A 144179-nucleotide genomic window follows, 5' to 3' on the forward strand; every position below is an offset into this window, starting at 1 on the left:
TCTGATATCTTCTCAGAGGGAATTTATGGCAGCCATAGTTACTCTTCAAGGTCCTTCTTCTAGTTGGAGCTAACACAGAAAAAATATTCCTTCCATTCCAACTTGACAGCTACAGTTTTCCACTATCAATCTCAATATTTCTTGGAGTCTACATGAGTGTCAGATTGTCCCTAAAGTATATTGACATCTCTTCTTTGGGTACCATGACCTCTTTCTGGACACCAAACATGTGGCACCTTCTTATGTCATTCCTTTTAGCCATCTGGCATAATAATATTATAACACGGGATCAAGAATGTCCAACTTTCCTTGAGGCAGGCACACAAAAAATTCCTTTATTTTCCTTAAAGTGATGTCCTATAGGATGGCCATTCCTCTAGCTTCTTATTTTAATTAATTGAAATTAGGATAAAACACAGCGTCCTCTCTTAGAGTCCCCCAGATTAAAACTGAAGAGCCAGGCAAACCACCAGAGATGTGAGCAGACTGAACCTGGTCTTCCCTGGGGAGTAGACTCTGAAAAATACTCTTACTGAAGATCCCATTATCACTATGTAATGTGATAGACCACCGTGGGCCTCTATCTGAAGGGCCCGATGTCACTAGGAGATGCGGCTCAAAGAAATACCAGTGCAGTCTGTGGCATTCTGAAGCCATCTCTCCCGCTCCCCTGCTTCCAGAGCATCAGCAACTGCTGTTCCCTGGCGGATTTCACAAACGACTGCGCAGCAGGAGAAGAAAGGTAATGACGCGTGTTTGTCTTCCCAGTACACTCACATTTCAGACTTGTCTACAATTCCAATAAATGAAAGGGGTTGTTAAACCACAACAAGAGCTAAATAAAAAGAAATGTTAAGCGATAAAATGAATGAGAAACTGTCATTAGGTGTAACCTAAACAGTCGGTGTGTGGCTTCGCAGAATGACAGGTAAACAAACACTAAGTGTTGTCAAGTAGCTTCAACAAAGAGTGTTTCCATGCATGTGCAAATAGGGAGATGTGCTGTTGCCAGCACCAGATCGCAGCAGCTTTCTGGGCAATCACATGGGCAGTGAGCAGAAAGCCTTCCACTGCCGGGGTAGCCCTTTTCCCTCCTTCAGTCGGGGTGATGGGACCCCTTTCTGCCTAATTAAATATCCTGTGGTTCTTTACTCTGTTCGCCCTCTTTTTTGCTGGTGTTTAAGCATTTGTGGGGATTGTTGTGAAAATCAGCCCCTTTAGATCTTGTTACCGACAGAGCGCTCTGAAGTCCCAGACTGCAGTCCCGGCATCCCTGGCATTTACTTATAATAGAAAGGAGTGCTTGCTGTGTTCTGTACGGCTTGGTCTTGCAAAAATAAATAACCAGGTTATTTGTTTATTCCCTTTCATCAGAAACTTTAAATTCCAATGCCTGCCCAGGACTGAATAAGGCCAGATGGCAATAAGCTAAGACAGAGTCTGCAGAAGTGGACCCTTGGGATAGTGGGCCATGAACCTCCTTCTAGAGGTTACATCCATCTTCTGACCTTCAAAGTTCAGCGCTGCCCAAATAAAACATATCTACAGGCTGATTCTGCCCACATGTTAGGTTTGGAATTTCTATTGTGATACATTAAAATTAATCACAGGAACATATGAGAACTGATAATATACCAATCAGAATGGGTTAAAATATTATGTCATGTATATACTAAAGGGAATAAAGACCTCCCTTGAGTCTGACACAATGACTCATGCCTGTAAGCCTAACCTCAAAAAACTGAATCAGGAAGAGCGTTATGAGTTTGAGGCTAGTCTGTTGAGTTCCACATAAGCATGGGGTACACAAAGCCAATCAATCAAAAAATAATCTATTCTCTTCTCCACCTCATAAAAGCATACACTAATCACCCATAAAAATCACCAAATGTTTTGTTACCAAAGACAAAACTTGAACAATTATGTTCTTCATTTATTTGCGACCTCTGCAAGAACTCTGATTATATTGTATTTTCCTCCTATGAGTTAGTCGGTTTGATTTATAAATGACCTTCCCAGAAGAAAGAAGAATAGCAGCACAATACATGCTTCATATACTTGCAGCACCTTTCTGCTGAGGCTAGTGAGAAACTTTTCTGACTTGATGCTGCAGCCAATGTAATATTCATTCAGTCCACTGGAATCAGGTATCCAATAACATCTTTGTCAAAAGCTAAGTAGGCTGCATTGACTTAACTGTTTGCACTGATCTTAGCACCAAGGATCTAGCAAATATAACCTTAGTGTCTGCTTCCAAAGATGTATGGTTTCCAGATGAAGAGGCATCATGAGCTAGTTTGCGGTAAGGCATCACAAAAGATCATTCCTGCACACTACTGCCATTGCTGTGATGATGTTTGCAGATGTCGTGTCATTGATGGGAGTGAAGCTCATCAGATGACTTATAGGAGAAAGGTTCTAAATTTTCCAGCAGTCACACAGATTTTTACTTTCCTTAAGCTGTGGATGGGGGGGGGGGATAGTGCATTTGTGGTATTTTTACTAAGTTAACTTATGAATACAGAACTGTGGTCACTATCTACAGCAAGTCCAGATTTGTACAGAAAGTCACAGATAATTGTCATCCTCTTGTGAACTTCAGGCTTAATTAGATATTAACAAGTCAGTCAAGAAACAAATGAGCTGTTTCCTTATATCCTTTTCACATATTGGTAAATGTGGGGGAGATTAACTCTTGAGGTGAAAGAAATATTGAGGCTTCTATCATTTAAAGAATTATCCAAGGCTGTGTTGATGAGTGGGAAAGGGAGATGGTCAAACAATCTTCTTCTTCAGGGATTTAACGGAATAATAATGAGGAAACTCTGCTCTGAATTCTTACCTGCAAAATGCTTACATTTGAGCTATTCACGTAAGAAAAATGTAACCATTCTCACGAAGAACTCAGACAGCACAATTAAATCAGTGGGAAATTTGACTGAGCAGTCACAGGCAGAAAAGAAAGTAACCAAGAATCTCTCCAAAGACTTCTAACATTTGTTTATTTCCTGCTGTTTCGACCATTCTTCTTTTTCATGGATCGGGTTCAACTGCTGTGTTTTGTTTTATATTGCTATAATATGAATTTTACTCCAATTTCTTCTATTTCATTTTATTTAAATTTAGTGTTACACAGATTAAGATCTTTATTAAAATTCTTGGAAGAAAGGTTTTCAAAATGCCTCAAATACAATGTCTCCTAACATTCCTTAAATCAGTGCTGTTTCTCGTGGGCTAAAACAAGGGTCTTTTAGTAGCACAGCTTTGATAACCTATTTTTAACATGCAATCTAGGTCCTAGCTCCTGCTACTTAACCACAAGAGAACTGTTTAATAACTACTGAAATGTTTGTACTTCCTCTCTAAAGTGATAATAGTAATTTTAATTTTCTATAAGATCAGTGGTAGAGCACTTTGCTAGCAAGTGGGAAGCACCGTGTGGATCCCTAGTACTGAAGTAACAAAATAAAATAATAAAAACAAAATAAATGTAGAATATAACATTGTAGATTAATGCCTGATATAGGAAATGACTGTGATCCATGTTATTGTTTCCGTTAATATCTGTTTAGGATTTTATGCAAGTTACTCAAACTTTTTATGATTTTATTTTTTCTTTTGAAAATTGGAATAAAATGCCATCTTAATGGGTATGTTATTAATTTCAACATATGCAAACTATAGGAAATATGTTAATCTACACAGTGCAATCAACAAGTGCCAACTACAGACCTTGGCCCATCTCAAGCACCTTTGCCTCTTCCTCACCTCGTCAATTGATCCTGCAATCATCCCCTCTGGTTCCTGCCAATACTTATAAAAGAGCAGTCAGTTAGGTTTTTAATTCTGCCCTTCCCACTGTAGCCACAGATTTCTATGCCCTGGCATTACTGTAGTTAGCAAAATTCTAACCCTGGGTCTGGTTATCAACTTTTCTGCTCTCATATCTGGGCAATGAACTGCTGCATGGGGATTGCCCTACAGTATCAAAGACTTGTAGTCATTTGCAGCAGTTAGTGGTAACATTAACAGTTATTGGTAATTATTTAAATTTACATTTACAATTTTACTCCCTTTTCGTATATATTTTACTGGTTTTTCAGGTTGTCTTTTTCTTTCCTTAGGCCTCACTGTGTTGATCTTAGAGCATGACATGTTTAACAAAGACAGAAATGTTTCCATGAAAGAGCTCAGCAGTATGAACACTACTAAGCAGGCGGGCACTCATGTAGTTTTCCAGGAGAAGTGACATATCCATCTTGTGCTATGCTTGTCATCCCTTCCCTCGGGTCGTGGATATGGAGTCTAGACTTCTGATTCTCAAAAGTGAACTCAGTGCTTGCTTGTCAGAGAGGCAATGTCTCTCATCTGAGAATAATGAACACTACTCTCTTTGCCTCATCTCAGGGATTCCTCTCTCTCCACAGTTGCCTAGTTTGGCTTTTGTCACCTCTCTTTACGACTGGTCCTTTCTATGACAATGGAAACAGACTCAAGTCTCTCTGATAGTAAAAGTCATCTTTCACGAGTCTCCAAGTCGCATTCATTCTATGCTTCTAGTAGCTCTAGATTTTAATCTAGTCTGTCCATCTTCACTATAACTGCACTGCTTCATCTCCCCTACCAAAACTACTACCTGTTACTGGCATCCAAAATGGTCTTCTGTATCCAAATTTACCTAACACATCCTGATATCCTGTGAAAATATTTTGAAGGTAGAATATGGTCATATGACATGGTATGGTGTCACACCCCTTTAATTCCATCATTTGCGAGAGGCAGGGAGACTTGTGTGAGTTCAAGGCCAGTCAGGGCTATGTAATAACTCTCTCTCTTTCTTTCTTACATATATATGTGTGTGCATGTGTATATTTATATAAATATATGCAAATAACATATATGTGTGCAAATGTATATTTACATAAATATATAAATTGTATATATAAACATATGTATATAGATGCAGTGAGATAGTCATATCTAATATGGGCTTATCTTTCTTTTATCTCTTTTTAAAATGCATTCTCTCATATATTGCATCCTGATCAAGATTCCTCTTTCCTCCTCTCCTCCCAAGTCTCTCTCAACAGCATCCCTTCTCCCCCAGATCCACTCTCCCTCCTTTTCCTTCATAAAAGGATAGTCATCTCAAGAATAACGAACAAGCATGGCATGTTAAATTATAATAAAATTAGACACGTATCCTCATACTAAGGCTAAATGAGGCAACCCAGTAGGAGGAAAAGGGTCCCTAAAGAAGACAAAAGAGTCAGAGACAACCATCTCCCACTCCCACTGTTAGGAATCACACAGGAACACAACATTTATGCAGAGGACATAGGTCAGACCCATACAGGCTTCCTGATTGTTGGTTGAGTCTCTGTGAGCCCCTAAGAGCTCTACTTAGTTGATTCTGTGGGCCATTTTGTTGTGGTGTCTAGACCCCTCTTGCTTCTATTAATCTTTCCTTGCTCACTTCTGCAGGATTCCCCAATCTCTGCCTGCATCTGCTCTCAGGTGTGTCTGGTGATGCCTCTGATGATGACTATGCTAAACTCTGGTCTACAAGTATAGCCAAGTTTCAGTAGGAATCATTTCATTGAATTTTTCGCTGATCCTATTTGGGTCTCTGGGATATCCAAACTCTGGGTGCTGGCTCTCCTGGCACTGGCAGGTGTGGGTTCTCTCTCATGGCATGGATCTCAGTTTGGACCAGTTATTGTTTGTCCACCTCCATAAGTTCTGTGCCACCTTTACCCCTGCATAACTTGCAGGTAGGACAAATTATAGGTGGAAGGCTTTGTGGCTGGGTTGGTGCTCTAGTCCCTCCACTAGACAACCTGCCTGGTTACAGAATGTGGCCAGGTCAGGTTCCATAGCCCCATTAGTAGGAGTCTTTGCTAGGGTCATGCTGGTGGATTCCTGGGAGTTTCCAATGTATTAGGTTTCTACTTCACCTCTGAAATGTCCCCCAATTCCAGTAGTCTCTCCTAGTACTCTTTCACCCCTATTCAATCCATCCTGCTCCCATCCCCATCTGTGCCCAATTTACCCTTAAAATCAATTCTGTTTTCTCTTCCCAGGAAGATCCATTCGATCCCCAAACCTTGGGAACTTCTTGTTACTTAGCCTGTCTGGGTCTGAATTGTAGACACAGAGATAAATGGTTATCCTTTACTTTATAGGTAATAGCCACTTATAAGTGAGTACATGCCATGTTTGTCTTGGGTCTGAGTTACCTTGCTTAGGATGATTTTTTTTTAGTTCCATCCATTTGCCTGAAAATTTCATGATGTTACTTTTTTAACAGCTGAGAAATACTCCATTGTGTAAATGTATCACATTTAAAAAAATTCATTCTTTGCTTGAGGAACATCTAGGTTGTTTCCAGTTTCTGACTATTGCAAATAAAGCTACTATGAACATAGTTGAGCAAGTGTCTTTGTGGTAGAATGCAGCATCCTTTGAGTATCTGAAAAAAAATCTCTTTGCTTGCTTCAACATAGTTCAAAAGTCTCTGAATGTAAGCAAATCTTTCATAGCCTTCTTAACCACTGTCAGCTCTCACAAGTCCATTCTCATGTCTGCAACCTGTATGTAACACAGACATACTCTCTTTCCTGAATACATCTGTTCTCTGTTCTTATGATTTTTTTCTCACTTAAGTGAACTTTTTCTCCCCCATACCTGCCCATCTTATCTTTCTGCTCCCATAATGAAGTCTTTTACTGCCTCTCTATGACTGAGTGACATTGCTCTTTACTGTTTTGCATCCTAACTTTATCTTCTCCAAAAGGCCTTTATTAATACTATAATTTCCATCGATTCACCAAGTCCCTGTTTGCTTCTATTTGTGTGAACACATGTGACTTCTGTGTTGTTACATTCCTAGCACACCAACCTTATAGCATAACATCTGAAATGCTTACTAATTGGCCCCAAATGTCGTGTCTGGAAATCATGTGATCAATGAGCCTGCTTAGCTCGTGTGTCATTTTTTTTTTTCCATGCAACCTGCTCAAAAAGATGGTCCCTCAAAATCAACCTGTAGGAGGAGGCCACTTGGCTACTTGTTCATTTCCCAGCCACCCAGACCCCTGAAATAATCACACAGAAACTGTATTAATTAAATTACTGCTTGGCCCATTAGCTCTAACTTCTTACTGGCTAACTCTTACATATTAATTTGACCCATCTCCATTTATTTGTGTATCACCACATGACAGTGGCTTACAGGCTATGTTTTGGCACGTAACCTGTAAGAGTTACAGTGGCTCCATGTCTTTTCTCTGACTTCTTTCTCCCAGCATTCAGCCTAGCTTTCCCTGCCTACCTAAGTTCTGCCTTGTTATAGGTCCAAAGCAGTTTCTTTATTCCTTAATGATAATCACAGCACACAGAGGGGCTTCCCACATCATCAATCTATGAATTAACTTGCTTTTCTGGGCCTTAACTGTGGTTTCTGAACATAAGAACTATTAGATATTAATCTCATTGTAGAATCTGCTAGCTCTACAAGTTTGTATATTGAAACTTCTCTAAGCTTTCATCTTCCCCTCTGGAAAATAGGGAGGAAAACACTTCATTTTGTTATGATGCTGAGATCCACTGTCGAGTTTAATACTTTCATAGTCAAAGATATCTATCAGTTTTGGTCTTTACATTACCATATTCACCTAATGAGATACATAACAATTTTCTTTACATTTGATCTCACTGGCTGCTTATTTTTCTTTTCTCCTTGTCTGGACTACATTGTACATGAGAAATTTGGTCTAAAATCAAGATGTACTTCTTCACTAAGTGCAGTAAGCACTAAATCCAGCTCCTTTCAAAAACTCTGAAATCTTTATCATTCAATTATAAGACTTTAATTTGAGATAAAGATTTTTTTCTATTTGAAAAAAATTTTATTTTTGCTTTTTATTAATATTAATTCTCAAGACGAATCACATTTCCCCTCCTCTCCCTGCCCCAACCTCCTCCCCCTCATATACACTCTTTCTCATTTTTCTTCAGAAAAATGCAGGCCTCCCATGGGTATCATCCAGCCATGACATATCAAGTTACAGTAAGAGTAGGCATCTCCTAGTATTTAAGGCTAGACAAGACAACTAGTATAAGGAAAGGGTCCCCAAAGCAGGTAACAGTGTTAGAGACCACCCTGCTTCCACTGTTAGGAGCTTCACAAGTCAATCAAGCGGCACATCTGTAGCTGACCTAGCGCAGGGCAAATTTGATGATGTCATTGTTTTTAAAAAATGGGTAATATTCCATTGTGTAAATGTACCACATTTTCTTTATCCATTCTTAAGTTGATGGACATCTAGGTTGTTTCCAGTTTCTAGCTATTAAGAATAAAGCTTCTTTGAACATAGTTGAGCAAGTGTCCTTGTGGTATGGTAGAACATCCTTTGGGCATATTCCCAGGTCTCTGAGAAAGCACCATATTGATTTCCAAAGTGTCTGCACAAGTTTGCACTGCCATCAGCAATGAAACAGTGTTCCCCTTGCTCCACATCCTTGCCAGCATGAGGTATCACTTGTGCTTTTTATTGTAACCATTCGGACAGTTGTAAGCTTGAAGGAATCTCAGGGTCATTTTGATGTGCATTTTCTTCCTGGGTAAGGATGCTGAGCATTTCTTTAACTGTTTCTAGGTCATTTGATATTGTTCTGTTGAAAGCTGTCTGTTTACATCTGTACCACATTTTAAAATTGGATTATTTGGGTTTTCGATGTCTAGTATCCTGAGCTGGAAATCTGTTGGCTGTCAGATGTGGGAACGGTGAAGATATTTTCCCACTCTATAGGCTGCTGTTTTGTCCTATTGATGTGATCCTTTGCCTTATGGAAGCTTTTCAGTTTCATGATGTTACATTTATTAATTTCAGTCTTAATGCCTGTACTATTGAAGTTCTGTTCAGAAAGTTGTTTCCTTTGCCAATACATTCAATAATATTATCCACTTTGTCATCTGTCAGCTTCAATATATCTGGTTTTGTGTTGAGGTATTTAATTCACTTGGACTTGAGTTTTGTGCAGGGTGATAGATATGAATCTATTTGTATTCTTCTACTTGCTGACATCCAGTTAAACAAGCATAATTTGTTGAAAATGCTTTTTTTTCTTTGTATATTTCTGGTTTCTTTATCAAAAATCAGGTATGTATGTGGATTTATGTCTGGGCCACTGATTCAGTTACATTGAACAGTTGCCTGTTTTTATGCCAATACCACATGGTTTTTACTACTACTGCTCTGTAGTACAGCTTGAAATCAGGGAGAGTGGTATCTCTAGAAATTCATTTATTGTACAGGATTATTTAGTTATTGTGAGTTTTTTGTTTTTCTGTATCAAGTTGAGTTTTATTCTTTCAAGTTCTGTAAGGAATTCTGTGAAATTTTAATGGAGATCACATTGAGTCTGTAGATTGCTTTTGGTGAAAAGGCCATTTTTACTATTTAATCCAACAAATGAGATAAAATTTCAATAGATGCCTTCCATGTTTAAATTTAAAACAATGACAAATAGCATTAGTCTTGGTATTCACAATTATCCCAAGAAAATAGAAAATCTGACCATTATGACTTAGCTAAATGTCTATTAATTTATTTCGTTATTCGTATAATGAAGTCTAAATGCCAGGGTGGCTTTGAACTTACAGAAATCTGTCTGCCTCTACCTCTGCCTCATGAGTGCTAGGATTAAAGGTGTGTGTCACCAAGCCTGGCCTCTATGTCTAACTCGTAGCTTGCTCCATACTCTGATCCTTAGGCAAGCTTTATTTGATATAGCACAAACAAAATATCACCACAGACTTTGGAACTTTAGGTGAGGAAATCAGTGGAATATTTTAAGCACTGCTTAAATGAGCCATACTAATAAGAGCATGGGAGACAGTGGTGCTAAGAGTTAGTTGAACTATAGGGGGCTCACTCAAGAGTCTTCAGAGTGGCAGAATGTTACTGTGTTGCCTAGAGATCATTCTTGTGATATTTTAGTGAAGAATATGACTACCCTTGTCCAAAATGTTTACCTGAAGCTATAGTGAAGAGTTTTGGTTCAATTTCAATCTCAAAGAAAAAAGAAATCTCAAAACAACCTAGCATAGACTCTGTCATGTGGTTACCAGTATAAAGTCTGATGAAGATTTATAATGAAAAGGAGCAAGTTGAGCAAATAAAAATACAAAATGTACAGACTGAAGAAAGGGTCACTATGAAGTAGAATAGAGCTAAATTCTGTGTTCAAGAAGATAAACAAACTAAGAAATGAAATGATTTGTAGACTGTTTTTTTTTTTTGCTTTATGTCTAAAAGCCACTTATGAGTGAGTACCTATGATATTTGTCTTTCTGGTCTGGGTTCTTTCACTCAAAATGATGTTTTCTAACTCCATTCATTTGCCCACAAATTTCAAGATGTCATTATTTTTCTGCTATATAGTTCTTCATTGTGTAAATGTACCACATTTTCCTTATCCATTCTTCAGTCAAGGAACATTTAGGTTGTTTTCAGGTTCTGGCTATCACAACAATGCTGTTCTGAACATAGTTGAGCACATGTCCTTGTGGTGGTACGGTTGAGCACCCTTAGGGTATATACCCAAAAGTGGTATTTCTGGGTCCCAGAGAACCTAGAAAACAATGAGGACCTTAGGAGAGACATATATGGATCTAATCTACATGGGAAGTAGAAAAGAACAAGATCTCCTGAATAAATTGAGAGCATGGGGATTATGGGAGAGGGTTTAAGAGGAAGGGAGAGGAAGGGGAGAGTAGAGAAAAATGTACAGCTGAATAAAATAAAAATAAAGAAGAAGAAATGAAATGAAGGGAGTTGTGACTCCAACACAAGATCCCAGACAGCTAATTTTCCAAGTGAAAAGGAACTAAAGAAAATATCAGAGTCAGATATGGTGGTATATACTTTAGTTGCAGTATTTGGAAGGCTGAGGCTGGCAGATCTCTGAGCCTGGTCTAGAAATCCGGTTCCAGGAGAGCCAAGCTCAGACAGTGAAGGGAAGATGTAATTGAACAAGGGGGGCATGTTTCAGCACTAGAAAGCAGAAAAACTTTCCAGATTTGACCATGTGGTTCTGGAGTAAAGGACAGAAAAAAGGGGCTATGGAGTTTGTCCCTGAGACTAAGGAAAAAAAGTAGCTGAAGACAAGCATGTGTCAAAGTTGTCCCTAAATGGTGGCATAGAGAGGCCATTGCTTAAAGCTGTGAAATTGAAGAAGCAAAACTGTTGGAGAGGCTAGATAGAGCCAGTCAACATCCTCATGTGAACAGGGGCTCAAAAGCCCCATACCATTTACCAAGCATCTATTGACAGTTAAGGGTTTCTGAGGCAAGGGGTCAGTTTTCTTTAAGAGTAGGGCTTCTGCTAGGTGTTCCAATGAATAATCCCACACAGATGAGGATAGAGGTAGCACATATTAGACTCAGTATCTTCTTTAAGTAAAAAAAAAAAAAGACATAAAGTTATTGGTGCTAGGGAGACAAAGGTGGATCGGAGAGGAGCTAACTAAGAGTGGGACATGAATATGATTGTGTGAACGTCTCAAAAATTAGAAACAATATCACAGCTTAAAACTGATTTATTTATTTATTTGAGACAGTGTTTTTCTGTGGCTTTGGAGCCTGTCCTGGAACTAGCTCTTGTAGAGATCTGCCTGCCTCTGCCTCCCAAATGGTGGGATTAAATCAACAACCTTTGCTTTCCCCTTAAAATACTTGAAAGGGAAGAGTTTATTGAACACAAAACAAATAATTAAAAATAAATAAAAGAAAAAATAGAGACAACCAGGGTAGAGCTAAATGAGGTAACTTAAAGAAAATCACTAAAACCAAGCTGATTATGTGTGAAGACAAAAGACTGATGAACCCATAACTAGATTTATCACAAAAAAGACTTAAATTACGAAAGCTGAGAGTGTAAAGGAAACATAATTATTGTACTTACAGAAAACAAACAAAAAAAGAGTAAAGAGGAACTCTATTGGCAACTTTATGTCAACAGATTAAATGAAGTGGGCAAATTCCTAGAAAGATAAAAATTATTTGAAATGCAAAGTAAAATAAAAAGCCAAAATAGCCTATACTAAGTAAAGTGACTGAATGAGTTATTTAAAGCCCCTCCCAAAGATCAAGCTGATTGGTGAGTTTCACCAAATAATCAATAAAAGTTAAATTAGAAAAAAATCAAGGCTAGTATGGGCTACATAGCAAGTTAGAGACTAGCCTGGATACACGAGTCTTTCTCTCTCTCTCTCTCTCTCTCTCTCTCTCTCTCTCTCTCTCTCTCTCTCCTCTCTCTTCTCTCTCTCCTCTCTCTCTCTTCTCTCTCTTTCTCTCTCTCTCAATATATATATTCTATCTATATATATTTGTATGTATTTATGACTAGATTTTCCTCATAATCATACACTCTTTGACTACATTAAAAACATTTAATTATATGCCTTAAATAGGTGGAACACATGCAAACTACATTTTAATAAACCTGTGCTTAAAATGAAAATTATGTCATAGTTAGGAAGTAGGTAGATATTAAGTTTTTGTTGGCAATGTAAACAGTCAGAATCTAGTTCTCACCTTTGAAAAAGGCTTTTGCGTCCTCCCTACTCTTCAGTGGAGACAAATGGTCGTGTTAACTCCTATTACTTTTCCATGGTTGTAGTAACAAATTACCACACTGGGTTGCTTACTACTACACAATTTGTGATTTCATAGTCTTACAATTATACAAGAAGCTGACTTCCCCTTTAGCGACTCCAGAAGGGAAATCTTTCCTTGCCCTTCAGAGCTTGAAAAATTTCCAAGTCTTGACCAATGGCCCCTTCCTCCAATGGCATTCATTTTTTCTTCCCTTAAAAACAGATAATCTCTTCAAGGATTTAGGGGGTTGGATTATTCCACTCTGACCAGCCGTAGCTTTCCCTTATCTCAAGGTTTTGAAATTCCATCTGAATCATAATATCACAGGTCCCTAGGATCTGAACACAAAGATCATTTCGCTGCTTCATAACTCTTGCCTGCCACTGCATTTTCTTCTCTGTGCCTTTGAAAAAGTTTGAATAACTGACCACAGTTTTTATATGGATCCAAAATATCCCCAAAGGCCTCTTTGTTAAAAATGGGTCTCCAATTTGTCACAAGCCTGAGAAGTGGTGGAAACTTTAGGGTTGTGGCCTAGTAGGAGATTTGTTCTATTGGGGACAGACTGTCAAGTGCCGTTGTGAAACCCTTGGTTCTTACTTTACTATTTTTTTTTCTTCCTAGTGGTAACATGAGTGGTTTTGGTCTGCAGACCACATACCCCAAAGTAAGCTGCCAATTGATACCGAATGCAAACCTTCAAGTTCAACCCTCTTCAGCTGATTATCACAGGGATATGTTACAACACAAGAAGGCAATGGATTTACTATTAAAAAGAAGAGCATCAACCACCTTGTGAACCTATGTATTTTCTGTAAGTACTCATTTAACAGATCTGGCTAGTGCCCTTCACTTAGAAGTTAATGGAAAGCATAGCTCCAGTTTGGCATAAAACAAAGTAAGTCATCTTAGTCTCTCCAAGAAGCTTCTGGATTTTCTAGAACACTCAGGAGTTAAGCACAGGTGGAACAGCTCTGTTGAACTAGATGTGATACAATCAAGTGACCTAAACGCTGCTTCTTACTTAAACACATCTGTGACTAATTTAGCCATGAGTATAGCAATCATTTTTTAAGTGGGTGCCCTTTGTGTCCTCTGAGCAAGAGGTCTCCTGCAGGAAGGACTTAACTATGCGCTAAAACCTTTTTTGCTGCTAAATTACATCTCTTAAGGTTTAGCATTTGTGCTTTCCATACTGGATATGAGAAGCAGCCAAGACAGCTAGAAAGAGCATGTGGGAAAAGAAAAAAATATAAAGTCAATATAAAAACAACCTTGGGTTGTTTTTGAACTCTGACTTTCCCTCCACTTTAGAGCATTTGAAGTCTGAATGTCCTCATACAACATCACAAAGAGAAGCACAGCTTCAGGAGAGGCAAGTTTCATCACATTTCACAAAACACATGCTTCAAAGATCAGTGATCTGGTGTTTGTAGAAATATATGGTCACTCTCCTTCCTTCAAAAAAGAAATCGTCTCCCTAGAGAGGCAGAGCACCTCATCTCTGATCATACTGCTCCATTGTTACAAACTTCTCATAATTCATCAGAATTCAGAGTCATTATATGGTAGCAGACAACAGATGCCCTAGAAAGTTCACAAGCACTGTAAATTGCTTGTGATTAGTTGAGTGCATTAAGGTTCATTTTTATGTTCATTCTGTTCTCCCATTAAAAGGAAGTAAAGTTGCACTGTATTATAGTTAACATATTCTATAAGTAAAAGCAAAGAAAGGGCATAGTGCAAGGCGTATTTGTGGATGGGGAATACAAGAGAAGAATTTTTGTGTAAAGAATACAAGTAATAATATGCTTAGGAAATTAAAACACATTACAAAAAAAACCCTCCATTTCCAAAGTACAGAATATAGCTCTTACTACATAATCTATGGTTCGTGAGAATTACAATTCTGAATGGGGAAAAAAAACTCATTGATTGGGACCAACAGATAACAATCTGATATTTAGGGACTATTATTGTTTTTCAGACATTGTTCATGATAGCTGATGAGCAAAGCTGTTCTAATAGTGAGAGTTTCTTAGGCATAATATCATTGATCAGTATCAATATTACTTATTGTTTGTGAAGTCGGGTCTGAGACACATTGTTGCAGGTGAGTGAGTATAAGCAGTGAAGGGGCTGCAATGGAAGTGACATGAGGAATACATAATTCTTACAGAGAGTAATTAAACCTTTACTCTGAAATATGATAAAATAGGAAAGAAAACCAAGGCAGGAAACATTCATTTATCAGTTCAACCATTACCATGTAATAATTCCAGGCACTTATCTCTGGTGTTTATATAACAGAGAGATCCAAGGAGATGGAAATATGATGATCAAACATTCAAGAATGTGTGGTTGGATGGATATGGAATCAGAGTAGAATAGTTTAATAGAGATGCTGATTCCTAATGAGTGAGAGGAAAAACAGTAAAGAAAGTAGAGAGACGATCTCAGGCATGAAGAATTCATTCCAAAATACATTAACTCTGAATGTAGTGATGTCCTCCAAGAAGAGGGGGTCTAGCAGGCTGCAATGATTGGGAAAAAAAATGTTCCTCATAGAGAGTGGCACTATTAGGAGTGTGACTTTTTGCAGTAGGGAATGGCCTTGTTGGAGGACGTATGTCACTGTGGGGGTGGGCTTTGAGGTCTCCTATGCTCAAGAAAGGGCCAGTGACAGTTTATTTCCCATTGCCTGTGGATCAAGATTTATAATTCTCCACTTCAACTTCTTCTCCAGCACCAGGGCTTACTGCGTGACTCTGAAGATAATGGACTACAGCTCTGAAACTAGAAGCAGCTCAAATTAAATGTTTTCCTCCCTTGATGAGAGTAGCCATGGCTACTCATGATGTCCTCATCATGTCAATGAAACCCTTACAAAGACAGGCTTTGGGAGGAGCTTATTAGAATTCTGAAGGAGAAATGAATAATCCAGAATCAATCTATTAGAGATGTAATTTGAAACTACTAGAAGCATTATATAAAAAATAAATAGCTTGAACTAAGGTTCAGAAAAGGACCAATGGAGACATGAGAGGAGTATCTAACAACACAAAGGATTAGAAAAATGGAAGGAACAGAATTTTCACATGTTGAGAAACTTAAACAAAAATCCAACTGCAGAGACCACTGTGGTGTACTCCTGTAAGGAATCTGATTTACTACTTCAACTTTATACAATGTAGAAGTCAAGCAGCCAGCTAATGATCTAAACTTGGGTTAAATATACTTGCTATAGTTACTGAAAGCTTGTTTTATTAGATAATTGTATTAACATTGAAATGGTAGCTGCTGTAATTTCAGTGCTCTTTTGATAAATATGCTCTGATTTTTGTTAAGTTAGCTAAGTGATAACTGCTATATAACAAATGAAATATTGACAGATTTATTACAAATTTGGCATAATTGGCATAAAATCTACGGGGTAAGAACATATACAGACTAGTCTGATATAAAAAAATTTAAGAATATGACTTCTTCTGCTTTTTAATAGCCTACCACATGTTTAAAATTATGATTTTCCAGTGTCTGTGTTAGTAGCACTGAGAGAAACAATCAATAAAACTGAAACTAAGAAGCTTCTTTAAAGCAAAGGACATGGTGGACAAGACAAAATGGCAGGCAACAGAATGGGAAAAAAATCTTTATCAACCCCTGATCAGACAGAGGGCTAATCTCCACCAAAATACAACACAAGAACTCAAGAATTGGTCATCAAATAAGAAAATAATCCAATAAAAATGGAGTATAGACCTAAACAGAGAACTCTCAACATATGAACTCAAATGGCTGAAAGACACTTAAGAAATCCTCACATCCTTAGCCATCAGTGAGATGTAAACCAAAACAACTGAGATTCAATTTTTTTTCTGAGATTCAATCAATACACCTGTCAGGATGACCAAGATCAAAAACACTGATGACAGCTTATCCTTGAGAAGATGTGGATAAGGGAACATGCCTCCATTGCTGGTGGAAGTGCAAACTGGTACGGCTGCTATGGAAATCAGTATGGCAATTTCTCAGAAAATTAGGAAATAACCCTCCTTAAGACCAACCAATACCACTTTGGGGTATATACCCAAAGGATGCTCAAGCATACCACAAGGGACAGGTGCTCAACTATGTTCGTAGAAGCATATTTGTCATAGCCAGAACCTGGAAACATCTAACCTGCCTCTCAAATGAAGAAATGGGATAAAGAAGATGTGGGACATTTACACAATGGAGTAGTACACAGCAGGAGAAAATAATAATGACATCTTGAAATTTGTGAACAAGTGGATGGATCCAGAAAATATCATATTGAGTGAAGTAATATGACAGAAAGACAAATATCATATGTACTAACTCATAAGTGGTTTTTAGACATAAAATAAAAAACAGCTTATAGTTCACCATCCCAGAGAAACTAGACAACAAAGAGGACCTAAGAGAGACATACATGGATCTAATCTACATGGGAAGTAGAAAAAGACAAGATCTCCTGAGTAAATGGAAATGTGGGGATCATATGAGAGGGTGAGAAGGGAAAAGGGAAGGAAAAGAGGGAGTAAGGAAAAATATATAGATCAATAAAAACATGAAAAACAATGTAAAATAAAGGCTTAATGACATTTAGGTATTAAAAGTAAAATAAAATTATGAGTTTTTAAATGTAGAGTTTTTCTAGTAGCATTTCTCATGGAATTAAGAAACAATCTTCTTGCCTACCTATTCCTAAGTCTACTTATGGTTAGCAAATCTGGAGGCCATATGACTGTGAGCAATTCTTTTCTCAAACTAATCTAAGTTTAGTAAATACAAAAGGGAGTGTAGACAAAGATCTCACAATAACACATACATAAAAATAGTTTCAATGGCCTTAGTCTATGTAAGGGACAGTCCTCCTCCAAGTCATCACAGATTATAATTAACAAAATGCTGGTACCAGAAATGGGTTACCTGTCTTGGAGTTATTTGCCAATAAGGTCTCATAGATCCCTAAATTTATAGGTTATTATAATTTCTCTTGGTTACTCCACAAAACAGAACTCATGCTCATCATTACTAGGAACAAAGAAACTTTGGCTAGATAGGTCCTAGGCCCTAAAGGCAAACCTATAATTATTCCTTCAAATGGACATAAGTGTTAAAACCAATGATTTATTATTATACCAATAGATTAGCGCCTCTCTCAAAACCTCAGTAGAACAGCTTCTTTCAACATTAGGTAGTGATTACACTGAGGACTCACAACTGACCAATGTTTAGAATGCTCAAAAACCCTAAACTGGGTCATATTTGTCTCTTCTTTCTCTCAAGAAGCAGAGACCACAGAAGAGGCAGGGAGAGAGATTATAAGGAGCCAGAGGAAGAGAAGGTGACAGTCAAAAGTGTTTTTAGGACACAACATAACTTAATTACTTGATGTGGGGATTTGCCCTCTGTATGTTGTAAATATGTTTTATTAACTTTGGTTAAAGAAGCTGCTTTGAGCCAGGTGGTGGTGGTGCACGCCTTTAATCCCAGCACTCGGGAGGCAGAGGCAGGCAGATCTCTGAGTTCAAGGCCAGCCTGGTCTACAAGAGCTAGCTCCAGGACAGGCTCTAGAAACTACAGGGAAACCCTGTCTCGAAAAACCAAAGGAAAAAAAAAAAGAAGCTGCTTTGGCCTATGGCAGGGCAGAATATAGCTAGGCAGGAAAACTAAATTGAATGTCAGGAGAAAGAAGGCAGAGTCAGGCAGATGCCAAGCAGCTACCAAAGGAGAAAGATTCCAGAACCTTACCGGTAAGGCATAGTCTCATGGTGATACACAGATTAATAGAAAGAGTTAATTTAAGATATAAGAGCTGGCTAGGAATATGCCTAAACTGTTGGCCAAACAGTGTTGTAATTAATATAGTTTCTGTGTGATTATTTGGGTCTGGTTGGTGAGGAAACTAAAGCTCTGCCTCCATTTACAGTTACTAAAGTTTCGCCAGTTGAATATATGAACTCACAGTAGTTGTGATAACACACTCAAGACCCCTACAAAAGCAAGTTAGACAAAATACTAGCACAGAGAAGGTAGGTGGACACAAACCCCTATGACTAGATGAGGAACTATTAGTAAATAATAGCTTCTGGGGAGGGTTCTTCAAGGATGTGGCCCTTGAAAAGCTACCTACACTCCCCTAGATGGCCTACACTACACACATGACACATACTGAAAATGCTGATGGACTAAGCTAGCTGGTTGAATGATAATAACACGTGAAGTTGGGAGGGAATGATGATGGGGAAAATGGGATAGGAATTTAATGGAGTGGAGAATGAAGGGCAAACGTTTAAATAAAAAGGACTACAGTGAATCAAACTCATATAGTGATAGAGGATGGCGGCTCAAGCTCTAGTTCAGTTTCTCTATGACTTTCCCTCTTGAGAATGCATTTTAAACATCTAGAATAAATTGAAAACTGGCTCAACATCTACTTTTTGTTGGGCAGTTACACTTTTAATTTTTATCACTCATATTTTTCTGATTTGTTCTTTTCTAAAATTCTCTCTATAAAGGTATTGCAACTATTGTTCCAAAGAAGATTATAAAAGAACATATGACTTTGTAAAGTTCTATCCAATGGAATTTACTGAGTATTTACTTCAGACTCAACTTCACAGAAAATAAAGAACAAATAACTTGCCCAGGTTCTCTGTAAATTAAATAATCTGCACTATAACCAACAAACAGAAGGAGGAAGTAATGTAATAAACATTGTGAGCTGGGAGTATCCAGTGTGCTTTTAAGCATTTACTCTGTATGGTTCTCACCAGGCATGAGCCATTGTGTTAAAGTGTTCACATATCAGCTCACTTGTTCCTCACAGCAATCACATAGGATAAGCCTTGTTTCAATTCTTATTTCACAGTGAAAAGAAACAGAAGTGAACTGAAGTTCAGCGAGTTCTCAAGGTAGGCTGGGAAAGAGTAGAACTGGAATTTGAAGCATAGTGTGTGGCTTCAGATGCTGAATCATCACACAGGACTGGGTGCACAGGACGGAGCTGGAGTGCAGAGAACTTTGAAGCAAAAATGTGGGACTTGGCAGGTTCCAGCAGATGCAAGGAAATTCTTTGAGTTTTGATCATTGAAAACACATACGACTAAACTGGCACTGTTATGCTGGATACTAGAGAGGAAACTGCCAACTTTGTTTTTTTCCATGAAGTACATTTCCAAATTCGCTGCATAGTTAGTTGATAGTCACGGCTGTGACCCACAATCCTGATGTAGATGAGGTACGCTGGCTTTTGCCCAATATTTGGTATTTAGCTATGGAAATGCTGCACAAGGATGATGCACTGATTGGCCTAGTTTTAGATCCTTTCTTTTTCAGCACCATACTGAAGCCGCTTCTCCTGAGGCCTCAGTGGAGCCTGCTTGCTTGGCCTCTTTTAGGCTTATACAGGCATTGCTTCTCTTCAACTAGCTATTTCAAGCTGAGGATGCGGGTCATGCCTTCATATGGCAATGTGGGCAAGTGATCAGAAAAGGCCCTAGGGCTTCCAATTAAATACTGTCCAATAAACATAAAAAAAATCAAGCATTCTAAGAGTGACATCAAATTCCTGGTGGGTTGTTGATAGACTCATTAGTAAAGGTTTGCCAAGTTTTAACAAGACCCAACTAGAAACTGCAAATTTCTTCAGCTAATCCTGTAAACATTTGGCTAGAACTGCATTTATGAAAACAGAGAGCATACATTTGCCTGGTCTGTTCTTTTCAGATGGCTGCCATGTCACAAAATCAGCAACATACGTCAGCAGATCCAACTGACCTTCAGGTGGAAGTCTGAGTATCTCAGGTCTATGTTACCTCCCTGGTCTGGAGAGAGAGAGAGAGAGAGAGAGAGAGAGAGAGAGAGAGAGAGAGAGAGAGAGAGAGAGAGAGAGAGAGAGAGAGAGAGAATCATAGAGAGACCAACAGAGAGAGACAGAGACAGAAAAGAGAGACCAACAGAGGCAGAGAGACTTGCAGGTAGACAGAGACCAAGAGACAGACAGACAGAGACAAAGAGACAAAGACTGAGACAGAGAAGAGCAACAGACAGAGACACAGAGAGGAATAACTGTTGCTAGCACGTTTTTCTAAGCATCTGATGGAGCTCTGTAGAAATGTCCAGTTGTTGAAGACTGATAAGACAGCTGAGAATAGGTGCTTCTCCACAGTGTTCATGATTAGGAGAAATCAAAAGTGGGTCTGATCACACAGTTACAGCTGAATATAAAATACCTGAGGATGATTAAGGAAAGAATTAAATTTTGAAGTGATGGTGATGAGGCTCCCCATGAATGACCCCTCACCTCTACTCATTGTGTAGACAACTTGATTGCATTTTCTAATTTCACAGCCTCACTATCCATGGCCGCAGTGACTGCTTTTGTTTCACTGTAGATTCCTTGTAGATAGTCTCCAAGTTTTCATTTTAAGCAGTCATTTTAAAGCTGTAAACTCTCAGCTATCTAAATTTGATCCCAATATTGACTTGGCTTATGGACCATGAAAAAGAAGGAGGAAGGGGAGGAGGGGGGGGGGCAAGGGGGAGGGGGGGGAGGAGGGGGAGAAGAAGAAGAAGAAGAAGAAGAAGAAGAAGAAGAGAGAAGAGAGAAAGAAGAAGAGAAGAAGAAGAAGAAGAAAGAAGAAGAAGAAGAGAAGAAGAAGAAAAGAAGAAGAAAGAAAGAAGAAGAAGAAGAAGAAGAAGAAGAAGAAGTCGTCTTGTAAGGACAGTCTGAATAAAACATAATGTGACAGTTCCATGCTTCTTTTCTGAGTGCCTATTCTGAAGGAAATGTGCGGGAGAATTGGTCTAAAACCGTTCCATGCTGGTTTTGATCCAAGGGAATGAGGAGTGTCTCTGTTCACTTGAATTAGGATTATATCAGAGCAGATATTTGAAAGGGGAAAGAAACAGCAGTGTTCTCTCCAAAGAAAAGGTGACAATAACTGTGGAGTAAGCCACCAGAACTCAGGATGTCATCCATGTCTCCAGAAGCAGGCCAGGGTGCATAAAGTCTGCCCATCATTTCTCTAAGGCCATTTTGTAACAATTCTAGAAATTTGGGGAATATATTTCAAGAGTTTCCACGACAATTTAAAGTATGTTGTGGGATATTAATTAAAATTGATGGATATGGTTACTGAGAAATTGAGGTAAATTTTCAATTTGCGCTTGTTCTCAGGACTGTTATGCTTTCTTTTAAGACATACTATCTGACCTCTGCTTTGAAAGCCATTTTTCTTTTGTCTTTAGGCCAGAAAAGGGCCACAGCTGCTAACCACAGGTCCTTATCGGGCAGTCCTGAAAATACAAGGTGTCAATGTTTGATTTTCTACTGTTGCCTTACTATCTGGTCTTTCTCCAGATATTAACTAAGGTATTTCTAGGACAGTATCATAGTAGAGGCATTGAAAGTGAATTCTCGGTTTCTGTACTGGTGGAATGTTATGCTTCACGCTGGAAAACTTCTTGACTTTTCGACTTCACATGGTACATTAGGCACAGGAGTGTTATTAGTGTCACAACGCCAGACGAGGCCTGATGGAGCTAGAAACTAAACAGTCCAAATACTGAAAAGAACTCTGCAAAACATAAGATATATCAATTTCCTCTGAGATAAAACCTCCCACATCGGAGGGATAGTTGTGAAGGTGCAGATGTGTTCTATGGAGAGACGAAACATCTCAGCCTGCGTGGGAGCTCCTTAGCTTAGGAAGGAAATAACTCAAAGGCTTAGGAAATCCCTGAAACTGACCCGGTTTACACCAGGCTCCTCCCTGTCTAAGCTGTATAAGTAGTAAGGACTGATGGGAGCCACTAGTTGGGCAAGTTGTGCTGCCTAGAAGTTCAGAGGAGCCACCATACTTGAAGAAGATCTAGCTGCCTGAAAGAGACACCCACCAACCTGTTCGACTGCACCCACGCTGGGCTGGACTTTGGTAATACGACTGTCAACTTCAGCTGCTGCAAGGTAGCCTCCCACCCACATTCTTTCTAAGCAACTCCAGCATTGTTTTGTTCAGTGGTAATCTCACTTTGATGCATCAGCGATGCTCTGTCTATAGTCAGTAGACATTTGTTCATTTCTCTCCATGAATAATTTCACATAACAGGAAGAAATGCCTATCCCAAATGCAATCTTAAGGAAATGTGAGGTGTAGCCTTTAAGAACTTATAAAAGATAAAAAAGCATGCTAAGATTCTTGCATTCTAAGATACTAAATAAATTGATGTATACTCATCAAGATTCTCAAAACAATACTCCACTGGGTGTTTGTGGGAGTGATTCCTTATCTAATGGCTGCCCCACATCTCCTGTCACCAACGCACACCTGTATTCGTGAGTGAATAACAGAGGATCAAGTAAAACATTTTGGGAAGGAGCCTGTGCAGGATCACTGATTGTCTCTCTTGCAAGTCTGCCTTCATGGAGGTGTACAGATGGAGTGAGAGGAGGGTAGATGGCCTCTAGTCCTCAGACGCAAATTCACGTGTCAGGCATCTCCAGTTCAGACTCAGTGCAAGGCTAGTGCATGCTGTATGTCTGCAGGCCCCTAGTCTTACCTGATGAGTCCAAATCAGGATTTAGAGGACTGTGATTCTCCATTCCTCCTTCCTCACCACATTTATCGAGTATGCTGTTGTTTTCAGTCAACACAGACACATGGAAGAGGATTTTTGCCTTCAAGTCTCCAAAATCCTCAGCTTGTCATGATGAGGACTGGCTTTCCAAGGGAGCAAGGTGTAAAAACATGATGTCACTGTTTTGTCATTGCCAAAGACATGATCAGCCGAGAATTATCTGGTGCAGAGCAAGAACGGGGCTTCTTAGCATGTCTAGAAGAATTGTACTAGTCAGGGAAGAGAAGGTGGAGTAAGAAAATCAATCTAATGTTTAAAAATTATACTTCATTCTTCAGAAAAATGTAATCACTTCGGTAACCCAGGCTGGCTTCAGATTTCTTGTGGACCCTCCTGCCTCAGCTTCCTGGGTGTGGAATCACAGGCAAGTACTCTATCTACAACTGTTTTTGAGAGAGAACTTCAAATTAGCCTGGATTATCAGAAGCAAGATTTTAAATTTATTTTCAAAGTAGGAGTGTGGCTTGTCTCTTAACTGTCCCAGGAAAATGTAGCCAACCTAATTGTAAAATATTGTAAATCCCTCTACAATATAGGCATTAACAGATCCTCAAAACTAAAGTGATTATTTAATGAAGTTTAAGATATTTGAAGGTTTATATATGTGTTCAACCTCAACTGCACAGAAACTTGTTGACATTAAATATATGAAAGCCCAAGGGATGTGATGACATGGTCCTTACTTCATGACACTGGCCAAACATGTACCACTGGCTCTCTTTGATAGCAAGTTCTCATAAATATGTTTGCCATCCTCTAAGACCAAGTTTGCAAAAATTGTTCATTGCATTTCAAAACATCAATATAGAAACTCATTGTTTATTTAAAAAAGCACCTACATGTTGGAAAGTTATCTTAAAATCAGTTATTTGACCATCTACACATACACACTGAAGTAATATTTAGTATATTTGACGCTGACTGAGAGAATATCACATGGTATTTTTATTGCTCTTCTGTTTTGTTGACAATGTTGTTAATTTATACCTGGTGCCACTGTAACCCTGATCAAAGCCTGGGGCTGGAGTCTAACCGCTGCTGTATCACTAAGTGGGTGTGTCATCAAACCACCTCCTACACATGGCTCTCAGCCTCGACTGCAGAAACTCCTCTAAAGTGAACAGCAGCAAATGCAGAAGCTCATGGCAGCCCGTGATGCTGAGAGGAAATGGTTGCATAGCGTTCGGCCTAAATGGGACAGCCACACACTCCTCAAAGGTCTGGAGAACATTTCAGAAAATGATGAGGTAAAACAATAAGGGTCAAATGATAGAGATAAGGGAGACCGACCCGTTATCTTCTAGACAAGAGGTGGCTGTTATACTCTCAAAGTCATAGCTGCTGTGATTGCTCACCTACACTGGGCCTGAGCGAGACTGGACCTGTCTAAGATCCATCACGTCTGGAGAAAAGTCCTACCCCTCCCTGCGGAAATTTTGCTATGGATAGCTGCTAGGGAAGCAGAATCATTATCTTCGATGGTGTGGCTACTGCTGAGTCATCCTCCCCCACTCCATCATGGATGACTTTTGACAGCAAACAAAACAAATATCATAGAAATGGGAATGAGATTTGTACAGAGGAAGGAAAGATGCATGAAGTGTGTGTGTGGGGGGGTAAGACAGGGTAGGGATATATGATCAAAATGCATTTTATACATGTATGAAATTATCAAAGAGTAAGTTTATTTCAAAATACCAAAAATATTGTATCTTACCTGATTAGTATGGATTAATATAACTTCATTTGTTATTTCCAAGCATGGATGCAGTGGGCACTGATCAGATCCAGTCTATGTTTATATATTTTTCACCTACATACACACACCTACCTGATATGTTAATTAGCATTCAGTATTTAGGTCAAGCTTTGCTTTAATGTCCAGAAAGAAGACAGGACATATGATTCTTGAGATTTTTGTGTTTGGTTTATTTCAGTTAAGATTATGTTCTCTACTTCCATTTATACATCCGAAATTTCAGAACTTCTTCTTTATAGCTATATAGTATCTCTTTATTGTATAATGCATTTTATTTGTCAAGATATCTGCTATTTAGCACTCAGCATATTTCTGTATCTTAGTTATTCTGAATTGTTCTGCAATAAGCATGGCTGTACAGGCATCCTGTTGGTATGATGTTATATCCTTTGGCTATATACTGGGAAGTGAAATTCTTGAGCTTTGTGATCAGATCTAATTTTTTTAAGAACTTGTTCTCTTTATCTGCTATAGTGACTTACTGTTCTCACCCATGGTGGGTGGGAGTTGCTTTTCCTCTGTGTCCTCATCAGCACTTGTTGCTCCCTGTGTGTTTAAAGCTGCATTTGCTGCTTTTCCATGGTATCTGTTTCACTGAGATGGGTGGTATCTCCTCGTAGCTTTGCTTTGCCTTCTGCTGATATTCTACTGAGCATTTTCCCACAATTTTATTGACCATTTGTTGTGTGTGGGGTGTGTGTGTGTGTGTGTGTGTGTGTGTGTGTGTGTGAAGTATCTTGTTAGATCATTTGCCTATTTTTAAATTTAGGTTAGATTTTTGTTTTTGAATTTTTTTAATTTTCCATCTCCTCTGGTTATAGACTTTTGTTGGGTGTATACTTTGCACATTTTCCCCAATCTGTAGACAGAGGTTGTTTGTTCAGTCCCCGGCTTCCCAGACCCAAAATAATCATACAGAAACGGTTTTAATTGCCATACTGTCTGGCCAATAGCGTAAGAATCTTTCTAGCATGAAGTGTATTTCTTTTTTTTTTTTTCTGGTTTTTTGAGACAGAGTTTCTCTGTGGCTTTGGAGCCTGTCCTGGAACTAGCTCTTGTAGACCAGGCTGGCCTCGAACTCACAGAGATCCGTCTGCCTCTGCCTCCCGAGTGCTGGGATTAAAGGCGTGCGCCACCACCGCCCGGCAATGAAGTGTATTTCTTACACCTTAAATTAACACATTTCTATTAACCTGTGTATTGCCACGTATTGTGGCCTACCGGTACACAATACCAGCAGGTGTCTGGTGTCTGTCTCCTGAGGTAACTACATGGCATCTCTCTGACTCCGCTTACTCTCTCTGTACATCTCTGTTTGGATTTTCTGCCTGGCTTTACTCTGTTAAGCCCTTGGCCAAAAGCATCTTCTTTATTAATCAATGGCAACAAAACATATTAACAGCATACAGAGGGGAATCCCACATCACCTCCCCTTTTCTGTATAATTAAAAAAGAAAGTTTTACTTTAACATAGTAAAATTACATATAATGAAACAGTTATCAAACAAAAATTAAGTTACAATATTTATATCTATTTTATTTTTTACCATAAATAAGGAAACTATGGCTATCTATTCTTCAACTTTGTCAAAGACCCCAGAAGGACATAATATTACTTAACTTAATAGGAAGTACATTGTAACCAGCTTCTAAAACTCGAGAATAGACAGAGACATCTCGCTGTCTGGACAGTCACCCAAAGTTTCTCTGTAACATTGGGGAACCCATCTTGAGCCTACAGGCCCATAGTATCTGGCAGACATTTCCATGAAGCAGGAAATTTCAAACACATTTCCTCCTATATTGAGAGTTTGTCAATCACTCTCTTCTTTGTCCTGCAGAATGTCTGACAGACTCTTTGGTGAGACAGAAACACTGAAGGACTGTGTTACCTTCTTTAGGCAACTTCAGCAGTCACTTTTGTTGTGGATCCTGCACATTCAGTTTATACAGCATAACATCAAGTAGTCCAGGCAAGAGCAGTTCCTTGCCAAAATGGCTAACCAACTCCATAAGGAATCTCTTTTATGCCCATCATCCTCTTGAAGTAGATTGGTGCTTCCAGGAACAGCTGAGTCTCATTGTCATGGAAAGTCCTAAGTTCTTAAACATTTTAAATGCCATATTCTGTTAGACTTTAAAAGGTATGAAGAATAACTATCTTTCTGAAATATATTTCTGTACATCTAGAAAATCTAACATGACTACAATCTTGACTATTATAGATGACTATCTATTAACTTGCATTTCTTAATTATACATTAAATTTTGAAGTAAGCTGTACAAACACTATACCTTAATCAAGAGCAGGAATATACTTATAACAAAATTTACCTAAAATTTGTATCAATAAACCAAAGTCCATACCAATGCAAAATATTCATCTTTATATCATATCTCTTCCTCCTCCCTTTTTAGAGAGAAATTGATTGTAACCATTTATTTAAAAAACATTTAAATGAAAACAAACATTTATAAACAATATTTTGGAATTTGGGCATAGTTCTCTCCAAACTGCTTCCAGTTTTTTATTGGGTGAAGTATTTGAGGGTTCATGGAGACCTTTCAGGGGATCTTGGTCCATCAAATCACATTAGTCTAGAAGGAATCCACAGATTCTCTTTCTCTGTGGAAACAAAAGAAGAACCTCATTTCCAAAGTAATTTATTCTTAGACCCAAATTTTGAAGTCAAGATACCTTTAAAGTATATGTTGGTTTAGGTTAGCAGCCACCAGAATCAAATATCTTTCAGTAGTTAAAGAATTCAAAGAAAACACAATAATATATATAACCAGACTCTCTGTGTATATTCCATCTTTATGTGACTTAATTATTTTACTCTATTACTTTTTCTACAAGTTTAATATTTATCTTATTATCATTACTCTTTAATCTATAACTGTCTGCACTCCATCTCTTTAAAGACTTTGTTTTATTTTTTCTACATTCTTTTTCTTCTCTCTCTCAAGCCTATGTTCATTTTGTAAACACACTGTGTCTCATTTAGAGGTCTTTTGTGTCTGAATCTTCCCTATTGTGTATCTGAAATATTTTTCTATCCAGGAGCACTTCTTAAAATGTTAAGTGGCATGGTCAGGACTAAGGTTGCTTTGCCTTTTGCCTTTTGCCTTCAACATGGAGGAGGTCTATTCAGTGTCATCTCTGAGAGCCTTGCTCACAGTCAGTTTCCAGGCACACAATGGGTCTAAGTTGACATTAAACAAGTTGTAACGCTCCACTCACAAACTCCGTTCAAGTGCTCAGCCTCCTGAAAGAGCCATAGTTTGTGCTGACAGCATGAACTAGGAAGCTGACACTTATACTGAGTCAGTAAGCCTTCTTTTAAAGGAGCTGCAGCAACACTCTTTGACACTAGAAAACAGAGCCTATCCAAAAATAAAAATGTGACTACCAAGAAGCTGCATTAAACTCTGTTCTGTTGTGTCTAGAATTACTACCCATGCTCTCTCAGGTTTTGTGTGAATGTAGTTGCCCACTATATAGAGTCAATTTGTAGATGGAGGCTGCTTTTTTGTTTCCTGGATGCCCAGAACCAAAATAATCACACAGAAATTGTATTAATTACAATACTGTTTGGCTAATAGCTTAAGCGTATTTCTAGCTAACTCTTACATCTTAAATTCATCAATTTCTATTAATCTATGTATTGCCATGTGGTTGTGGCCTACCAGTAAGGTTCCATCCAGCATCTGGCGTCTGTCTCCTGGAGCAGCTACATGGCATCTCTCTGACTCTGTTTAATCTCTTTGTTGGCTTTACTCTGCTAAGCCATTGGCTAAAAGCAGCTTCTTTATTAACTAATGGTAATAAAACATATTAAAAGCATACAGAGGGAAATCTCACCTCACCATTCCTGTGGGCTATTTTCCCTACTCTGTTGTTGCTCTTTCTTCAACAAGGTTTTTAGTTTGATATCATCACTTCTGTCAATTTAGGCTTTGGTTTCTTGTATTTTATGGGGTTAATAAAACTGCTAATACCCTGGAATGCTGATACTGCTAAGTTATCTCCCAGTATTTCAGTATGGTCTTCTATAGAGGTTATTCATCTGCTTTTTTAGTTTATTGTTAAACATAGTAAAAGATAGTGATCAAATTTCAATTGTCTGCACATGGATTTCAATTTTCTAAGCACACATCACTGAAGATATCATCCTTTCCCCAGTATATGTTGTACTTTTGTTGAAAAAAATCTATACTATCTATAAATTCATAGTTTTATTTCTGAGTCTTAATCTAATTCCATTGGTCTGTGTCAATTTTTATGACAAGTAACAAGCTGTTTCAATTATTGTAGCTTTGCAATATGTTTTAAATTTCAGCACTGTGTGTTTCCAACTTCATTGTTGCTGCTCATAATTGCTTTGCTATTTGTGCTATCTTGTCCTTTTATGTGAATGTTAGGATTATGTTTTAAATTTCTACAAATAATATTAAGGACAGAGTTTTGTTGTTGTTGTTGTTCTATCTGGAAAAGGAATGTAAATGAAGAGTGTAGTACTAGTAGTACTACATACTGATAATATTGGTAAACTCAACTATGCCAACATAATCCATAAGTGAAAGGAGGTGGCCTCAGTTCTGCTTCTCACATACTCACATAGTAGCAGATTTAACCCTAAGGTCTCAGATGAGTTGAGTCTCAAATGAGGAAACTGAGATTCAAAAGCAAATCAGCCCCAAATTGCAGCCTCAAAAAGTCAACAACTGAATCTTGGGTCATCAGTTGGAACCATAATTTGAAGTTAAGACTCCAAACTTGATTCCTTTGAAATTGAAATATTAGTAGTAAGTACTGTATAGAGATGGAATTTAAATTTGACAAAGTTATATGACTGGAGGCAGCAAACAGCCAAAATCTGTTCATAAGTCCTTAAAATTTCTTTCTATAAGAAATGAGAATATTTTGCCATTTAAATTCTTTTTATGTCACTCATATTATAGTTTAAATTTAGGATTGGTTTTTAAAACTAACTCAAAATGATGTTAAGCTAAGAATAGATGGGTCTGACTGGTTTCCTGGCATGCCTGATGACATCTAGTTCACAGCGCTTATGAAAAACGAACTTCTCTTGAAGAGTGGGTCACACTTCACCTGCTCTTTGTCCACCATAAATCAAGAGGTTTATTTGATTCTATCATGATTTGAAGCCTGAGTATACATGAAGCCTAAAGTTCCACCAGTACCTGCAGCATTGAGAAGGAAGACATATTAGTAAATTTTTTATAGAGTTCTGTGGGCAAAGAGAGCCTGAGAAAGGTATTGTACCATTCTTTATCAGTCAGCATTACAATGAAGCTGAAATTCAGCCTGCATGTGGCAGACAAAAAATTGGGATAACCATTAGAATTATTTAAATAGTTTAAGAACTCTGGTTTTAGTAAAGAAAAATAGCCAGTGTTATACAAAATAGGAAATACTTCTCTTTATACATCCTTTAAGTATATTTTGCAAAATTTGCCTTCTGTAGTACAATTCTAATATGTACTTTAATGACTGGTGATCAGACATATAAGATTGTGTGGTTTCTTTCAACATTTGTGACTGAAGAAATCACAAAGTTACAAATGTAATATTATCATGCTTCTGTTGGATAAATGTGGATTCTTTGTAATCTAGAAAGGATCCCAATTGTTAATCTAATACTCACTGCCTTCTTCCTGCCTAATGTCCACGGAAGAGTGTCCTAGCCACCATTGTAGACAAAACGTTCATCCTGACAATGCCCAAATATGCCTAAAATTGCAGATGACAGTTGTGAGCATTTCTTCCCGCTTATCTGTCTGCCTTCGATATGACCCTAAATTAGGCATCAGAAGGTATAGTGTTTAATACAGATTCCAGGCACAATATACCTTCTCGCAATTAGTTGAAAGTGCTGTTTTGTAATTAAAGGGTGAAGTGGGGCATGATGAACATATGGAAAAGGAGATCCTTAATAAGTGATGGAGCCTTCAAAAGAAATTGCTAATTAGTATGCATTTGATGTGCACTATACCAATTTTAAGACTTTGCCTTGAATAAATTGCTATGTTGGGTGTTCGAAGGAGTGGTGAGATTAGCATTTACAAAGGGGGCAATTTTCTGTCTTCTTGACTCTGTTAAATGGAGGAAATAACTTCCAAGACTGGAGCAGTAGTTAGCCCATCAATCATTCTCACAGCTGGAAACTGGGGATCCCAAATGCAGAGATCAGTTAATCCGTCAGCTAATAAGTTCATAGTGGCACCATATGGCGCGGGGCCACTCCACACTGGGAGAAGGACAGAACTGTTTACACAGGCATGCTGCTTTCTCAGGTAGCTCCCTGCTGACAGAACCCTTTGTTCTGAAGGATCAATTTACTTTGCACAGTAAATTGACTGAATTGATCAGTTCAGAGCATATAATTGTTGGCTAATCCTGTGGAATCATGTCCCATCCTTGTGAGAGGGACAAAGGGGTGCTGCCCATGGCTTGGTCTGGGCTCCATCCTGGGGCTATTCTCATCGGACAGACTGGACACTGATTAAAGGACCAAGGAGGGTAGATATGTAGTCAGCATTGACTTCAAAGGGAAGGGACCCATACAACATCCAGAAGGCCATCTCTAACTGTCTTTACTCAACTGACAATATGACATAACTTGAAATAAAATTAGTCAGTCCAAGCAATTTAGAAGCAGACTTAAAAAAAAAACTCTCATAAATGGAAAGTTACAGTTCTGCCTCCAGAGCTAAGTTATACTCAAGGACATTCATTCCAAAACTTACCTTTTCTTTTCATAGGGAAAGAAAATGACAAAAAGGAAGCTCAAGGTGAATGCCCATAAAAGCATGGACACTGAAGGTGAAGTAAGAGAAGTCTTTCTTAGACATCATGCTTTAGTGGCGGAGCATCCAACTGTTCTGCCTGTGCATAGGGTATGGGAAAATCCATCAGATCCTTTCAGAGCACACTGGGACTAAATCTTCCCATTCTAAGCACACTTGTACGAGTCCCGGCGCTTTGTTCCATAGATGTGTTTGATCTGACTTTGTTTTCTCCTTCTCACATACCAAATAAAAGAAGAATAAATAAGATGAAAAATTCCACCAATAGAGATAAATGTTGGACATAGTTCCCTTCAACTAAAGGTTTTCTTCAAAAGCTAGTGTCAATAGAATCATTTCACATCAATGGTTTGAAAAGAGAACTGTGTTCAATAGGAACTGAAGCCATTTGGTGTTGCCGAGCGGCCATTTGCTTATTAAATGTCTGAACACTAATGAACTTTATATGCCCACCCTAAGAGTTTCTAGCAATTAGAGGCCTATTGGTTTCTTTACTTATTTTAGGACAATAAACGTCTGAGGCTTTCTTTTATAAGGATAAATTGCTGCAGGTTTGACAACAGTTAAGTCTTAGAAATTATTTCAGTTTTTCTCGTTATTTAAAGCAACCCATGTTTCATGGTGTTCTAGCCATTACAGAGAAGCAGAAGTGTATTATAGTTGATGTTAATAATTCCAAACTACCGAAGTTAATTATCTCCAAGTACTTTGAGTTTATCTTCCCAAATTTCTACCTACCTAGAATTTTTCCCTTTAATGGACTTTTCTTCTATTACCACATGCCCAGTTCCCAAAATTCCATGGCATTTTAAAATTGCAAAACCAAGAAATTTTTGTAGTGATTTATTTTAGTAACCATTGTAATGAGAATAAGGCAAAGTGTAAATAGTTCTTTACATAACTTTCATATTAAACTTGTGAGAAGAAAAGAAAAGCAGAATATTGTGTTCTTAAAAGATCATAAGCAAGAGTCTCACATGACATCAGGCACTCTGCCAAAGAACTCTGCAAAGAAAAAGAGGCATTTGTGTATTTTTATAAAATCCTCTGTTATTACCAATTTGGAGTGTACCTCTCTGCACACAGCATATGAGGTGAGCTTTGGCTCCTTGTCAGTCATTTAAATGACATTTTCCATTCTTTAACTAACCTAAACGTACATCCCGAAGCCAACCAGAATCCCAGGTACTGAATCACCAGCATAAAATGGATGCCTAGCCCTGTTTCAAATCTCACCAAATTCCTGTCTCAGGCTGTCTCCACTTTTGTTTCATTGTAGAAGTTATCACAAAGTTAAAATCAAAGACAGAACGTCCAGTCATTGAGATATGTATTTCACCTATCCATGGAATGTTCTCCATTAGTGCTTAGTAAAGCTTTATAATATAGTGTTTTATTTTAATCATTTTAAAACTATAAGTGATAGGTTATGAGAGGTTGTCAACATTATACTTTACCAAAATACTTCCCCAAATTTATAGCCATTTTCTATTTTATATACATTTATATCCTTCCTCAACTCTGATAGTTCATAGTAGTTTTCTAAAAAGCTCTCGAAATTTCTTTAGAGAATATATTACCATTTTCAGTATGCGTTCCAACTTTTAAGAGCAATTTCCAATTCATTATCTTAAAGTCTTTACAAGAAATCTCCGTGTTTAGCCTTTTCTTTCTTTTCTTTAATTAGCAAAGAAGAAAGATCCAAGGGAAGATACAGGCTTGCCTCCCCTTTTGTCACTGCTGACCTGCTCGTTTCTGGGCCTTTCTCTGGAAGACAAAGCCAACTTGTCTTCCACCTCATTATAGATTGTGCCCTCCACACACTATCTCTCAAACGCATCGTTAATGTGTTTTCTTTCATCGGTAACCTCCCTAACAGCATGCCTATTCAAGGCTTTAGAAATTTTCTGTTTTTCAGAACTAGCTTTGGGTATGTGGTTTGGTCAGTAGACTTCATTGACTAAGATAAGGTAGAGATTCAGACCCAGGAAGCTGCAGCATCGCTGTCAGCTCACCTAAAATGTTATTCCCACATTTTTAATTTCTTCTTCCTAACCTCTTTTATATCCTCGATCATGGTCTCTACTATCGTACTGTGTACTCTGCTTGTTGCTCCCTGCTCCCGAACATGAGCTGTGGTAGGATGGAGAGTTTGACCCACTTTGATCACTTCTATGCCACAGAATCTTCTAGAGCACCAAGAACATAAAAATATTTTCTAGATCCCCAGCCAAAATACATCATCAAAGTGGAACCTCATATAGCATGAAAATCTACCCACGACAATTAATTATTTAAATGATTATTTCAAGTCCTTTAAAGGTTTGTTTGACGACTGACTCTACAGATGTTCAGTCTAAGACTGGCAGTTATCAGTTGGTTGGAGACACTGCTGTGTATAAGAATAGAAACAATCAGAATGTGAATTATCAGGGAATCGGAGAAGCTGCTGTGCATAAAAGAAACAAGTAAGAAAAGTGAAACATTATTTTTGCTAATTTTTGAAGGTTTAATTAAATATCTCATCTGATAAAAAATCTAAATACTAATAATAGGCTTGGAATATTAGTTGTATTTTGTTACACCTTAGAAAATCAACTTGAAAAGGGAAAGATTTATTTGGGCTCATAATTTTAATGGATTGGTTCATAGTCAGCAGACTGTGCTGCCATGGACCTACAAGTGAGGCAGGCACAATATCATCATGGCATCAGGAGTGGATGGTGAATGGAGAATGGCTCATGAAAGGTAGGAGTCAGAAAGAAAGGAAGGGTCCAGGGACCAGTCATTCCCTTCGAAGACACTCTTCCAATCTCCAAATCAAACCAGTATCCACTAGCCCATCCAGTGAATTCTTCAATCCTTCAACCTGTTGATGTAGTTAATTCCTTGGTCTTCCAGTTACTGCTCAATGATGCCACCAGCTGTAGAAAACGCTGTCAACTAATATCCAAATCCTAATAATCCACATATCATGTTATGACTGCTAGGAAAATGGTAAATGGTCACCACTTTTGGATACATAAAACTTATAGCAAATTTATCATATATACAAACTGTAGTATATGTAGTTATACAAATATGTTATTCAAAATTCTTTCTCTGTAAGAGCTTCTGTTCTGGGTTGGCTGGAGTCAGCCCTTACCAGCTAGTAAAATCTGATTTTGTTCATCTCTCCCAAACTCCCCATTTAGTGGCATCAAATTGGTAGCTTGAATTCAGCCCCTGTGGAAGCATTACAGAAATTGGTAAGTGCTACAAATGACAGTTGTTACAATTTTGCTCACACGCCACTAACCTTATCAGCATCTGATGGTACCAAAAGCTACTGAGCTTACAACTGAATGAAAAGGAGATACAATTTCCCAATAGTGCACAACCAGTCTTGAATTTGTACTAAACTGGGAAGCAACATGAGGAAGAATTACAGCTCTCTTCCCACTCCCACCCCTATCATCTCCTCTTCTCCATCAAGCCATGAAAAGTATACTCAAGTATAAGCCTTCACATGAAGAGGTTTGCCATAGCAACTACTGCTTCTCCCCGTGTCTAATTCATACTGACAATATGATACATGATGATGGCATGCAAGTGATAGATCTTAACCTAAAGGAAGGGGAAGGCTGTGTTATTACCCCTATTGAAATGCAGGATGTCAGTATGTATGGGGTATTTCGTGCCACTCCCTTCTTCCTGGTACTTGTACACGATTATTCAGAAATGAACAGAGAGACAGGAAGTTGCTTCTGACTCATTTGCAACAGTGGTCTGAGTAATTCATGTGTGTAAAAGGCACTAAACCCTGGGAGTCTGGTGACTTAAAAAATATTTAGTAGGGCAAAAATAGCTGGCATCTTAAAGATATCATAAAGGTCTTCATTTTGGTTTTTCCATGTGGGATATATTTAAAGGGATTATATAATTCCTTGGATAAATGCTAAAACACGTGTTTGAAATCCTTAGGTTTTACTTATCTAATTTGGATTGCTAGAACAAAATACAGCTTTGAACTACATTCATTTTTTATATTTCTGAATCCTGGGAAGGTCCAGAATCTAAAACTGAAACATTTCAAGTCTGGAGAAGATTCTTCTGGCTAGCAGATGGCTGCCTTTCGCTGTGTGCTGAAATGTCAGTAGGCTGAGTGGGTTCTGCTCTCTTCCTGTTCTTTACGGGTTTTGATCTTGAAAGGAAGCTCTGCCATCACAACACATCGAAGTGTAATTACCTTCCAAAGCCCTGCCTCCAAAGAGGCACTGTGCTTTAGGGCTCAGCATATGAATATGTGAGAAGATAAATATTTATGCTGTTGTACTTACAGACAAAATGCTTTCATAGATTGAGGTTTTTTTTTCTTATACAGAAAACAGTAAATGTTATTTTATTTCTAAGGTAAAAGATAATTTTTATGTTTTATGTTTAGAAAAATGTAAACAATAATACTTGGAAAGTTAAAAATATAACACAGTAAAAACAAAGCATATTCTCTGTCTTTCTTTCAAAGTCAATTCAATTTCATGGATATTTTAAAGTTGGGGCAAAGTAATGTGTCAATATGTGGATGGTGTAATACTTATTGTATCCACATATTTGAGAATTTCTAAGGTTGAGATAATTTAGTTTATTTTACTAGCAATTATTCACACAGAGAATATCTCAAATCATCTTGCTACAATATTGGTATTATGACAGTCAAGTTTCTCATATGGTATTTATCGGGAGAAAAACAAAGATTGCACTCGTAGAGGGAAAGAAGGCTTGTGTTATAAAGTGCACAGCACCTAATTGCAAGGCCTGCCTGATCCTGATCCTGAAGGCAACTGTAGGTGGTGATGGTTCAACTCACATTTCCACCATACTTGGAAAACTTTTTAATTCTTACTTTTTGTTAATTAAAAAATTTTGATATGATTGTATTTTGATCATCTTCTTCCCTATCTGTCAAATAACCTCAGATCTTCCCCACCTCTCTTTCTACCCAATTGTGTGATGTCTCTCTTCCTCCCTCAAGAAAGGGAAAGAAAGAAAAGAAAATTGAAACAAATCCTTAAAAAGAGGGGGAAAGTACACAAAAAAACATGGAGTGTGTTTTGACTTGGCACAGGGCTGCCCTGAAGTTTGGTCACTATAACCAGTGACACTCCACTGGAGAAAACTGGGTTTTCTTTTTCCCAATGGGTGTCAGCTGAAAACTGCTTCTTAGGTGGATGTGGGAATTTTGTGTATACTTTCCCTTCTCAGCTCTGGGTTTTGTTTCGGGTTTACGTTGTGCAGGTCTTATGTGTACTGTCACAGTCTCTTTGAGTTCAACCTGTCCTGTTAGGTCTTGAATATCTGTTTCCTTGGAGACATCCACCACATCTGGCTCTTATAATCTTTCCCCCTCCTCTTCCATGCAGATTCCTGGGCTTTGAGGGGAGGGGTTTCATGAAGACATCCCACTTAGGGTTGAGAGCTGATTAAAGATGAGTTTCATAAGCAAAATTAATTTGAAATCATAAATAAGAAGGTTTACAATACTTGAAGAAAGATAATTTGTCCACTACAATGACTTTCCTAGGAACTGGGGGCAGAGAGGACCAACAGAATTTTTATCTAAATCCAAAGCAGGAGACAGTTATCTATAGAATTGGCATTGGGAGAGACAATAACTACCACTGGACTCTGGGCAACCAACAGCAAGCTCTCTGTTTTACTGACCCTCACTACTCCTGTAGCTGAAAATGGCAGCAATATGGCAAAGTACCTCCTGAGTAGATTCACTTTAGCCTGAGCTTACGACAGTTGCTAATGCTGGATATCCAGCCAGAAATATGACCACTGCAGAGGCAGTGAGAGTGTACAGTGTCTATAGCTACTTCTCACAGACCAGACATGATCACTGAGAGTATATATCAGCTAACTGGCATTCCTTACTAATCCCATGAATCTAAATGGTTCTAACGTGCTCTTGTCTATTTTTAAAAACACAGTAGAATAATCTTTTCTGTCAGAATGGTGAGTAATAAACTAACAAAAAAAGATGAAAGACATAAAATACAACTTTATAAACAATAAGAGAAAGAAATGAGATGCAAATATTTGAGTGACCATAGAGAAGAAAAGTTTATAACAAAAAAAAATATTTGAAGAAATCAGATGCAAATTGTCTCCACTCAGTGTGAAGAGGACTAAGTAAGAATGTGTGGGGTTGTATACAAATGATACTTCCATGTGATTCTCTACTGCTTGAGAGTATATTGAAATACTACATTCTATTGGCATTCTAAGACAGCCACAGTGGTGATATATATATATATATATATATATATATATATATATATATATATATTCAGACACATATGTACAAACACATATATATATGTACTGAGATTACTATAGAGTTTTAACATTGTAAAAGACGTAAAAGTTATTTCACTAATAAAGAACAAATATAGGCATGCATATTAACAATTACCACCTAAAAATAACCCATGAAGATTGCATACTTCACACTCCCTGTTATTGCAACATTTTCCCAGCTATGTGAGCACACATGTATAGCTACTTCTCACAGACCAGACATAATCACTGAGAGTATATATCAGCTAACTGGCATTCCTTACCAATCCCATGAATCTAAATGGTTCTAACGTGCTCTTGTCTATTTTTAAAAACACAGTAGAATAATCTTTTCTGTCAGAATGGTGAGTAATAAACTAACAAAAAAAGATGAAAGACATAAAATACAACTTTATAAACAATAAGAGAAAGAAATGAGATGCAAATATTTGAGTGACCATAGAGAAGAAAAGTTTATAACAAAAAAAAATATTTGAAGAAATCAGATGCAAATTGTCTCCACTCAGTGTGAAGAGGACTAAGTAAGAATGTGTGGGGTTGTATACAAATGATACTTCCATGTGATTCTCTACTGCTTGAGAATATATTGAAATACTACATTCTATTGGCATTCTAAGACAGCCACAGTGGTGATATATATATATATATTCAGACACATATGTACAAACACATATATATATGTACTGAGATTACTATAGAGTTTTAACATTGTAAAAGACGTAAAAGTTATTTCACTAATAAAGAACAAATATAGGCATGCATATTAACAATTACCACCTAAAAATAACCCATGAAGATTGCATACTTCACACTCCCTGTTATTGCAACATTTTCCCAGCTATGTGAGCACACATGTATAGCTACTTTTCACAGACCAGACATAATCACTGAGAGTATATATCAGCTAACTGGCATTCCTTACCAATCCCATGAATCTAAATGGTTCTAACGTGCTCTTGTCTATTTTTAAAAACACAGTAGAATAATCTTTTCTGTCAGAATGGTGAGTAATAAACTAACAAAAAAGATGAAAGACATAAAATACAACTTTATAAACAATAAGAGAAAGAAATGAGATGCAAATATTTGAGTGACCATAGAGAAGAAAAGTTTATAACAAAAAAAATATTTGAAGAAATCAGAGATGCAAATTGTCTCCACTCAGTGTGAAGAGGACTTCATGTGTGCACGTATGCGCGCATGTGTGTGTGTGTGTGTTGATTAAGGATTAAACCCAAACCCTCAGGCATGCTATACAAATATTCTTATCACTGAATCCCTTCTTCAAGGCCCCTATGTATTACCATATTTTATGTTTAACATAGTCCCATGCTTCAGATCACCACTACTAATTAACACAAGACTAATTTAAAACCTTAAATTTATTTACCAATTCCAATTTTAGCTCACTCTCCTTTTATGGTTCAGCTTTACTCTGGCATACTGAGCTAATAAAAACCACATTCTTTTTTATTGAAATGCATTTTTTATACAACATATTTTGATCATGAGTTTCTCTCTCCCAGCTCCTCCAAGATACTCTCAATCTCTCTACCCACCCAACAGCATACTCTTTTTTTCTTTCTTTCTTCAAAAAACAAACAGGCAAATAAATAAAACACAGCTGTTAAAAACAAAAGAAACACACAAAGAACACACAGACACAAAGAAATCACAAAAACAAAAATTGGAAATTACAATTTAAATGCAAATGATTAGTAAGACAAGAAAAGTGCCCAAACAAAGAAGTGTGAGACAAAATGTCCACAGAAAAACTGCTAAATCTGTTATGCATTGGTCATCTATTGCTGGACTTGGTGTCTGCCCTTAAGTGTGGTTAAAAATACTCAGTGAGACTCCATTGGAGACACACAGTTGTCAGACAAAATATAGTTTTTCTTTTTGTTCATGGTTTATTTTTTTTTATTTAAAAATTTCCATCTCCTCCCCTCCTCCTCCACCTTCCCTCCCCTCCCCTCCACCCATACCCCCTCCCTCTCCAGGCCAAGGAGCCATCAGGGTTCCCTACTCTATGTTAAGTCCAAGGTCCTCCCAACTCCCCCAGGTCCAGGAAGGTGATCAACCAAGCTGACCTGACAAGGCTCCCACAGAGCCCAGCCATGCAGAAGAATCCAAGCCCAGCGCCATTGTCCTTGGCTTCTCAGTCAGCCTCCACCGTCGGCCACATTCAGAGAGTCCGGTTTGGTCGCATGTTCCATCAGTCCCATTCCAACTTTAAAATGAAGAACAGAACTTCTCCAAACCCAGAATGACTGTGAGGCTTTAGCATGGATTTGCATTATTAGCTGAGAACAAGCAAAGTCAGCCAGTTATTTATATAAGCCATGATTTGTTGAGGGATCTATTATCAATATTCAGACTGTAGGCTCATTCAAAGCTGGATACTGAAGTTATAGGTACTGCACAAACCAGGCGTCTAGAACTCCTGCATCCTATCAGATAGTCAAGGGATAAAGAGGCCACTCACAGCCTGTGCTGACTAGTTTTATGTCAACTTGACACATGCTAGTGTCATCCAAAGGAGGGAATCTCAATTGAGAAAATGCCTCCATAAGGTCTGGGTGATTGATGGGGAAGGGTACTTAATCCATTGTGGGGTGCCATCCATGGACTAGTGGTCCTAGGTTTTATAAGAAGGCAGGCTGAGCAAGTCATGAGGAGCAAGTCAGTAAACAGCATTTCTCAAAATCCTCTGCATCAGCTCCTGCCTCCAGGTTCCTGCCCTGCTTCTAGTTCCTGTCCTGACTTCCTTCAGTAATGAACTGCTATGGGCAAGTGTGAGCTAAATAAACCCTCTTCTCCCCATCTTGTTTTTGGTCATGGTGTTTCATTGCAGCAATATAACCTTAACAAGGGCACAGAGTAACCAAAACAACATAGTCTAAAGTGCCTTAAGGATTAATATTTCCAGATATCCCCTATACAGAAGCTTGCAACCTGCATTGTGTTGCCTGTGCCATTGTAAACCTCTGGGTGTAACAATCAAGAAACAGAGGAAAATTCCAAATTGGGAAGCTTCCAAAATTAAATGCACATAAATGTCACTCCTCTTCTCTAAAACATAGCCAAAGCTTATAAACAAAACATACAAATCATTAAAATATTAACTAGAAAGAGGTTTATGTAGAAATAATGATAAAAGATAGATATTGTGAAAAGGGAAGAGCAGGATTTTAAAAGACCCAAGTCAACATGTCTAGAACAGAAAATTGCCACCTACTTTTCAAGTTAACAAGATGGAAGCCAATTTGTTACAACTAAAGGTAGACTTTGTAGACCTGAAGCTTGGAACTCAGAAAGTAAGTTAAACACTAGCAATAGCAAAAGACATTGGAAATTTTAAAAGGAAATTCAGAGCTATAGGACATGTCTGAGCTTGACCAATATGCATCTCATAGCAATCCTGACAGGATAACAGAGAAAACAGAATATATATCATGCAAAGATTATAGCCAGGCATCCATCCATCTATCTATCTATCTATCATCTATCTGTCTGTCTGTCTGTCTGTCTGTCTGTCTGTCTGTCTATATATCTGTCTGTCTGTCTATTTATCTATCTATCTATCTATCTATCTCTAGATATGAAATCCACAAAACATTGTTACACACACATTTAATTCTAGTGTGAGAGATGGAGGAGACAAGAGGATCAAAATTTCCATGTCATCATCAGTCTTCAGAATTACACAGGATGTTCAGCATAAGATCTTGTCTCAACAGAGCAAGAACAACAAAAAAAATCTGTAAATATTAGAAACAAAAGAAGCTAATATAATAAATCAAAATAATCATTATAAATAGATAGAGATGAAAATTACATCATCCAAGACAATGAGAGAGGTTTCCTTAAAACCAATAAAAACAAAAAACCATAATCTACAAAATGTACATTATTTTGCTAGAGAGGAGATATATCACCCACACCCATTTTGGTAGAAGTTAAAACATAGAATACCTTTAAGAAACAATAAAAGGTACCTAAAATGTATCATTAAAAAGGTAAATAAATGTATTCTGTTTAGGCTGCAATAACAAAATATCAGAGACAGGTTATTTTATAGCAACAGGATATATTTTAAACAATTCTGGAGGCAGAGAAATTCAAGTTTATTTTGGAGGAACATAATGTGCAGACCATAACCAGCCTGATTACACAACTATACACAATAGTCATATTCTATACAATATGATATGATGGCACTGAAAATAAATTCAGAAGACAGAAATCATCCTAGGAAACAATAGTCCCTAGAATGTCACTATATAAAGAATTATGGTATAATAATACATTATCAGACAAATTAGAGTTTAAGTTAAAAAACAGAATCATGATATAGATATATCATGGTGAACACATTCCCTAACAATATTTACTAATCCTAAACTAGCACATACTTTATAATACATTCAATTTAAAGAAAGCAAAATCCAGCCGGGCGGTGGTGGCGCACGCCTTTAATCCCAGCACTCGGGAGGCAGAGGCAGGCGGATCTCTGTGAGTTCGAGACCAGCCTGGTCTACAAGAGCTAGTTCCAGGACAGGCTCCAAAGCCACAGAGAAACCCTGTCTCGAAAAACCAAAAAAAAATGGGATAACAAGTAGAAATTGATGAGTTTATAGCAGTCATGAAAGAATTAAGAAACTCCTAAGAAACAGATCTAAGAATAAGGAAAGATAAAGCAGCTGAACTTGGGAAAATGATGTAGAGATCAAGGCCACAATATAGTTAGTGGCACATTCAGAAAGAGAAAAGTGATTCTTCATACTTGAATAATTCTTTGTATTTTAAAACAATTACACATAGCCTGATTTGGATTTGAAATCATCTATCTACAACTTTGATTTTCTTAATACAATTGAGCCAACAGTCTTGAGAATTTAAGCAGTCTGGAGACTTGAGAGATGGCTCAGTCAGTAAATGTTTGTCATCCAACTGTGAGACCCTAAATTCAAACACCATGTTCCTGTGTAACAGTCAGACACTGTAACCCTGGGGCTGACAGCAGGAGATGGGGGTCCCTGGGGCTTTCTGCTTAGTTTAGCCCATCTAGACAGCTTGTCTTATGGACAAGTTCTAGGTTCAGTGAGAGATATGATCTTAGGGGAAAAAAACTGTGGAAAACAACAGTAGATAATGTTATCGACTTCTGCCATCCACCTGCAGCAACCTCCACACATAGAACGCACACACACATACACAAACCATACACATGTATATTCAGACACACTAAACAAGCTTTGTTGAGAGAATGAGAGCATTTTCTTCACATTTTGTCAGTGGCTCAAAGGAAAAACTTCAAATAAAGATGAAAGCAAAGGGTAACGTCCACTTTGGTGCCAAATCTCCCCCACCCACCCAAGCTCACAAATATGGACAACTTCATTCTAAGTATCCAGACAGATAATTTTTCCATGAGTAACACACCAGCAAAAATGTTTTGCTTTAGAACTAGCTGATAGTACCTTCAGAGAGAGGTTTTTGTTACTAGATGGAATTTGGCTCCTTCAGATGCAATTGTTGCTTCAAGTAACAAAAAAATGGAACTGTTCAGAAAGTGTTACACAAATACCCTTCTGTGAAGGCATCACTGAGGATCATTCCACATTTCCAGCAGGCCTATTCAATGGAATTTACAATTTACTTTAACTTAACAATGAGAGCTCTTGGTCTTTGGTTGCTATTCTGTTTCCTCTTCTCAGAAAATTTGACTCCTTGAGCATCCTGCAGCTCCAGGTCACAGATGACTTTGGCTCAGCTAGACTCTCTTGACTCTTCAGATCAAGTACAGGCCGGGCTGTGGTGGCGCACGCCTTTAATCCCAGCACTCGGGAGGCAGAGGCAGGCGGATCTCTGTGAGTTCGAGACCAGCCTGGTCTACAAGAGCTAGCTCCAGGACAGGCTCTAGAAACTACAGGGAAACCCTGTCTCGAAAAAACAAAAAAAACAAAAAAACAAAACAAAAAAAAAACCATCAGGTACTAAAGGTCCAGTACTCTTCATAGTTCCAGACAAACTTGTAACCAGTTCTGGCCAAGAAGGTAGAGCTAGCGTAGCCTAAAGGCATCCAGTCAATTATACTGTTTCCTGTGCAGAACAATTAGTGTAACATGTGTTAGTCAATCTACTCAAGAACATTTGTTTACTTATGTAACTTTAACAGAATTCTAAATCATGATAGAAAACTACTTTAAGAAATGCTGAAAGCCAACAGTGATGGCTCAGTAATTCCTTCAGTTGGCAGGAAAGAAGATATTGAGTTTCAAAGCCAGCCTGGGTTACAAGTAAGATCTTGTATCAAGACAAACACACACAGACACACACACAGACAGACGAGACAGACAGACACACACACACACAGACACACACAGAGAGACAGATACACACACAGACACACACGGAGAGACAAATACACACACACACACACACACACACACACACACACACACACCAAGAAGGAAGGGGAGAGAAAGTGGGAGGGAAAGAAAAAGAAAGTGGGAGAGGGTAGGAAGAGGGAGGGAGTAGTGGGAGAAAGCTAGTTTTTCCTTATTACTGCTAACTAATACTGGAACAAATATTTCCACCTAATTATTTCTGCCGGTCATGGGTACTGCCTGATTTTCTCTATGGAAGGCCTACTATAAAGGATGATGATTTTAAAGTTTCAAAGAATAGTGGCTCAAAATTATAGTATGTTTATCTTTCAAAATTACAGAATTAAGTGGGTAAATATTCAAGATAATAAATCAACGGCTACTGAGTCCCAGCAAATGTCTGCCTCTTGGGTTCCTTTGCGTGCTGGAGTCCCTAGAGGGCAACAGATACACAGAAAAGGAGTGGCAGCTGGTTGTGTCGCCATCTTGAGGAACATTCATAACAACAAAGCTGTGGAAGAACCATGGGCTAGAAGGACTCCAAACTGCCTAGGAACATTTCCAAAGTTTTATTTATAGCAATTTCTTCATGTATAAATGTGTGATATTCTAAACTAGCGTAAAATCCACACAATGGGAATCAGCGCTGCATTTTTCATATTCCACACTGTTACACACCTTGTCAAACTCTCCCCCCCCACCCCAAAAAAAGATCTGCCATTGGTGTTTAGAAGAAAAGAGTCTCCTGCTTCATGCATTTCCTTCTAGATTTTTGTTTTGTTTTCCTCTTTTGCAAGCCCAGTCTTCAAAGACTGCTTCTACACAAAGAATGTCCTGAGCTGGTAGAGTCTAGCTGGACTGTCACACGCTGACAGCTGAAAAGCTGCAAATCTGCAGTGAGCTAACAATAGGGTCCCTGACCTCTAGCGCGCCTCGCAGTCGTCTGACCCATTCCTTTGTGTCTCTTACTTTTAGTTTGGGATATGGCGCCTAGAGTTTCTTCAAAGATAGAGTGCCATTTTATTAGGTTTTTTTTTTTTTTTGCAAAAGTTACATTCCTATTCTCAAATCCTCTTGGTAAAAGTTAACTTACTTTAAAAAAATATTCTTTCATCCATATGAAGACTCTCACATATACACAGTTGAAATACAAGCTTTGATTTCTGAGAATGTGTCTCTAGGTGAATGCTCTCAATCCTTCCAGCTGAAATAGAAAAAAAAATAATATTACTAAGTCATTCTGACAAGCTAACTAAAAAATTCTCAGTTTGCATAGTACATAGCAACAAGTGACCTGTTAAATGATGACAAATCCTTCAGATTATGGCTTTAGACCTTTAACCTTTTGACTTTGGGCTGTATCCAGGGAGCAGTCAGAGAGGAAGAATGCAATAAACTGCTTGTAATCTAGTGGTCTCAAAAGAAATAACATCAAAACCAGCTGTTACACCACTAGTCATTAAAGACTGACAACATGTTAACTAAAATGCAGCCATTATATTGAGAACGACTTTCTCCCCCACCCACTGCCCAACTACTAGAGGTCTCTTGTGTCGCTGGACAACATCAGAAAACATGGATGCAGCAACACAAGCGCGTAGCTGAGCTAGGAGAGAGTGAGCTGCATTAGACTGAGACGCCCTCTTTATTTTTAACACGTTTGAGGGATCTGGCCAATTTTGAACATCTGTGCCTTACACTTCTTGGCAGCTAGAATAACTTCTCTTTGGATTGCTTTAAAAAAATGTGTGTGTATTTGTGTAAGATTGCACCTGTCTTCTTTCCTCCCTCTTTTGATATGAAGAAAGCTGATGTGGGGATTTTAATCATAAAGTACAATTCCCCAGGTATCATTTTCCTGCCTGCTTCAACTCGAAACGTTGAAGAACTAAGGTGGAAGACACACTGGTCTGTCTGACAACCAATGACATGTCAAATCTATGGTATAAAAGCTTGAAATGTAGCACGCATCTTTCCGGAGATTGTCATCCAGCCATACCAGCATTTAAAATACAGCAAACTGTGCTGGTAGGCTTCAAAGATGAAAGTCAAAATCAGTGTGGGAAGCACATAGGGGAAGCTGAAAAACATGGGGTGGAAAACCTGTTGCTAAGTGACTGTTTCAAAGACACCTGTATAAAACAGAGAAGCCAAGGGCATCTCAAGATGAGCAGGCACATGTCTGTACCTGGGAAACGATGCATTTGAGCAAGAAGAAAAAAACGGTGACATAGCAAGAGTACAAACTCAGAAAGCCATGATTCCCAAAGCATCCATAAGACCTTATTTTCTCTCGAACAGGTTTAGGACATAATCTTCTCATGAGAAAAGACTCTATTGCACTCTTAGGCATTTTATACCTAATTCTATTTTGATATTTTAGGCTCAATTTGTTTTGAATGCTAAAGCCCAATGTAGGAAAGGGTAAATTTCCATTTTAGAGAAATGAAAAATAGCAAGTGTGTACTATTGTTAAGCTTAAGAACTTAATTCTTCCATGTAGGGTCAAGTCTATAGCCAATAAGAACATTGCAGGACTTTCTCTACTCCTGAAAATAGAGTGAGTCTGGCATCTTCCTGTTTGTTTGCTGGTGTGCTGCATCAGCCCCTGCAAAGAGGCCCTAGTCAACCAAGCCTGAGGTTCAAATTTACATATCTTGAAAGACCAAATAAAGGACCCACAGTGAGTCCTGTTTCACTGCTACCTGTTCTGTGTTCAAGCACAACTTTACCAAAGCTGCCATTTTTCTATTTGCACAATGTAGTTTGTAAGGCCAATGCTCTCAAATTTCACAAAATCGTGTTTTGATCTTTTTTTTTTCACAAAAATACATCATAGTACCATGATGCCAGTGCAGCTCAAAAGCCCATGAATAGAAGGCCTTAATATTTGCACAGTGAGTGGTGAAGTTGTTTATGGGATCTCTACGCCTCAATTGTATGTGAAATTGTTCCCATATGGACCCTCTGACTTCTGGCATCTCTAATGTGGACCTTAAAGTATTCACTGGTAAGTAAAAACGTTAGTTCCTTTTAATGATCATATGTCTTCTAGTGGTTATAACAACCCATATAGTACTCTCAAATTAAAGAAATTCTATCACCAATTATTTTTAATTCACTGATTACTTTTCAAAACACGAAAAGGTCACTGGTGCTCCAACTGTCTTCCCATGTTCAATCCATGCACATCCTGCAAGAAGTCCCAGTGAGTTATTTACTTACTGCAAGTCAACTTCACACCATTTAACCAAGGGACATCTTTACCAGGAAAATTTCTCTCTTTGATATATTTTATTTTGATCATTGTTTTGGGAGGCTTTACACTGAAAATAGTGCATGAGTGGCTATTGTCCATCTTTTATTTTCACACGTTCTGCCCAATTCACAGGGATGCTTAATTTGCTTAAAATGGCTCTCAACAACTTAGAAATAAGCCTGTGGTAGCCATGTTCATCGTCCATGAACATGCCCGATAGAACACATGGCCTCATACAATAAATGTAGGCTAAGATACTATTAACTTAATTATTAAGATTGAATAATTTAAGTATCAAAATTTAAACACTGTCACATTATATCTGCATATTGAAACCTGTGACCTATAAACTCATGTAATACATTATTCCCCTGCATTGATCTACAAGTCAGAAAAGATAGGGGTTAGGGTTCATATTCCCTGATTCATTGATAATATCTTAAGGCAGGTAATGAAAAGAGAGAGACTATTTGAACTGATAACAAATTGATCAAAATTTTTATGAACTTGTCATAATAAGTAATATTCAACTGAAAAATTTCTGCATGATTTTCTGATATTAAATTAATCGTACTAGAGATTTACATGTTTAGGGTAGATTTTTGCAATCATTGGTTTGGACCAGATGGTCAGCAAATTTTTGTTATACTGTTGCCAGAGCTTATCTTTGAAATAACAATAACAAAAACCACATGTACATTCTCACATATGCATGCACAGTGCCTCAAGACACCGACCCATAGAATTGACAAGACTTACCTCAGTCTCAGTGCTCTCAAAGGACCAGTTTATTTCAGGTCTAGAGCAAAGAGCTTCTGATGTGAGCTGTAATTATTATGATGATATGTCAGAAAAAAGAGAAGTCTACATGAAAGTGGCCCAAATCTAGGAAAATTTATGAACCAATATGATTAAGAATAATTTGCATTTTAAAATATTTGAAAAAGTAGAGATTCATAATACCAAACGAATATTTAATGAAAGCCAGGCCATCATAGCCTACATTTCTCTCAGGAACAGTGTTTTTCACACTCTTAGTTTGGCCCGTTAAACCTTGATGAAAGTATTCAACTGTATTCCTAAGCCAAACTTTTAAAGTTCACATTCCACAAATAAGTATCATTGTCAGGCCTGTCACAGCAATGCCCAATTCCTGGTACTGACTTCTGTCTTTGTCAGTATTATATGGCTATGAAGAGGCACTGACTATAGCAATGCTTATAAAGGAAAATATTTAATTGGGATATGCTTAAAGTTCAGAGGTTTAGTCCATTATCATCATAGCAGGGAGCACGGTGGCACACCAGCTGACATGATGCTGGAGAAGAAGCTGAGAATTCTATATCCAGATATCAGACAACAGGGAGAGAGAGAGAGAGAGAGAGAGAGAGAGAGAGAGAGAGAGAGAGAGAGAGAGAGAGAGAGAGAGAGAGAGAGAGAGAGAGAGGCAGAGAGAGACAGAGACAGGGAGAGACACACACAGAGAGAGACAGAGAGAGAGACACAGAGAGAGAGACACAGAGAGAGAGACAAAGAGAGAGACAGAGACAGAGAGAGAGACAAAGAGAGAGACACAGAGAGAGAGAGACAGAGAGAGAGACAGAGAGAGAGACACACAGAGAGAGACAAAGAGAGAGACACACAGAGAGAGAGACAAAGAGAGACACACACACAGAGAGAAACAAAGAGAGAGACAGAGACAGAGACAGAGAGAGAGACAAAGAGAGAGACACACACAGAGAAACAAAGAGAGAGACACAGAGAGAGACAGAGACAGAGAGAGACACAGAGACAGGGACAAAGAGAGAGAGAGAGAGAGAGAGAGAGAGAGAGAGAGAGAGAGAGAGAGAGAGAGAGAGAGAGAGAGAGAGACCCTGGGACTGCTTGAACATTTGAAATCCCAAAGCCAATCCCTGGTGACACATTTTCTCCAAGAAGTCTATACCTTCTCCAACAAGGCCACAACTACTCCAACAAGGCTACACCTGTAAGTAGTGTTACTCACTGATGACTAAGCCTTCAAATCTGTGAGTCTATGAGAGAGCCATTCTTATTCAAACTACCACACTGAGAAATCTTCTTCAGTGATGGCCAATGTTCTGAAAGCACATGCCTGCAACAGCAGCTGCCAGGAGAGTAAAGACAGAAGAATTCCAAGTTCAAGGACTGTCTGGGCAACTTAGTGAAATCCTGTCTCAAAAAGTAAAATTAGGGCTTGAGGATGCTTGCCCATTATACTAGGAGACACTGGACTCTCTTGCTAATACTAGAAAAATTAATTTAAAAGTGTTCAAAAAATTGTAGATTAAAGAAAGTATAAACAGACACAACATATGCAGGATGTGATCTGGATCCTGTGCTGAAGAGGAAAAAGTCTATAAAGGGTTGATTTTTAAAATTATAAAACTAACAGAGACTTAACTTACTATACTAGTACAGATATTGATGATTGCACTGTAGACACATAAGGGAGAATTCGTATTAGAAAATATATGTTGAAATAATTGTGGATAAAAAGCCATGTGATACATATTTTTCCCTTCTTCAGACGGTTTAGGCAATTATATATCAAGTAGGTCAGTAGATAGCTTAGTAGACAGCTTGATAAATTGATGGTAGAGGATAGATGATAGACAGACAGACAGACAGATAGATGATAGATAAATGATAGATAGATAGATAGATAGATAGATAGATAGATAGATAGATAAAATTATTAAACAACTTGGACAAAATGATCACAGAGGTGATTCTGGATAAAACTTTTATGAGTGTCCTTTGAATTATATTCACTTTTGCATTTTTCTATAAGTTTGAAATTATTTCCAAACTGTAAGATTTTTGTTGTTGTTGTTTATAGGACAGACTACAACTTTGAAAAATTTCTACTCCAGCATATCTCAAACTACTAATTTCAATAGTTTAATATTAATATTAATGAACAATTATATATTAATATTAATATATCAGTAAATTAATATTAGTATTAATAAATATTCTGGAAGTGTAAGTATATCATATTTAGACAAACTTTAAAATATGGTATAAATATTAAACATTCTTTGCTGGAGATCTTCAGGAAGCCTTTTGTTGTGGACAGAGATGGTCAGTCTCTAGGAAAGGTCCTTTGGCTGGTGGGAACCCCTATTCCCAGAGAGTTCTGGGAATTGAACCCTTTCTCCTTGTTTGTTCTCCATACATCATGAGTTGACAAACTAGAGCCACAGAGAGCAATCTGAATTTTTCTGTTTGTTTGTTTGTTTGTTTTTCGAGACAGGGTTTCTCTGTGGCTTTGGAGCCTGTCCTGGAACTAGCTCTTGTAGACCAGGCTGGTCTCGAACTCACAGAGATCCGCCTGCCTCTGCCTCCCGAGTGCTGGGATTAAAGGCGTGCGCCACCACCGCCCGGCTGAGCAATCTGAATTTTGAGCAAAGGGATATAACATCCTGCTAAGTAAAATAGTACAGTACTTAAATAGTATACAACCACCAGTACAAGCTATGAGCCAATTTTAATGCATTTTCATCATAATCCTATAAAGTAGAGGCTACATTTGATAGGTAGTTTTCAGAGGCCACATTACCATAACATCTATCTTCTGTTAGGAGGGTGGCTGAACTCAGCCTGCGTAGCTCTGAAGCCAAGAGCCTCTGCATCAGACCGTCAGATCAGTTTAAAGCTAGATTGACACTTCCTCCTAAACTAGTCCTCTCCCTTGGAGGGAGTCACTAAATAAAGTGACCTAATTTACTTTCTGTGTTCATTATCAGAGTCACTTAAAGAGTTGAAGAATTGGATAATTACTGTCGTGTTCTTTTTAGTTGTCCCTCCATGTTTTATATTTTACAAAAATTAATGTCTTATACTTCCCAATAAATACATACATAACAATTATTTTAGCGAATGATAAGTGTACAGTTTACTTTAAATAATTTTAATTTTTGCTTTTTGCATATTGTTTTAAGTTTCTAAACTAGCACATTAGCTGTCCACTCCTGGAGACTTAGAGTGTTATTATTATGAAGTAGCATTTGAAAAGTACTTCATATTGCCAAGTGTTTTGCAATCAGACATTCCTCTCTAGACTCTCCTAATGTGGAACAACAAGTTAGTTAAATCCCCTGAATAAGCCATAGATGAAAATGATTCCAAATATGTGTAGTGGAACTCGAAGTGTGAACACCACCCTTCCAGGTGCTACGATTAGCAATGCCTGTCAAGGCCAAAACCCCAAACTCATGAACAACAAAATCCCTAGTTCAAAAATGTTGACAGAGCTAGGGAAGAAAGTTGCTGAATCATGTCTATGTGCAAAGGAAAAACTGTATCTTACAGCATTTCTGCTGATTAGTTTCTGAAGTTGGCTGCACATCAGCCTAATTTTCTCTCCACTTGTAATTTTCAAGTATCTTATTGAGGCCAGTCTTCTAATTCCCATTTTAATGGAAATTCTAAGCAGCTCCTTACTTTGATATGTATTGCAATAACATTCCACAAGAAGAAGAATGTGGATCTGCTACTTTTAATGAAGAATTATGGTACAGACAGCAATGCTTGTCTTAGCAACTACTGATGTAGAAATTGACAGCTCTCAGGCTGCTGTCTCCTCTGTCCATCTTACGGTAACTGCTCCAGTGATATGACAGTTTTCCAGAATGCAAAGCCACTAGACATGCACAGCTAACTGCCTGCAAGAACAACACTGTGGGGCTCAGTTACTGTTTATTTTACTAGCTTATCAATCAAAATATACCAGGAGCAGAGCTTGTAGAAAAGTCTGTTACAAGCAGGTGGAGTCAGGCAGCAGCTGTCTGTTCATAAAAATAAGATCAAGAGAAGATACTTGCTAATGTCTGACTTAGAAGATCTCAGTGTGATGGACCAAAATCATAGCTGTGTGCAAAAGTTAGACCTGTGCTGAACAGGGCATGATGCCCAACTCTAGTTCAGGAAGCATTTGCTTCTCTTCAGCCTGCTCATTCAGCCTCACTTTTAATCACACTAAACCCAATCAACTCTTATCTCCACGGTTTCGGCAAAACTTAATGCTTCCCCTTGTTCTCCATTCTTCTTCTCTTCCAAGTACTATACTGCTTCTGCACCTTCCTAGACTCTTTAACCTTTGCCTATCTTGCAGAAATTCTCCCAGATTTCCATCTCCTGTTGGCAAAGGCTGCTTGTTTTGTTCTCCTGGCCACCCAGACAACCGAAGTGATCAAACAGACATCTGTATTAATTGCAACTGTTTGGCCAATAGCTTAAGCATATTTCTAGCTAGCTTTTACATCTAGAATTAGCCCATTTCCATTATTTTATATTTTACTACAAGGTTCATGGCCTTCCGGCAAGGTTCCAACTGGCAGCTCGCGTCTTTCCACACTGGCAGCTACACAGTGTCTATCTGACCCTGCTTACTCCCTCTCTCTCTCTCTCTATATATATATATATATCTTTCAGACTGGCTATATTCTGTTAAGCCATTGGCCAAAAGCACCTTCTTTATACATTAACCAAAAAGCAACACATATACAGAAGGACTTTCCACACCAATCTCCTATCCTATAGACATAGGTTGATAGTATTTGTTCAATGTTCTTTTTGTTCCTTTCATTTTAGTATTGCTGTATGCATCCATTTATTTATCCTGAATATTTACAGATATTTATCATCCAGTAAAGTGTGAGCACCTAGAGAGTAGGAAGATATGCCAATTGATGGCTTTCAACCAAGAGCCTACAAGTGTACAGAGTCACGGTATATCATCTATATATAAAAGTATGTTCAACTATAGGTCAATCTTGGAGACTTAAGAGATAACTCAATAAATATGTATGTTAAATAATAAAAAAAGTAAAATTTGTCATGTTGTACATGTACCCAGAGACTAGGTAGGTGTAAAGTTATATAAACTTACAAGCATAAAACAAAAATTTACAAATGACATAATTTTATAGAAGCCTTTATGTAGTTATTTTTGAAACTCAATTGTGTTTTTTTAAAAAAATATTTATTTATTTATTATGTATACAATATTCTGTGTGTATGTTTGAAGGCCAGAAGGGGGCACCAGACGCCATTACATATGGTTGTGAGCCACCATGTGGTTGCCGGGAATTGAACTCAGGACCTTTGGAAGAGCAGGCAATGCTCTTAACCACTGAGCCATCTCTCCAGCCCCTCAATTGTGTTTTGTAGCTACTGCTCTGTGTTGATACTTATAATCTAAGTTTCATCACAGTGGCAGCAGAGTCATTCATAAAATGAACAAAATCGAAAATATGCTTTTTTTAAACTTGATTGATATTTAGGTGCATTCAGGTTTCCATTGCACCAGATATTCTTGCCTCTGTGATTTGTGCTAGAAATGTACAAGTTACCTTTAGAGTCCTTGGAAATATAAAGTGGTGCAGCCACAGTGGAAGATGGCATTTTGGTTTCTAAAAGTAGAATTACCACATTGTACAACTCTACTTCTGGGACACAAATAAAAGAATTGGAAGCTTGGTATTCAAGAAATGTTTGTATGCCAGTGTTCACTCATCTATTAGCTGAAATGACAGTGCAATCCAAATGTGCACCAACAAATAAATGCATAAACAAATGTGACACATGTATAGAGGAATATTAGTCTCAAGAAGGAAGAACATTCTGCCATATGAAACAGCATGGATAAGCCTTGAGGGTATTGTGCTAAATGAAAGAAGCCAGACAGAATGACACAAACTTTGTGTTAGCCATTTGGGTTAACACCTTAATTGTAGAAGCAGAAGGTAGAGTGAATGCTGAAGCTTAGCAGCTGAGGAAAAAGAGGCTTATTGCTCCGTGGATAGAGTTTTAGCTGAACAGCTTAAAAAAAAAAAGAAGATGCATGGTGGTGATTATTGCACACACAGTTGTGCTTTTTTTAATCTTTAAGTTGCATATTTTAAAATGGCAAGCATGCCACAGTACATTTCACGCATGTATTTTGTTCTTACTTTTAAAAACAGAATGTTTTATAAATTGCGGTTAGTAGTCAGGTAGACCATCTCCCCCTGTTTACTGCTTGTCTATCATCCTTCTGCTATCATTTACTAATATAATTGCCTGCGTTTCTGGTGTTCTGACAGATGTGCCACAGAGGGTGGTCAATGCTCTTAACACAGAGGTGAGCAATGTTAGAACTTCCTGTAAGCATGCAAGACAATAAGTAAGGCTCTTCTTGGACCGGAGAGACGGCTTTTACTTAACCAGAAGACCATGGTTCAGGTCTCAGTGCCCAGAACCATGTGTTAACTCTGGCTGTGGGATATCTGGTGTCCCCTTCTGGCCTCTGCAGGCACCAGGTTCACAGGTGTAATACACACACAAATAGGCAGAACACTCACATACAAAAAAAAAAAATCTTAAAGGACTCTTACTTGCTATTTTAAACAGCAGACTTTTTTAGTGCCTGTCAGAGCACAAACCCCCATGAGTTCTCTTTCCTAAATCATGACGACACTGTGTCACATGATTAAGCCACAGAAACCAAGCTTGTCCTTTGTACTGCCATTGTGAGGTAGTCTGCAAGATTAAAGCATCAGAACCCTCTTTCCACCTCAAAGTTATCCCTAACCACATTCCCCGAGAATAATTGTGACTAATATAATTTACTACCTTTAAAGATTTTATTTATATTCTTCATATTAACGATGTGATCTGCTTTTCACATACAAATTTCAAACTCATGTTTCAATAAAATTTACTTCTTCGGAATTATAATTTAAAATGTTATTTAACTGAAATACTTGGCACAGTTTATTCCCCAAAGCATACTTTCTTTCTGAGGTCTGTAATTCTATAAGATAAGACAGTTGCCAGGATGAGTCTTGACACACCCCTGCACACCCCCTCGTGCCATGATTCACTGTGGCTTTGTTGATCTCAAAGGTATGAAAATAAATCTGATTTTCCTGCTATGAACGCCATTATTCTGAGATCCTGAAAGATTAGTAGGTGAGAGCCTGGGTAATGTTGTCTCTAAGCAAAAATGGAAAAGCAAAGTTTCAGGATCGATTTTTGTCAGGTATGTGAACACCCGTTCTATAGAATTCAGCTTCTGTTTTGACAGCTTATTGAATACTCTCTCAACTTTCCCCGCCTGGTAATGGTCTCCCATTAATTAATAGTGATTCTCTTCTCACGGTTGTGATAGAACTTCAGTGGTTGTTAAAACAACACTCACAATCACAATTGTTCAGGTGTTATTTGTCTGTGTTCCACAAAAGCCCTGGATACTAATGCCTAACGGGAAAAGGAACATTATGTTTTAAAAAATAAATCTCAGTTTTATAATAGGGCTAAAAATTCTATTTAATTTCACTTTTCTGTCTTTTCTTGCAGTGGTATCAGATTTTATAAAGAGTCACTCTTGTATTTCCATATTTTATATGAATAAGACTTACCAGGATTTGATGTTTGACTTAGTGTATTTACCAAGCAGTATATTGTTATTTAATGGAACCCAGGAATTTTCTACAATAATGCAAATAAAGAGATATCACACATCCAAGAATGATTTTTCCTTTTGGGTGTTAATAGTAAACTCTTTAAACTTTCCCAAAGCTCCGAAGACACTAGAACAGAGCGTCTCCAAATGGCTAATGTGTAAAAGTATCAAAACCCTAAGGAATACTAGAATCAACTTTCATGGAGGAGTGTAGATTGATTAGGGAATAGTATAGTTGTTTACATATGTTTCAAAAAGTTATGTACACACTGATAAAAACTGACTGTAAAAAGTTTGATGGAGAAACACTTGTAATAGTTGTAAAAATAAACTTGACCATTTTGTGGTTTCTTCACATACATTTTTCTTGATCTATAGCATAACCATCTCTTTCATGTTATAATCTCTTATTCAAACCATTGTTTATTGTCTATAAAACATGCTATGAAACACATTAAACACTGAAACTTCATTTGGAGTATTCTATATAATCATATATTTGCTTCTTGTCATTCAAAATATAATACTAGGTAAATATTAGGTAAAATATCTTAAAGCCTATGGCCTTACTCCAAAGTAACAATTACTAGGATGAGTTTCTAATAGTGAAAGTACTTGTACAAATATATATATATATGTGTGTGTTTAAATAGATGCATACACACATACATGTTTTCTTATAGAGATACATATGTACGGTCTTACAGCACACACACACATATATACATATATATATATATATATACACACACACACACACACACACACACACACATATATATATATTGGGGGAGAAAATAGAACCAACTTACCCTTCTGCCAGAAATATTTAAACTTCATGAAACTATGAAGCACTGTAAGCATTTTGTGTTGTTTATTTTTGTTGATGTTATTTCATCTTGTTTACTTAGCTAAAAGTAGAGAGGTATCTAACTCGTATTTTAAAATCTTTGGTTTTTATTCTGGGAATGTGGATTATTTTCCATTTTGCTGTTGGTTTATTAAGAAATAAGTAATCAAGATTCTGTTTACACAAAAACAAAAACATCAGCAATTTTTAAGAAAGCAATATGAAACTTCGAGTCTAATGGTTCATAATTATTAAAGTACAGAAAGGATAAGCTCTTCTAAGGAGATTTACAGAATGGTGATTTTAGTATACTCTTTAATTCAGTGCCATGATCATTAAAGGAAAATGAGCAATAGCGGCTGGAAAGACAGAGTTGTTGCTTTAAAGAAAGATAGAAAGCCAAGACACACATGGTCTCCAAGGAGCTGCAAACCTGCAATCCCTGCGTGGAAGAGGCCGTGTGCTTGAAGCTAGCTTGAGCAACTGAAGTGAGGTTGGTTTGGTCTTGAGAAAAGACGTAAATAAAAAGACAAGAAACTCTTCAATGCATACAATGAATATACACTGATAAATATTTTATGGTAAACCATAAAGTGGATGAGACCATCTTAGAAGAGTAAGGATACTAAATATTAAAAGATGTGGGAGAAATGTGGGTAATGAATGGGAGAACATTATATAATATATATATATATGTGTGTGTGTGTATATAGTAATGTTACATAACATAATATATGTAGATTCACATTTAAATTATTTTGTATGATGAATATTCTCTATAAAATTAATTAATTATATATACACACACATATATAAGCACCTCACTTTGCAGTAAATAAAAAGACAGAAATGTGCTTGGGTCACATGTGCGATGTGTTGGACCATGGACCCTTGGTGGTCAACTTTTGTGACCACTGCATCCTATGCTGACTTGGAGTCAGAAGCATAATGACCTGAGAACACAGCCAAGTTTTCATGTGTGAATTTAAGAACACTTATACAATGAACTAACTAATTAAGGTAAAACTTTCTGTTCAGGAATGAAGCTGAGAGAATGAAAAGGAGAGTGATTACTGATATTGGGTCAGATTTATATTGGACTTGTTACTGAAAATCCATCATAAATTTCGGCTCTACAATTGGCCCACTTAACACGGTTTTCTACACAGCTAATCCCTCGTCAGTATAGGCTAATTGCATTATGTAAGGAAAAGTTATTATCTGTTTGGAGCTACAGTGAAGCACAAATTCTTTTTTTTATTGTAAGAGTATTTCTACAAAGAGTATGTTTTTCTTTGTTCAACGGGAATTCACGAGAAAGCCCTCATTTTCATCGCTTTCTTGTGGCGTGCCATTCTTGGCGGGGAACTGTAGGTGTTGCTGCAGCCACATAGCTGGGGAAACGGCTCGGCTGTCACTCTGTGGCTGGTTGCAGTTCTATTTCAGCCCTGTCCTCCCCCTCCCACTCAAATTCTGTCCCCTCATGTGGATACAACGCGTCCTCCGGGTTTTCACACTAAATATAGCGGGAGGAACAGAACTTGCCGATGAGTCACGCTCTCTGAAGACTCCTCTCTGGTGGACAGCTCAGGGGCTGGAACAGCTCCAACGGGTCACAGGGGTAGAGAACGGGAGTGAGTCCATCGAGTTCTGCAAAGGCAGCGAAGGCATGGAGGCAGTGGGAGCTTTCAGAGCACACTGAAGCGGACACACATAATATACTTAATAAATTTTGGTGAAGGAGACTGTCCTCTACGATGACGCTCTCAAGCTCAGAAATTGTATTCATGGCCTGTGTAGGAGGTCAGGCTCTTTGTGTTCTTTCCCGTTGGAGTTGTTACCCTTTGACCATTCTCTGAGCATAATTTGTTTCCAGTCCTTTTGTTCTATGAGTGAAAAGGTCAGGGCCTTTTGACATGGCATGAGCATTCAGTGCACTAGGGGAAATTTCACCAGCAGTGCTGGACTTAAAACAACTTCCGAGCAAGCAGAGTCAAACACAGGAAGTGTTGTTCCAGCCCCCAGAGGATACTGGCTTTGTTGATGAGCCAACTTACATCTTGTTGAATTGCTAAGTGTTGCTATCTTGAATGAGCAGATATAGTAACGACTCCAGACCCAGATGAGGAATTTGTAGGCAGGAGATAGCAACATCATTCTCCTGAAGTGTCCCCTACAGGAATCTAAATACAGAGTGGCTATTTTCTTAAATAGGAAAAGTTCCATCTCAGGTCCCCATAGTCCAATCCATGCTAAATGATTCTCCAAATGAACAAATACTGCTTTGATGAGACAGTAAATTTAGTTAGAGAAATAATAAACCAGAAATGTAGAAAAATGTGTGACTTTTTAATAAATAGTCTAATCAAGAAGTGAATTAAACATTTAATTTTGTGCACAGAGACTTTTTGTTATTATTGTTAGTTTAGAAAATACTGACCTGTTCACAATAGCATTGGAAACATTTTTACTCATATAGCCTATTTAAATTTCTAAGTGTACTGTGGTGAATTAATTGTTATTTTACTCATATAAAATAATGTTAGAACTTTATTTCACAGATTGAGAAAAAAGATTAACTGTTTTGTATAAGGTCATTCAATAAATTTAAAATAGTACCACACTGAGTTTCCTAAATTACCATCTGTCTGCACCTTTTAAATGAGTGAATCAGTTTGTTCCCGTGTAGAGTGGAGAAATTCCGAGGCTCAGAGATACAATAGTGATGTACAGCTATCCTCAGCGTGAAAATAGAGGGAACATGGCAAACACACACACACACACACACACACACACACACACACACACACACAGCTTTTATTTATTCTTTACTTCCAGGATTTTGTTGTTGTTTTTGCTTTATAAACCAGGTCTCACTATGTAACCCTCCTAAATAGTCAGGGACTCACAATGCAGACCAGGCAGGCCTTCAGCTCTAAGAGATCTGCTTGCCTCTGCATCCTAGGTGCTGGGATTAAAGGCATATGTCACTATGCTAAACACCAACCATTTCTGCAGCATTAAAAGTAGTATTAAATATGCAAGAAAAGACAATGTAGTCCAGAGAAGAGTACGAAATAAGCATGCAGAGAGCAGCCTCCTTGCTCTTAGGTGGTCATGATATCACCAGAATTCTGGTCTCAGCCTAGCTTATTTGCTGGGTGATTGTCACCAAGAGTGTGACTTTCCTCAACTTCAAGAGGACCTAATAAGAATCTGCCCTCACTCAGCAATGCCATGAACACCACATGGGACTATGAACACAAAAGAGCATAGAATGATGCTGTATGTTGTAATGTGCTGCCCAGATCCCATTAGAGATTATAATCGTGGAACCACTGTTCACATGAAAGAGAAGGGCAGGAAGCCAATGAATCTGTTTTTGTCATAAATTGAGTCCCCAGTTTATATTACCATCTTCACTGAAAACCCAATGAAAATTATGAATTTTGTCTTCAGAACAGTTTATATTGGGAAATCTAGCCAAATTTTCATTACAGTTTCAAGAGAGTCACAGAGCACTTGAAGCCTTTGTGTTATAGAGCTTACAATAGGAACACTTGTAGAGGAACGGAAATGCAGGTAACTCGGAAAGCATGGGAGTCCAAGAGTACAATGGGGATGTGAGTGAGCTCAGCAAGCCAGGAACAAGCAGAGAACAAACTTACCAGTCAGTGTAAGACAGAAATGGACAGATTGCTGGTTCAGAAATGGTGTCACCATGCCCTTGTTTATGAGATACAGGAAGTACTTATCTGTTCATGATTGTTCTGGGAGGACTCTCATTTAATTGAGAACAAAACTCAGAGCAGTGTATCAAAAGGGAACCAAGAGGAGGCACATGTTGAGAGGTGGAGGTGAGGTGACAGTGTTGCTCAGGAGTCAGCCTGGGCTGCTTTGTTCCTATAGTTCACAGTCACTAATAGCTCAGTGTTTCACGCCCCAGGCCCTTCTCCTACAGGCCTCCCAGGAGGCCACACTGGAAAGGCTTACAGGCAATGCTCGAAAGAAAACAGGAACTCTAAATGGCAAAAACTCCTCTCTATTAATTCTATCCTGCAGCTGAACAGTTCTGAACTTGATAACTATGCTCTCTACAAATGCTTTGATTACCTACTGCTGAGTCTGCCTACAGTTACTCCTTTTATACTTTTAATGAAAACCGGAATCATAGATTTGACTTCAGCCTTGCCCAAAGCAACTCTGTGTACCCTGCATGACTATCTGCGTGTGTTTGTCTCAGCGCCACCACCTAGGTCAGTGGTTCTCAACCTGCAGGCAATGAGCTATCCTGCCTATCAGATATTTACATTATGACTCATAAAAGTAGCAAGGTTAGTTATGAAATTGCAGTGAAATAATTTTATGGTTGTGTGTCATCTGGGCACGAGAAACAGTATTTAAGGGTCACAGCATTAGGAAGGTTGAGAGTCACTGATTCAGGCTCTTCTGTCCTATAATATATGACACATTCCGGTAACTTCATTCTGATTCTACAGCCTCTCAGATCTCATCATGAACAGTCAGGAGAAACTTGTGCAAGTTCTAACGTCTTCTCTGTTGGTTCCTGATTTGAAAAATATAGATGAGGAAGGACAGAGATTTGTTGAGAAATGGCTTTGTTGTGGAAGTCCTAACCTACACAATAAATGTGACTGGTTGTAAATTCTTCCATAGAAGTCATGGGTCACCTCTGAGTAGAGAACTCCCCTCAAAATGCCATCTTGAAGTTTGCCATATTTGAAAATAGCTATGAATTTGTGAAAACTTTCTGAAGACAAAGTCATCAGTAACGTGGAAATTGAGCTATTTTTAAGATTTCTATTTTAAATTGTATGTATGTGTGCACATGCATATATGAGCATGAGTGTGCGGGTGCCCTTGGAGGCCAGAAGAAGGTATTAAACCCTGGAGCTATAGTTACAGGTGCTGCAAGCCTTGTGGGTGCTGGAATATGGATTCAGGTCCTCTGGAAGAGCAGCATGGAGCCATCTCTGCAGTCCAGCAATTAAATTCTTAGCTGTTGGACTACATTGTGTAGTGAAGTACCAGGCTGGTGTTTTTCTTTTTTTTTTTTCTCATGTTTTATTTTTTTTATATTTAAAAATTTCCATCTCCTTCCCTCCTCCTCCCCCCTCCCTCCCCTCCTCCTCCCCCTTCCCTCCCCTCCCCTCCACCCATACCTCCCCTCCCTCCCTCTCAAGGCCAAGGAGCCATCAGGGTTCCCCACTCTATGCTAAGACCAAGGTCCTCCCAACTCCCCCCAGGTCCAGGAAGGTGATCGACCAAGCTGAGAAGGCTCCCACAGAGCCCGTCCATGCAGAAGAATCAGAGCCCAGAGCCATTGTCCTTTGCTTCTCAGTCAGCCCCCGCTGTTGGCCACATTCAGAGAGACGGGTTTGGTCGCATGATCCATCAGTCCCATTCCAACTGGAGTTGGTGATCTCCCATTAGTTCTGTCCCACCGTCTCCATGAGTGAACGCACCCCTCTCGTTCCTGACTTTCTCCCTCATGTTCTCGCTCCTTCTGCTCCTCATCAGGACCTTGGGAGCTCAGTCCAGTGCTCCAATGTGGGGCTCAGTCACCTTCCCCATCTGTCGCCAGATGGAGGTTCCCTCACGGTCCTGACTTTCTTTCTCATGTTCTCTCTCCTTCTGCTCCTCATCAGGACCTTGGGAGCTCAGTCCGGTGCTCCAATGTGGGGCTCTGTCATTTTCTTCATCTATCGTCAGGTGGAGGTTCTATGGTGATATGCAAGAAATTCATCAGTATGGCTATAGGAACTGGCCTTTTCAGGCTCCCTCTCCTCAGCTGCCCAAGGAACTAACTGGGGGCGTCTCCCTGGAAACCTGGGAACCCCTCTAGGGTCAAGTCTCTTGACAACCCTCAGGTAGCTCCTTAAATTAAGATATATGCTTCCCTGCTCCCATATCCACCCTTCCTATATCCCAAGCACCCCATTGCTCCGAGCTCCCCCCATTCTCCCCTTCACACTTTTCTCTCCCCATCTTCCCTTGGCCCAGTCTCGCCCAACCCTCAAGTTCCCAATTTTGCCTGGCGATCGTGTCTACTTCCAATATCCAGGAGGATTACTATATCTTTTTTTGGGAGTTCACCTTCTTATTATCTTCTCAAGGATCCCAAATTTATAGGCTCGATGTCCTTTAATTATGGCTAGAAACCGAATATGAGTGAGTACATCCCATGTTCATCTTTATGGGTCTGGGTTACCTCACTCAGAATAGTGTTTTCTATTTCCATCCATTTGCCTGCAAAATTCAAGATGTCATTGTTTTTTACCGCTGAGTAGTATTCTAGCATGTATATATTCCACAGTTTCTTCATCCATTCTTCCACTGAAGGGCATCTAGGTTGTTTCCAGGATCTGGCTATTACAAATAATGCTGCTATGAGCATAGATGAGCATATGCTTTTGTTGTATGATTGGGCATCTCTTGGGTAGATTCCCAATAGTGGAATTGCTGGGTCAGGCTGGTGTTTTTCTAAGGGCAAGGGGGCACATACGATCACGAATACCCTTCCTTTTCATTTCACCTCCGAGTATAACATTTGTCCTAGCAGCAGCACCCTAGGATGCTGAGATTTTCTGGGGTTTGTAGCCCACATAAAATCTATTACTGTGTGCTCTGTTATGTAAGACAAAACTTGGTTCTATTCTGTTCTTCCAGCACTCACCCCTCAATGATTCTCAACTGGGAGGTGAAATAAAAAGTCTAAAGAGGGAATTGGAGAGGTGGAATTAATAAGTAAGGCCAGACACCTCTGACTCTACTGTACTTCTCTGGGTCTTAGAAATGGCAATCTATTTTAAGAACCATAAATTTATCATATGCATCTCTGAAAGGAGAACTTCCTTTTCAGAGCAAACTATGAGAACCTCAGCAAAATATCCCAGTAACTTATACATGCTTCCTTAGATTGGTTAAAAATGCACAAAGAACCTATCTTTCAACAGACAAGTTATTCCACTATCTGAAAAAGCAACAATCATTTCACATGTGATATATAGCAGTTTGTAGAGAACTGTTCTTTTTCAACTGTTTTTTTTTTTTTTTTCGAGAAAGGGTTTCTCTGTGGCTTTGGAGCCTGTCCTGGAACTAGCTCTTGTAGACCACGCTGGTCTCGAACTCACAGAGATCCGCCTGCCTCTGCCTCCCGAGTGCTGGGATTAAAGGCGTGCGCCACCACCTCCCGGTGAGAACTGTTCTTTTATAAACCCTTAAGATCTCTACATAGAGAATAATCTAGAAAATTTCAATACGTACTTAGCTTATTTTCTAAAAATCTAGTTCATTACTTCTTACACTATAATGTAATGCTTTGACATAAAACATATAAACAAGGAATCAAATAATTGATTTTCATGTTCTTAAATAAGCTTTATTTAATTGAAAGGAATCTTGTATTGTCATTAGAAAACAATGTTACTTTGAAATTTTTAAATTCCCTTTTGGAAAATTTATAAATAATTCACCAAATTTCAGAACTAAAAGCCAAAAATCTGGAGAAGGCATACCAGGTTGTAATTATAGATATAGAACTGTAGGCAACTCAGAGCAGGAGAAATGGTCTGTCCCAGGGAGGAGACCCCAAATTGTTGGCCAAGTCCAAATGGTCATCCCTGAAAACATGCACATGCAAATGACATTATCTGAACCAAGCAGGTTGTACTTACACATTCAGGAATACATATATATCAACAGTTATAAAGAGAAAGAAGATGTGAATTTGAGAGACAGCAGGGATGTACATGAAAGAGGCAGAAGAAAGGAGAGTGGGAAATAGATGGAATTACATTATAAGTTCAAAAATGGAAAAGTGATAAAAATCTTAAAAATCCAAGTTCATCTAAAGTTGCTAATTACTCATAATCAGTATGCCTGCGTAGATTGCCTGACCTGAAAATGAGAAGATAGTTCTTTTGGCAATAATTATTATAGTAAGTGAATTTGAAAAAAAAAAGAATACACTGTACTTAGAGCTTCCATTCGCCACTCATAATCCAGGTCAAACAATGCAGACTGAGTGCTTGATCCCTGCGTACCTTACATGGAGAGGGCCTACCTGGCAGAAGTAGGTCATTGGGTCATGCCTCCGATGCTATTCCTGTTTACAAGGTCCCTACATACTCTGTTTCATGTCTGCCTTGAAGCAAAATCTCTGCTTCCTTATGTTTCCGTCAACAGGCTGTTCTGACCAAGAAACCTTGGGATGAACTAAGATACCATGAGCAACATCAACTTCCTTGCTTAGGGTGGCTCTAGAATATAATGATAAACCAGAAATAATTTCTGTATCGGTTATCATGAAAACACAACACATAAATATTATGATAATAACAACCTTTGATCATAAGCGCTATTACTTAGAAGGCTATTTAATGGTTAATAATGCTTAGGGTGGGTGAGAGGAAAATGATAAGACAGCCACAAATGAAAAAGTTATGTAGCATAACCTTGAAAGATAAGTATTTATATATGAGATAATTAATATTTTCATTTAAATGTCATGTTACATGGATATTCTGTTATCTCCATTCCAAAACCTCCTCATAGAAGTTCTCAGCAGTTGCACTAGAAGATTGTTCTTTTAATAGGTCAAAACCTGTTAGCATTAGCTGTCTCGTGGTTTCAGCATAAGACTTAATGTCAGGAGAGACTGGGATAGTCAGCAAGGAATCAATACGGCTACATTTTAGTCTCACAGTGATTTTATGGACAGCAGAGTACGGAAAGACTTAAAAGGGTGCAAGACAGTGAGAAAAGAGCCCAAGTAGAGGAATATAGCAGAGTTGAGTTTGGAGCTAATGGGATTCTAAATTAAAGCCAGAGTGCTAAGAATGCTATGGCATCCAAGCACAGGTGGGAGACTATAAGAACTGGCATGTTTGGTACCTTACTGAGATTACAGTAGTGGAGGGAAAGAGAAAGGTCAGGTAGTTCTCAGGTAGCGCTAATAGTACCGCCTAGGGTAACTGATTGATTGCTCTGGTTTCATTTTTTATGTTTTTAAGATGTTTTAATGGAAATAGATATCATTTTCTTCTCTTCCAATCACAATTATGCCCTCTACTCGCAAGTTGACAGTATATATGCAGATACATTCTGCCGAGTCTTTTCTTTTTGTGGTTTTTGAGACAGGGTTTCTCTGTGTAACAGCCCTGGCTGTCCTTGAACTCACTTTGTAGACCAGGCTGGCATTGAACTCACAGAGATCTGCCTGCCTCTGCCCCCACAGTGCTGGAATTAAAGGTATGCACCACCATGCCTGGCTGGCGAGTCTTTTTGTTGTTGTTGTTGTTTTGTGTGTGTGTGATATCAAGGCTGACCACTCTGCATTAGACAACCAGAAAGAGGGCTAAGACCTGGGAGAGGCTAATTCTTACTTTCCCAACAGACTTTAGTTGCCTATAGTTCTTTGTCTAGGGGTAGGAAAATTTTCCCTTTCCCTGTTCACATGTCTATTGGTATTGCCATTGTTCCAGGTTTTGTTTATGCAGCCATTATAGAAAAGATTGCTTTACAGCAGAATTCCCTGGCATTCTGGTTCTCAAAACCTTTCAAACTTCTTTTTATATAAGTAGTAGCCACGATGGAGCTGTGTCAGATGAGACTGAACTGTGGTCAATCTGTTTATACCTGTACATCTGACTGATGATTAATATTCAAGGATACACAAATGACCCAATTATAAAGCGGGCAGAGGATCTAAACAAAGTTATCAATAAAAGAAAGAAAAATGCCTAAGAAATCTCTAAAACATTGTTCATCATCCTTAGCAACAAGGGAAAAGCAAATAAATCAAATTTGAGATTTTATCTCAACCTAGACAGAGTAGTAAAGATTGACAGAGCATCTGCCAAATGCTGGTGTGGTTGGAGAGAAAGAGGACCCTTCGTTTCCTGCTGGTTGGAATGCAAGTTGGTGCAGCTACTCAAGAAATTGGTATGGGGAAATCCTAAAAAGCAAAAACAGAAACAAAATAAAAAACAAAACAAACAAACCAACAACAAATCTACTACATAATCCAGATCTGCCACTCCTTGGCTTATTCCAAAGGACACTCCATCGTACTGCATAGACACTTTCTCAGCCATGAGCATTGCTGTTCTATTCACAATAGCCAGTAAGAGACAACTTAAAGGTCCTTCAACATATGAATGGATACTGAAGATGGGGGACAATTAAACAATGGAATACTATTGAACTGTTAAGAAATATGAAATTTTCAAGAAAATGAATGGACCCAGAATAGATTATGTTGAGTGAAGTAACCCAGACCCAGGGAAACAAATGGCACATGTTCTCTCTCGCCTGTGACTCCTAGATCCAAATCCACACAAGTGAGAAGTAACCATAATACTGAGTAGCCACAGAAATCAGGAAAGTATAAAGGGATCATAGGTGGATGGGGGATTTGGAGAGGAGAGGGAAACAGGTGATATGAAGTGGAAGGGATAGAGATGAATACAGAAAGACAAGGAGGGACAAGAGACAAATAACCCTAAAGCTGTTTGATAAAGCCTCAAAGAATTACATTATTTTATATTCATCTAAAATTATATACCACATTACACATAAGGGTTTGTACACACACAGACACACACACACACATACACACACACATACACACGTTAATATAGACCATAGATGTAGGTCTTGGTTGCCTCTCTTGGGTGAGGGTGAACCTCAATTTCTAAAGACACTTCCCACTTATGACACAAGCTTTGCATGAATTGAGCTGGATCTCACCTGAAAACATCCCTCTTACAGTCTGGCTTCCATGGTTCTAGAAAAACACTATCCAACCGGCAAGGAAATGAAGCAATGAAGCAGTTATACCCAGGCGCAGTTTCCCAGCATGGCGAGATATGCATAGATGTGCAGTAAGTGGCATTCATGTGTTGGTTATGCCCCACTCAACAAGAAGAAAATCACCCTGGTACCAGAAACCTAGTCAGTTTCCTGCGGTTAGTAATGTCATAGACCTTAGAAAAAAATAGCCACTGCCACTTTGCTAGACCACAGTGATTTCTTACTACATTTTATTTTTTTTAATTGCATTTCTTTTTTTATTAAAAATTTCTATCTCCTCCCCTCCTCCTCCCCCTTCCCTCCCCTCCCTTCCACCCATACTCCCACTCCCTCCCTCTCCAGGCCAAAAAGCCATCAGGGTTCCCTTCACTATGTTAAGTCCAAGGTCCTCCCAACTCCCCCTAAGTCCAGGAAGGTGAGCAACCAAACTGACAAGGCTCACAGTGAGCCCGTCCATACTGTAGAGTCCAAGCCCATTGCCATTGTCCTTGGTTTCTCAGTCCTCCTCCACCGTCAGCCACATTCAGAGAGTCCGGTTTGGTTGCCTGTTCCATCAGTTCCATTCCAACTGGACTTGGTGATCTCCCATTAGTTCTGTCCCACCTTCTCAATGGGTGAATGCACCCCTCACGGTCCTGACTTCCTTGCTCATGATCTCTTTCCTTTTGCTCCTCATCAGGACCTTGGGAGCTCAGTCCGGTGCTCCAAAGTGGGGCTGTGTCATTTTCTCCATCCAACACCAGGTGAAGGTTCTATGGTGATATGCAAGATATTCATGAGTATGGCAATAGGATCTGGACATTTCTGGCTCCCTCTCCTCAGCTGTCCAAGGAACTAGCTGGGGGCATCTTCCTGGACACCTTTAGACTGTATCCTCATGCGCACAGATGAACATAGCTATCACTGGTCACCAAAGTAGCCAGTCTTTAAAATAAATGGAGACCATCACAGAAAAATCACAGCTGGACACCGCACAGAATGTTCCTGGTTTTTGACTCGGGACACTAATTGTTCCTGCAAACCTTGCTCTTTCACCTTTACTAAACCCCTTTCGCCTGCCCTTACCTGGTTCTTTAGAAACCATTGTCTATGTAACACATTTTGTTGTTCAAAAACAATGACTCGTTCATGTTTTATTTGAAGGGAAAATGGAATGTCCAACCCCGCTGCCCGATCCAGTGGGAATACCAGCACTTCATCAGCAGAGCACATCTGTCTGTGCCGTCTATACCATGAGCACATCTGTCTGTGCCGTCTATACCTTGACTGTCACTATAGCGCCTGAATGATGCATGCCAAAAGAAAGCAAAATTGACTTCGGTAAAATTGAAGGTATGTTTTTTTAAAGTGTTTGTAATTATAGGAAGAGAAGATAGCTGTAACAGCCCAGACTTCGCTCTGCAGTTGCTTCCAATCACAAGTAGAATGTAGAATCTAAATGTAGAATCTGTAGAATCTGATGGGGTATTATTTGACCCACCTCAGCAATCCTTACAGTGAGTGTACTTGGAAAATAATTATAAAAATTTAGAGCTTGATACTTGCTCCCATTTTTAGCAGCTTACTGTTTGTGTTAATAAATCTGAAAGTGAAAATAGTGGATAGATGTTAATTTTAAAGATGAAGAGAAGCCAAGTTTGTTTCATGTAGTGAACTGTAGTAATGAAAATGGCATCAGAATTCCTCTGACCTTGAACATTACTCTAATATATTTATCTGGAATTAAGCACATTTATTTTACTGATATGTTATTCAGTTCTAGATCCTTCATATACAGGGAAATTCTTTATTAGCGTAAGAAAAAAGTGTGTTAAAATTGACAAACAACTTAACATACGTTGCTTTTGATTATTTATTAATGCTTTTTGGTGGATGATTTTTCTACAACTTAGATAAAGTATAACAGCTAAATATTTAGTGTTTTATTTTTCAGACTTAAATGGTACCACATTTTCTTTGTGCATGTTGAAAAGGAAGGCAAAACTATCACCATAAAGACCTTTCAATAGTTCTCGTTTTGTCTAACATTATAATTTAACCATTTTGATATAGTCTTGTCTATATTGCATATGAAACTGCAAAATTTGAAAGGTGAAATGATCTATTCAAATTATCTGCTATTATACAAACAGGTTAATAACTGTAATTAAAAGAATAATTATGCAACTGCATGCCACTCAGAAGAATCATTTAAATTATGTAAATCAAACATAAGGTCATGTAATGCTAAGAGAAATGAACTAAAGAATGCAAAGTAGCGCCTTCTGTTGGTGGTGCCAAGATGAGAAATGATCCCATCATGGCAAGCACAAAGCATGCCTCTCATTTTGAACCTTTTTACCATAAAATCAAATTAATTTTTCTTACCTTATTGAGTACTCTGAAATTTGAGTGCTACATAATTTTACAGATGAGCTGGTTTCACCCAAAGAGAAGAATGTTTAGGGATTTTTATTTCTTTTTAAAACAGTTTTTTCTTATTATAGAAACATATCACACTTTTAAAAATTATTTGGAAAACCACAAGAGTATAAATAATTAGATAACTTAAAACTACCTATTATATAAACTTTAAATAAACATAAATTCACTTTGGGGCCAATTATCTCTTTTTCTAGTGCTTTTTTCCTCTCATATTCAAATTGTGACCTTTGTTATATTTGCTTTTATGTTTTATTTGATATTATAATGAATATTTCTTGAAACCTGAATTCTTGATGGTGGCATAAAAGTTTTTATTTGTGTATCTAATATTTAAATATTTCATCTTATGCTTTTTTCATTGATCACTTTTAAATTATAAATTATGCAATAATTAACAATTATATTAAACTGTAATGAGAAGTATTGAATACTGCATTTGAGTAGATTGTTAGAAGATTAGAAAATTGTTTTATAGCAATGGACAAAATTAGATTTTGATTTAGTATAAGGATTAAGAAAATAATAAATTGGAAATTAAATTTTTCATAATACATCCTACATTTATTTACAAATATTTTCCAAACTCTTCACCTTGTACATATATTAATAAACTCACCTCTAGAACTTTTCTAACAACAATGAATGTCATCTCCAATTATTTGCACTTGTCTGGTGACAACTAGAATGGCCTCCATGCCAGCACGTTCTTGGCTTTCCCCTCCTGTTTACTAATAATTATATGTGACTTGTTCTTTCTACACTGTTGTAAAAAGCTTTCTCGGGTCCCCATTCTCTTTACATTTCTGTTTCGAACAGGACATCTTGTCTGTTTACCTACTCTTCCTTATTGAACACCTGCCTTTTAGCTTCATAAGATATTCACCAAATTTAGACTTTTACTTTCTGCATCCACATTAAATAATTTCTTACAGGGTATAAGTAGGCACTTTACTGCTAGACAATTTTCTAATGTTTTTAACTATACCTCCTTCCTGCATATTTTATATTAGCTTATTTCCTAACAGTTGCCTAAAATTTATCTAGTCTGCCTCATTTATCAACCTATGGACTTTTGTATGAATATTTAACATATCAATGACTATGTTCTATATTGTTTTAATGTATTTGAAAGCCCATGCAATACCTATTTCTTCAGGTCTACAGGACTTTTATCTTGTAGATAAACCTTGCTAAAGGATCTCAGTATTTACTCCAGAGGAAAAAACTTAAGCTGTTAAGGATACTTCTTAGTATATTTTAACACTTCAGAAAGTATGTGTCGTAGTGTTTATGTTTATGTGTGTGTCTATGTGTGGTTTATTTGTGTGTATATGTGACTATGTGTGTTTGTGATTGTGTGCATGCATGTGTGTGTGTGTGTGTGTGTGTGTGTGTATGTGGTTGTTGTTGGTACCCAACTAAAAAACACTACATCACTGAACTACATGACAAGATGTTAGTTATTGATGAAGACTTTAGGGGAGGGGGTCAAGACAGGGTTTCTCTGTAGCTTTGGAGCATGTCCTGGAATTAGCTCTTGTAGACCAGGCTGACTCGAATTCATAGAGATCTACCTGCCTCTGTCTCCCAGGTGCTGGGATTAAAGGTGTGTGCCACCACCTCCCATCATTGACAAAGTATCTTACTGTGTAGCTTAAACGGCCTAGAATTCCTTAGTCCAAGATAGTCATTAACTCCAGGTTTTTCTGCCTCAGCACCCTAAGGTGCTGATATTACTGCTTTCTCTCCTCCCTCTTTCTTTCCCTCTCTTTCTCCCCCTCCTCCTTCTCTACCCCCCCACCCGATGCTCTCTCCCTAGCTCGCTCGCTCATTTTCAAGAATGCCTGGTACGTTATGCTGTTCTCTTGCCTCTGTCCTGCAGACATCTACCATCATGCCTGACAGTAGATATTATGAAGAATCCACATTTTCCAAGTGTTTGTTAAGCAGTCTCATCCTACAGAACCCACTAAACCCTTAGTCACTCCATGAAAGCAGAGTTAATTATGTTAGTTTATATAAGATTTATAAGACCTATAAAATTTGGATGCCACACAGTAGCCTAGTAAATTCATAAGGAAAATTATTATATGTTTTTAGAGATTGTCATGATTTGCAGTGTATGTGGCAAAAAAAATGTACTTTATTCAATCACCATACATACCTGTTTTTCCATCTGTTGTTTTGATGAAAGGGTTTTAGATACAACATGCTAGAAAAGGAGCCATAGAGAGCAAACAGCAACCTCATACACCAGTATCATATCGAATGCGATAGAACTTTAAGAAAGTCAGTGGATTCACTAGATTTAATTATCTCATTAAAATTGTGTCTGTTCCATGTCTTCTTAGACAACAACAAAGTCCTATGTTTCTTTTTACCATTTGAGCATACGCATAGAACACACTAAAATGAAATCCTGAGGGGCCTGCCAGGGCCTCAGCCTGAGGTGGAGCGCAGATCCCATGTAAAGGTGAAAGAAGGGAATGACACCTCAAAACTCCCCCACCTTCCAAACACGTGTCACGGTACAGATGCCCCACATACATGTCTTGCACACATGCAAGCAATTATATAAATTTAAACAAGACATGTTTGTTTAAAATATATAAATGAATGAAAAATTAGAATGAATTGCAAATTCACTAAATCTTATATGTTGGAATATATTGCAAAATATTTTTCATTCAGATCCACAGCCCTTCTTTTTTTTTTTTTTTTTCTTTTTTTGATTTTTCGAGACAGGGTTTCTCTGCAGCTTTTTTAGAGCCTGTCCTGGAACTAGCTCTTGTAGACCAGGCTGGCCTCGAACTCACAGAGATCCGTCTACCTCTGCCTCCCGAGTGCTGGGATTAAAGGCGTGCGCCACCACCGCCCGGCTCCACAGCCCTTCTTGAAACTTTCACTTAACTGAAACTTTCAGCACTCTTATTCTTGCATTATAGATTAAATAAACACCAGATTATTGCATGCATTGTGATTAATCAAGTTTTTTACATCTATCTTGTATTCTTTGACAGTTTCTCACAAGTATTCAATGAGTTTTTGTCATGTTACCTCATTATGCTCTATGATACATCCTCTTCTGTCACTAAAAACCTTACTACCAAGGCTTGCTTAGACTTTCATGTCTTTTCATGTGACACCCTTGGTTTAATTAGGGCTTACAGCCGGGCAGTGGTGGCGCACGCCTTTAATCCCAGCACTCGGGAGGCAGAGGCAGGCGGATCTCTGTGAGTTCGAGACCAGCCTGGTCTACAAGAGCTAGTTCCAGGACAGGCTTCAAAGCCACAGAGAAACCCTGTCTCGAAAAACCAAAAAAAAAAAAAAAAAAAAAAAAAAAAAAAAAAAAAAAAAAAAAAAAAAGTGTAATTAGGGCTTACATAATCACAGGTGAGAGGTTATTTCCTAAGGCAAAGGCAGCTTACCAGTAGTTGTTCCACTAAAGAAATGATGCCCATTCTCCAATCACCACTGGCTGTCAGTACTCCCTCGGGGGTGGGGGGAGGGGGCTAGCAGGTCACAAGCCCTTACACACTCTATGATGGGCCCAACCTAGTGCAAGTCCTTTGCAGAATGCACAGCTTCAGTGACTTCACAATTGCAACGGCTATGTCATATCCAAAAGATATATCTGTATTTACATCTTTCACATCATCCATTCTTTCTGCTCTCTTTTTTCCAGTGCTCCCAAACCTTGGAGAGGGTAATAGAGATAATCTTTAGGGCTGAACCCTCCACCATCACTTACTAATGCTCACTGTAAAAGTTATGAAAACTAAAAGTGGAACCTATCTATGGATATACATGTAAGTATTTTTAAAGAAATTTGACCACATTTAGTAAAATGACAGTAATGTATTTCCGCCAGAGCCTATGATCTTCTCAACCACCAACTCTTGAAGAGGTTGACTCTACCAACCACACATTTCCTCCTTTGGAAGGGGCCTTAAAGCCAATCAGAGAGCAGCTGGTTACCCCAGTAATATCATACCACTATTGCACCAAGAGCTACATCTTGCCTGGCCCACCCACAACTAGGTACAGCTGTTAATATGTTTAGTACCTTCAGCAATAGGCCTATTATCAAGTTCTGGTAGGTAACCAAGAGCAACAATAACTCGCATTGTTTTGGAGAAGACTCTCTGATCAATATTTTATCAGAAGATATCTGATACCTGGCATCCAGCATTTGTCTCATAACCTATGTTTTGGAGAGGAACATTATTCCCCACCCACCCACATATAGTTTCTTTTTTAAATTGTATTTTCAGTAATCTTGTAAAATAGTAAGTTTCCACATGGCCTTTTCATACATACTTAGTGTTGCTTTTCCCTCTTCTCATTCCCTTCTCTATCCTACCCTCCATACTTAATTTTTTCTACCTGATTTTTCCATTTTCCACCTTAACTTTACCTGTGTTCTTTCTTTTTCCCTTTTGCAATGGCCCCTTTTGACCTTCCTGGCCTCTTCATGCACTCCATGTTCAACACACTAAGAATTCAGAGTGAGGATCTGCACATGAGTTGGAACATATGGTGAGGCCATTAAGGCCTGAGTTACTTCTCTCAGTATATTTCCCAGTTCCATTCATTTTCTTGCAAATTGTATTATTTCACTTTTCTTTACATATGTATGAAATCCCGTTGTGCATATGGATCACATTTCATTATTCATTCATCAGTTGATGGACACAGTAATGGAGGCTTGCTTCAGTATCTGACTATTGAGACTAGCAAAACAATGAGCAGAGTTAGACGAGTGTCTCATAATAAGCTATAGAGGCTTTAGGGTATATGACCAGGAGTGATAAAGCTGGATCACATGGCAGTTATCTTCTCAGCTTTTGAGGACTCTTCACTCTGACTTCTGTAGAGGCTACACAAGTTTATACTGCTGCCAATGATGGATAAACGTTTCCTTGTCTCTAAACCCTTATCAACATTTGTTTGCTTACCATTCTCACTGGGGTCTTGCTGGAAATCGAAAGTCCTTTCTCTTTTAATTAGAACATATAGTTTTGCAGATTCCCTTAGGCTGGGTTGTCAGTTGTGATCTTTAAGAATTTGAAATACACCATTCACAGCCCTTCTTATTTTTACATTTTTTTACTGAGACGTTGGATGTTATTCTGAGGAGCCTGCCTATATATGTGTCTTTCTTCCCTTGTGGCTTTCAATGTACTTTCTTTGTTCTGTAGGTTAACTGTTTTAAGTTTAGTCTGATGTGGAGAATTTCTTTTCTTAATGTTTAGTGTTCTGTGTGTGTCTCATATCTGGATAGGTTTCTCTTACCCTAGAATTGAGAAACTTCCTTCTATAGTTTTAATAAAAATATTTTACCCCTTTCACATGAAATTCTTTTCATTCTGAGTCTGTAATTCATAAATTTGCACTCTATGATAGTCTAAAGATTTTGTATGTTCCATTCAAATACTTTTAAAATTCATCATTGACCTTGGCAGCTCCTTTACCTTGTCTTCTAGCCCTATATTTTATCTTCCACTTGACTCATTTTATTGGTGAGACTTTCCAGCGAAATTTTTATTTGACTTGATCTATTATATTTTGCATTGCTAGCATGTTTTGCAGTTCACTTTTCTTCAATATCACTCTCTATTGATTCTATATTTATATTATAACTTTATTTCTTCATTTCATTCATCTGCTTTTTGCATTCTATTGGAAAATACTTGTCTTCTTTAAAATATATAAATATGTCTATACTATTCTTTTGACCTCTAAGTCTAGAATTCGTCTGAATTATCTTCATCATGAGCCTTTGTTATGAGATGGTCATTTTTGAAGAAGATATGTTGTCTTAGCTTTGTTTGTTATTTTTGTTTCTGTTCTAGAGTCTGTCTATCTGGTTACCTGTGTTCTTTCAGCAGAAGCATCTCCTGTGTTCAAGGGTATCTAGGTTCTAGTATTTTAGTGATGTTTTCCTCTGTTATACTTGTATTCAAGTAACCAGGTTCTACCCATAGTCCACCCTTGCATGTTGAGTACTGTCTATATCAGCAGTCACTATCTAGCTGTTAATCCATACTGAAAATAGAGTACACATTGACTGTATGTTAATTTTAGTCTCACCATTGTTTTCTGCATGCATAGATTCTCTGTATTGTCTTCCTAGACCTGTTCTAGGTTATACTAAGTGTTGATTTTTACCAGTCCTGTTTGTTTGTGTATTTCCGGATTCACTTCTTTGTGGAGCTAATTGGCTCTGCTTCACAAACTGATGTTAGCTGAGACCCTGACCAGCCTCGCATCGAGTTGTTCCAAAGACATTCTCACAATTTCCCAATTTCTTATGGCAGTGTTGGTGGCAGTTGTGGATATAGGAGTTTCTGAGTCCCCCTGCTAGCAAACCCCTATCTGTGGTGATCTGAATGAGAAAATCCCCTGGGCTCAGGTATTTGAATATTCAGGGCTCCCAGCTAGTTGTATGTTTCAGGGAAGCTATGACATCTTTTGAGGGGCTAACTTGTTGGTGGAAGTATGTCCCTGGGAGGAGACTTTGAGAGTTTATTTCCTTGTCCCATTCCAGTTCTCTCTCTGGTTTGTGTGTGTGGTTAAAGATGCATACCCTCTGCTTCTTGTTCCTACCCCTGTGCCATGATGAACTCTTATATTTCTTAAAGCATAAATCAAAATAAACTCTATTTTCTGTACGTTGTCATGGTCATGGTGTCTTACTGAAACAACAGAAAAGTAACAAATACACCATCAATGCATCATCTGTGGTTTTCCTGAAAATCTTTAAATCTGGTTTGTTATTGACTGCAGGAGTTTTATGGCACCTATAGGGTGGCAGCCACTTTATTGCTTGTGATCACAAGCAAGAATACAGGTCTAGTGGAGGAGGAAGTTAATTTGGGCACTGATCAAGTGAATCCCCAGGACTGGAGAAGCAGCTTTTAATGTAATAAGATATTCCTCTTTCTTTTCCTCTAACTATTGTTGGAGGAGGGCCTACTTGTTTTTCCCGGCTGCCCAGCTAGCTTAGCCCTGAAATAACCACACAGAAACTGTATTGGCCCATTCGCTCTAATTTCTTATTGGCTAACTCTTATACTAATTTAACCCATTTCTATTAATCTGTGTATTGCCACATGGCAGTGGCTTACCAGGTAAAATTCCTAGCATCTGTGTCCAGCGAATCCATGGTGTCTCTCTCAACTCTGCTTTCTTCCTCCCAGAATTCAGTTCTGTCTTCTCTGTCTACCTAAGTTCTGCCCTATCAGGCCAAGGCAGTTTCTTTATTCATTAACCAATGAAAGCTGCAAATGGACAGAAGGACCTCCCACACCAAACTATAATCACCCATTCACTCCAGTGTACCTTTTGGGCCACTATTTTACCTGGAAGACCCACATAAAAATTATTGTGAGGTAGGAGGTGGAGATATGCATGTGGAGGTCAGAAGTCAACATCAGGTGCCTTCTTTGTTTTTTATCTAATTTTTTGGAGACAAGGTCTCTCCTGGGACAGAAAGAAACTCACACGTTCATCTATATCAGCTGGCCAACAAACCCCTTACAAAATTCTCCTGTCTTTGTCTTGCAAGAGCTTGAATTACAAGTGTTCATCACCACATCTTCCTTTTTGCAAGGGTGCTGAGGATCTGGTCCAGGTCCTAATGCTTCACCAGCTGAGTCATCCCCCCAGCCTTCAGGCTTCTTTACTAGGCAGTCAAAAAACTTTAATTAAAGACCACTTAAAAAGAAATAGAGCAGCTTATGTAACTACATTGTATAATGATATCTACATTCACGTATTCTTTGACATAGATGTCAAAAAATGCCAAAAACTTCTCTAATACTCCATGCTGATTTGTTGTTCTGAAAATGGAGATGATCTGAGATTTTACCCACTGTCTGATGCCTACCCAGGTAAGTGGATGTGTTACATGGGAGGTCTTTCTAGCTTTATAGAACTGGGATATTTCCTCATGTGTGGAAGACATGTCATTGTTTTTCTTTGGATCGCTACCTTTATTCTCTCAGAACTGTTTACAACTCAAACAAATTTGAAAATGTAAAGTGGAGACAAGCATAAGTGCATTGCCTATAAGATGGATAGAAATGCAAGAGTCCCATTGGGAACTGTTTCTTGATGAGAGCCTTCCTCGAGGAGACAACAGCAAAGACTGTCCATTACTCTCAACTGTCCGCTGTCAGCAGAAAGAGAAAACAGGCTCTCATTGAAGAGCCCTGGAGAAAATCATCGGATAGTCATTTTCACCTTTGTTATGACTAAATACTTGACAAAAGAAAACTTAAATGTTGAAGGACTTATTTTGTTCACAGTTTCAGTGTGTTCAGTCCATCCTGGTGAGGAAGGCACAACAAAGCAGCTCAGTACACAGTAAGGTAGCCAGGACACAGAGTTGGGGGAATGTTGGCACTCAGGTGACCTGTTCTTTGTTTTCCTTTTATTCTTTCCAGGTCTGTAGCTGGTGGTATGCCATCCCCCATATTAAGGATATGCCATTTCTCCTCAGTTATTCATCCCTGAAATCTCTTCTAGATACATTCAGAGTTGTGTCTCAATATCTTAGATGATTCTGAATCCATTCAATTTGTTGTTAAGGATTAATGCATGCATATCCCTCAACCACTAAATCTGATTGACCTGCTCGTCTTTGGAATTCATGTGTTCATGAATTGAGAACTGGAGAGTAGTGAGTTCTCAATGGTAGAGCTGCATACTGTTAATAGTAAGAAGTACTGATTTCATGAAAACATAATGCAGATATGGTTTCTGTCACTTAACCCATTTCCTCTCTCTGCCTTACTGTTCAATCATCTCTCTCCCTTTTCTTTTATATCTTCTTCTGTCATATCCCTGTAGCCCTATAGTTCTTTTCTCGATTAGAGAATGCTTCCCTAGATATACATGGTATTTTATCTCCTCAATACACCATTTTTCACTTTCTGCACTGAATTGCAGGAATCTAGTTATATGTCTTATATATAACTATGTATATGTAACCAGTCTGCAGTCTCCCTCTGTGAAATCTTCTCTGTTCCTTCCTGTTTGCCTTATGGGTAAAGTAAAGAACATTCCATTACACACCACACACACACACACACACACACACACACACACGTATATGAAACTAAATTGAATTGAATTTCAATCACTTTCATATCTTAACTAACAGTGATGGAACAATTACCAAGCCAGATGTCCAGAGACAAGGCTTTCTCTTCCTGTTTTTTACCACATACCGTGTTGGCCACCTTGAGCAAATCTATTAACCTCCCTGAGGCTTCATTCTTTCATTTCAGAAAGGTGAAACTGTGTGCTCCTCCCTACATGGTTACTGAGATAATAACCTGAGAAACTGTGTAAGAAATTGCGTTGGAAATGTAAACCACCCTAATAATTAATGAATTTCATTTCCAAATAGCAAGTGAACCGTTTCTGTTATATGAATTCAATGTGTTTAGTATTCACAGAACAGCTATTATAAACGGTAAGTAGATGTGATTTGAGGAATACTTGCAATATTCTGCACATGCAGAAGTTTTCACTTCTTGGTAACTTCTAATTCCTAAATCTAGATGTAATTTCTTTATTTTACAAATTTCTGCCTCTACTAGTCATCATCAAGACAGAAGGTATCAACAGTGCAATAAACCATTTTGCTTGTAAATTCAACATGCTGTATTATCTGCTTGACCAGCAAAAGGAGATTCCCAGGCCATCTTTGAAAGAACAAGTAAACAGTTGAAGGTTATAATTATCATCAAATATGTATTTTCCTCCTTCCACAATTTTATTTATTATGGTTGAAAGCAAAGTTTACTTTTCAAATAAAATGCCATTGTAACACTCAACTTATTTCATGAAAGACAAAAATGTTCAGATCAACGCTTAACAAAAAAACAAACAAACAAAAAAAAACAAAACAAAACAGCACAGAACAAATCATGTATCTTTAATTTGCAAGAAGAAAAGTATAAATTTAAACACACTGAGATGTGGCTAATCATCTGGATGACACGTGAAAGCGTGTTTATGTGCAGGTGGGTGCACAAGTCTGCTGTGACTATGCAGCCAGAGATCAAGCTTGGGTGTTGCTGTAAGGCCACTGTTCTCACTTATTCTGGAGGGCTTGGTCTCTCACTGGCCTGGATCTCATCATTTCAATGAGTCCTAATGACCAGAAAGCCCCAGAGATCATCCTGCCTTTACCCCAACACTGAAATTCAATCACACTATTAACCCAGCTGAGTTGTTAAATAGATGCTGGAAATCAAACACTGGTCCTCCTGCTTGAGAAGTAAGCACATCAGCAATGCAGCCAACTCCCTGACCCCATCATGCTGTTTCTTACGCACTGGCTTCAGCCATCGAACAGTTAAGAAATGATCTTATATCTTTTCGTTTACTTAAAAAAAGATAGAACTAGAAAATCAAACCTAATCATTAGCTAACTTGTGAAGTAATTGGAAAAGGGGCATATTAGCAAGAAAACACTTTTAAGGAGATACTGAGATATTGCCAAGTTTAAAGAGCGGCTCACTCCTAGCTTTTCTTAGTGCTGGTCGCATAGAACACATCAGATTTTACTGCACCTGCTTTTATTAATTCACCGTTTTCTCCTTCAAATTAAGATAGGAAAACATACATAAAACAAAGTAATCTATTTGGTCAAATATTTGTTTCCTGTCAGAGACAAGAAGAGAAGGAAACCCATGGTTCTTTGAAGTTTTGCTTTTGCTATATTAACAATCAGTTGGTTGAACTATTTCAAGATGTAGCTTTCCTCTCCAATTTAAAAAACCTCCAAATGCTCATGTTATAAATTATCTCTATGGGAGCTGCTTGCTTTTTCTACCTGTAGGATAAATCAATACGTTCCCCTCTGCTGTCAGTTGGGTAGTTTGTTTTGTTGTGCTTTGTTTTATCTTGGCTATTTTGACTGGGGTAAAATAAAATAACACAGTGGTTTTAATTTGCATTTCCCTGATGGCTGAAGATTTGAATATTTTGTCTGTCTTAGCTGAACCATTTAAACTTGTATCCCATCTTTTGAGAACCTTCTGTTTAGTTCATATCACATTGTTTAATTGGATTCTTTTCTTGGTGTTTATTTTTTTTTAATTCTTGCACACAGATTCTAAAATTGAGTTGTAGCTATCCAAGAGTAAATTTTAAGCATGAATTTACTGGATGGAAAGATGCTATGACAGCTGATGAAGCATTGCTTCCGGGTATGTTTCTGAAGGTGCTTCCAGAAGATACTGATGTGAGCTGGTACGCTGAGGAAGAACCACTATCATTGTGAGTATCTGCAATCACCTGGAAACAGGTTGAACAAACAGGCATGGTGGGGGGGAGAATTCTCTCTCCCCGCTGGAGTAAGGCACCCTTCTTGTCACCCCTTGAACATCAGAACTGATACCAGCATTCCTCTGGAATTTTCCGACCTTCAACCTCAGCCTAATGATGCTATTGACATCTTTGATTCTGAACCTTGTGAATTTGAACTGAGTCATGCTATTCATATACTACAGTCTTCAGCTCACAAAACCTTGTGAGGGACTTTTCAACCTCCACAAAAAGGCCAAGCCAATTGTTCTAGTAAGCCTCCCCCTACACACACACACACACACACAAGATAGAGAGAGGGGGGGAGAAGAAAGGGGAAGGAGAGAGAGAGAGAGAGACAGAGAGAGAGAGAGAGAGCCCAAGCTATGAAGCTATGATGATTTAACTTTTCTTTGTTTCATGACTGTGTCTTTGGTTTCTGTTACTTTTATATATAGATTTGGTATCAGGTTATATTCTCCTCAAAGGTCAAGGAGCAGAGGATCATCTGCCTCTATGTTGTGTATCTACGCTTTTGCTGTCGCTCTCCTCCACTCTCACTCAGCGCTCTCTCTCCACCCATCCATCCAAACACTCCAAGAGGTTTCATGTCTCCCTAAAACTCATAAATAAAAGATTTAGACGAATCTATGATTTCCCCCCCTCTCTCACACACACAGTTACTGTATGTCCACAAAGTGAAACAAAAATGTCTTTATACACCCTTGTCAAGTGATTCCATAGGCAACCACAAACAGCATGGTAATGAGACTGCAAGAAGCCTAGGGACAGCCCCAAACCAGAAGAGGCATTTTTCATTGCGCAGCTATAAAAGGCAGAGGAATGTTTCTCATTCTCTTTAATAAAGTTCATAATTAGCTATATTTTCAAAGAAAGGAAAAATATGAGTCTTTCAAAATTCAGAATTTCAAGTTTTAAAGTTGTTCTACCATGCTTTCCAAAAATTGGAGCTCCAAACCTCTAAAAGCAATAAGAATAAATTCTCACACAGATTTGGCAGTAAGAGTTTTCTCATACAGGGAGCTCCTTCTTTGCTCTGATTGAAAGCTTTATTTACAGCAGAGGTGGCTTGATGCTCTGCTGGGATCACTTCCATAAGGAAGGCTTGTGCCTAGGAAAGGCCTGCCCAGCTTTGTTTACATTTCCCAAAAGAGGCATGGACACAGTGCCTCTTTATTGTTTAACTATTGCTGCTACTGTGTGAGTGCACACCTGTGCACAAGTGATGAGTGGATATGGGTGGGTGTGGGTGGGTGTGCACAGCTTGTGTGGAGCTCAAAGGACAATGTTACAACGTCGTTTCTCTCCCTCTCCCTTGACATGTTTCCCTGGTTGAACTAGGTCACAGGGCTAGTGCTGAGTCATCCCAAAGCCCACACTAGTGACCTTTGACGTCTAGTGCTGGAAACTCAGAGACTCTAATTTCCCAAGTCCTGGAAGAGCCACAAGAGCTCAACTTGTCTTCACTCTCCTGCCGGTCCCCTCAGCTTGCCACCAGCTTTGAGCAACTGCATTATAGACTGTTATGTAAAAGGAAAAAAAATTTTGCTTTGCTAAGTAACTCAGTTTGTGGGTTTGTTCATTGTAAAAGCTAGCATCACCATAAGATTTCATTTGAAATCTATCTTGGAAAATCTCTTATAAAGAGGGCTTCATAAATGAAGAATAACTGAATCTGTAAAATGGCAAGAGTATAATATCCATCTACTTTGGCTGTTTCTGTGGAAGAAATTAAATAATACAGATGAATATGTTTAGAAAAGTTTTAAGCTCAAACCAGTGCCTTTACTGCTATTATCTTTATTGACAGAAGAAAAGGCAATGGAAAATCAAGATATATGTAGAAGCTTGGGAACATATTTCTCTTCATAGAAGAGAAATCACACTAAGATTGACTACAAGTAATAACCAACCTCAGAGTGCTATTTACTCAACTGTTTCAATGTCCCAAAGAAAGTGACTGTAAATTGCAAACTGAGTTCTGAGTTTACACAAGGTCTAGAAACTTGCTGAAGAACAGGAGAGCCAGAAGAAGTGAAGAAGCAGCACTGTGTTCTATACACCTGACATTTCAAAGATCTAGAGGCAGACCAGAAAAATCTGTATGCTAATGACATTTTCAGTGAGGTCAAATTATCCGTTACTCTTCAGTAAGAGCTTATGGGGTTCCATGACGAGGAAATTCAGACATAAAGATAAAGAAAATGAGGCTAATTAAGAAAGCATATTCAGCTTGGAAAATTAGGGTTATGTTTCAGGAACTTAAGCCACAGACCTCCACTTTTCAAAAAGAAAAACAACAGTAGAACAGACAAGCAGAAACCATCGTCACAATACAGAAGGAGCCGTTTCAACTTACAGAAAATGAAGTGTAAAGATGTTTCATCTCTTATTCCTTAATGTCAGAAAACAAAGGTAACTTGGTTTAAAAAAATAATCAAACAGATTTTTTTGCCTTCCATTTTGTAATCTATTAACTTTACATCTTTAATTTAGCTTTGAAACGATTCATTGTTACTTCACATTCGAAACTGAGAAGTATGAGGCAGAATAACGAGCTATCTCTGCCAACAAATGACAGAGATTAGGTTTTAAAGCATGCCACCACACTCCCTGCAACCACATGCAGTTTGTGGTACAAATAGGTTACCATGCAAATGGAAAACTGAAACTAGAAGAAAAATAAAATTAAAATTACCGTGTCATGGCAGAAAAACATGACACTAATTTTAAAATTCATAACAGGTGTGAATAGATTTCATTTTAGAATTAATTAATTAGTTAAACAAAACTATGTGAATAATGAATAAAAAATATTGAGGGCAAAGCTAATTCTAACCTGCTAACATTAAATATGACAGATAACAGTAAAAAAAATCTACCAGAGGAAAAGATAAGCAACTATCACACAAAAGACTACATGATCAATAAATGACAGTCTAGGCTATCAGTGATTGTGACTTCATTTGGGGTAGTCGTCTCTGAATCAGTGCAATCCAGACTTAAGAAATGGAAATAGAAGGACTTTTCCCTTCAACATGCTATCAGTAGTATATAATATCTTCTTTGGGAAATTTCTATAAAGAATTTTTGCCCAATTTAATCAAGTTATTTACATTTTGCTATTGAGGAGCCACAAGGCAGATGTATAGTTTGCAAATATTTTCTACCACTTTGTTGGCAACTTCTGCTTATAAACAGTAATGAACTGTCCTCTGAAAATAGGGATCATCTCTCATAAGGCCTACATGTTCTCTTTTGAATTAAAACTATTTCAAAACTTCAAAATCACAAATAAAAGAGCAAATCATGGAAGTCTTTGTGATATTGTCAGTTAAGTTTTTCCAAATGAATAAAATAAGAGGCTTTCTGGTCTTTTGGATAACTGTAAAATATAGAATTTAAAATATATTCAGAGCATTATAAAACCTAGCTTTTTATGATACCAGGATCTACAGATCAGAACTCTTCTCTAGGCCTGGGTGCTGGTCTGCGACAAAGCACTTGCTAAGGATATGCCATAAGATTGCAATCAATCCTCAGCATCTTAAACAAAATTAACTTTACAAATAAAAGATAAAAGAAGTCAGCTAGTACGTAAAGAGATGACGGAGATCATTTTCTTTCTAAAGGACCCAGCTGGACAGGAACGTCTTTAAAAGGATCTTGAAGTGCCTTCATTTGTCTTGTCATATGTGAACAATCTCCAAGAAATCCTGATTCCTTTGGGTGAGTGGTAAATGTCACAGACGGTGGAAGAGGCCAAAACTTAATGTGTAATCCTATTCTGTCAGATACTAGCAGGTGATCATAATGAGTTCATTTCCTAAGACTTTTGTAATGTAAAAACATATGTAGATGTATTTAAAGACAATGATGTAATTTGTTTTATTTCTTTGACCCTGGTAAAAGCAGCACCTTTCCTTCAGTAATAAAAATACAGCTCAGAGAACACAGAGGCACAATTCCCCTGGCACTGTCCAACTTTGCCTTTTGAGACAGTTTCTCAGTGACTTGGAACTCATCAAGTAGACTAGACCGCCTAGCTGGTGAGTCTAAAGGACTCACACGTCTGTGTCTCCAGTGCTGGGGTCATGAGCTTGCACCATCAGACTCTTGGGTTCTGAGTATTGAACATAGGTTTTATAACAGTGTTTTCCCTCCTGATGAATAACTGCACAGCTGGCTCTAGTAAGCCTATAATGAACAGCCCTAGGAGTACACAACCATAAGCAGATGTATAGAGAAGTAACTTAAGAGTACTGTGTATGTGCTTGCTGCAAGAGAGGTCCCTATTGGGTTCCACTGCTACTGCAATAATCCCCAGTTTCATGATAGGTCATAAAACTTACCCTGTAAAGAATCTGGCAGAATGGTCTCTCAGCCTGTGTTCTCAATGTAGTATTGGAGCACGGTGTCCCTGTGACTTCATTATCAACGGTTCCATGGCTATCCCGACTGCTTGCATCCTTAGTAAATTATCTTTACTGTTTGGTTTTGATTGCACTTGAATCTACTAGCATAAAACTCGATGGGTGGTTCATTCGTTCAGTAAATAAGTATTTTCTGATTGTTTTCCTTGTACCAGACACTGAGCCAGTTACACAGAATACATCAGTGAGGAAATGAATCTGCTCCTTGTGTTCAGGGAGCCTATATTGGGAGGAAGCAGAAAACTGGTCAAACAATTAAGAGAAAACAGTTACAGGTATACTCATTCAAATCAGCAAAGGAAAATAAAAAGGAGAGTTGCTAAGAAAAAGGGAGATAGAGAGAAAACTAAAAATTAAGAAATACTGACTGCCATTCTTTTTATTGATAATATATCATGAGATAAACATGATGCACTAAATATTATATCTCAGTTATCACCTGCCACTCACAGTATGAACATCTCCCCGCTGAATGACTGAGTCTTTTAAACATGTGAGAACTGAACACAAATCACTGTCTTTATCTTATCCTCACTTGAATTAAGAGTAGTCTTGGAAGACAGATTGTGTTTATTAAAAGTAAGGAAAGTAAATATACAACCAATGTGATGATTTCAAAATAGGGCTTCCCAAGGGTGATGTTGGCCTGCATGAATCCCATTTAGGAGAATGTATAAGCTATACATCCACTAGATAATGATCTGCTAGGAAAGCAATTAAAGTATTTAGATGTCGAAATTATGCCCTGTTTGATTTCATATGTCGCTGTAAATACAGAGGCAAAGTGGGTGGATTGTGTCTTCTGCCAGGCACTGTAAAGTTAATTCCTTCTTTTAGCTATGCCTGCCAACTACTGTTGATATCTTTAGTACACAAAGACATTTTGAAAAGATGAAAGCATTTGCCATTAATAAAGATACTTTCTTACTTAGGGATGATGTTGCATTTAAACTCAACATAATTCTTGATATGCGTGAGGTAGATCCAACATAACCCTTTTCCATCAGCGTCTCCACTCTTCATTTCTGTTAGTAGATTTTCAGGATGGGGTATTTGAGCATTTTCTTCCAGCTTGTTTTCTTGCTGAACATGACTGACTACTCTGTACAAATAAGCTGGGGTAAAAGAAAAGAGTCTTTGGATGAATGTGCTCTATGTAATGAAAGAGAATCTGCACATACAGCGAAAGCGATTGCCTGCATAATTCAAGGCAAACCTCACTTTTATCTCAATTATCTGGATCTTGGAGTAGAAGAAATGCAGTAAATTACTAAGGTAATTGTATTATTTCTTCAACTCACTGCACCTTCATCCTCAACTACAAAGAGTCTCTTGTTTTCTTTTTTGCAAACAACTCAGTTTCCAAACTAAATTGAAATAAATAACAAAACTAATGAAAGAATTATCATTCAAAGATTTGATGACCCAGAGAAATATATGGTCCAATAGCAAAATTATGGCAGTTAACTTTTGCATTGCTAGTGTATCACAGTGTCATTTAATTGATATTCAAGAGCATGAAAACTCATGCAACTTCTCCTTAAACTGAAGTGGAAAATGCTGAAGTGGAGAAGAAAACCATAATGCATAAAAAAAATATGAAAACTTTTGTCATGTTCTATTAGGAGTTTTCATGTTAGCATCCTATTACATTAGTATTTGTTTTCAATAATATGATATGAAAATTGCTGCAATGATTGCACGGTCATATCTTGTTAGGCAACTCAAATTCGGAAATTATATGATTCTAATATAAAATGAAAGAAAATAGTTAAATTATAAGAAGTTTGTAATGTGAAGTGAAGGCCCAGCTGGACAAAAGTTTAAGATGTTTTGGTGTGATTTCTTCAAAGTATTTTCTTTATAGAAACCAGGTGGTTGCAAAAACAGAGGAAATTGGGTTGAGAACACTGATGTTACACTGTGTGCCGACAGGTAAGTATCACAAATATCTGTGAATCACTCAGTACTATGAGTACTACCCACATTGAGATAGGTAGCTGTAGTTGTTCAGTGTTTTTTGTAAGAAAAGCCACTGCGTGTAGCATTTCTCTTCATAAATTTTCTCAGGTGAAAGTTACATTTAATATGTGTTTTAAAGAGCAGGGAGGAAGGCGTTTTGCTTTGAATTTAATGCTAAACAACATGCTTAGCACAGACTTTGTAGTGATAGAGGTAGAGGATTTTAGGTTAAGGGAAGAAGCTCTTATAGAACTGCTTTTTTCTTTTTCTTTTCAACTTTTTTATTGATTATTTTAGCTCTACATTTTTCTCTTCTCCCCTCTCTTCCTCTTCCCTTCCCTTCAACCCTCTCCCAAGGTCCCATGCTACTAATTTACTCAGGAGATCTTGTCTTTTTTACTTGCCATGTAGATTAGATTCGTGTATGTCCCTCTTAGGGTCCTCATTGTTGTCTAGGTTCTCTATAATTGTGATTTGTGGGCTGGTTTTCTTTGCTTTATGTTTAAAAACCACTTATGAGTGTGCACATGTGATAATTGTCTTTCTGGGTCTGGGTTACCTCACTCAAAATGATGTTTTCTAGCTCCATCCATTTTCCTGCAAAATTCAAGATGTCATTACCTTTTTCTGCTGTGTAGCACTCCATTGTGTAAATGTACCACATTTTCCATATCCATTCTTTGGTCGAGGGACATTTAGCTTGTTTCCAGGTTCTGGCTAGGACAAACAATGCTGCTATGAACATAACTGAGCACAAGTTCTTGTGGCACGATTGAGCAGCCTTTGGATATATACCCAAAAGTGGTATTGCTGGGTCTTGAGGAAGGTTGTTTCCTAATTTTCAGAGAAATTGCCACACTGACATCCAAAGGTACTGTACCAGTTTACATTCCCACCAGCAATCCAAAAGTGTTCCCTTTTCCACAAACCTCTCCAGCATAAGCTGTGTTTTCATCAGTGTTTTGATCTTGTCCATTCTTATAGGTGTAAGATGGAATCTCAAAGTTGTTTTGATTTGCATTTCTCTGATGACTAAGGATGTTCAGCATTTCCTTCAGTGTCTTTCAGATATTTTAGATTCCTCTGTTGAGAGTTCTCTGTTTAGGTCTGTACTCCATTTTTTTATTGGATTATTTGTTCTTTTGATGACCAATTTCTTAAGTTCTTTGTATATTTTGGAGATTAGACCTCTGTCTGATGTGCGGTTAGTGATGATATTTTCCCATTCTGTAGGTTGCTCTTTTGTTTTGTTTATCGTGTCCTTTGCTTTACAGAAGCTTTTCAGTTTCAGGAGGTCCCATTTATTAATTGTTTCTCTCAGTGTCTATGCTGCTGGGGTTATATTTAGGAAGTGGTCTCCTGTGCCAATGTGTTCAAGTGTACTTCTTACTTTCTCTTCTATGAGGTTCATTGTGACTGGTTTTATGTTGAGGTTTATGATCCATTTGGACTTGAGTTTTGTGCATGGTGATAGATATTGATCTATTTTCATTCTCCTAAATGTTGATATCCAGTTATACCAGCACCATTTGTTAAATATGCTTTCTTTTTTCCATTTGACATTTCTTGTTTCTTTGTCAAAAATCAGGTGATCGTAGGTGTGTGGATTAATATCTGGGTCTTCTATTTGATTCCATTGGTCCTCCTGTATGTTTTTATCCCAATACCAGGCTGTTTTCAGTACTGTAGCTCTGTAGTAAAGTTTGAAGTCAGGGATTGTGATACCTCCAAAAGTTCTTTTATTGTACAGGATTGTTTTAGCTATCCTGAGTTTTGCTTTTCCATATGAAATTCAGTACCATTCTTTTGAGGTCTGTGAAGAATTTTGCTGGGATTTTGATGGGCATTGCATTGAATCTGTAGGTTGCTTTTTGTAAGATTGACATTTTTACTATGTTAATTCTACGTACCCAAAGAGCATGGGAGATCTTTCCACTTTCTGGTGTCTTCTTCAATTTCTTTCTTCAGAGATTTAAAGTAGAAATGCTTTTTAACTTAAAGTATTTCTATGTGCTAATATGTCATTCAGTAATCTAATTTACTACAATACTATGGATTCAGCAAAAAAGGTCATTATAATTTGCGGATATAAGTGTTCTTGGAGTATGAGACGTGGTGCTATGTCAAGTGCACTTTGAATTCAGGTAGATTTCTGTATCAAAAATGTGTTTTTGTTTTATAGAACCCTGACAGAAGAATCAAGTTGAGAGATGAAAGAAACACTGGTAGAAATCAAACACCAATTACAAAGGATCTTCCTTGTCCTTTCAAAAATAATGATTTCAAAATTCTGTATGTCTTCTTAAAATATCACATTTGAGAACGAATTGTCACATTTTAATATGTATCTTAATATAACATTTTATAGACATTTTTGTCCCAAAGATAACATTATCAACGGTTTACAAGATGATGATAATTGCTTGTAGGTCTTGGCATAGGCAATCTAGTTCTGACATCTATTACTTTTATATAAATATAAATTTATCTCAATTGGCTCTTCATAGCAGATGGAAATTGAAGCCATTTAATATTAACTGCCAGGCATAAAATGATATTAGTTGAACTAGAATACATTTTATAAAAACAAATTTAATAAGCCTGACTTTGGGACAGAGCAACTTTTTTTTACTCTTATGTATGGTATAAGCTTCACAGAGCCAGGCCAATTTTATTTGTCTCATTTGAATCTCCAGCTCCAAGGGTCTCAGACCCATGCTCTAATTCCTTAGATGATTTTCACAGAAACCTTTATAATATAAATATATACAAGACCATTTGGAGTTCTGTGTAGAATCACTACAGCACGTTTGCAAAAGTAACAAATGAACTAGTCATTAGAATAATTAAAATGGTACAAGTTAAATTTAGTGCCCATGGACTTAATCAATCATATGCTATCCCACCTTGACTAGGCAGTTCTAATTGGTACCTCTTCTCTTGTCCCAAGAAGAATTAGACTGCAATAATGTTTCATTCGTATTTTAATAAATAAAGCTTGCCTGAAGATCAGAACATCAAAGAGGTACACTAGTCAGCCCTACAGGCAAGACAGGGTAACACATACCTTAGCTATAGAAGCAGGGCAGTAGTGGTGTATATGCCTTTAATTCCAGTACTAGGACAGAATATAAGGCAGGATGAGACAGGAACTCACTCTCTTTTAGTCTAAAGATTTATAGACGTAAGAGTTCTCTAGTGGCTTGCCTGTTTTTCTTTTCTGACCTTCAGCTTGAACCCTAATACCTGTCTCTGGATTTTTATAATTTGTGCTACATTTGGTGCCCAATGTTTGGGGTACAAATTCATGGAAAAGCCATTTGCCTGTCCCTTTTTGGCCACTAGCACAGACCAGAGTAACACATGGGGCTCCCACCAGAGCTGCATGTGGGGCTCCAGCCCCACCAAGCTAGGTTTTCTTTTCTTTTTTCCCCAAGTCTCTGAGTGAGTTTGGGATTTTTCTGTTTTAGCCTCTCTGAAACAGTCTCCAGCTTCCACCCAAACTTCAAAATCATATGGGCTTCAAGCACCACAAGACTCTCATACCATAGACCGACTGGACTGGCTGATTCTGTTTAAGGCAGCTCCCTGCCACACTTGCTTTTTCCAAACAATCCCCTATGCATTTTTCAAACAGTTGGTTCTCCGTCTGTCTTTCTCTCTTTCTCCCCACCATGGGTTACAGGCTCTCCCTGTAACCTCTTCTTGGACTGCCAAACTGGTTAGCTGCCTTGAAATCCAGTCAGGCTTTGATTGTTCTATGCAACAGCAATATGTCCCACATCTTCATCAACATCATTGCATCACTGGTAGATTTGGTAAGACAATTGGGAATTCTTTTCTTTTCTTTCTTTCTTTCTTTCTTTCTTTCTTTCTTTCTTTCTTTCTTTCTTTCTCTGTCTTTCTTCCCTTCTTTCTTTCTTTCTTTCTTTCTTTCTTTCTTTCTTTCTTTCTTTCTCTTTTGGATTTTCAAGACAGGGTTTCTCTGTAGCTTTTGGTGTGCCTGTCCTGGAACTAGCTCTTGTAGACCAGGCTGGCCTCAAACTCAGAGATCTGCCTGCCTCTGCCCCCCAAATAATGGGATTAAAGGCATGCACCACCACCACCTGGCCAATTAGGAATTCTTAAAGGGAGAAATTAGTTAAAACAGAGAGTTTTTCCCACACAAACAAAAAAATGAGAAAAACATTATAATGGAGGAATCTGGGTCTCTTATAATAATATGTGATATAGTTTGAAAATGGAATGATTAAATGAGAGGATATCTAATGTAGATGGGGTTTATGTAATATCAACTTAAACATTATCATCTCTATCACTTTTGTTTTATCAATAAAAATATTGTTAATCTGGGTGCTAAGATACAGGCCTTAGAAAAGCCTAACAAAACAGATCACAGAGATAGTCAATCCAGACAAAGGAATTTAATGGAGAACTAATTTCAGCATTGCATTATAAGAATAGAGAGGACCAGCCTAAGGTTTTCAAACAACCATCCTTAATATATCCTGTAACTTAAAGAAACAGAGGTTCTGTTATACCTAACTGGGCTCCTGTGCCAATGTTGTATTTAAAGAGATTCAAGGAAGCAATAGTCTCATATGACATACATTCACCTTTTGTGAAACAAATGTTAAACTTGTGATCAGTTTGTCATAGAATTATCTCTAAAGACTATACAGAATTGGTTAAAGATGTTTTAGAGCTTGTCCACAATTATAATGGAGTACCTGGTTCGGAGAAGAGGTCAAGATTATTGAACAACAGAGTAAAGCGAGAGGTAGATAAATCTCCCAAGATCAAATTCTTGGAGAAGGAGATTATGTTTCTATATAAAGGAAAGTTGTATATAATGACCACACCCTGGATTTATGTCATGCAGCAACTTTGAATGTTTGGGACAGAATAGGAGAAATAGGAAAGAAAATTGAGTCATTTATTAAAGTTATACAGGGCCCAATGTATATAACAAAGATTGATTTAAGCAGTAAATAGAATGATTACCTTTAAAATGGTTGACAAACAAATGTTATGGGGCCATGCAATAACCTTTAGCAATAGAGAACTTCAAGATTTAGAAGAGCTAGATGCTCAGCATATTAAAGAATCAACCAGCCCTTGGAATTCTCTTGTATTGTTGTTAAAAAGAAATCTGGAAAACAGAGAATTGTAAAAGATCTAAGAGCTGTTAATAAGGTAATTCAGCCAGTCAGCTCTCTACAGTCTGGAATTCCTTTGCCTTCTCTATTACCTAAATGTAAATGCTTTAGAATGTTTGAAGAAGTAAAGAAAAATATGCCTTGTTGGGGATTATGAATTACTCATGAAAAAATGCAGAGAGGAGTGTCTCTTAATTATTTAGGTAATAAAATAGGTTTCTAATATGTAGACCCCCAAGAGGGCAAATTAGGAGAGATCGATTACAGACTCTTAATGACTTCCAAAGACTGTTATCTATGGTGCACTATTAGAATATATGCTGTTGAGCTGATTGTTTTAAACAAAACCTTAGAAGGTGACAAGAACTTAAATAGTTCCAGGGAACTACCACCTGAATCTAAGAAAGAATTGGCTTTGACTGAAGAGAGATTATAGAAAGTACATATAAATCATGTGAATCCAAACATTCTGGTCATATTGCCCTCCATACATTACCCTACAGAGGGTAATGCAGAGGGAAGATATTATCATTGATTGGATCTTTTTTATCACATAAATTGAGTGAAAAAATAAAGGTCTATGTGGAAAAGGTCTTTGGGTTAATTCTAAAAGGAAAATTGAAACTTTATCAATTAGCAGGAATAGACTCAACAGAAATTATAGTACCTTTCAATAATGATGAAATTGACAAATTTGTGGAAGATAGCGAACCCTGGAAAAGAGCTTGTAGTATTTTTTTGAGAGCGATTAGCAATAACTATCCCAGAAGCAAAAGAATACTACTTGAAAAAAGAACTAATTGGATCCTTCCTCACATTGTATGGGACACACCAATAACCTGAACCTCTACATTCTATATTGATGCAAATAAACCAAGAAATGTAGTTTACAAATCAGAAAATATAAGCAAAGTGGGTAAAAGTCCTTATGATTCTGTCCAAGAGTCAGAATTATATGCTATTGTCATGCCATTAAAGGATTTTAAAGAATCTCTCAATATAGTTACAATTTACAATATTCTGTAAGAGTTGTATAATTGAAACTGCTGAATTTATACCAGATGATATAGAATTGAATTCATTATTTATTCAGTTACAAGATATAATCAGGAATAGGAATTGGCCCATATCATCACACACATCTGATACCATATGGCTCTGCCAGGTCCTCTATTACAAGGTAATGCAGAAATTCATCAACTGTTGGTTGGAAATTGCTGAAGGCCTCAGAATTTCATTAAAAAATTATGTCAATAGCAAAGGTTTAAAAGAAACTTTTCCATCATGTGGCAACAAGCAAAAGAAATTCTAAATAAATGTCCCATTTGCTCTTTATACAACCAAACACCACTACCTGCAGGAAATAATGCAAAGGGAACTCAAAGGAATAAAAACTGGCAGATACATGTGTTCCATTTTGTAGAATTTGAAAAACTACAATATGTACACCACACCATTGATACTTATTCAGGTTTTTAATGGGAAACTGCTTTGAGTTTGGGAAAGACTGAAATTTTGGCCATCATGGGTATATCTGTACAAATAAAGATAATGTTCCAGCAAATGTCTCTAAGAAAATGAAACAGTATTTTGCTTATTATAATATAAAGCATATTGCAGGTATACCACGCAATCCTACAGGCAGGCAGTTATAGAAAGATCAAATTGAAATCTAAAGGATATGTTAAATAAACAGAAAAGGATGATAAATGCCCCCAGAAATAGATCGCATAATGATTTATTAACTTTGAGTTTTCTAAATACTAGTGAGAAAGGAACAACAGCTGTGGAGAGTCATTGGATATTAGTAAAAACTACAGAATTAAGTCAGCTGACATACTTTAAAGATGTACTGACCTCAGATTGGAAACCAGGATGCGTGTTATGTTGAGGAAAAGATTTTGCTTTCATTTCTTCAGATGAAAAGCTATGGATACCATCAAAATTGATAAATATTCTATTTGGACAAGAAATACCTCTTAATTAGAAGAGATGATAGCTCATTAAGCACCAGGCACGTTTAAACTAAAGTAACCTATAAAACTAACAAATACTTTTCATTTGATCAGATACAACTTATCAAAAGAGAATCACCCCAAAATTAGGGTTGGTGAAGAGTTTTGTTTCTGCCTTTTCAGGAGAATAAAGGTATACAGCTAAGAAGTCCAAAGACCACTGGACAAATGAGACATCTGAAAAAAAGGACAAGTCATCCTGAAAATTTTCTCAAGAAAATGAGTAAAGTGACCTCTTGGTATATCACATTTCCAACAGGATAAAATTTTATAATCTTCCCAAATATTTGTTTCTGCTATTCTCTATGGATATATAACGCAAATAGTCTTTTTGAAGTCCTAGTCTAATTAAAAATCAAAGCTAGTTTTAGAGTTGGCATGCAGCTCTTTTCTTCTCTAAATGCAAGCATGCTTATTAAAGTGAAAATCACATTCTCTGTGTCTTGTCAGAGGAGCCACCTGATTTAGAACAAAACAAAAACAAATATTTAAAGACAATTTTATTGCCGCTAATCTCAGAATCCTTTGGTTTTATATTGACTCTTTAACAACTTTTCTTAAAGTATAAGTTTAATAAGATTAATACATATATATAGTCTAATTTTTGTCATGATGTTAATGGTTATATAGAGTGCTAACTAATTCTAGAAAGAAGATTCAGCTATCTTTCTGTACATGATTTGGGTCTGAGTCTCTCTCAGTCTTCTTCAGTGAATCATGAGCAGGCCTAACAGTGACCTTTGAAGTCTTCATAAAAAGGACGGAGCCCCACAATGGCAATTCCTCCAAGACTATGATAATACCACTAAGCTGAAAAATACTACCTAAACCTTGACTCTGAACTACAACTGCTCAGAACAGTTTCAAGGTAGCTAGCTGAGATGATCCAGCCTAACAGACTATTCTACTCAGGACTTGAGAAAAGCCCTGCACTTTCCCATTAAGCAGAGACTGTACAACAAATGACAAAGCTACCTCTCTCAGGACTTGACAACTAACCTAAAGTTTTCTTTGCAGGATCCTCTAAGGATGACATTGCCCCCAGACAGCACAAAGTAAATTTAAGAATATGACATCCATATTCCTAAGAGATAGGATGAGTAGATTTTGGTCATTCAATGGGTTATGAATATTTGTCATTGTTTAGGGGGTTGATTACCAGTTGTTATTGGTTATAGCCAAGAGGAAAGTTGAGCAAGGGAGATTAGATCTAGAATTCTTGTTTTGAAAAGAAAAAAGAGGATATAGATATGATAGGATAAAAGGGTAGATTTTTGAATTTACTCTATAAAGAAAAAGGGGAGGATGTAGATATGGTAAGATAAAAAGGAAGATTATTAAATCTACTTTTGAAAAGCAACTGCTAGTTTTTAGATGTTTTACATTAGATTGGATTTTTGTATATTGTATACAGATTTTATATACTGATACAAATTTGAGATTAAGTTTGTTAGAACACATGTACATACATTTCAACTCTTGTTCAAGATATTGTACCTATATAACTCATTTACCAAGGCAATATAAATTTCTAGTCCTTGAAAATTATCATTACCAACTCTTTAGGATAATAAGAAAATGCAGATTAATAGTTAATCACCTATTATAATTGAATTTGTAGTCACATCAGGTATGTTTTCAAGGTCAACCAAAGATATATTTTAGGTAGGTAATCTTCAAACACTTCAGAGATCTACAGAATATGATATTTAAGATATTTTAATAACATAGGCTCTTTTTAATGACTGCGAGACATGTCTGATCCTAATAGCACCAATCTACTTCAGAAAGACAGTGGGCACTGAAGAAATTCCACATGGAGGTTATTTTTTTGTGTGACAAAAGTAAACCACAGAGCAAGAAAATATTCTTCTCTTGACTGCTGACAGTATGGTGTACTAATTGGACAAGCAAGACACAAAAGAAAGTTAGTGCCTAGGCAAGAAGAGACGGTCTTTTATAATATCCTGCTTCACAGAAAGTCTGTCAGATATACTAGGCCTGTAGGCCAAAGATGAATGCTCCAACATTGGAGAAGAACTTTGGGGGACTGTCTAGGCAGCCAGATATTTCTGTCATTTCTCACATTTTTGGAAGTCTCTTGCTTGCATTTCCTTCTTACACAGTTTATATTATTTCCTTCTTGGGTCTCTGAGGGAGTCGAAGATTAGACAGATATAGTTACAACTTTCCTTGTTCACTACAGGCAGAAAGCAATTTATGATAGAAAGTAAATTAGGTACAAGATTTTCGATTCAGCAAGATAGGATAGATATGGAGTATTTTCTCTGAATTTGTCAAATGCAAATGGACTAGACATTGTTGATGTGTTTACTGCCTGTAATATATATATATATATAATTATTGTACTTATTGTATATAGTCTTTCTTATGTTAGTTATAGCCTCCTTTTTTCATTCTAGACAAAAAGGAGGAATTGTAGTGATATTTCATTTGTATTTTAATAATAAAATTTGCCTGAACAGCAACACTAGTCATCCATACAGGCCAGGCAGTGGTGGCACACACCTTTAATCCCAGCAGCCATACTAGTTAGCCATAGGGGCCAGGCGGTGGTGGTGCATGGCTTTAATCCCATCACTAGAGATAAATATAAGGCGGCAGGAGACAGGAACTCTCTCTTCAGTCTGAAGATTTCATAGAGGTAGGAGCTCTCAAGTAGCTTGGCTGCTTTGCTTTTCTGATCTTTAAGTTGAACCTCAATATCTGTCTCTGGGTTTTTATTATTCATGCTGCATTTGTAGTAGCCTATGATCAATTTTCAGAACACTGACTGATCAAAAGATTAGATTTATTTTGCGGCAATAAAACCAGTGTTTCCCATCAGTGAAGGGAAGCAACATGGAGCATTGCAGCCTGACTGTATCTTCCATACAAAATGAACTTCCCCATTTCTGTGTCACTATTGTTCTTCATTGCTATGACCTTCATTCTTACCTGTGATATAATTATCACAGACAACATAATCCATCCTCATGCTAAGATTTAGCCTGTGTATTTTTCTAATGTTTTCATTAACTTTCTTTAAATTGCCCGCACAGTGAAGATATAATGAGTCACTAAGGCCCTTGTCTTTATTCCAATCTGGTCATAGTAGAAGCCACAAAACTCACACTGTATTATCTCCTGCAATGAGAACACAGCCAGTCCAAACCGAATGCCTTTCTTTCCTCAAAGCCTCAGCCATGATTCCCTCCCCTCATAAATTAGCTGTGTTTAGAAGAAGGCTTGGCCACATTCTATAGATTAGCTTGAGCAGAGTTTCCATCATCCATAATACATTTGAGCTCTTTCTAGTGGAAGATTTATATATTTTTTTATTGATGGGTTATGAATATTGACACAGGAGATATTCATTGTTTATTGAAGGCTTGTTTACATAAAAGATCTTCACAGGCTACCCCCTAAGTCTAGAGGTCCTACACCAGTGTCAGGGAGCTGTCTGGGTATTTTTTCCCACGTATTGCACTGCCATTCTACCAACAATAGAGACCCATTAACGTTTGGCCCTTCAAGTTACTGCAGCCCAAGCCTCAGTGGCAGGACGTCTGCCCAATATGTAAAATAACGGAGTGAATGGATTCCTTGGAAACAATGATAACAAGACCTGGCTGAGCTAACTGTGACAGCATGTGGTAATTTTCCAGCCCGCTGGCCCTGTAAAGGAAACTGGAACACAAAGCCGAGACTGCGGGGCGGGCCGGCCTGAATAGCTGCAAACAAGTGCAGAATATCTGATGATGTCATACGCACAGTTTGACAGATGGGGCTGGACAATTTCTCCCCCTTCAAACGTGTTCTTAACTGTTTGTATTCCATTGGCTTCTCACTTGAGAAGTTCAATTCTGTAATCACCTGCTTAAAAGACTAAACAAACCTTAACTGTCATGTGCTTGATTCAAGTACTACCAGTTTTATGAAGAAAAATGATATCCATTATTAGTGGCTGAATGCTGAGGAGAACAGTGGCGGGGAGGGGGGTGCTGCTTTGGATGAATGCATCACCTCTGCTTTCAGCTGTGGGCCAGGTTTTCAGTCTGGCTCCGACCGAATCCTGCCATACACTTTGAATAGCATAATGAAGTAGTGTGATTGCTCCAGTCTAGTCATTACATCAGGGAAACAGACATCTAAAGTTATCCAAACTGATTACTAGCTGGGCTTTTGTGTCTATAAAATAAGTGCATTAAAAGCAGGTTTTTCCCCCTCAGTCTTAGGGGTGTTCTATCAGAGTCGGATGTTTTAATGTTTGTAGCCTATGTGTCACTGTGTATAAGTTGGTGTGAGGGTATATGGACAGACAGTACTCTCCCCAAATGTGTTGACATGTAGATCTGTGTGTGTGTGTTTAGGTTGGTACGTGGGAGACAGAGAAAATGAAGATTGACAACGTTTATAAAAATGAGACACAACTCAATTAAAATTCACCTAAAATAGTAAATGAAAGGGGATACTCAGTTTAATTGTAATGACACAGGCTTTGCACCCTGTGAGTAGGTAACCGCTTGGGATCTCAGATGTCCTCGCCACTTTATTCATGTAGCTCTTATTTACTTTTCGAGGAATTTATGTAAATATATGTAGGCTCCAGAATAGGCCTCAGATCCAGGTCTTTCTTTAATCTTTTCATCAAATAGCTGACTAAAGAGGAATAGCCAAAGGACTCTGTTTATGGAGAATTAATATCAGTTCCACAGAAAAGCAGGGCACACTGCCGAGCCTGCAGAAACGAGAATAGAAATAGCACAATCATAAAATTAGTGTTTAAGAATTACAAAATACTTTTCAAACTAGGAAAGCACCCCACATAAAACTACTTTTTCAGAACCTTCCAGATTATAGACACCTCACAGAAAACTATCCCGGATTTATCATATCCCTCTTGACTGACACAGATGTCAGGTAGGGGAAGGGAGTTGTTATTAAATATAAGCAAACAAAATTCTCACTATCAATACTGAAAATACGTTACAATCAGTTTACCTATATCCCCAGCACATATTCTTATCTTTTAGACATAATCATGGAAACATACACTGGATATTTTAGCTGTATTTCATATATTCCCCTGATAATTATCATCTACTGTATGCTACACTATGAGTTCATTTTATGCAAATAATGAGACTAGAATTGCATAATTTATTTAAAGTTATCATAATTCCTTATAGAATATACACTTGTGGCAGTAACTACTTTTCTGGGAAGGTTCGTGATTCATAAGCATCTACCATCTAGTGCAAGGTTATGCCTACGTCTGAGGACCTGCATGGCAGCAATAAGCTGTAATGATTAATAAACTCATCACAGGTCACACTGCTCATGTGGAGGAGTTCGTTCCTGCCTCCCACATTCCCCACTAACACACTCCAAGGGCATCCTTCTACATGTTTACACCAGATGGAAGCCCCCATCTGCTACAAAGAGCCAAATTGTTTTATTAGTAGCTGTGGTGCTGCCATCTCTACAGGAGACTAAGAAGGTGAGAGGAAGGAAACAAAAGGTGGGGACAGGAGGCAAGAGCCCTTAGCACTCACACATAATCTGAAGATATCCACAAGCTGTTCCTTGACACCTACTTCTTATCTATCTATGCCACCAGCTTAGGTGGGACTCCCTGGGACCACAGTAAGGAATTCAGTGGAGCAAGAGTGTAATACCAGGTTAGAAAAAAAGGAAGTACAGAATGCCAAGTTCTCATCATTAACACAAAATTAAACCATGTTAACATATTAACTTTGCAAAAATCCTCATCTCACGAAAGAAAGTGTTAGGGAGGGTTCCTGAAGAATATGTCTGTGAGGTTAACCAAATTAAGATTAAGTAAAACAAGAACCATGATAGTGTTTCATAGTAAGTGTAACTTGGCAAGATATTTGACAGAAATTAAGTTTCTCCACTCACTTGGTATGACACGAAAATATCAGTAAAGATGATGTCATAGTAGGTCAGAGCAATGATCATGCAAGCAAATCAATATGCATTCTATGAAGGGAGATGGAAGATCAAATTTTCATCCAAACATACTTCACTCTCGTAAATACTTCTTTCACATTTTAAACCCTAGGACTGCCAGAGTAGAACCTAAATAGTTCGTGTATCTGTTGAGAATTTCAACTTATTGCCAATAAGATTTACAAACATACTAATCATTTCACAAAACCATGGTGATATTTATTTAAAAACTACAATTCCGCTCAATTAAATATACTTAATAAGAATTTACCTACTTAATTTACCTAAGTAAGTACTACAAATAAATATTTTGTGAGCAAACAGTCCACAAAACTACTTACAATAATCACAATATATACTCTCTCCTCCATGGAGATATATATACTGTGTGTGTTTTATATATACATATATAAATTTAAAAGAAATAACTATTAGAACTCTGGGATTCGGAAGATAATATGCTGATACTGAACTTTGGTTAAAATGTGACCCATCCTTAAAGGCTTCTTTTTTTTTACAACAAAGCAAAATAATTTCTAACAGTTTATCCAACTTTGAAAATGTTCCTCAACTCCTAAGTTTTCAGAGACTGTTCTTTGAATAGTCTTGAATTTCAGAAGTTGCATTCACACCTTCCTTTAGTGTGTTAAAGACAGACCTTCCATTTGATCGTTTGAAAAACAGAAAACTTTCTTAAGTCTAAGTCCAAAATAGTATAAGCCGAAGTATGTAAAGTAAATGTGCACAATTGAAACGAAATAATATCTATTGCTATTGGAGAGAAGTTCAAGAAAATAAGGGCAAGAAACCTGCAGACAGAGGCAGAGCTTTATTTAGTTCTTGTTAGTTGTTCGGGATAAGCATTTGAGGGGATAAAAGCTATCATAACACCCAAGCTTTTTTTCAACTCTGTGTATCACAGTCGTTAATGTGGATAGAAAGGAATACATGTGTTAGAGACTTGAGAGGCTCAGGGAGCAGTGGATCTGTTTGTGTCGTTTCTAAGTGTGTTTGAAGGCTCACTAGAGTGTTCTTCATCTTGTTTCTTATTTATAGACTATAAATAACATCAACATCACAAAGTTCTTATTGCAATAACTAGACTATGCTGTTTAATTGTTTCTATAGCCTGCTATTAACAACAGAGATAATAAAAGCTTTTCTTTCCTCGACTACAAAATAAAATGTCTATTGTTTTACAATGTTTTTTACCCACAAAGTGCTGTTCTCAATAGCAATATACAAACTTAATAGTGCCATATTTTTCTTCTTTATCTAAATTATCAATAACTTGGAAAGTAAAACTAAGGCGTGGGTGTAATTGTGGGGTGGCTGTTTGACTGTGAGCCTCTTGTTCAGCCCCAGCTCTGTTCCTTCCTTACTTAGTGCCCTCAAAGCAAGGCAAAGAGCTTTGTTGAAACTGCCCAGAGAAAGGGATGACTAAGGCTTTTCTCAGTGATAAAGTCCTCTGTGGATTTCAAAGTTTTATAACATTGTTGGTCATCATTATCTTAGAAGACTATTTGAGCATTCAGTATCACACCACAGCCTTAAGTTCCAATAGAAATATTTTAGCATTTTATGGCCATTTATAATCACAATCAAATTTTTTTAATAATCAACTTCAAAAGTATTTTATTCAAAAAAGCTTGACCAATTATTACAAAACCATTCAAAATCTCCTAGAAATTCCTTCCAAAGGAACTTATCTAAAGTTTTTATTCACTCGTTTTATTAATCCATGTGATATGTAGTGTCTGAATTCTGAGGCATGCCATGAATGTCACCACATGCTTCTCTGATTATGAGAAGAGCTAGAGAGCAGGTCTATCTGTTTCCAAAGTTTACTAAAAACATTCTTAAAATCGATTCGCCAGTACGCATTATGTCATTTCCCCAGGAACAACACTGAGACGATGCAGCGATGATCACAAAATGAAAAAGATTAAATCACCAGCCACAGGAGCTTGCAAAGCAGTCACCTGTAAACGAGGTACACGAATGGCTGTTATGGGGGACAGGAGAGGCTCTGTGTGAGAATCGAAAGCAAAGTATCACAAGAGAAAAGGAAGAAATATATTTCACCTGGAGAATAACTCCATTTGCAATTAGAAAAAATTCTCTTCAGGATGAGTCTGCCAATAACTTGCAAATTAAAGACTCAAATGGCTCATAATTACAATGTAGCTTGGCCCATTTAAAGAGCTTTCATCTCATATGATGTGACTTCAATAGTTACACAATGAAAGATACGTAGCGTACTGTGCATATGGATGCTTTCTTTCAAAGGTTACCAAAGATTTTACTACTGTCAGCATGCTTTTGATTAGTCACTATAACAGAATCATGGTCACATCTTTAAAATGTAAGATACATGTGTATAAAATAAACACTGGATGCATTTGGGTTAGCTGGACACAATGTAAGGCCCCTGGAGCATTTCGGCAGGTGTGTTAACTCAACCATCAGGGCCCCTCAGGTTCATGCGGACCCCCAGGGAAGGATACAACTCCTAAAGAGGCCTCTTCCCAGGATACCATTCTTTGGAGTCTTAGTGGTCCTCTTTAAAGGATGGGGTCCGTCACCCTTACCCCTCTGCCCTCCCCAGTCTGGGTCTGGGCACCATTAGTGCAGTGGAGCAGTAATTTCACTAAATTGTACCTTACTGGCCCCCTATTACGAAGGGAAGTGTGAATGCTGCCAAAGCCCTTTCCTAACTGGCAATGGAATCACAGGTCAGAAAACATCTTTAGCAAGCATAAATTATTAGGCTCACTATAAAAGAGAGCTGACAGATGAAACAGGCATTTCCATGAGTGAACAATACAGCTTCAATTCAAAGACTGCTGATTGGGTGTTCAGCCTTCCAGCATAAACAGCTATTCAAATTTTAAACTGTAACCAAGTGAATAAAGGGAAGGAATGCCACGGCCACCTCGGGTTCTTCAGAACGATTCAACAAGAGATGTGATATAAATAAAATGTCAACCCATAGGTTGAGTATTTCTTCTTCCCAAGGGTGCTCCATAGCGCATGAAACAGAAGGGCCAGTGTTTTAGACCATAGGCCACCCCAGGATCATGGAGAGCTGAGTTCCTCTAATAGCTGCCCCAGAGCTTTGCTAGGAGATGGTCACTGAACACATCAGCCTCCCTCTCCTCCCACCCTGTCTGTCTCAGTCCTCCACAGTCTCCCCTTTTGTAAGATGTTATCTGTATTCATGGGGCGAGGCTGGTGGGGATGAAGTCACAAACATGTAATTATAAACCTCAGAACAATGCGGAGCATTCTACTCATAAGAAAAGTAGACATTGTCAGCTTCTTGTGGAGACACCACAAAGGAAGAGAGTCCCCCTGAGATAATAGCGATGCTAGTAACAGAAGGGAAACTGCATTTATCTGCTTTGCAAAAGGACTCAAGTCCTGGAGGTTTTAAGCCTCCTAGCATTTGTTGGAAAACTATGATAAGAACCTATGATCATGGGTAGTCTTTGGTTGTTTGTGAATCTCTAATTCAATTGTGGGCATTGGCTGTCTGTATAATGACAAGAGATACGTGAGTATCTAGTACAATCTTAGAGAATATTTCACCCTCTCACAAATGGGACACATTATTAAATATAGTTCAGCTATTAACATGTTTACTTAAGTTGAGACTCCTTGAGTTTGAGATCAGAAATTTTAAGTGCAAATGACAAAAAAAAAAAAATCATCTGTTGCTACTGGCTTGCAGGACCTTGGGTCCGTGCCTTCTCAAAGACTTACAAGCCAAGAACTACCCACAATGCTGTTGTCCTTTGGGCATCAGCTTGGATCTCATTCTTTACACAAAAGAGAAACTGTTCCCACAGAACTTTTGCTTTTGAATGGTTGCTTCTGGGTTAATTTCCCAGTATTTTTCACTGAGAAGTTTTCCAGCGCTAGTGATCCTTCTATAGCTATGGCTCCCAGGTCTGTAGAGAGTTGGTGGTCTTTAAGGATTGAAGTGTGCAAACAGTTCGTTTACACTGAAGACCTAGTTAGAGGAATTTAAGTTGTAGCATGTTTTCTTCTCATCCCGATGTGTTTGCTTCATATAATTGTGAAAAAAATCATTGTAAGTAAACAGCTTAGTTTTTGAAAAATCTACTATCAAGTATTTCTACATTGATTCACATTACAGAAGCAAAGGGCTCTCTGCTGTGAAGTACAGCTTTCGAATGTGGATGCCTTCTCAAGGACGTTGGCTACACTGATTTTATGAGCTAAGAATAAAATCAGCTATGTATTAATAAGCAGAGTCCTGCCGCTGAGAACTACTATGACATATGACACTAGAAGAGGAGTGATTTTAAGGAGGAGAAAACTGAACACATGTGCCATTAGATATGCTTTGGATGACCTGTGGCCTCAGGGTGGGCTGTCTTCATTCAGTCCCTTTCCCACAACTACAGCTAAGTAAGGGTCTGTATGGCTTAAGGAGCAGCCCCATGCCACTACTGAGCTCTACTGGGGAGAAGTCACAATGTGTTTGAGTCCCTTGTTATTAAAATACTCCAGGCATTGGCCAGTGATGATGCTGCCTAAAATCCAACCTCCAACTGGTCAGAATAGTCTGGGTATAATGCTAATTTTAATCCAGTTATCGACATATAATCATTTATAAGAGAAATCGGTTATGTCCCTTTAGTTGAATAGACAAAATTTTCTAATCAATGATTTTTGTTTTTAATCCAAAAATATGTAGAAAATATTACCCTGGCAGAGTTGCTGTGTTAAATTTCTTTCTGAAAAAAAAAAAATATATATATATATATATATATATATGGAAGTAAATCAAATACATGTATATCCTTATCTAGAAGATTTTTCAGAAAAAAATGCACAGTATCATCCGTTGACTGTCCGAACACTGATCTTTTCACACAAGGCAATTATTTGGTAAATGTTATAACAAAATGTAATTTTAACTCCATACTAAAATTAATTTCAATCAGTTGAATTTTATCTGTCCCAAAATATTTGCACCTAGTCTACATAGATGCTTATCTATGATGCTCCAAACTTCCATTTTGCTGTGGATACTACTTTGCCATGATGGTCCTCATCTTTGGATTATAGGTACTCAGTATTTTTCTTTTCTCTTTATCAGTAGTCCTTAAGGCTAAGCAAACAAAACTTTCATTCAAACCACGGCAGCATATCCATGTAGTCCATGTGTTTGGAAGGCTGAAGCAGGACGGCAGCAAGTTTGAGGCCAGCCAGAGATACCTGGCAAGGCTCTGGTCAAAATATTTTCTCTTTGAAATTGAAAAGCAGCTGCATAGAGTAAAACTCTCTGTGTTGGCAGATGTGTTGAACACAGAGGAGGGATCTCACATTGTTGCTGCTTATTTTTTTAAGCTTCCAGCAATTAATGGGCAGCTAGTAGTTCTCCAGTACCTTGCTCTTCTGCAAATAAGACTACTCCTCTCTGTTGTTACATGAAAGATAACAGCACCTTGAGTCCACGTTGGATAAAGATGTGGTCGCCTTACTGTTGTCGTGTACAGTACTTGGTTTGCTAATGGAAACTACAAAGGAATTTCAGACACCTCCTTTGTGAAGTCAACCCTGGACAATTGGCCTCTTAACTTTATTTCCAATACAGCAGAATTTGTTGAATTGTAGAATTAGTTCAGCTTTTCTTTATAAGCCTGTTTTTCGTTTGTTTGTTTGTTTGTTTTTGTTTTGTTTTGTTTTTTGAGACAGGGTTTCTCTGTAGCTTTGGAGCTTGTCCTGGGACTAGACCTTGTAGTCCAGGCTGGCCTCGAACTCACAGAGATCCACCTGCCTCTGCCTCCCAAGTGCTGAGATTAAAGGTGTGCGCCACCACCACCTGGCCCATAAGCCCATTTTAGGTAGCACCTGCAAAACACTACCTGAAATCCTTCAATACCTTCTTATTCCTGGGTGCTCTCAGAAGGCAAGCTGATGTGACCCGTATTTTTCTGGCCATGAACATGAAATTGTTCTTGGATGAAGCTTATCTTACTAGCAAGGGAACTGTTCACCGTTCTATTGGCTCATATCAAACATGATTTTTAAAAATGAAATTATTTATTTCCTGTTTAGAAGACAAAGAGCATTTGGGCATTTATAGTGAGTATTAGTTCAATTACAGATCTTATTTGAGTAAAAGCACCTAGAGAGATTTTATGAAGAGCAATACCAGCCAATATTAATATCACAATTAGGGATCCACATGTGAATGTAACTTAACTTTAGCAACTGTTACATTTTAATGATAACCATGTTAGATTATTACAGTAGCTACATAAGTTCTTCCCTCTTTTTCCAGACCTCAAAGCAGGTTTCTTTTAATTAAAGACAGAATTCACAGAATGCACTGGTGCTTTCCTGATAGGAACTATTGATATATTACAGTTTTCATTCTTCTACCTATTCATCATCCTCTCCAGGCAGGAGCCAAGATGTTCCACCTGCTCAAAAAGAGTAGCACACCCAATCTCTGAGCCCATAATTCCTTTTCCTAGAAGTCTACTGTGTTATGGTGTAAAGTTTATGGATCTCTTAAGTGGCTTTTTCCTGCTTTCCACTTCTTCACTATCCCTTTCCTCCTAACAAAGCATTGGTTCTATGTATAAAAGTGTTTATGTAGCCTCTCTTCTGTTCTTCTCAGCTTCTTGGTTTCTCCTTGAATCACATCTGCTTGACAGTCACTTGATGTTTCCTGGGCATCTGCATCTTCATGGGAAGATTTTTGCCCATTTCTCAGAGTTATTCTACTTTAAGATACTCCCCCACCCCATTCCCCCTCTTTCTTTCTAAAGCCTTTCATAACTTCCTTTCTTTCCTCTCTTGGTAAATGTCTTCCAACCCTTTCCTTCCTTCCCACTGCTTCCTGAAGGAATTAATAAATATCTATATACTCCCTTTGTTAGTCTTCCATCAACTCTGTGCCTATCCTTACGCCAGCTACGGTTACACATTTCCTGAAGTAAATTGGATTACTCACTGCATCCAATTGTCATTGACAGACATTCAAGTTCATATCCCCTTCAGCCTATTTTAATACATTAGCTTGAATTTCAACATTCAGAATTTCATTTGACAAGCCACTATTTAAATCCTTATGGATGGTAATAATCCTAGAAATAATTTCTATTTAAGCTATATTTCATTTGTGAAGTTCTTATATTGTCTGAATTAAAAATGAATTAATTTTTCTAACTCTTTTATGGACCACACAAAAACATAATTATTCCCATTTTGCATATGAAGTCACTGAGGTAAGACCCTGAATACTTTCCTTATGTCAAAATAGAGCAGAAAGGAAGTAAATGCCCAACTCCCAGCTATTTGCTGAGCCATGATAAAAGAGAAAAGTTCTTAAATTCAAGAAACTCAGCAGCCTTTATGCCAATGGCTTAGCGTTGCCTTCCTTGAAATATAGTGTATATTTATTCAAGAAATTCTAAGATAGCTCATGTGTGTCATGCTACCCAGAGGAGGAAATGTCAAATGACAGAGAATAAGAAAAATGCCATGAAGAACATGATACACAGAGGTGATTAAAATGGAGTTTATCCATTTAGATAAAAATATTAAATGAAAATTTTTTACTTAATGCAGCATGAGGATGAAGACTCTCTGGAGATGGGTCTAAGATGGGAACCAGTGCCTCTTCAGAGTGTGGAGACCTGAATGAACTTTCTTGCACCCTCCTGTCCTCACAGTGCTGGTCCTGCCTTGAAAGGTTACATCATAAGAGGAGAAAAAGGGAAAAAAGAGTAAACAATAAAAACTCATGTTTTATCCAGGAACTTGCAGGTAGAGGAGTTGGTACTGATCCTTCAGCTAAATATGTGGTGTCACAAGCAAAGGAAATGATGTGTAGTCAGTAAATAAGAAATAGTTTTTGTTGTAGCTTTTGGCCATCATAATACTTAATATTTAGGCAAGACACCTACTGAACCATCTCTTGATATAGTACAAATTGATATTTACCTTCATTTTGTGCTTGCTTGACCAATTTAAAGACCATTAAGTGATCTTGTTTGTGTTTTCACAACCTTTTCTTATAAGGTACCAGGTGCCTTCCAGCTAGGATTTCCTCATTTGTACTATACCAAGAGATATAGTTTTGGATTTGCCCATAGTTCCCATAAATGAGTAGGTCAACTGCTCCATATACACTGTCTTGATGACAATTCTTATTTCTCCTGTTCTCTTAGGATTATCATCATCATCATCATCATCATCATCATCATTATCATCATCATCATCCTTCTCCTCCTCCTCCTCCTCATCATCATCATTTACCTTGGTGTGTTACTGACATGATGTAAGTCTTACTTCTTTCTCGAGTCCAGTAAGCATTCACCCCATCTTTAGCCTTCTTTCTGGATATCATATGATCTTCAGCTTTGGTGAAATAGTGAAGAAAATTTAAGGACCCATTCCTCAATGTTACATTCAATTCTTGTATAAGTCAACATGTTATTCCTCTGAGTTCCCTTAATACACTTAGGGAGACCATTAATAAAAGCCTGGAAACTAGGAATATTGCTCCGTAGGTAAAATGCCTCTTACACAAGCATACGGACAAAAATCTCAGTCTCCATCAATCATGTAAAAGTTGAGGGAGACACTCCGAATTTGTAACTCCAGTACTTCAGGGAGACAAAAACAGGTAGATCCCATGGGCTTAAAGTCCAACTAGTCTAGCGGAAATAGCATACTTCAATACTGTGAGATAACTTACTCATAATATAAGGTAGAAAATGACAGAGTGTGCTGTGGGACAATGATCTTGTATCCTGTCACTTATATTATTTTTAATAAAGTGCTGATTGGCCAGGCAGGTAGCATAGGTGGGGTGACCAGGTGGGAAGTATAGGCAGGGCAATGAGAATTCTGGGAGGAGTCTGCTCAGTCTGCAGTCTTGACCTAGACACAGAGAACACAAGATGTGACTGCCTCACCAAAAAAGGTACCAAGCCATGTGGCTAACACAGACAAGAATTATGGGCTGATATAAGTTATAATAATTAATAAATAAGAAGCCTGAGCTACTGGTCCAATAAATTTATAACTAAATGTAGACCTCTGTGTGATTCTTTGGAGTTTAACAGCTGCAGGACCAGGCAGGACAGAAAACCTAGATCAATAAATGATGCCCAACATGTGGACAACTGCATCTACATAAAACCTGACGGAGCTTGGGAAGTAATTCTAGACACAAAATAATAGTGTTAAGCATGGTTTCTTGATAGCAGCACTTTCTTGGGTGGGCCCTGCTTGCTAGAGGCAAGAGTTCTCATTTAGGAGAGGCTTAATGACTCAGCTTTAGCTGCAAAATCTTGCAACTCTTTGAAGAGGTCCTGTCACAAAACACTTAAATGGTGTTGAAGAGAAGCTGACTGCATGCTTTTTGGTGGTGGCAGGGACCTTGAAATGCCATAGAGTTGTGGCAATAAACAAGGCTCAGGCAAAGAAATGGACTGGATCCAGCCATCAAAACCATGACTTTAATCCTAGCAAAATCGCTTAGCAAATTAAAGACTCATGTAGTCAGAAAAAGAGAGATATACAGTAAAAAGAGATTCAGGGACAAAAATCCTCTAAATGATTTACAGTATGTTAAAAAAAATATATGTAGGCTGGCTTGGGAGAGAAAAGAAAAAAAGAATAAAGTCCTTAAAATAAAATAAAATAAAATAGAGTAGTTGGGTATGGTGGCACACACCTTCAATCCCAACACTTGGGAGGCAAAGGCAGACAGATCTCCGTGAGTTCAAGGGATAGTGAAACACACCTTTAATCCCAGCACTTGGGAGGCAGAAGCAGGCAGATCTTTGTGAGTTTAAGGACATCCTAGTTTACAGAGTGAGTTCCAGGACAACCAAATATACATAGAGAAATCCTGTCTCAAAAAGCCAAAAGTTAAAAATAAAAATAAAAGAAATAGAGGTTTAAATAAAGCCACATAAAGATGAAAAATACACAAGAGAGTCTGGATACTGTATGCTATTATGTTCTCTTTGAATTGTTTAAATGCTGAGGAAGGAGCAACAGCTGCTAAAAGATATTTGTTCATAAATGCTGCTGAATTAATCCAAGAGAGGTATTTTGAAAATACCTTTACTTCAAAATTGAAGTCGAAAGTTATGTTACTTAGGATAAGAGGTTTTGCTTTTGTTCCCACAGGAAATGAGAAGCTGTGGATTCATTCCAGGTTAAGAAAAACCAGGTTTGATCAAGGAAGACCCTTTGAGAAATCTCCAATAGGAGCAGATGGCCCAGATGTCTGAATTCTATACCCAGAACAGATTCAAGACTGCTGCCTGAAATGATCAAGCCTCACAGAATTTTCCAGTCAAGACTTGATCATAATTCTAAATTTTTTTTAGGTCCCTGTAAGATTATCAGCGACCCCAATCAGCAGGAAGTAGCCTACATTCCCAAAGAATGGACTATGGATATTTTCCTTTGTTTAGAATGTTGGTTAGAAGTTGTTATGGATAATGGTCAGGAGAAAAGCTAAATAAAGGATATTACATTCAGAGTTCTTGATTTTTTTAAAAGGGGGGAGTACTGTAGGACAGTGGTCTTTTATCCTGTCACTTGTATTATTTTTAATAAAATGTTGATTGGCCAGTAGCCAGGCAGGAAGTATAGGTGGGGCAATGATAATTCTGGGTAAAAGAAAGCTCAGTTTTTCCCTGCAGCTCCAGCTCACAGATAACTTTGGCTCAGCTAGACTCTCTCTTGACTCATAAAATCATGTACTAAAGGTCCAGTACTCTTCATAGTTCCAGACAAACTTGTAGCCAGTTCTGGCTAAGAAGGAAGGGCTAGCGTAGCCTAAAGGTGCCCAATCAATTATATTTTCTCCTGTGCAGAATGATTATTCTGCATTGTATTAGTCTATCTATTTGTTTATTTATGCATCTTAACAGAATTGTAAAACATGATAGAAAACTATTTTAAGAAATGAAGAAAGTCAGCCAGGCGGTGGTGGCGCACGCCTTTAATCTCAGCACTCGGGAGGCAGAGGTAGGCGGATCTCTGTGAGTTAGAGGCCAGCCTGGTCTACAAGAGCTAGTTCCAGGACAGGCTCCAAAGCTACAGAGAAACCGTGCCTCGAAAAGAAAAAAAAAAGAAAGAAATGAAGAAAGCCAACTGTGGTGGCTCAGTAATTCCTTCAGTAGACAGGCAAGAAGATGGCTACTTTGGAGGCCAGGCTGGGTTACAAGTAAGGTCTTGTCTCAGGACACACACACGTACACACACACGTACACATGCACACATGCGCACACACATGCATCACAAATACACACACATATTAAATTAAGTTTAATAAATAAAATCCAAATTTTCCTGAAAACAGTTTTCTGAATCTGTCCAAAAAACTGTGCTCCCTTTAATGAATTTAAGGGAAAGCAGCTAGATCACAGAATTTTAGACAAAAAGAAAAGTGTCCTGGTATGGAAATAGGGGTGTACTAGTTAGAAAAGTCTCTTCAAAATTTTTCAAGATTCAAGCATATTAAATAAATTGATTCAGAACTCTCTGAGATTTTGTTACCCAGCCCCTAATATCATTATAAGAATGCTTTAGAAAATAATTTAGTCCTAATAACTACACTGATACTAAAATACTTATTAGAGTCATTAAGAATTCTCTTAAGATTTTATTAGGTGAGAAGGAAAAAGATCCCAGCTAACTATATTTTTAAACACGTTGTTCAAATATGCATATATTCCTCTTGCATGGCAAGACCAAATGATAAAACAAAGGAAGAGAATTTTTATATCTGATTGACAAGATACCATTTCATTAGTTTTATGTTGCAATATCATATAAATTCCACCCCAAGTGTATACACTTGGAGCTTTTTGCTATGAACATAGGAAACCAGTAGTGCTGTCAGGCTGAGAACATCCTCATTGAGATCGTGGATTTTCTGCATCATTTCTCATTTGTTAGGGTCTCTCTCACTCTATCGTCAGCATCGTGGTCCTCACAGTGGGCTTGGCATCAACTCCAGAAGCATGCTTACCCTTGTCACTCCAAATCTATTTCATAACACAACTTGCTTTGAATAATTAAAAAAATAGCTTTAGGGACAGAAATATCTGTAATGTTAAATTGTATCAATATTTGTTTTTTCTTGATGTCATTTGCAATTCTTTCTAAATTTGTCTAAACAAAAATGGACCTATATCACTAATCTTTGATGAAGTAAAAATAGAAAGTGCATATGTACCTCCTTTAAAAGGAATGAGAGAACTAGAAGGATCATCTGAAAGAACTGTTTGAAAATGAAAACCAGTGTCCCTCAGTCTCATGCAGTGTCTCCTTGATTTTAATAAATACCTGAAGAATGCAGTGATAATGATCGAATATGAACAGCTCCAAGTTAGGATATGACCCTCCCTCCATTTTGACTTCAGAAACTCGATTTAAAGAAAAAGAATCGAAGGAATTGATGATGATTGAGGCAATTACCTCCTTTTTACTCTTGTTGTGGGGTTTCTTTACTTCCTGCCATTTCCTAATAATATTTTGCTCCTTCTATTTCCAGCCCTCAAATTTTCTACCTAGATCACTGTAAATTATCAGGCTGTAATTTTAAAAAATCTATTTTTATAGAAAGCTTTTATTCATGTAATTCCTTCTACAAAAATAAAAACATTCTACAGCTTTCCAAATATTCTCATGTACAATCAGATACATCTCAAAACTCAGAAGAATCTTGTCTAGGTCTGGTTTTTTGTTTGTTTTGTTGTTGCTGCTGTTTCATTTTGTTTTGTTTTATAGAGGATCAAGAGATTTGAAGCGATCTGTTTCTTTATTTTGCTAGTTTTATATAACTCTAATATTCCTTAGACCCTGTCTTTAGTGATTTGTCCTAATGTTCTTTTGGGCTTGGGCAGAAAGTGTTTTTCTACTGTTATTTTGTTAATGGAAATGCCAGAATTTCTGCCTCTCACCCAACCCTGTCGTTATGTCAAAGGGTTCTTAGTGATCTCAACACGTTCAGGAACAAGGCTGGAGCAGACGCCATTAGACTCTGAAGACTTAAACCACTTCAGGTTCTGTATACCCTAGAGAATGACCTGTGCCTCCTTTGAAAGTTTGTGAAGCACATGAGACATGGATCTATATTTGCATTTTAGAAATCTGACTACCTTGAGTCTTTGAGATGGTTTGTCAGGTACCATGCACCACTAAGCCTGACAGTTTATCTGTGAGCTGGGATGATCATGCTGTCTAACATGACTTTTAAATATTTAATGAGATAATGAATGGGGGTTGTTTCATGTAGTACCTGAAACAAGTATGTGGCAGATAGTATTACTTGGTGCCTCGGGAGTTTAGTTCCCAGAAGCCACACTGTAGAATGAGAGAACATAGCTCTGCAAGATGTCCACACCTCCACACAGGTGTTGTGGCATACACACCTGCACTTGAGCATTTTCACACGTGTGCACGTGCACACACGCACGCACACACACACACACACACACACACACACACACACACATCCAAGTAAATATTTTTTTAAAAATCCCTGTTTGAACAAAGCAATGGATGGACTATGGGTATGACCCAATGATAGAGCCCATGTCCAGAAATGGTAAACCTGGGCTTCCCTCTTCAAACTGTTTCTAGTCCCTGAGTTGTCTGAACTGATGGAACAGTGCAGCTAAAATGGCTTTTCTGCTGTTGCTTGTGAGGCAACTGTAAGAAAGGACTCTTGAATCATATCCCAAGATTACCTCCATCTTCACAGAACAATAGCTGCCATCCCCTCCCTCTGTTAAAGCAGGCTATTTTAACAAACTGACATTTCAAAATGTTCAAAATGTATCATTTTTAACAGCTTTAGCCACCAAGTCTCATGTCCAGCTTCCCCAAATGCAACTCAGAAAACTGTCAAGAGACCCTTCCCACAGTTCTGTTTTCCAGCAAGAGAATGTCAAAGCCAAAGTCATTGGCACTGGCATTCCCTTGGGATGTTCTACAACAAAGCTGTTTTTAAAACAGAGTGCTTTGACGCTGCCTAAGTCTGCTGACCAGAAGGCAGGAAGGGCTAACCCAGATCTTTCGGAATGAAGAACTGATGGTGCTTTGTAAAATCTTGGTGTTTTTTGTGTATCACTGATGACCAGCTTGTCTGGACAGCCCCCATAGAGTTACAGACACCACATTCTGGTTGACTGTCAATCTCCCACTCAGTCACTGCCTGTGTGCCACTGAAAATCTGCCGTGCTCCCCACGCACCAAGTAACGCTGCCGGTTGCACATCTGCTTCAAGTACTCCAGTAGCCATCCCACATTCATTATCCTCATTATCTTCTTTCCATCCCATTAGATAACATTATTGTCTCCATCTTAAAGGTAAAATTCCAAAGGCATAAGTCCCTTAACTTTAACCATGTTTTCCAGGTGAACGGGCAGAGCTAGATTGCAAGAACGTTCACTGTTGAGAGCTGCTTGGCCTGCAAGGGGACCTGACAGTCTGCCAGAGGATCCATCATTCTTTGGGGTGAATGAGGAGTGAGTGCCCGAACCTCAGGAGCGGCAGCTGCCCGGAGAGGGACCACCGACATTCCACAACTCCCCCCGCCACCCGCACACTTCCTGCTCTTCCTGCAGGGGTTATTCTCCCCGGATACTGCCTCTCTCTTCCTGTCCTTTCCCAGCTTGCACCCAGAATCCTCCCCCCTTCCCCCTGCCTCATCCTCCCGTCTTTGGGGCCACAAAATCCCACAGCTCAGCCTGTTTGGGCGCTGGGGACCTGGAAGTGAGTGCACCCAGGCCGGTGGGAGGTCCCCTCCTTCATTAGACTGCCTGCAGCAAGGTAGGCCCTTTGTCAGTGAGCTGTTTGGACTGCAAGGAGACCTGACAGTCTGCCAGAGGATCCATCATTCATTGGGGTGAGTGAATTTAATTCATTGGGGTGAATTGAACTTCTAAAAGAAGACCCAAAGGGGATTATTCAGAGGAACAAATGGGCAGGCGCCAATGCAAGAATTCCTCCAACAATTTGAAAAACAACATGAAAGCACCAGAACCCAGTGAACTTATAACAGGAGGACTTGAACACACTAATCAAGAAGAAGTAGAAAAAATTGACTTTATGAAGGCCCTTAAACAGGAGGTGAAAAACACCCTTAAGGAAATGGACGAGAAGAATAACAAAAAGTTTGAAGAATTGAGTAAATCCGTAAACGATATCCTAGGAAACCAAGAAAAAACAATCAAACAGATAATGGAAACAGTGCAAGACTTGAAAACTGAAATGGAGGCAAGGAAGAAAACACAACCCGAGGGCCAACTGGATTTGGAAAATCTATGTAAACGAACAGAGACTACAGAAACAAGCATAACCAACAGAATACAAGAGATAGAAGAAAGAATCTCAGATTCTGAAGATACCATAGAGAAAATAAATGCACTGATCAAAGAAAACAGCAAATCCAACAAATTCTCATCACAAGGAAATCTGGGACACAATAAAAAGACCAAACCTAAGAATAATAGGCGTAGAAGAAGGAGAAGAAATATAGCTCAATGGTTCAGAAAATATATTTAATAAAATTATAGAAGAAAACTTCCCAAACCTAAAAAAAGATATTCCTATTAAGGTTCAAGAAGCTTACAGAACACCAAATAGACTGGATCAAAAAAAAACATCCCCTCGCCATATTATAATCAAAACACAAAACATACAGAATAAAGAAAGAATATTAAGAGCTGCAAAGGAAAAAGGTCAAGTAACATATAAAGGTAAACCTATCAGACTAACACCTGACTTCTCTATGGTAACCATGAAAGCCAGAAGGTCCTGGATAGATGTTTTGCAGAAACTAAGAGACCATGGATGCAAGCCCAGATTACTATACCCAGCCAAGCTTTCATTCACTATAAATGGAGAAAACAAAATATTCCAGGATAAAAACAAATTTAAACAATACATAGCCACAAATCCAGCCTTACAGAAAGTAATAGAAGGAAATTCACAAACAAAGGAGTCCAGCATTGCCAAAATAACTCAGACATCTAGCGACCCTTCACCAGCACATCACAAAGAAAGGAAACACACAATCTCTACTACCAAATAAAAAATGACAACCGGAGTTAACATCCACTGGTCATTAATATCACTTAATATCAATGGACTCAATTCACCTATAAAAAGGCGGGCTAAGAGATTGGATACGAAAACAGGATCCAACATTCTGCTGTTTACAAGAAACACACCTCAACCACAAAGACAGACATCTACTCAGAGTAAAGGGTTGGGAAAAGGTTTATCAAGCAAATGGACCTAAGAAACAAGCTGGTGTGGCCATACTAATTTCTAACAAAGTTGACTTCAAACTAAAATCAATCAGAAGAGATGGAAAGGGACACTTTATACTCATCACAGGAAAAATCTATCAGAATGAAGTCTCAATCCTGAATATCTATGCCCCTAATACAAAAGCACCCACTTATATAAAAGAAACATTACTAGAACTCAAGACAGCCATCAAACCAAACACACTGATAGTGGGAGACTTCAACACTCCTCTTTCACCAATGGACAGGTCAATTCGACAGAAACCTAACAGAGAATTAAGAGACTTAATAGAGGTAATGAACCAAATGGACTTAACAGACATCTATAGAACGTTCCACCCAAACAGGAAAGAATATACCTTCTTCTCTGCGGCTCATGGAACCTTTTCGAAAATTGACCACATACTCGGTAACAAAGCAAACTTCCACAGTTACAAAAACATATTAGTAACCACCTGCATCTTATCGGATCACCATGGATTAAAATTAGAATTCAACAACAATGCTACCCCCAGAAAGCCTACAAACTCATGGAAACTGAACAGTCAACTACTGAACCACAGCTGGGTCAAGGAAGAAATAAAGAAAGAAATTAAAGTCTTTCTTGAATTTAATGAAAATAAAGACACAACATACTCAAACTTATGGGACACTATGAAAGCAGTGCTAAGAGGAAAATTCATAGCACTAAGTGCCCACTTAAAAAAAAAACGGAGAAAGCACACATTGGAGACTTAACAGCACACCTGAAAGCTTTAGAAAAGAAAGAAGCAGACTCACCTAGGAGGAGTGGAAGACTGGAAATTATCAAACTGAGGGCAGAAATCAACAAAATAGAAACACAGAAAACAATCCAAAGAATCAATGAAACAAAAAGCTGGTTCTTGGAGAAAATCAACAAGATTGACAAACCCTTAGCCAAACTAATCAAACGGCAGAGAGAGAACACACAAATTAATAAGATCAGAAATGAAAAAGGGGACATAACCACAGACACAGAAGAAATCCAAAGAATCATTAGATCTTACTACAACAGCCTGTATGCCACAAAATTGGAAAATGTAAAAGAAATGGACACTTTTTTAGATAAGTACCATGTACCAAAGTTAAACCAGGACCAGGTAAATGCTCTAAATAGTCCTGTTAGTCGCGAAGAATTGGAAACTGTTATCAGAATCCTCCCTACCAAAAAGAGCCCAGGACCTGATGGGTTCAATGCAGAATTCTACCAGAACTTCCAAGAAGACCTAATACCTATACTCCTTAAGGTATTTCATAATATAGAAACAGAACAGTCATTGCCAAATTCCTTTTATGAAGCTACAATTACCCTGATACCTAAACCACACAAAGACTTAACCAAGAAAGAGAATTACAGGCCAATCTCACTCATGAACATCGATGCAAAAATTCTCAATAAAATACTGGCAAACAGAATCCAAGAACACATTCGAAAAATTATCCACTATGATCAAGTAGGCTTCATCCCAGAGATGCAGGGCTGGTTCAACATACGAAAATCTATCAATGTAATCCATCATATAAATAAACTGAAGGATAAAAACCATATGATCATCTAATTAGATGCAGAAAAAGCATTTGACAAAATTCAGCACCCTTTTATGATAAAGGTCTTGGAGAGATTAGGGATACAGGGGTCATTCCTAAATATAATAAAGGCTATTTACAGCAAGCCGACAGCTAACATCAAATTAAATGGAGAGAAACTCAAGGCCATCCCACTAAATTCAGGAACGCGACAAGGCTGTCCACTCTCTCCTTATCTCTTCAATATAGTGCTTGAAGTTCTAGCAATAGCAATAAGACAAAACAAGGGGATCAAGGGGATTCGAATTGGAAAGGAAGAAGTTAAACTTTCATTATTTGCAGATGATATGATAGTGTACATAAGCGACCCCAAAAACTCCACCAAAGAACTCCTACAGCTGATAAACTCCTTTAGTATCGTGGCAGGTTACAAGATCAACTCCAAAAAATCAGTCGCCCTCCTATATACAAAGGATAAGGAAGCAGAGAAAGAAATCAGAGAACCTTCACCTTTCACGATAGCCACAAATAGCATAAAATATCTTGGGGTAACTCTAATCAAGGAAGTGAAAGACCTATTTGACAAGAACTTTAAGTCTTTGAAGAAAGAAATGGAAGAGGATACCAGAAAATGGAAGGATCTCCCTTGCTCTTGGATTGGGAGGATCAACATAGTAAAAATGGCAATACTACCAAAGGCAATCTATAGATTTAATGCAATCCCCTTAAAGATCCCATCAAAATTCTTCACAGATCTTGAGAGGACAATAATCAACTTTATATGGAAGAACAAGAAACCCAGGATAGCCAAAACAATCTCATACAATAAAGGAACTTCTGGAGGCATTACCATCCCTGACTCCAAACTCTATTACAGAGCTACAGTATTGAAAACAGCTTGGTATTGGCATAAAAATAGAGAAGTCAACCAATGGAATCGAATAGAAGACCCAGATCTTAACCCACAAACCTATGAATACCTGATTTTTGATAAAGGAGCTAAAAGCACACAATGGAAGAAAGAAAGCATCTTCAACAAATGGTGCTGGCATAACTGGATGTCAACCTGTAGAAGAATGAAAGTAGATCCGTGTCTATCACCATGCACAAACCTCAGGTCCAAATGGATTAAAGACCTCAATATCAATCTGAACACACTGAACCTGTTAGAGGAGAAAGTGGGAAGTACTCTACAACATTTGGGCACAGGAGACCGCTTCCTACGTATAGCCCCAGCAGCACAGACATTGAGGGCAACATTGAATAAATGGGACCTCCTGAAGCTGAGCAGCTTCTGTAAAGCAAAGGACACTGTCACTAAGACAAAAAGGCAGCCTACTGACTGGGAAAAGATCTTCACCAACCCCACAACAGACAAAGGTCTGATCTCCAAAATATATAAGGAACTCAAGAGACTAGACTTTAAAATGCTAATGAACCCAATTAAAAAATGGGGCACTGAACTCAACAGAGAATTCACAACAGAAGAAGTTCGAATGGCCAAAAGACACTTAAGGGCATGTTCAACCTCCTTAGTGATCAGGGAAATGCAAATCAAAACAATGTTAAGATACCATCTTACACCTGTCAGAATGGCTAAAATCAAAAACACCAATGATAGCCTTTGCTGGAGAGGATGTGGAGTAAGGGGTACACTCATCCATTGCTGGTGGGAATGCAAACTTGTGCAACCACTTTGGAAAGCAGTGTGGAGGTTTCTCAGGAAATTTGGGATCCACCTACCCCAGGACCCAGCAATCCCACTCTTGGGAATTTACCCAAGAGATGCCCAATCATACTACAAAAGCATCTGTTCAACTATGTTTATAGCAGCATTATTTGTAATAGCCAGAACCTGGAAACAACCTAGATGCCCTTCAGTGGAAGAATGGTTGAAGAAAGTGTGGAATATATACATGCTAGAATACTACTCAGCGGTAAAAAACAATGACATCTTGAATTTTGCATGCAAATGGAGGGAAATAGAAAACACCATCCTGAGTGAGGTAACCCAGGCCCAAAAAGATAAACATGGGATGTACTCACTCATAATTGGGTTCTAGCCATAAATAAAGGACATCGAGCCTATAATTCGTAAAAATCCTAGAGAAGCTATATAAGAAGGTGAACCCAAAGAAAAACATATAGTTATCCTCCTGGATACTGGAAGTAGACAAGATTGCCGGACGAAAAATGGGAACATAGGGGTGGGGTGGGATGGGGGGAGGGGGGATGGGGCGAGAAAAGTGTGAAGTGGAGGATGGGAAGAGCTTGGGGGAATAGGATGGTTGGGATATAGGAAGGGTGGATATGGGAACAAGGAATTATATATCTTACTTAAGGGAGCCATTCTATGGTTGGCAGAGGCTTGACTCTAGAGGGGTTCCCAGGTGTCCAGGAAGACGCCCCCAGGTAGGTCCTTGGGCAGCTGAGGAGAGGGTGCCAGAAATGTCCAGATCCTATTGCCATACTCATGAATATCTTGCATATCACCATAGAACCTTCACCTGGCATTGGATGGAGAAAATGACAGAGCCCCACATAGGAGCACCGGACTGAGCTCCCAAGGTCCCGATGAGGAGCAAAAGGAGGGAGATCATGAGCAAGGAAGTCAGGACCGTGAAGAGTGCGTTTACCCATTGAGACGGTGGGACAGATCTAATGGGAGACCACCAAGTCCAGTTGGAATGGAACTGATGGAACAGGGGACCAAACCGGGCTCTCTGAATGTGGCTGACGGTGGAGGAGGACTGAGAAACCAAGGACAACGGCAATGAATGTGAACTCTACAGCATGGACGGGCTCACTGTGAGCCTTAACCTTCACCTGGCGATGGATGGAAATAGAGATAGAGCCCCACATTGGAGCACCGGACTGAGCTCCCAAAGTTCTGATGAGGAACGGATGGAGAGAGATCATGAGAAAGAAAGTCAGAACCATGAGGGATGCGTTCACCCACTGAGACGGCAGGACAGAACTAATGGGAGACCACCAAGTCCACTTGGAATGGGACTGATGGAACATGCGACCAAATCGGACTCTCTGAGGGTGGCTGATGGTGGAGGCTGACCGAGGAGCCAAGGACAATGGCGATGGGCTTGGTCTCTACGACATGGATGGGCTCTGTGTGAGCCTTGTCAGTTTGGTTGCTCACCTTCCTGGACCTGGGGGGAGTTGGGAGGACCTTGGACTCAACATAGTGTAGAGAACCCTGATGGCTGTTTGGCCTCAAGAGGGAGGGAGTGGGAGTGTGGGTGGAGGGGAGGGGAGGGAAGGGGGAGGAGGAGGGGAGGAGATGGGAATTTTTAATAAAAAATAAACTGGAAAAAAATGAAACTATCAAAAAAAAAAAAGAATGTTCACTGTTTAGTAAACAATAGGTTCTGAACAATCAAATACTTCCTAACCTTTCTTCTGTTTAGTCACTTTTTTTTAAAGAAACACTGTTTTTATTTTCTTTCGATTTTGTTTATTTTTGTTGTTGTTATCATTTGGTTTGTTTGTTTTTTAGGACAGGGTTTTCTTTGTGTAGTCTTACCTGTAACTCACTCTGTAGACCAGACTAGCCCCAAACTCACAGAGATCTGCTTGCCTCTGACTCCCAAGTGCTGGGATTAAAGGTGTGTGCCATCGTCACCTGGCTAAGCAATTTTAAAGTATAGGTGAATTTGTCTGTCTTCATCAAGTAAGTAGCTAGGCATTCCTCGAGGCCAAAATCCTTTCCTTGTGTTCTCAGCTCTAGCATCGCTGGTGCTCACCAGCAGACTAAATAAATGAATAGATTAATAAATAAATATTTATTTATTTAAAGCCATAATTAGAGAGTATATTAGTTTGCTCAAGCCTTCTCATTGTAAAACACCACAGATTGAGTGGTGTGGACAGTAGATTTATCGACTCACAGTTTTGGAGGTGTCAGCTCTAAATCAACATGATGACATTCTAACTTCTGAGAGCTGGAAACAAAGAATCTGCACATCCTCTTGCTTTAGCCATTTTTGTCTGTGTCACTGTCTTCCCTGGGTGTTTGTTCCATGCCTTTTAATAAGAGTACATTTCACACTTCATTGCTTCAGTAAGCAACCTGTCTCCAAGTAAGATTAAAGCTTAACGTACTGGGGTGTGTGTGTGTGTGTGTGTGTGTGTGTGTGTGTGTGTGTATGAACTTGAGACAGACAGAGAAGACAGAAAGAAGGACGAAGGAATAGAAAAAGACCTTAACCAAGGGTAGTAAAATGCTTTCAGGTGGGCACAGCCAGCCAGTACTATAGTCCACCTTTGGAAGGGCATCATCTGATGAAGGCAGAAAACAAAGACAGAGACTAGAAGTCCATGGGCATGGCGGGAGCCCAGGAAGGCAGACAGAAGCTCTGTACCTGACATGTGACCTCACCTCATGAGAAGATGAAATCATTAAATCCATCAGAGAGTGGTTGCATTTCTACAGGAGATTCAAAACTCCAGGCTGCAGCCTAACTAAAGGAGGTTATCATAAGTATAAAATAAAGCATAAATAATCACAAGTATAAAAGAATGTTCTGGCATTATATTCATAACTGTTTCAATAATGTCACTCTGGAGAGTTGTTAAGATCATTTTCTGCCCTCCTCAGCTCCTCTTCCCAGACCCTTATTTTGCTAGGAAAACTGACTTTCATTCAGAGGACAACTCTTTGCTCGGTGACTCTTAACCTGAGAAGATAGAAAAATTGTTTACTCCACTTGCTCAACTAAGTCGGTCTTTTGTCTTTTTGTGTCTGGACCACTCACTGGCTCCATTATTAAAGAGTGACTTTACCTGCCTCTGAAATTTTTCCTTTTGTCTCTCACTTCCTTTCTTTTTAAGGTTTTGAAACAGGATCTCACATTGTAGTCCAGGCTGGTCCAGAATTCACTATGTAGCCAAGGCTGTCCTTTGATTTATGATCTTGTTGTCCATACTTCCAAGCTCTGGGATAAAATTATGTACTCTCATACCCAGCTAAAACATTACTTCTGGGTGGGCAGAAGAAAAATCTGCCTCTGTAATATCAGTTTCCATATCACTAGGGGAGAAATGTCTACAGAAGGGTCCCTGGGCTACTAGGCTCATCCACAGATGACTAGCACACCTATAAAAGGGTTGCCATTACCTACCATTCAGGCACCCACGCTGTCCTAGGCATGGCCTCCAGTTCTTTGATTCCTAACATGGAGGAAAGAAGACTTCTGCATGCTATGGACTGAACTGCTTCTTCCATCCTCCTCTTTCTCTCTTGGCAATTATGGGTGTGAAAAACTATACTGAGGGCCTAGAGGAGATTTGTGTGGGTCATTTTATCTACTTTCCTCCTAAGCATAGCACCGTCTCCTCTCTTGCTTTTTCCTTTATCTTGTTTGTGAAGCAGTAGCATCAAATTTTCAAGTGATTTGGATCCCATCATCTCTTCTACAAATTGGTTTCATTCCCCAGTTGATCTTACTGTTAATTTTTTTCTCCAATCTTTCATATGCTTCTTGTTCAAATTTAAATCCAATATTTCTATTCTTATCTCTTCTAACTAATGAGAATTGTCTTTTCCTCTTTGGAAGACTCCCTAGGTGTGTGTGGAACAGCTTTCACGCTTTTGCATGTTTTCTCGGATATATTAAAAAGTTATCACAGATTCTGAAGAAGAAAACCTGATTTTAATTTAAATATACACACAATTTTCTTCTGTCTTAGGAATACCTTGGATGTTTATTTTCCATATTTGTCTTCCTTGGGGAAATGTGAAAGTAATGTTTCTTGAAAAACTACTTTAAAAACATGTTTTTTTTTTTATCAAAACTACTATCACTAGTCTACTATGGAATGACTTAACTGTGAAAATTAAAGCCACTTAGCCAGCAAAGAGATTATTCAACTACCACAACATTTCCCAAGATGACATAGTTCACAACTTCTAATTCCTTCAATAAATTACTGTAATTTGATCTGTTTTGTCTGTACAGTGTGAATAAAATAGTTCTGCCTTTGTTTCCTTCTTCAATGTTGACAGGAATTGAAATAGGCAGAGGACTTGCTTCCATTGCCTTTGACAACATAGCCAGTCAATTAGCAGATATTTTTCAGGAATTTATGGGGTACACAATGCTGCTAGACACAAAATGGAGACCCAACAGAAATAAACATTTACGTTTTCCCTTTATGCCCCCATAAATGCGGTGGCAATGTCCCCCAACTCCTCTTCCTGTCACTTTCAATTCACACCCCACTGCCCTCAATCAGTTCTTGTAGCAAATAAACACATGAAATTACTCTAGAGTAAAGACGATGAACTTGGTTATGTTGCTTGCTAAACTTGTCTATTATTGTACTATCCATTCCAAGACAGCCACGGTTTCCATATCCCTCATGACAACTCACCGCTGATGTAGAGACAAGTCTCTGTTCCCTCACTTGACCACACCCAGCAGCTCCAAGAGCTACTCCAGTGGCTTCAGACTTCAGCATACATTCTACTAACGAGAGCACGCACCCTACCACATCAACTTGCTTCCCATAGAGAATGAGAAATCTTGGAAATCAAGGAACATACACTAAGTGTCCCTTCACACTTTTCTTTTCTGACCCCATAATACCAGTATGTCAGTGACAAATGTCAACACAGTCCTCTTCCTGACTCTTTAAATTCATGCCCTATCCTGCCTCAGTCACTTTGTGTATCAAATAAACACATTGAAATCCAACTGAAGTTCCTCCTTCTGGGTAGAGAATGAGCTTTCCCAGGTCAACTTTGTCCTTTTTAAAAACTTTTTCTTTCTTTTCTTCCTGTATTTTATATTGAGCTTGCTCTTGAAATTTTCATACATATATATTATGCATTCTGATTGCTGACTGACCCAACCCTTCTTTCTATACCCCTCACACTTTGATCACCACCCCTTGTCCTTCCTTCCAGTCCCTTTCCCAGGAGCATGACTTTGGCTTTGATCTGTGACTCACTGTTTTAACCAGACCAGCCATGTAGCCACTGTACTGGAATTACCAACTGGACCACTTAGGTGACCAGTGAGCACACAACTAAAGGAATAACTGTTCCTTCCTAGAAGTGTTCAGTAACCAATAGTTCAGCAGCAAGAGGTAGGGACTCCTGAGTTGTGCTCCATCCATGCTTGACTGTTAAAGGTCTGTTCTTGTGCAAACTTAGAGATGGCATCATGTCACAGCAGCTGAGAATGATTCCAATGATAACGATGGCTGCATTTGCCCAGAGGATGGCATTTCTCAGTCTTTCTGTCGCTGGGCTCTTACATTCTTGCCTCTTCTTCTAAATATCCCATGAGGTCTCTTCCATCACCTATTCTCAAGCCCTTGTGCAGCCGTGAATGAGTCTGTGAGGTCACCATCATTCACTGGAAACATGCTTCTCTGATTAAGGCTGATAGTAGCATTTGACTATGGGTACAAACATAAATATTTAAGAGGCACTTTAACTATATGTCAGTTTAGCTAAACAACCATGTTCAATTCCCACCTACAACCTATGCAACAGTGGGTTTTTTGAAATCAGGATTTGAACATCAGGCAAGGAGTCCTTCTTTTGGAAGGGACTGAGAAACTAATTGACAAGTGGTTGATTACCCACCCCCATAACAATAGTGAACAGTTGATACATGATAGCAAAAAATGATACATGCTTATTAAGCACCAAGTATTGATATATAGGCAAAATAATACTCTCTTTCTGAGTCTCAGAAAAATATCTTTTTATGAGAAAATAAAATACAATAAGATAAAACAAAAAGCTTCACATGGAGGTTAGACAAGGCAACCCAAAAGAAGGAAAAGAGTCTCAAGAGCAGGAACCAGAATCATAGACCAGGTGTCCCATAAGAATACTAAGCTGAAAGTTATAAAACACATGCAGAAGCGAGCTGAGCGGTGGCTTAGTGTGTTAAGCATGGCGCTTGCAAATCCTGAGGTCCCAAGTTCGAATCCCGAGTCCAATTCTGAGTTTGATTCTGTCACAGAGCAGTGACGTCTGTGTCCCGAATGTGCCTGAAAAAAAAAATGCAGAGCTTTGCTGCAGACCTGAGTATGGCTGTTCTTGCTGCTCCAGTCTCTGTGAGTTCATATGAGCCTTGCTCAGCTGATTCAGAGGACCTGGTGTCCTCCACTCTCACTGGTTCTTACACTTTTTCTACTTTCTGTTCTGCTAGGTTCCTTGAGCTCTGAGAGGAGTGATTTAATGGAAATGTCCCATTTAGAACTGGGTGTTTCGGGTACACTTTCTCTGCATAATGTCTGGCTATGGGTATCTGCATCTGTTTCTGCCTGTTGCAGGAGGAAGCTTCTCTGACAATGGCTGAATAAGTTACTAACCTTAGGTCTCCGGACTATCTCTTTCCTGTTTTTTGTGTTTTTGTTTGTGTGTTTGTTTGTTTGTTTGTTTGTTTTGCTACCAAAGCAGTGTCAGGTATAAGTTCCTTCTCATGTAGTGGACCTTAAGTCAAACTAGACATTGGTTGGCTCTTCTCACAAGCTCTGAGCCACCATTGCCCTAGAAATATCTTGCAGACAGGACAGATATGACAAAGGCTTTGTACTTACTTTGGTGTTTATATTTCTCTTTTGGCAGCCCGCAGAGAAGCTTCCTGCACCAATGACACTAGAAAACGGGTGAAGACTACATGTAGGCACTAGCTCAGCTTCTTCACATTTGATGAGTTCTCAACAATCAACCCCTGCTGTCAGTTTGCAGGAGAACACATTATCTTGACAATAGCCTGGGTTGTTTGCAGATTACCATGGAACCATCCTGGACAACAATAAGTGAATCCACATACAAGTGAATTCATACCATATTTATCTTTCTGGATTTGAGTTACCTCACTAAGGATGATTTTTATCTAATTCTATTTGTCCATGAATTTCATGATGTCACCTTTTTAACAGGTGAGTAATGCCCCATTGTGTAAATTTATCACATTTTCTTCATCCATTCCTCTGTTGAAAGAAAACTAGACTGTTTCCAGTTTCTGGCTATTATGAATAAAACTGTTTTAACAAGTGTTTATATGATAGGACATAGCATCCTTTGGGTACATGCTCAAGAATGGTATAGCTGAACCTTGAGGTACATATATTCCTAGCATTCTGAGGAACTACCATATTGATGGGAAAACATTTTTTACATTCAGAGAAGCTCAGATACTCAGAAAAAAGAAAAAGATTATTTTACAAATTCTTTTACACATATTTTTTTTCTGAACACACACACAAAAAAAAAAAAACCAGTGGTAGAGTATTATATCATTCTAGTGTTAACAATAGATTAGTTCAAATGACTGAGAAAGATTGTTGACAAAAAAAAAAAAGACCCTCTCCATTGCTACTGCTGATCATTTTATGCTATGTCCACAGTGGAGTCAATTTCCTGTTGAATCCTATTCTAGTTCTTACTATCTGTCCCAAGGAAGGTGCCAAATGACATGGTTTTAAATGTGTTTCTAATAAAATTTAACACATAATTTTTAATAATTTTATGAAAATGTATGATATACTTATTTATTTCATAATTTTATTAATAAAAATCTTAATAATAATGCAATCCAGAGGAAATTTTTAAGACTTTTTTAAGAATATAATCATCCCAAAATAATGTTTTTATTTCAGTTATGATAAAATTATGTGAGGATAAAATAGGAATATAGTTCCAAATAATAATCAGAAATATGTTAAGATGGAATTAAGATCTTGTTCATTTTTTTATTTATTTGATTTTTTATTTAAATATGATATCTACCAAACATATACTTAGAAAAGCATAAAGACCATTGTTGTCCAAAATTGGCCACTATCTTTCTTCCAAAATTTTAAATAAGGCGTGTCTGGTTCTAAACTCTAAACTAATGCCATTATATATGCTATTTAAAGTGTTCTTTTCCTAATAGAAATGCATGTGACCATGTATAGAAAGTGTCCAAGGGAGCTCTTGATGCCCATACATAGCAGTCATTGCTGCAACTGACTTCCAAGTGGTTATTATCCCAGTTGTAACAACATCCTCGAAAATCTCTTCCCCACACTGATTGAAGTTTGAAACCAAATCTTCTTAGTCCAACTGTCATCAGAGGTGTCATCCAGTAACAGATGGGAGCAGATGCAGAGACTCACAGCCAAACATTAGGTGGAGCCAGAGGAACCCCACAGAAGACAGGGAGAAAGGATTGTAGGAACCAGAGGGATTGAGGACACAATCAGAGCACAGCTCATAGAATCAACTAAATAGGGCTCATAAGGGTTCACAGAAACAGAAGCAACAAAAAGCAGACCCTGTGTGTATCTGAGCTAGGAACAAACCCTCTGCATATACCTGATGGTTGTATAGCTTGGTGTTCTTGTGGGATTCCCAACAGTGGGAGTGGAAGGGTATCTCTGATCCTTTTGACTGCATTAGGACCCTGTTCCTCACTGGGTTGTCATGGACAGCTGTGACATGAGGGTTTGTGATCAGTCTTATTGTATATTATTAGGCCATGTTCAGTGGATATACATGTGAGGCCTGCTCCTTTTTGTTGTTGTTGGTTTGTTTGTTTGTTTATTTATTTATTTATTTATTTTTAAGGAAAACAGAAGAGGAGTTGATCTGGGGTAGAGGAGAAATAGAGAGGAAACTGGGAGAAGTGATGGCAAGAGGAAAACTGTGATCTGATGTGGGATACTCCTCTGTATGCTGTGAATACCATTGGTTAATAAAGAAACTGTCTTAGGTCTGCACAGGGCAAAATAGAGGTAGGTGGGGAAACCTAAACTAAATGCAGGGAGAAAGAAGGAGGAGTTAGGAGAAGACATGTAGCCCTGCTGGAGACAGACACTGGAACTTTACCTGGTAAGCCACAGCCTCGTGGCACTACACAGATTAATGGAGATGGGTTATTTAAGATATGAGTTAGAAAGAAATATACTTAGCTATTGGCCAAACAGTATTGTAAATAATATGGTTTCTGTTTGTTTATTTTGGGGCTGAGCAGCCAGGAACAAACAAGAACCTCTTACAATAGTGCTTGGTCTATAATTCATCAGAAAAGAATAAAAGTTAAAACAAACACACAAAAAAGCTTGAAATCGAATCAAATAAATGAAAATGGATTTCCTATGCTTCTCTGCTTAATTCAACTTTGTTTGAGTTTCTTGTCCATGTGTGATCTCAACATTCATAGATTAATACAGTTCACATTCCTAGAGCAGATTCCCAGCCCACTCTGTAAATTAAAGTTACGAATAACTTTAACCAGACAGATGGGAAAAAAAACTACAGCAACAGCAACAACAACAAAATACCCTACAAAAGAAGAAAATCTTTTTTGAAAAAACTAAGTCATGTGTGTATGTGATACTAGGTTGTTTCAGATACCTCATAAATACAGGAAATACTAGATATCCTGACACTGTTGGTAGCAGAAGGACCATCTTAAACAGTCCTGAACCCCAACCAAGATGGGCTGAAGTAGCATTAGTGAAATAAACTGTATATATGGTTTTATGCAATTTTTAGATAGTAAACTGGAATCTCACTAAATAGATCCATCTAAGAATTTTGGGAGAATTTTAGAAGAACTGCTATTCTCACATGAATCCATTGGATTCCACAGCCATAACATCTTGCTCCATCCCATTGCCTCTCTAAAGTATTCTAATTTTATCACAACATCTCAAGGGTGCTTGTGTAAGAGAAGATGATTTCCTACTTTAGCTTACCTGAGCCTTGGGATCTATACTGTAAATCTGAATTGATAATGACCATTGACTTTTAAATGAGTCAATGAAGGAAAAATGCACAGAGCAGCACTCAGTAAGTTTCCTTTTGTTGTTCTAATTTAAAACCATCAATTAATTGATTTGTAATACAAAGAGTAATCCAGTGAATAACAGACAATATCCCAGGGGAACAGCAATCCCTAATGAAGAATATACTGTCAACACTCTGGTACTCCTCTTCTTCTCTTACTAATTGCCATTGCTGTTTAGTATTTTCAAGAACTTTAGCTCCAATATAAAGTAGGAAAGAAATACTAATTATACATTAGGTTTTCTTTTTAATTTTAGTTTTTAAAAAGGTCATGCAAACCTGTAGAATCAGGACATATCTCAGGAAAAAATAAAACAAACAGAACAAAATAAAAAAAAAATCTGTGGCCGGGCGGTGGTAGCGCACGCCTTTAATCCCAGCACTCGGGAGGCAGAGGCAGGCGGATCTCTGTGAGTTCGAGGCCAGCCTGGTCTACAAGAGCTAGTTCCAGGACAGGCTCTAAAAAAAGCTGCAGAGGAACCCTGTCTCGAAAAACCAAAAAAAAAAAAAAAAAAAAAAAAAAAAAAAAAAAAAAAAATCTGTGCTTTCCATTGTCCAACTACTTTCTCATCAGATAAACATTTCATTGTATTCTATGTGTAATGAACCAACTTCTCCCTATAGTTCTTAAAGTTACTGTTATGTCTTCTAAAAATATGAATACTTTCCATTGCCTTAGAATTAATATCTGAAATTCTACAATGCCCTACAATGTGCAGTGTGCACACAGTTATTAATGTCTTTAGTTTTTCTGATGAATATTTGTTGATTGTGTATATTATACATAAATGCTGTCACTTACATTCATGGTAATGGAGAAAGAAACGTTCACCTCAAAGGATGAATTAAAGCATCTCTATCTGTGTAGTTTAGAGGGGAAGTGTTGACAGAGGTTTCTGTCCTGCCTGGTCCTGCAATTATTCAGTCCCAAAGAAACACACAGAGGCCTACATTAATTATAAACTGGTTGGCCTATTAGCTCAGACTTTCTTATTAACTAACTCTTACATCATACATTAACCCATTATTCTTGTCTGTGTTAGCCATGAGGTTTGGTACCTTTTATCAGTGAGGCATTCTCATCTTGCTTCCTCTGTGTCTGGGTGACGACTGCAAATTGAACCTTTCTTCTTTTCAGAATTCTCCTGTTCTGGTTGTCCCACCTATACTTCCTTCTGGGTATTGGCCAATCAGCATTTATTAAAGCATTATAAGTGACATACCTTTACAGGGTACAAGACCATTATTTCACAGCAGGGAAGGACTTTCTGAAAGATTCAGTACCGCCAGTAGAAATTCATTCAATTTGTTACAGCTACATTGGACTGGCAGAGGGAATGGTGATAATGTTACTGTGGCCCTGTTCTTCGGAACCACCTACCCAACAGAGGAAAAGGGAAGCCAAACCCACACAGACCCATGTGTTAACATACCTTCCAACAAAATACATAGTGACTACATGAGGTAACTTCATGAGATGGCTGAAAACTTTTCTGACATGAAATCTTCATATTCCCAAGGTACATGATTTTTTTTTTTTTTTTTTTTTTTTTTCCTTTTACATATTCTTTTTTTTTTTTCCTCATGGTTTATTTTTTTTATATTTAAAAATTTCCATCTCCTTCCCTCCTCCTCCCCCCTCCCTCCCCTCCTTCTCCCCTTTCTCTCCCCTCCTTCTCCCCCTTCCCTCCCCTCCCCTCCACACATACCTCCCCTCCCTCCCTCTCAAGGCCAAGGAGCCATCAGGGTTCCCCACTCTATGCTAAGACCAAGGTCCTCCCCAACTCCCCCCAGGTCCAGGAAGGTGATCGACCAAGCTGAGAAGGCTCCCACAGAGCCCGTCCATGAAGAACAATCAGAGCCCAGAGCCATTGTCCTTTGCTTCTCAGTCAGCCCCCGCTGTTGGCCACACTCAGAGAGACGGGTTTGGTCGCATGATCCATCAGTCCCATTCCAACTGGAGTTGGTGATCTCCCATTAGTTCTGTCCCACCGTCTCCATGAGTGAACGCACCCCTCTCGTTCCTGACTTTCTCCCTCATGTTCTCGCTCCTTCTGCTCCTCATCGGGACCTTGGGAGCTCAGTCCAGTGCTCCAATGTGGGGCTCAGTCACCTTCCCCATCTGTCGCCAGATGGAGGTTCCCTCACGGTCCTGACTTTCTTTCTCATGTTCTCTCTCCTTCTGCTCCTCATCAGGACCTTGGGAGCTCAGTCCGGTGCTCCAAGGTGGGGCTCTGTCATTTTCTTCATCTATCGTCAGGTGGAGGTTCTTCTTATTATCTTCTCAAGGATCCCAAATTTATAGGCTCGATGTCCTTTAATCATGGCTAGAAACCGAATATGAGTGAGTACATCCCATGTTCATCTTTATGGGTCTGGGTTACCTCACTCAGAATAGTGTTTTCTATTTCCATCCATTTGCCTGCAAAATTCAAGATGTCATTGTTTTTTACCGCTGAGTAGTATTCTAGCATGTATATATTCCACAGTTTCTTCATCCATTCTTCCACTGAAGGGCATCTAGGCTGTCTCCAGGATCTGGCTATTACAAATAATGCTGCTATGAACATAGATGAGCATATGCTTTTGTTGTATGATTGGGCATCTCTTGGGTAGATTCCCAATAGTGGAATTGCTGGGTCCTGGGGTAGGTTGATCCCGGCACACTCATCCATTGCTGGTGGGAATGCAAACTTGTGCAACCACTTTGGAAAGCAGTGTGGCGGTTTCTCAGGTACATGATTCTTATAACTAAAGCTGAGAATAAAATCCAAATGTAGTGCTAATTTAGAAAACCTGTGTAGTCATGAGAAAGGATTTGTGGTTAATGCTATGTTGCTCAAGATGCTATCCACAAAACAACAGCAAAAGTATCTCTGAAGAATGTATTAAAAATGCAGACTGCTGACCTGAGGACCCACTCTAGACTTACTGATTCACATAAGATTCAAGGTTCTGTCTGTTTGTAGAAGTATGTGTGTGTGTGTGTGTGTGTGTGTGTGTATGCGCACGTGCACATACACACACACAAGCAGAAGGTCCAGTGTGCAGTGGTTCCCCATTCTTCTTGTATTTTAGAAATATCTGAGGAGTTCTGTTGAATGTTCATACCTGGATCACACTTTGTGCCCCTCGGTAAGTCAGAATCACTTAATCTCAACATCTATAGCTCAAGTTTCAATGTTGCTGAAACATCTGTGCCTCAACTGTATCCAGGATAAATTCCTCAACTACACATTTTCAATACACATTTACATTTTACTATACCTTGAAACTATCCATTTATTAATACCCTCTTTCAGGTTGGTATAACTCTATGACAGTAACAATTATTTCTTTTTTTTTCTCTGTAGTTTTTTTCTTTCTTTCTCATGGTTTATTTTTTTTTATATTTAAAAATTTCCATCTCCTTCCCTCCTCCTCCCCCTCCCTCCGCTCCTCCTCCTCCTTCCCGTCCCTCCTTCTCCCCCTTCCCTCCCCTTCCCTCCACCCATACCTCCCCTCCCTCCCTCCCAAGGCCAAGGAGCCATCAGGGTTCCCCACTCTATGCTAAGTCCAAGGTCCTCCCAGCTCCCCCCAGGTTCAGGAAGGTGATCGACCAAGCTGAGAAGGCTCCCACAGAGCCCGTCCATGCAGAAGAATCAGAGCCCAGCGCCAATGTCCTTTGCTTCTCAGTCAGCCCCCGCTGTTGGCCACATTCAGAGAGACGGGTTTGGTCGCATGATCCATCAGTCCCATTCCAACTGGAGTTGGTGATCTCCCTTTAGTTCTGTCCCACCGTCTCCATGAGTGAACGCACCCCTCACGTTCTTGACTTTCTCCCTCATGTTCTCGCTCCTTCTGCTCCTCATCAGGACCTTGGGAGCTCAGTCCAGTGCTCCAATGTGGGGCCTGTCCTGGAACTAGCTCTTGTAGACCAGGCTGGCCTCAAACTCACAGAGATCCGCCTGCCTCTGCCTCCCGAGTGCTGGGATTAAAGGCGTGCGCCACCACCGCCCGGCAGTAACAATTATTTCTGACTTCACTTAACATTTTAACCCCCAACCGCAGCAGAATTCATTTTACACATTAGCTATTCAAGAAATTCACTCACTTGTTCATAGCAGAAGTAGCTATCAACTATGTTTCTCCACGTACTTGAGCTCTGAAGGATTTGTCACATAAAAAGGTGTTGTTCTGTTCTGTCAAGAAAAGAAAGGAAGAAGAAAAACAAAAACATAATGCATTGTGTGAGAAAAATGTGTGTTCTTTACAAGAAATAAAAAAATGAGGGCTAGTGAGATGGCTGAGTGGTCGGGATTGCTTGTGACTTTTGCAGAGGACCAAGCTATGGTTACCAGTACCCACATGATCCAGAGCATTCAACTCCCTCTTCCGACCTCTGAGGGCACCACCAGACATGCAAACATATGGTATAAAACAGACAGACAATAGGTAGACAAACACTCATACACATAATGTAAAATAAATAAATCTTTAAATGATGTAAAAAGGTGATATAAAAAGAAATAAGGTCACTAGTGGTGAGGATCAATGAATCCTTTTATTTTAGTTGATGATGCTTAACTTCATGAAGAAGTAACAACTTTTCAAAAGGATTGTTGTGTAACAAGACATTTCCTGGAGAGTAATAACACTTACCCCACTTACCCCAATTAGGGACAAACCAAAGTACAGAAGAATTCAAGTCCAAGTTGGTGAACTGATAAGTTTCACTGGAGTTATTTGCTATAATATAGGTAAGGGGTTAATTACAGGAGCAGAAATTACCCACAGACAGCTGCATCACCAAGTCCACTCCAGTAGGAGTGACAGCCCACAATTTTAAGCTTCATGAAAAAAAATGTAAAAATAAAAAAAAAACTCAAGATAGTTTTTTTAATTGCTGAATAATAAAAACACTAATGGAGACATCACCTTCCCCAGCATCAAATTGCAATACAGAGCTATAGTAATAAAAATCACATATTATTGGCAAATTAAAAATAGATACATTCATCAATAGACTTAATTGAATATGAATCCAATATAAAAACTATAGATAAAAGTGATTTTTTATAAAGAGGCCAGAAATACACACTAGAAAAAAAAAAAAGCAAATGGTCAAACTGAATAGCTACATGGAAAAGAATCCAAAGAGATCCATACTTAACATTTTGTATAAAATTCAATCAAAATGGATTTAGAATCTCAACATAAAGTCAGATACACTGAATCTCAGAGATGAATAAGTATGGAAATAGTCTTGAACTCACTGACAGTGGAAAAGACTTTCTGAACAGAACACCAATAGTACAGGCACTAGAGATATGGCTCAGTGGTTTAAGAGTAGCTGCTCTTCAAGAAGGATCTAGGTTCATTCACAGTACCCACATGGCAGCTTACAACTGTCAGTAACTCCATTTCCAGGGGATCTGACACCCTCACACCGATATACAAACAAAACACCAATGCACATAAACTAAATTTCAAAAATTTTTGGAGTTTTTGGTAGCCTGTTCTCCATGCTAGATTACCTGGCTCAACGTTGATTTAAGGGGTAGAGTTCGGTCCTGCCTCAATATAATGTGTCAAGCTGTGCTCAAGCCCCTTGGAGCCTATCCCTTTCTGAATGGAGATGGAGGAGGAGTGGATGGGGAGGGTAGATAGGAATGGGGAGGAGATGGGAGGAGACGAGGAAGAAGAAACTGGTTGGTATGTAAAATAAATCAAAAAAATATTTTTAAATAAAAATAAACACTGCAAAATATATTTTAAAAGAACGTTTAATAAATGGGACCTCATGAGACTGAAAAGCATGGTAAAAAGTACACCATCATTTGGATAAAATAGCAGACTACAGATTGGCAAAAAAAATTAACAATTACACAGAGAGTGCTAATTATCCAAAACATATAAAGAATTCAAAAATCTGGACATCAAGAAAGCAAATAACCCAATTAAAAATGAGGCACAGATCTAAACAGAGAATTCTCAAAAGGGAAAGCATAAATAACTGAGAGGCACTTAAAGAAATGTTCAGCATCCTTAGTCACCAGGAAATTTGAATCAAAACTACTTTGAAATTTTGTTTTATACCCATTCAGAGTGACTAAGATCAATAAAAACAAATGTAGCTCATGCCAGTGAGGATGTACAGTAAGGCAGACACTCATTCATGGTGAATGGGAGTGCAAATTTGTACAATCACTATGGAAGTGTATATTTTCTAATGAGAGACAGAAAGGGTGCAGATCCAGATGAGAAGAAAGGTGAACAGGAACTGGAAAGAGTAGGGGAAAGGGAAACCATGATCAAAATTTATTGTATGAAAAAATCTATTTTCAATAAAAGAAAAAAAATAATGCTTCATTTCATGGAAAGGAGGACTATTTTGTAAGAACACTTCCAGTAGATTCTAAAGAATATAACTAATGATTTAGAAGTTAAGATAATCAATTTAGGGTACTTCCCCTTTAAAATATTTCTAAGCAAGTCTGGAAAGGATTTATACTTCCAAGGAAAATAAATTTGTTTATGATGCTGAAGAAAAAGATTTAAATGATTCACTTGAGGTGAATCAAGGAACGAAAAGAATGGTGAGGTCAGATGATATCATATGTAGCTTAGGTGCCACTGTCACAGGTTCTTAAGTACCAGCCTGACATCACCAGAGCACACGGGAGGGCTATGTATGCATTGGCAAAGATGGGCCTGACTGGAAAACCTACTCTAATTGCTTTTTAATGACTGCATCTTTTATGAAGGAAAAAAATGATATAAATTATAATAGTAAGAAATGGTCAAATCTTAATCTCCACTACTAGAAAATCATTCAGTAACTCGTGTATATTATATAGTACATGAAATAATTCATGTATGTGTTATGCATTACATTATTATAATTAAATACATTCTATTTTGAGGATTGGGTGATTCATATATATATGTTATGTACGTACATCACACACATATGTGTACACATACATACATGCACATACATGATTTTTGTGGTATTTATAGCTACTAAATCCAGGAACTCTAATTTTCTAGGTTTGCTATATGCCACTGAGCAATATTGCTAGCATCCTATTTCCCCTACTAATCACTTTCACGAATTCATTTATCTTTATTTAGTTGAGTCCTTTGTCCCTCTAGATTTGACAAGGGCCACCTGTCAGGCACGGCATTGGAACATTTCATGGAGCCTGGCCTTTTCAGAACCATTCTAAGATGAGTATTAGCCTCATAAGAAGGTTTTCTGGGGACTGTTCCCCTGAATAGTTCACATAAAGGGGAGCTGAAAGAAGAAATGAGCAGAGAGAAAAGTTGAAGGATGTTGCAGCTGCACTAAAGGTCTTGGGTATCCCTCCAAGAGTCGTTAGCTGAGATGAAACCTTCCACTTGTCCAGAACTAGGCTTAGGAATGAGCATTGTATCCCACATTGCCAATCAAGGAATGATGGGCATGACAGAATGGCCACACCACTTTGTCCTGAAACAATTCCTGGGAAGAGAGTTTATCCTTCAACCAATGTAACCAGCACTTAACAGTTGTGGCATTTTGTGCTTAGGTTCTAATTAAGGGGATCATGCATCTTCCTTGGATGAAATCTGAGGAGCATATCCCAATGTTTCTAATTTTGGGTAAAATAGGTATTGAGCTACCAATATTCTTGGACATGGTTTTATCACTCAGTTAACTTATACTCAAATGAATTTCTCTAATTATCTCAACCTTGAGAAATTTTAATTTAAAAGTCACAGAGAAAAATGATTAGAAATTTCAAAATTAGAAAAGAAATTATGGGTCAGATTTTTAATGAAATTTCAAGTTTACTTTTTTAAAATAAAAAGAATCGTATTTTAATAATAACACTAAAATGAAATGATTATTAGGGAGAAAGAACTGGAAAATTAAAGCCTTACTTCCTTAGCTATCTGTAGTGGACTGTGTAGTATGCCATAAAAAGTGTCTTCTTCTCGTGTTATTTATTTCCTATGCTGCCTATTAACTGCCCACAAATAAGTTTTCCTTAGAAAATTGTCTTTGGTAAAAGTCAATGTGTGAGTACAAAACTCTGAAAGGCTGTGGCAGCCCCAGAGTACCCCTACATGCCTTTTTTACAATGACATGACACGTTCTTACCCAGTCTCACTTCCCTTATCCCATGATGCATTATGACGACTCTTTTATATTCAATCTGGCCCTGTCAAGGGAAGCCCAAAGAGCTAGTGAAGCTAGTTCTGAATATGTGCTTTTAAGGATGGTCAAAAAAGGAGTTTTTTTTTTTTTTTAATTACTTGAGTTAGTAGACTGTGTAAAGAAAATCGACCCTCATCAATTTGGGATACAATCATTCAATCTACTAAGGACCCAGATGAAAAAAGAAGAAAGTTCATCCTTTCTTCATGAAGAAAAAGAGTCATCTCCTTCCTTCCGACCACAAAATGCTTAGATCTTAGCTCTTTAGCCTTAAGGATTTACACCAGGCACTTTCTATTTCACCCCTATATTTAGAGCTTGTAAAAGCTAAATATGATTCCCTGAATTTACCAAACTTTCATCTCTAGGAAGTCTAATAATGTCCCCAAACCAAAGCCCTAACAGAAACAGAATAAAACAGGGCCATGATTTAGGTCCAGGCACATGAAATCTAAAATTCATGGCGATCCCTGAACCTTCCTGTCCACAGAAGATGCTCCTTCATTGCTGTCAATGTCAGATTCCCATGGGAAAAAATAGTAGCTGTCCTTCTCAGACTCTACCCTGCTTCCTTCTTTGGCTTCTTGACCAACAGTTAAATGAAAGTCAGAACATAAACTGGCCAAGGAAGTACTTCATCCATTGAGGAAGTAAAGTAACAGTAGGACTTGAAGGACCCAGAAAAATATGTAACTGTGGGAGCCAGGAGAGTGGAGCTAGATTCTCATGGAGAATAAATAAAAATTTTCATTTTATTGAAAATATATTTTTCTGTCACATAATATATCCTGATCATACTTCCCCTTCTACTTCTACCAGTTTGTCCCGACCTCCTCTCCCATCCACATCCACCAACTTACTGTCTCTTATTAGAAAACAAACAGGTTTATAAGGGGTAATCATAAAATAAAAGCTAAGACATCAGAGTAGGACAAAACAGACAGATGGAAGAGAAGGCACAAGAAGCAGATACAGACACAGAGACTCACTCATCAACACACTCAGGAATCCTCTAAAAAATACTAAACTGGAAGCCATAGTGCATATACAAAAGACCTGTGGGTAAATGAGAGGAAAAAATTAAGTATATATACATATATAATTATATGTGATAATTAATATTTATACTTATTATACATATTTAAATAAAAAATAAGCTGAAAAAATTTAAAGCCCTGAGACAACATTATGATACAAGCAACTGGAAAAGATGCCCTTGAGTGCATTTTCTGTTGGCCATCTTCCCTTGGGTGTGCAGCCTCTTCTTAACTAAATTGTTTCACTAGTGAGACTCCATTGGAGGAAACTGAATTTTCACTTCTGACTGGTTGTCAGTAGCTTCTATGTTAGAGACGAGAGTGTTTGCCCATTTCTTCCACCTTCCAACCCCCATCAGGGACAGATGCCTGCAGGCCATGTGCATGCTGCCTCTGTCTCTGTGAAGTCTCATATGCATAGTTCCTGCTGTGTGCAGAAAACCTTGTGTCTTTGCTGTCTTCCATGCCTACTGGCTCTTACACTCTTTCCACCTCCTCTTCTACAGGGTTCCCTAAATCCTGAGAGGAGGGATTTGCTGGAGGCATTCTATTTATGGCTAAATTGCATATTGTCTAACTGTGAACCTCTGTAAATTATTGAAATTGTTCCCATTTGCTGCAGGAGAAAGGTTCTCTGTTGATGGCTGGGCAAAGCTCGGATCTGTTAGTATAGCAGAATGCCATTAGATATCATTTTATTGCTATGGTCTCTTAATAGAACAGTAGTATTGTGTTTGCACCTAGGTCTCTGGACTATTTAGTCACAGGTTTTGGTCACTCAAGCAGTGTGGGGTAGGGATTCCATCTCACTGAGTGGGTCTTGAGTCACATCAGATAGTTGCTGGTTACTCCTACAAGCCTTGTACCACCATTGCTCTAGAATAGCTTGCAGGCAGGATACCAGCCATTTAAGGGGGAATTTGTTGCTATGAAAACATTATCCAATATCCAGAATTTAACGTTCTTTCAAGAACTTTGGTTGAAATGGTTGTTAGAAGAACAAAATATTTACTATTCACACTAAGGTAGAAATTCTAGGGCCAACATGGGAAATGTAAGCAAAAAAATCTGAAAAATGGGAGTATCAGAGTAGGGGGAATACAGCGTGCTGAAGAAGACACCTGTGAACTATATCCCAGTGGGAGGATTGGTCAATACAATGAAGGGTTGCTAATGGGATGCACAAAAATCCTTGAGAAGCTCAGTGACGAGTATTCTATGAAGGACAGAATGGATGAGAAGGGGTACAATCATAGAACATCCCTCAGTAGGATCATTAGGGATACTGCTGAATAGAAATAATGGAGACCAGGTGGTGATCGTGGTGCTGGTGCTGAACTAGCAGAAGGAAGTCAAAGACTATTACCATCAAGAGGGGTTAACTACAGGAGCTACGCAGTTTGTTCAAATAACGTAGTATTCTAAGAGAAAGTACTGGATAGGTAAAAACTACATTTCCTAATTTATACAACAAAAATAAATCATAAATCAAGAAATTAAGATCAGCTTCCAGTCTCCTCAAAAGTTTAGTTATAGACCTGACCTTGTCTTCAGACCAAAATTCAAATGAATTTAAAAGTCCCTGCTTTCCCATGAGACATAAATTTAGAATGTCATAGCCTATGTTTATAGGTCCAGTAAGTCCTTGGTGGTCATTGTTCCTGTCTCCAGATATCCAACTGGTCTTGATCTCTGGGTGTGTAATTGGACAGATACACTTGGTGATCTATAGAACCTCTTCTTTTGTTTGCTGGCATGAATCTCACACTTCCTTCTCCTACCCTGAGTTAGTCAGACTTTTGTCGCATAACCAAGATAACTGAAGAACAACTTGTAAGAGGAAAGATTCATCTTGAGTCAAGGAGTTCAATCCATAGTTGGTTGGCCCAATACATGGGAACAACACTATGGCTATAAGATAATGTAGTAGAGGAAACTATTAAGCTCAGGGCATATGGGAAGCAGAGAGCAAGAAAGGAACTGGGGACCAAGCATAGCTTTCACAAGCATGTCCCCAGTACTTGCCTTCTTAAACTAGTCCCTTCCACCTAAAGTCTCCCACAATTAGAACCAAGAATTCAACACATAAGCCTATGTAGAAACTCCTCATGTCTAAGACATCATACAACCCAAATTAATATTTTATTTTGCTTGTCATGAAAATGATTAATGCCAGACTTCCTATAGATCTATACAAAGCAGGGGTGTGAGTCACCATATCATCCCATTTGAATTTGTCATATCCTTGCTAAAGTCTCCCACGTCTGAACAAATATTTGAATATCATAAACGTAGCCAGTTGCAGATGCTTGTGACAGATGCACCATGTTCAGCAAAGATAAATAAAGCTATTTTAATATACTTTCCTGTTGCTGTGATTTAAAAAAAAAAAATCCAGAATTCCAGATGGTGGTGGCACATGACTTTAATCCCAGCCCTTGGGAGGCAGAAGCAGACGAATCTCTGTGAGTCTAAAGCCAGACTGATCTACCAAGATAGGTCCTGGACAGCCAAGGTGGTTACACAGAGAAATCCTGTCTTAAAAAATGAAAAAAAAACCTGACTAAAGAAACTTAAAGGAGAAATAGTTTACTTGTACTGACAGTTAAAGGTGACAGTTCATCATACAAGGAGCATCAATTTGGCAGGAACGTAAAGCTGCTAGTTACATGACGTTCACAAGTAGAAAGCTGAGAGTAATGGATGCACACTGGCTCTCACCCTGCTTTTCCAACTTTTTAAAAAATTTAACATAATCTCTTTATTGATTCTTTGGGAATTTCATATCATGGACCCCAATTCCACTCACTTCTCACTCCCCCATATCTACCCATTTTCCCTGCAGTATCCCTGCAATGAAAATTAAAAAGTCATTCAAACCAAACTGAAATTAACAAAAAGAGAAACCTCTTCACTCCGTCCTCCTTCCTACCTTTCCAACACCTCCTCCTTCGTCCTAGTGGCACTGGGAGTTATATGTCACACAGTGGACCTTTTGTCTAATCAGCTTTCCTTGCAAATGTTCTTTGCAACGAGTCATTGGTCTGGTTCCTGGCCTTTGGTTTCTGGTACTCCATCCTCATTGGATCCCCACTGAAACTCCTCTCAGATATCCTGCCATTGTCCAGAGTCATAGAGATACTGCAGGTATCTTGGCCCTCCATGAACTCCAGCAGTCTATGATCATAGACGGGGTATGTTAAGGTGGGACAATCAAAGGGCCAGCTTTGGCTTCGCATGGTAGCAGAGCTGGTCAGTCCATTCCCCCTCAGGCAATGAGCAGAGCCATCCCTCCAATGCCCATGTCCTCAGGGTGGGTTCTCCCTCACCCTTGTGAAGTGGGGCCTTGTCTCCTGAGTACAAGGGCCAGCTCTCTTCAGTGTCCAATGTGGGGCAGGGCAGCTTTCTCAGGGTGAGGAAGGGTGAGACTGGCTCATAATACCCTCTGATTTTAATACTCATGGTTTCTATAGCCGCCTGTGGTAACACAGTACATAGACATCAACACAGACCCCAGCTACAGCCAGACCATGGACTTAGACACCACCCTTGGCAGCAGCTCAGACCAGGACGGCATCATGGCTCTGGGTGGCACCACAGGCCACTCAGAACAGGATAGCTCTGGAGCAGCACAATCCCTCACCCCCACACACCAACAAGGCCACAGATTGTGACCCAAACCCTGGGCTTCATATGACTTTTGGTGGCAACATAGACCTTGAACTTTTCAACACAGACTCTGGCTGTGGTAAGACCACATATATGGTCCTCAGCAGTAGCCAGGTCTGGATGTCACCATTGCCCCAGGTGGCACTGCAGGCCTCTCAGATCAGCACAGCCACCGTGGTAGTATAGCCCTCAAAC

This window comes from Arvicola amphibius, chromosome 3, assembly GCF_903992535.2.
Source record: "Arvicola amphibius chromosome 3, mArvAmp1.2, whole genome shotgun sequence".
Classification (NCBI taxonomy): Eukaryota; Metazoa; Chordata; class Mammalia; order Rodentia; family Cricetidae; genus Arvicola; species Arvicola amphibius.